This window comes from Schistocerca nitens, chromosome 3 (genome assembly GCF_023898315.1).
Source record: "Schistocerca nitens isolate TAMUIC-IGC-003100 chromosome 3, iqSchNite1.1, whole genome shotgun sequence".
NCBI lineage: Eukaryota > Metazoa > Arthropoda > Insecta > Orthoptera > Acrididae > Schistocerca > Schistocerca nitens.
In genome coordinates this window covers 355,531,730-355,675,908 of record NC_064616.1, presented here as the reverse complement: position 1 = coordinate 355,675,908, position 144,179 = coordinate 355,531,730, and positions in this window count along the sequence as shown.

Below are 144,179 nucleotides of genomic sequence, written 5' to 3'. Positions count from 1 at the left end.
GATAAACGTCTCCCACTTGCGTGGTGCAGAATGCCGACACATGGCGGAGGACACGTGGCATGGCTGCCTCCTTCAACGAAATTCTTGTGGTTCTGTCCTACGGTGGAGGATCAAGTGCGCTAAGCCAGCTTTACGGTAGACGTTAATAGGTTATGGGAAGGAGCTTTCTCCACGGTAGCACACGATCTCTGACTTCTACTTTACGGCCCTTCGGTAACTGTTCGCTCAACCACCTACACCTGAACGCCAGACAGCCACCCACCGAGTCAAGGCAACGTTCATACAACTTGAGACGCTAAGGACGGCGGCTACGATGATACAAGCGAGTTCGCAGGACTGCCTGCCCAACGAACTTCCATCGATGCATTAAGTGATAAAGGAAAAAAGAAGGAAGTGAAGGACGTTAATTCATGGGATCGATCTCGGTGATGGTCGTTTTTTTAACACAAAGAGGCGCAGCACAGGTGTCCACGAATCACTTTAGCAGATTCTACGCGAGTGACGCGGAGGGCCAGAGGCATCTGGGGACCGTCCTGGACTAGACCCCAGACGCGTCGTGTGTGAACGGGGAAGCAGACGCGTTATCTGAAATTACGTGCGAGGAGCAGGAAGAAGCGATTACACGAGGTGCCTCCAACAAGTCCCCAGCCACTGATGGATTCCCGTTGGAATTTTGCCGTGCCTTTGTGACCATTATGAAACTGATGTGCTTATGCCTGTTTAATGAACTTCTGCAGCAAGAAGTCCCAATTCCCTTAGAATTCATGGATGGGTTCATGATCCCGATACCCAAGCCACGTGGCGACAAACGGCATTGTGATTATCATCTCCTGACACTCCGTAGTAGTGACTATAAGATCTTTATGCGCATACTGGGCAGTCCTATCATAACGTCGTAGGCGCATCGAATACATGCCGATCAGACGTGTCTAGGCGGCATCAGTAATATCCACACAGCTTTAGCAGACTGTCTTGAGCCGGCCTCTGTGGCCGAGCGGTTCTACGGGCTTCAGTCTGGAACCGCGCTGCTGCTGCGGTCGCAGGTTCGAATCCTGCCTCGGGCATGGATGTGTGTGGCGTCCTTAGGTAAGTTAGGTTTAAGTAGTTCTAAGTCTAGGGGACTGATGACCTCAGATGTTAAGTCCCATAGTGTGCTTAGAGTCATTTGACTATCTTGACGTCGTCACCCTCGCGGCCGCATGCCGCCTCCGAGGGGCGCTGGTTGATATAAATTTCGATCATGCCTTTGATTGGGTGGATCATGTGTACCTCGCGACGGTGATGAAAAGGATGGGTGTCTCGCCATTATTGACCACTGCAGTGACGTGGCTGTTGCTCGGCGCCAGATCAGCAATGGTGATCAACGGAGGGAGAACAGAGTATTTTAAGATCTTAAGGTCTGTCAGACAGGGTTGCCCCTTGTCGATTCTCCTATATGCGATCGCCTTATAACCGTGCCTCGCAAGCCTTCATCGCCGACTTACTGCGATCTTCCTGCAGCATCTATAATACAAATATAGAACATACGCAGATGATATTGTGTTCCTCGTCCAGAATGAGTGGGAGACTCGATCAACACTGGATTGACTGCAGACGTATGGGATGGCAGCAGAGAAGGGAATATGTTCCATAGGGTTGAAGGCTGTAGATGGAGCAGATAGGGTTCAGTTAGGTAGGAATATTATGGAGATGAAGATAGGGGTACGAAACAGAAGGTGGGAAAGACAGAAGATGAAAAGGAGTGTGGCGTATGGACAGGGTAGTGCTAACAAGAGGAAAGGGATGGGGATGCATGAAGAGGGAAGAGGATAGCAGGGATCTGATGTGGAGTGGGATAGGTAGAAAAGAGTTAAAGTTGGTAGGAGGAATAAAAATCGCGGCGGGTCTCACTGTGTGGGAGACGAAGCTGGTTGAAATTTCATTCCGCAGAGCCTTTTCCGAAGGTGGTTCCTTTGTTATCTATTAAAGGAGCAGCTCTAACACAAATCACTACAAGATTTTCTCATCCGTGAACCCACCATCCCCTACCACGAAATCATCTATAAACTTTGGCAACGTCAGCAACCAGAGACTCGTCTCCTCTAAACGGTGACAGTTAGTCGAATTCATTTGTGATACGCGAAGTGAAACCATTTGGATATATTCTTTTCCTAACAGTCTTCTTACCAACTGACAGTTACCATTCTCCAGCCGCAATCCCTCTCCTCACCCAATCTTGTTCCTCCTTTTCTTTTCTAACTGCACCTGTAGGCTACAGATCCTATGCTCCTGTTTCTCTGTTAAATTATTTTTGCTACGCACCATGTAGTTTCAGGAGAGGGTCTCACTAAAATGAACACTGGATTTCCCGCTGCTTTCTCCAGAATGAAAATAATTCACACAAATCTCACATCGTAACTCACTACTGAGAAACCTACGACGAAGTCCACTTTCTTACCCCTTTTACAACTATCAAAAAAATATATACGTCTACGTTACACAAGTTATTCTAGGACAGTTAAGTGATTTTATGAACTAACTACAATGACATCAAATTTTAATCTGTAGAAAGAATGTAACTAATACCGCTAACACCAGTACTCCACCACTACTAGCACCACTACAAAGAATTTTCAAGATTACTAGTCTCAAATAACAATTCTATGTTGCCGCTGGTGCAGTCAGTGAAACCGAACTCTATACAGTGAACGAACTGAACCGAAACTTTTATGTACAGTTATTTCACAAGACATAGCAATAAATACCGTTTGAAAACTACCAAAATTAATAACTGCCTACAATGAACAAACAAATATATCACTACTTAGCTTTCAGATCCTCTCCAACCGCTAACTGCTGGCCACGACGTGCAAACACACTCAGTTGAGACATTTCGATGCGAAATGTAAACACAACAGTGCAGGATAGTCGGAGATGGATGAAAACTACTAACAAATTATCTGCAGAGCAAATATCATCACAAACAATTGTTAAAGATGTTTTTGAAACATAAAACTAGTTAAAAAACTGAAGTGCGATTTGAGTACAGTCTGCCATCTGTGACGTCACAGCAATGACTTTTTAAATTTAATTTCATTTGATTTATTCATCCATTTATCATTTTACAATGTTCAAATGTGTGTTAAATCTTATGGGACTTAACTGCTACTTAATCTAAATTATCCTAAGGACAAACACACACACCCATGCCCGAGGAAGGACTCGAACCTCCGCCGGGACCAGCCGCACAGTCCATGACTGCAGCGTCTCAGATCGCTCGGCTAATCCCGTGCGGCGTTTTACGATAATAGTGGATTTTTCATCATAATACAATGTAAATAATCAGCTCAAAAATACATATACACATAGAATATATGAATAGTATGCTTCATATGGTAGGACAGGAGGTCGGCCTTCACGAAAAAACCATCGAGCACTTGTCTGAAGTGGTTTAGGAATCAAGGTGGTCGGAGAGGGAAAAACTTCAAAAAACAAATGGTTCAAATGGCTCTGAGCACTATGGGACTTAACATCTGAGGTCATCAGTCCCCTAGAGCGTAGAACTACTTAAACCTAACTAACCTAAGGACATCACACACATCCATGCCCGAGGCAGGATTCGAACCTGCGACCGTAGCAGTCGCGCGGTTCCAGACTGAAGCGCCTAGAACCGCTCGGCCACACTGGCCGGCTGAAAAACTTCATCTTCCCTTAACGGCTGCACCGCCCCATTCAGTTGATACCCGTTATATGCATAATCCAGAAATATTTCGCTAGTGTAACTGCTCCAGACTTTTCCCAAATATGTTTTCAACGTAGTTTAAAATAGATAATGTTAATAAAAAGGTCATATACTTTCCTTCTGAAATACATTTAAGTCTGCAGTCCTGTAGAAGTCAATCATTAGTCTGTACGTTGAACACAGAAAGGCGATAATCTAGATATTTATCTTTTGCCCTAAACTTTAATTTGCTTTGGTCTTATATCTGAGTGGACATGGGAAACATGAAGTTTAGCCCACTGACATGTATTCAAAGTAGATGTGGATTTAAATCCCCATCTACAAACCAATGGAAATCGATTTTTGCAACAAAGCCAGTAGAGGGCTACGTCACCAGTTCTATTACTCTCACTTGCTGCTCATTTATTGATCAACTCGCTGACTTAAAACTCTTAATCTTCTTTATTTTCTTCTACCTACGTTTTCTGATGCCGATGTAGTATTGTTACTGAATGGAGAACGTATAAATTCACAAGAAGTATAGCATCTAATTTCTGATGCTGTGCTTCACTGGCCAGCTGTATTTGTGTATTCTTTTATCGATATTTTTTTAATCTGGAAGTAAATCAGTTTGTCGACATATGGTGCGACCACTTTATTCTCCGAAATTTTCTGCTTGATTTCCAACATACATGCATTTTCGTTAATCGATCACGATAGTCGAGTATTTTTTCCACTTGTTATAAATTCTTCTTAACTTAGAACGAGCCGGCCAACCGATATCTGCCATATTAAGCACTGTCGTACGGGTTTTTGTTATTTCCGTCCGCTGTTCTCGACAGCTAGTTCGTTAACGGTATATCCCCGTAAATGGGACAAACTGCAATTGACACTCGTTTGAAAATTGACTGCAGGTGCAAAATGCTTAGCCAACGAAGCGTTCTGGGATTGGTTCATTTGCATACGTTCGGTGTGACGCATGGCTTTTAATTAGAGGTAACATTTATCATTAATTTTCACTGTTCCGCTGCAGTGTCACTGGAGCCATCTCCTTCGATGATGAAACTCCGACACCAACCTATACATTTTGTTCACTTCCTGGTGGCAAAAATGATGGCGCCCCACATAGTTACCTAACACAGAAGTAATATTTCGACTAATAGCCGAAGACAGCACTCGGTGCAGGGTGCACAATCCTATTAAAAGCATCCGAACACCCGTATTTAATGCTACATTACCCACCAAATGTCACAAGAGAGGCATCCGCCAGTATAAAAGGAGGATGGGAGTATTTTGTAGTCAGTAAATAAGCGATTACAACAGAGTGGATCGATCATGAGAGCTCATTTACTTTGAACGTTGGCTAGTCACTGAATGTCACCAGAGCAACAAACCCATCACGGACATTTCAACCCTTCTAAAGCTGGCCGAGACGACTGTTGGTAATGCGACTGCGAAGTCGAAACACGAAGGAAAAAGAACAGCAGACCCAAGACCAGGCAGACGTCATGAACTGACGGACAGGGACTGTCCAGCATTCAAAAGGGCTGGTGTAAAAAATCGCATGAAATCAGCGGAAGGAATCCCTCGTGAGTTACCAAGTGCTGCAAGCAGCCCAGATAGCACAATGGCTGTACATACGGAATGAAAAAGAATTGGGTACAATGGTAGAGCAACTCCTCATCAGACACATATTTCTATATTTGAAATGATATAAAGAGCACAGCCGTCGGATAGTGTATGACTGGAAACGAGTATTTTGCAATGATGAATCGCTCTATACCATGCAGCAATCCGGTGTTTGACGGTTGCCTGTAGAGCGTTACCTGCTTCACGTGTAGTGTAAACAGTACGAAGGAGGTGGTGTTACGTTTCTCGTCGTTATAGTGTGTTCCCGTTATTTTGCATAAGAAACCGGTAAATTCTCTAGGATATGAACACAAATTACAGTCAGTGTGCTGCGTTCAAATTCAAATTCAAATGGCTCCAAGCACTATGGGAGTTAACATCTGAGGTCATCAGACCCCTAGACTTAGAACTACTTAAACCTAACTAACCTAAGGACATCACACACATCCATGTCCGAGGCAGGATTCGAACCTGCGACCGCAGCAGCGGCGCGGTTCCGGACTGAAGCACTTAGAACAGCTCGTCCACAGCGGCCGGCAGTACTGCGTTCGATGGAAGAACACTTGGTAAACAATGATTGTTTTCAGTAGCATCAAAATGCACTCTGTCATAAAGTGAGGAAATAATTTTCGTACAATAAACTAAACTAAACTCAATCCGAACAGATCTCGGAAGGCCCAGTGGTAACGACCGGCCGCCGCGTCATCCTAGCCGATGGGCGTCACTGGATGCGGTTATGGAGGGCCGTGTAGTCAGCACACCGCTCTCACGGCCGTTGTCACTTTTCATGCCGACAGCCGCTGCATCTCACTCAAGTAGCTCCTCAGTTGGCGTCACAAGGGCTGAGTGCATCCCACTCGCCAACAATGCTTGGCAAGCCCGGACGGTCGCCCATCCAAGTGCTAGCCAAGTCCGGCAAAGCTTAACTTCGGTTATCTATCGGGAACCGGTGTTACCACTGCGGCAAGGCTGTGATTTGTGTACAATAACATTCTCGAAATAGTCAGGCCTGCCCAACCTCCCATCCTAAACCCAATTGAACATCTTTGGGATGAGTCAGAACGTAGAATTCGCTCCAGATCCCAGCGTTCAACATTACCACCGTCTCCAATTTCCGTTCTTGAGGAAGAATGCGCTGCCCTTCCTCCACAGACATTCAGACACCTCACTGAAAATGTCCCCAGCAGAGTTCAATGGTCATTATTAAGTGCCCAGATAGCTCTGATCAAATGGGATTGATTCGCAAATTTAACAGACATACTATGGGACTTTAAGACAATACGGTCACGAACATTATTAGAGCTACTGGAACTCAAAGCGGAAAAAATCAATATATAAAAATATTGTAAAAGTGAGGGAGCTATAATTTAATGTTCAGTAGAGATAGAGGTAATTTTAAATAGGCACAGATGGGGAACCTCCTCTTTTGAAGGAACCATCCTAGGATTTCCATACAGATGATTCGGAGGTGTGATCCAAAATTAACTTTTGTTGCAGGTTGATATCATATTAGGTTCAGTAACTCGAGATCGCTTTTCTATCACCTCAGATAGGGGCAGCTCCATGTGATCTAACACAGAGTATTTGTTTGCTAAACAGGCGTGCCTAGGTCGTACCCTTCACGAGATGCTTTTGCGATAAAAGTAAAATACGGATTATGTGGAAAGAGCAGGTAACGGTCTATTTACAAAGAATTGATTCCATAGTAGATTCACACTCTGCAGTGTCGTACGAGATGAAATGAGTCTCCGAGACATTTTAGTGACTTTTAGTATTTTTCCTGAAGTAATCGAATAGATATACTCTAACCACATAAGCACCATCAAAATATCAAAGTAATCGATATAAGTTTAAGCTTCACTTCCCCGGCAACATTTATATCAATCTAGACAGAAGCGCATGCTTCGATTAACCAATGAAACCGATTTTGTGGTTTTCGAAAGACTCGTCAAGGCGTTCGCGTTAGTAAAAACTGGAAATTTGTGGTAAGGTCTTATGGGAACAAACTGCTGTGGTCATCGGTCCCTAAGCCTAACACTACTTAATCTAACTTAAATTAATTTACGCTATGAAGGACACACACACCCATGCCCGAGGAAGGACTCGAACCTCCTACGGGGGGAGCCGCACGAACTGTGACAAGGCGCCCCAGACCGCGCGGCTACCCCGCGCGGCTTCGCGTTAGTGATTCAGGGAAACAACGCGAAATGTTAATTTGTACGACCGAACAAGTATTTCATTACCGTACGTCAGACTGCAAGTACAGTACCGCCAGCACTTCACCATCTCGCTCATGGAGAACATGCTGCATATCAGATAATACGAGTCGTGTGAGAATTTAGTTAAAAGTTCATCTGTAATGCTTCTTTTCATTTTTCTGTTTGTAGTAGTTCTATTATTTGTGATTTGTTACCAGAAATTCCGTCCTCGTTTGATAGCAATTATATAAACTATTGTATTTTATGTCATGTAGATCAACTGTGTAATTTGACTGATGATGACGTTATGTCAGCTCTGTTCTACTGTTTCTCTTCATACACTCATAAGCCAGCTCATAATGACCACCGACCTACTATCGACATAAACCCGTCCAGGCGATAGCAGCATCACGTGGCGAGAAATGAATGCTAGTCAGAAAGACGCACGGTATATGTATCATCAGTGAGCGTGCTGTCCGTATGTAGAACAGAGAGGCGCACGTTGTATCTGAGTTTGACCAAGGGCAGATTACGATATCCCGGAGGCTTGGCACGAGCATCTTGGTGGTTGCACGACTTCCAGTGTGTTCGAGGTGTGCTGTCGTGAGTGTCTTGAACCCGTGGCGAAACCAAGGTGAAACAACGTCCAGACATCGGGCGGTTGAGCGGCCACTCCTCGTTACAGATGTGGGACGTCGTAAGCAGGGCAGACAGGAAAAACAGGACAGGCGCCAACCTGTGGCGAAACTAACTTCACAGTTTTAATACTGGGCAGAGTACAAGTGTATCTGAACACAAAGTGCACCGAACAGTACTAACGGTGGGTCGCCGCAGTCGAAGATCCATGCAAGTGCCAACGTTAACACGACGACAGCGGCAACCACGACTGAAATGGGCACGTAACCATCGGCAGTGGACGTTGGCGTTATGACAGAGGATTTCATGATCTGACGAATCCCGATACCTTCTCCGCCATGCTTGTGGGAAGGTGCGAATCCGTCGTCTTCTTGTGGAAGGGCTCCTTGGCTGTACTAAGGGACATTATCCTCTCGGTAACATTAACGTGGACATCCATGGGTCAACTGGAGCACGTGCAAGGCACCATGACAACCGAGGAGTATCCTACACTGGTTGCACATCACTTACACCCCTTCATGACGATCATTTTTTCCCGACGGCAATGGCAGTTTTCAACAAGACAGTGCGTATGATGGAGTGGTTCGAGGAACACAGTGGCGAGTTCCAATTGATGTGCTGGCAGAGGTCATCGCCCCTGCCCGGAATTTAGGGGAATTAGGCGACATGTGTGTGCAGATGTGGTGCCAGCTCCCTCCAGCAACGTACCAAGGCCTCATTGCTTCCCTGTTACGACACGTCACCGCTCTTATCCCTGTCAAATTGGACTTACTGGCTATTAGCTAAGTGGTCATAATCATCTGGCTGATAGGTGTAAGGTCTGTGTTTTTGTTAAGTGGAGACTGAAACGAGGTAATCTTATATGCAGGGGCTAATTGTCTACTGCAGAAAGCATCTGTGGCTATGCAGCGGATGTATTCCAACTAAATAATAATTGATAGAAAGAGGAATACGTGTCATGGAAGTATAATGTCTTTCTGCAGACTTGAGTAATTACAATACTGCATAGTATTTCAAATAAAATATCATCAAATAAAAATAGAGGCATGTCAGGTGTCTGAAACTGGAAAAATGAGTTTCTCTTTAGCTAAAACTCTGTAGTATATCATAAAGTAAATAATTTTGGTGAAGAGCGCAACAAGCTACAAACACCTTTAAAAAAGATTTATTTTAATACTATTAACTTACGGCATTCATTACGGCTTTAAAATAAAGCTTTCTAAAGTATGTTTGTTGCTGCTTGAGATCTTCAGCAACAATTCTTAACGCCAGCGGAGTTCACAATATCTATCAGAGATAAAATAATGCCTCACAGTACCTCTGAGAATGTTACAATAGTTTTTCTGAAAACCACAAGTTTTTGATGGAGGTAAATACATGATATCACACTTATTTGACATTCAGAACTCTGAACGATGACAGTTGATTACTATATCACATGTGTTTGCTAATCAGCGCCTGCTGCAGAGCTGCGTTCTAGGAAATTTTAAACAGTGTGTTGTGTGCAACCCGTAAATATAGTGTGAGAAGTCGTGATACCTCACTGAATATGAAGAGCATCATGGTACGAAGTTGAGGATGTAGGAGGATACGGAAGAGTCAGCCTTTGTTAATGCAGTCTGTCTGTCGTAAATTTGTTCCTAGAATGGGTCGAATATGGGTAGGCGTTTACTAGGTAGAGCCGGACAAGACATGTATTCAGGAGTGCACCGCGAAAATACAGGAGTATCTCTGTTCCTGAGCTGTGGCTAGTGTCGACACCACAGCTGCTCCATGGGGTACATATTCAAGTCGGGGTTTCCTCACTGAACAATGCTATGCATTTGTGGTCACGCACATCGCCGCTCTTTTTAGCGTTTTCGATTTGTCCAGCACTCCCCCACATGGTGACAAGACAGATCCCGGCGCCAGCGGCTGGCAGTCTGAAAGTTTACTGGGCACTCTCTTCCTGGAAATGTCGTCCCGAGTATTCGAGCTCTTCCATACACACTTTAACATAAGTCTCAGTTTGCTCAGATTAGTTAGATGTTCGTTTGCATTGTAGGTAACCACCACGTTTTTCTCGAATTAATAGTCAAAAGTGTTATTCAGGAAAGGTCTCATTTTTGTTCTAAAAGTTTCTCAGGATAATTTGGACTTCGGTGCTACTGCTTTCTTTTAAGTCTGGTGCTAAACATGTGCCTTCAGCATATCTGTTAGGTAAATTTAGAACTTGCTTCTGTATTTATTAGTTAACTGATGCACAATTGTAGTGCGGGGAGAGAATATTCAGTATATCGTCCTTGTTTTCGTGAACCATGGGTGAAGTCTTTCTACTGATTTCCCACTGTGTGATACTCTGTAGCCCTTAAGTTCATTGACCACTTTCAGCGAATCTTCTGTCGCTTCTGTTTCAATTCAAATTGTTGTAATTTAGACCCAGTTTCCTATATGATTATTCATGCTGAATTTGTACTTTCTTGTGGCATCAAGCACCATATGAATCCGACTAAAGGATTCCAACTAGGACACTGGCTAATCAAATTGTTCCCAATTCACTATGTAGAATGAATTCCAATATATGTATGGAGACTGGTGGGTGCTGGACTTCATTGATTTTATTTCATTTTTACAGATTAGCCATGGATCTATTGTCCTCCCTCAGAAGGCTCACATTATTACCAAATTTAGTGGACTTGGATTTTGATACCTAGATGCTCCTCACTGTATGGTGAAATCAGTACACTGTGTAAGTTCTCCAGTAATTTTCTGTCGGGTTAATTATTGTTTGCTGTGAGGCTCAGTGTTATTTGTTTCCTGATGTACACACACTCCCCATTTCTTCCCATGAGGTTGACATGATGATGTTGATGATATCGGTTGTTGCTATTAATCCCTCATATATCGTAGTGAACCACGTCAATTAATTGTCTTTCTTGAGTTACATCATGTGCTGTGAGAGTGTAGGGTTTTATGTGTAATAAATGTCCATTTTATAGAATATGAATCAGTTTCGCTCTTAACTCCCTACGTGATCTGCCGTTTTCCCGCATTCCTTTTAAAATCAGTAGTAGAAAGAAAATCCCTTTATGAAAAATTTTACTAAAACAAAAAGAAACATCGTCCATGTTTAGTTATGTAGAAGTCAGCATAAATTCCTTTGGGCATTTAACTCATCTTCTGGGCCACAAAATAAAGTTTATGTCGACTTCACATGATAATAGTACACACACAGCGGAACTGTAGCACAGAAATGCCACTTCACCCAGTTTGTAGTACTAATACCTTTCTTCAAAAGCCCGTGGTATACGGCGAGAGAGGTGTCACAGAGGATAGTTGTTCAATGAGAGTAAGGGTTAGAATAAGAAGCATAAGAGTAAGAGTAGGTAACAACAAAAATAGCGTATCTCATGTAATCTTATTTGATGATCCTTTTTTTCAACGTGGACTATGATGATGAAGGAGAACTTGTAATTTTGACAAATGATCTAAGTCTCCTGTAGTGCATTACCCAGCTTCATATCTGAGATATGTCGGGCGTCCCTCTAGGTATCATCAGTGGTCCCAGTTGCTAGTAATTGCGAATATTCTTAGAGGCTAATTCTAAATTATCGGAATTTCAGCCATTATGATGTTACCCCGACTTCTTCCTTCCTAAAACTATATTAAAACGGTATTGCCTGTATCCTAACCCACAAATTTCCTGATAACCAACTATTGCAAATCATCTGAAGTTTCGCTAGTCAGCAGCTCGGTGTTACCATTTGCTCAACAGATACGAGAACTAATCCTTAGACTTTGGTAGAAGCTACGGGATTTCGTTCTTGAAGGACACGTTCTGAATCTTACTGATTCAATCGCTTGACATGTGCTGGCTCTTAAGGTTTTATTTCTTCACGTAACAATTATTGTCATGCTCCTCGGGAATCTGTTCACATTAATCAATAGGCAGACGCCCAGTAGTGTGATTTTATTTCCGTTGAAATTCACACTTGTTCATGGAGGAATTACCGCGTATTTTATCTGATGTTTTCCCGTCGTATTTCGAACTTGAATAATTCTGGGGTGTCCGCCCGCGTCTTGTCGTAAGTTCTCCACAATATCCCGGTAGACAAATTCCTTACCATCTACACGTGGTTCCTGATGACTGCTGCTCTGCTCTGGTCAGCAACATACATCCATACTCTGCAAACCACTGTGAAGTGCATGGTAAGAGGTACTTCCCATTGTAACTGTTATTAGGTCTTCTTCTCGTTCCATTCATATATGGAGTGCGGGAAGAATGACAGTTTAAATGCCTCCGTGTGCACTGTAAATTAATCTTGTCTTGTCCTCACGATCCCTGCGGGTTTGATACATGGGTAGTTGTAGTATATTCCTAGATTCGTCGTTTAAAGCTGGTTCCTGAAGTTTTGTAAGTAGGTTTTATGGGGACAGTCTGCTTCCATCTTAAGGTGTCTACCAATTCAATTTCATCAGCATCTCTGAGACACTCTCCCATGGGTCAAACAAACATGTGACCATTCGTGCTGACATCCTCCATATACGTTCATTATCCTCTTTTAGTCCTACACGATACCAGTCCCACACACTTGAGCAATTATCCACGATGTGTTGTATGCGTGATTTGTGAGTAATCGTCTTTGTAGACATTGCAGCTACGTAGTATACTACCAATGAACTGAAATCTGCCAGTTGTTTTACACACGACTGAGCCTATATGACCGTTCCATTTTATATCCCGACAACTACTCATTTTACGTTGTGTCGCTCCGAGATTCTGCTGACTTTTCTGGAGGTATTTCCGACAAACGGGATTCACGCTAGTGATTTGTGTTCCCCGTTTTCCGCCTGCTGTCGTTTAAGTACATCTTCTCTAAACGCACTCTTTATCTGCTTGTTAATGTACCCACCCCCTCAGAATCCTGTCGCCAGGTAATTCAGTTGAATGAAAAGGTTACCTTGGGTGGAGCAAACACAACAAAAGGAAACGCCGCGCGGGATTGCCGAGCGGTCTAAGGCGCTACAGTCATGGACTGTGCGACTGGTCCCGGCGGAAGTTCGAGTCCTCCCTCGGGCATGGGTGTGTGTGTTTGTCCTTAGGATAATTTAGGTTAAGTAGTGTGTAAGCTTAGGGACTGATGACCTTAGCAGTTAAGTCCCATAAGATTTCACACACATCTGAACATTATTTTGAAAAGCCAACGTGTTTCATGGTTGACACTTTCGTAATTTTGCCAAGTGCACAGGACAGCTGCCTACTGATTGTTGCATGGTATTTAATGATATTTCACTAAATGCTAGGTATACCTTCCCTTTTGTCTGATTTCACACCGTAGTGCATTAACCCATAATTCGGAAATCTGGCACATACTCACCTTCGGATTTGATCTGACGTTTGCTTCATGACGTCGCACAGCTTCATTTTGTTACTGTGATTGTTCTGAAGTCTAATTATTTCCACTTACAGTCTGGAATCGTGAATTTGCTATCCAGAATGACCAACTAAATAACTTTAACTAAACCACGACATATGTTGTTCATACGAAACGGTCTCTGTGGTTATGCATCTCCCAGTCCTGAAAAAACACTTAGCGTACCGCTCGATACTAGCTGACTAAAAGAGGGATAAAGAAGAATATTTCCCAAGGTGGTCTGTTAGGAAGGTGGTTTTTGCATCAAGATAAATACAGCTGCATCTTCTGAAAATTAATAAAACACGTTGAAAAGTGTGGCCTGTATTGTAGGCTAAAATAAGACGAAATCATTTTTGGTAACACTTCTTTCTGATATTGTCATGCTGTTATATCAGAGACTATACAAATACGGACTGCGGCTAATTTCCCTCTGAGTACTTTACTGGCAGTCAGTGCCGAGGACTGCAAGCACAACCGAAAGACCTTTACCAAGCAACCTTGTGTTAGTTGTCCGATACCGCCCTATACCAAAGCTACTTTGCAGCTACTTAGTCAGTGAATCAAACGGAGCGAAGCGTAGCGGTTAGTTAGACGTGCTGATGCAATGATAAATAATAAAAACTTAATAAAAGAAATAAAAAAAACTAAATTTGTATTCTGAAGGAGCAGCACTAAATTCTCAGTTCTGTTTTTCTGTTTTTGGTTTTCAGTGTTTTCCATTGCTCACTTCAAGTTACAATGTACACCCACATCTAAACTCTAGGACTCAATATAAATTGCAGGCAGATGATAAGCTTTCCTGTAGCATATATGAAGGTTTCTTCAACCGATAGAGTGTGGAAAGAATGATTGTTTACACACGTCTGAGGGAACTGTTGTTCACTAATTTTGTCTTCATGCACTTTAAGAGAGCAGTACACAGGTGCGTAAAGGATATTCGTAGATAACGCCCCGAAATCCAGTTCGTGATATTAGACATCTTTCTTTGCATATCTACCAGTTCATATTTTGCTATATTTCTGTACACGCTCAAGCAAATCAAACAAGTGCGTGACCGTCGACTACCTTGATCGAATACATTCGACGAGACCTGGCATTCCGAGCTGGTATAGATCCAACAGATTATGAGTCGTAATAATGTTTTTTAAATTATCTCTTTTAGTAGAAAAACAGCAGTTACCTACTATCCTACCAACAAATCAGAGCCGGGGTCAGGGATTTTCTCTGCCTCGTGATGGCTGGGTGTTGTGTGTGATGTCCTTAGGTTAGTTAGGTTTAAGTAGTTCTAAGTTCTAGGGGACTGATGACCATAGATGTTAAGTCCCATAGTGCTCAGAGCCATTTGAACAAATCAGAGCCTGCCACATGATTAAGGTATAGCTGAGCCTAGGTGATAATGCCACACTGTTTTTGTAACCGGTGTCACTGAAAACTTTTACGGCCGGAAATGTCACCTTTCAAAATATTCCGTGTCATTATATCGTGGTCCCAGGAAATCGAATGTTTCGTCCTCATCTCTGGAAGACATCCTCAAGACACTGCAGCTTTTATGAAGGTACAGTTCAAACCTCGGCTCGCTACTGGCTTGCTTCATTAGAAAGCCAGGATATCCATTGGAACATAATAAAAGCTACAAACCCCTTGAAGGCGTCCTCCGCAGATGGGGACGAAACATTAGATCTCTTCAAGAAATTCATTCGACCACGACATAATAGCGCAGAATATATTAGTACATGCGAGTTAAATGTTAGTACACACTTTCGTTGAATGAATTGCAAAATTTTGAATTTCTCTTCAGTGAGAAATAATTACCGCTTTTGCACCAAGTCGATTCTTTGTCAGTGTTTAACTGTAAATTACTACAATTTTTATCGGATAAAATTTCCTCACAGGTAACAGAATCAGATGTCAGAAGTTTCATATTGCAACTAATAGCATGGCAAAAACAGTAACATATGACATGAACAGTAATGGCCGGCCAGAGTGGCCGAGCGGTTCTAGGCGCAACAGTCTGAAACTGAGCGACCGCTACGGTGGCTGGTAGGAATCCTGCCTCGGGCATGGATGTGTGTGATGTCCTTAGGTTAGTTAGGTTTAAGTAGTTCTAAGTTCTAGGGGACTGATGACCTCAGAAGTTAAGTCTCATAGTGCTCAGAGCCATTTGAACCATTTTCTTGAACAGTAATGATCCTTTTACACGTTCCAGATTACTTTAGAAATTACTTCTTTATCTATGGGTGACTCTCGATCCTTTATAAATTCCTGCGTTCTGCCTCTCAAAACGTTTGCATTCTGGTTTCAGACTTGTCAGATATCTAACACGTTTGTTTTGATTGGCGTTCTTTTGTATTGAATCAAAAAGTTTTCAAAAGTCTACAAAAAAGGAATCCCCGTGGTTACCTCTTTATGTAGCCGGATGTCACGTCTGAAGAGCGTTTGATGAGTTTTGCACGATTGCTGTTGCAACCCAGAGATTTTTCGAAGACATTTAGAGCACGTGGCGAAGTCTCTGCAGCTGTCCAGTCCAGTCCCATTAGAAAGGAAGAAAGTTAAATAAAATCACAAACAAAATTTTCAATCATAGTTTCATACTCCTTATATAATACAAGTTAAACAGTAGGAGGCACGGTCCTGTTATTCAATTAATTAAAAAGTGAATGAATTAATTCTGCATATTCATACATTAAAAGTAATTTTCCACAGCCAACTGATGCCGTTGATAGTTTGCGTAAGTAGAGGGCTATCGGCTGAAGGGGGCAGAGCTGTTTTCATGATCACCAATCATTTAATCCACCAAATACACAAGATGGCGTAAATTAGCAGACGTTACAGGAGCCGTGAACTTCAAGCCAAGGCAATGGCGGCGCGTAGGGGCGCTGATCGCTCCTGGGTTTAGTGGACTGGTACCTCCCCAGGACCACCAACTTGTGCCTTCAGTGGGACGAACTGCCCTCACGAGAAAGCCGTAGTAACTGTTGCATTGCCTTTTTCTGTCAAAAACAGCACAATGCTGTGCTGTATCCAAAGACACAAAACCACTAAGAGACGCTCTCTCGGTCTCAGTTAGTTGCTGTTCTCGGTAGGCATCACTTCGTGACTAGCCCCAGTGCGTTAATTCCCGACTTTTTCGCAATACTTGTAAATGTGTTGGTTCCACTAATTTGGAAGCAACCGTGCGCAGGTATGTTCAGTCTTAAGCAAGACATTCACGGTATACTGCTCGTAGCCTCTGTCCATGATTAAGCTACAAACAGAAGATTTGCATCACGAGAAATTACCTTCACTGTACTGTGTTAGAGCGATAAACCTTGTCGCACTGCCCCTGTTTAAATGCTGTAAAGTCGTGAATACTCATCGTTCATTACTTTCGTTCTTGACTCTGAATTCTCAAGATTCTCTCACATTTTCTGATTAGAGTTCTCTCTAGGGGCCGAACAAATTATAAACTATTTCTAATGTTTTTTCGTGTCTTTTCATGAACATTTGGCCTGACCCAAAGCAAGCCTGCAGATCGCTGTATATCCCGAAATTGTGGGCTAACGAATTCCCACTTTATGTAATGATACTATCTGGCTGTCTGTTCCTCCTCTGTACTTTCCCTATGTTCCCTTCATTAATCAATTTACTTATTTACCTTCGGTAATGGAATCCGCTTCAGTAAGGGAAGAGATCCGATGCCTCCACAGGACCTAATCTGATGGCAGGGGAAAGAGTGAGAGGAAGGGAGCATTTATTTCTTGGTATTCAATTCCGCCATGTTCAAACATCTACAGTGTTTGCAGAATACGTATTTCACAGCATCTTTGCTGGCTATAATCGAGAATGTCGTTTTTAATCAGAAATGAGACTACGTTCTAGAATTCAGATACAAGAAGAAGTTTGCAATATGGGACGGTAGTTCTGTGAATAACTTATTCTGCTTTTCGTGCAGAAGATTCTTTTGCAGGCCCAGAAGCCGTTTATATACTTAAGAGACCTGCAGTAAATTGTGGCTAAGGGTATATTACTTTTCTCCTCCTTATTCACCCGTGCTTTAGGTGGATAGAACGATAAACCACAAACTTTACAAACCGTTTTCTGCCTTCGCCCAGTAACAGAGAAGCACTCGACCTCGTATTGTAGCGAGCTAATTAGCTGTAAAGTAGAGTAACGTACAAATGTTGTGCTACGCAGCTCAGAGATTTCCTTTCTTTACTTTGCATATCTCGTTCAGACTGCGAGGACGTAGGCGGCTGTTGCACTGGGCGCCGCCCCCGCCGCGCCTCGTGACGTCACGTGCTGCGGCTGCGAAATCCCCGCGGCATGCCACTTCTGCGGATACCGGAAACTGCGAGCTGAGCTTGCACGCTCCGGTGACGAACGCTAACACGCCCCAGTCTAAACACAGCGTTTAATTTGAGGTAAAGCGTTGTGGAAAATGGAGAGGAAAGTAACCAAAACCGAAGACTCGTAATATTTTTCTTAACAAGGTCTTCCGTAATGGTTGTCAACAAAAAGAAGTTATCAATAACTACTTGTACTTTTGATCTCAGTTAACTGCTGTAATTAATTTGTGTTGTCACCCAGAAATTTTCCATTGAATGTAATACGCACATTTACGATTTGAGTTCAGCAGATAAATTCATTGACAGTGTAATCACTCAGTGAGAAAGGCAGTTAGCATCGCCACTCGAACACGTTGTAAGCTTCTTTATAATACTTAAGCTATTACCTACTCTAGATTGCAAAGAGTATAAAACCTTGTTGGCGGAAGAACAGGCGATATAACACGTGTGGTCCACAAAGAATTTGAGAATTTGCAGATCGCTGTTGCCGCAAGTACAAAACAAAAAGAAGAAAAAAAAGTTGCAAAATTTAACGACGAGGGTCAGTGTATGAGACAGGAACTAAACAATAAGCTCCGTCTTTGACAAAAGTACATGTTAAGTTAAATGGAACACAATTAAAGGAAATATTTATGGAGATGTGATAAATTCAGTTATGCAGTTTCTAGGACGTTGTCGAACACATAGGTGCTTTATAAAAAATTCTTAGACTGTCATAACAACAATTAAAGGCTGGAAAATCAGTATGAGATACATCCTAGGCAGGAATCTGCTGTATACAGAGTATTCGGGAAGTCTAGTTAAAAACTTCTAGAACTTGTAGGGGAGAGTGAGTACATAATATTTTGAATAGGAACACATGTACAGAAACGTATCGTTCCAGTTTTACAACGGTTTTAGTCCAGATGTTTAACTCAATCACTTATGCTTGGGGAATTGAATTAGGTGTGACACATTACAATTATTAGGTAACAGCTGGAAAGGAGACATAACGAAACATTGATTTATCACTTAAACACAGCTTTTTGTACTAACGCTTAAACATTACGTGTTTACATTACTCCAAACCAAAGAAAAGAAGCCAGTATATTGTACGCATAGAAGAGTACTGACGCGTTACATCAGCGGCTTGGTGTGGCGACCACCAACGTTGTGATAGCCATTGTAACTAAGAAGCACGTTCTGGTACACACTCTCCATACCACCTGGTGTCCCTTCAACTCCTAATGCAGCAGCCAGAACTCGTGCCAGTAGATATTGCTCTGTCTTTACAGGAATCTCGTAAGTTAAACTTTGCAGGGCAGACGTTGAGCGACATCAGGTGACTGTCTCACTACACGTCATCCTGTCTACCCTATGCCATGTCAGTACATGGAACTCTGAGACTTTTTTCTTTCCCACAGCAGACAAGGACGCGATACACACCTGAACTAAAACCGTCATAGAACGGAAAAGGTATATTTCCGGACATGGGTTAATATTCAGAGTATCATGTACTCACTCCCCTCTACAAGTTCTAGAAGTTTGTAATGGGAATTCCCGAACACGCTGCGTAAACGGAAACGAAGAAAAGACATTCGTGTCTTGGATTGCAGCATGTCGACGGAGTCTAAAGGATAACTGCAGTATGTTTAATATCTACGTCAACTGGATACGAGCCTAGCACCTTGTAATAGAGGACAGTAGTTCTGGGCTGAAACATGATAAAAGAAAATCAGTGTAACAAGGTACTGGCCATAGCTGTTAAAGACGGATAACACCCCGTAACACGGTCACAGTGTAGTCATAACTGAAAAAGGAAGGAAGCCATCCACAAAATGAAATTTAAAGTTCAGCAGAAGAGGTTCCAGGGCATTTTAAGCTCGTGAGTCTGAACAGTCAAGAGTTCGTAATAGAAGCATAGAGCAAGACAGACATCACTGTACAACTTTAACTGAAAGGAAATTGTATACTGAAGGAGCAGCTACAGACCTACTAAGAACGTGAAACAGATAGGAAACATACCAAGGAAAATTCATACTCTCTGCAGATCAACGAAATACGCTATGCGATCAAAAGTATCCGGACACCTCAAAAGACATACGTTTTCCATACTACGTGCATCGTGCGGCCACCTACTGCCAGGTACTCCATATCGGTGACTTCAGTAGTCACTACAGATCGTGAGAGAGCAGAATGGGGCGCTCCGCGGAACTCACGGACTTCGTACGTGATCAGGTTATTGGGTGTCACTTGTGTCATACGTCGGTACGCGAGACTTTCACACTCCAAAACATCCTTAGGTCCACTGTTTCCAATGTGATAGTGAAGTGGAAACGTAAAGGGACTCGTACAGCATAAAAGCGTACAGGCCGACCTCGTTTGTTGACTGACAGGGACCGCCGACAGTTGAAAACGTTCGTAATGTGCAATACGCAGACATCTATCCAGATCATCACACAGGAATTCCAAACTGCATCAGGATCCACTGCAAGTACTATGACTGTTAGGCGGGAGGTAAGAAAACATGTATTTCATGGTCGAGCGGCTGGTCATAAGCCACACATAACGCCGGTAAATGCCAAACGACGCCTCACTTGGTGTAAGGAGCGTAAACATTGGAAGACTGAACAGTGGAAAAACGTTGTATGGAGTGACGTATCACGGTACACACTGTGGCGATCCGATGGCGGGGTATGGGTATGGCGAATGTCCGGTGAACGTCATCTGTCAGCGTGTGTAGTGCCAACAGTAAAATTCGGAGGCGGTGGCGTTACGGTGTAGTCATGTTCCTCATGGAGTGGACTGGTACCCCTTGTTTTTTTGCGTAGCACTATCACAGTACAGGCCTACATTGATGTTTAAAGCACCTTCCAGCTTCCCACTGTTGAAGAGCAATTCGGGGATGGTGATTAAATCTTTCAGCACGATCGAGCACCTGTCCATAATGCACGGCCTGTGGCGGAGTGGTTACTCGACAATAACATCTCTGTAATGGACTGGCCTCCACAGAGTTCTGACTTGAATACTATAGAACACCTTTGGGATGTTTTGGAACGACAACTCCATGCCAGGCCTCACAGATCGACATCGATACCTCTCCTCAGTGCTGCACTCTGTGAAGAATGGGCTGCCATTCCTCAAGAAATCTTCCAGCACCTAATTCAACGTATGCATGCGAGAGTGGAAGCTGTCATCAAGGCTAAGGGGTGGGCCAACACCGTACTGAATTCCAGGTTTATCGATGGAAGGCGGCACGAACTTTTAAGTCATTTTCGGCCAGATGTCCGTATACTTTTGATCACATAGTGTATATCAAGAGTCGGTAAGACTCGCTAGACAGAAGAATCATCAGGCCTACTAATAGCGCTGAGACGTACATTAGAAACCAAACGGCTTTGTCTCCTTTAATAAACCGGGTCACGTCAGTTCAACGAACTCAAACAACGTCGAGTGCGGCCAGTACTTGTATGGGTAGGATACATCACGGTGTGTCGGTTGCTTTCCATTTGCCTTTACGGCAAAGAGGAGGAGGGGTGGTGCTTTAAGTCCTTGATCACCAGTCTCTGCACCAAATTTTTCTTCAGTGTCTCATGAAGTGAGGCCATATGATACTGTTGATGCTGATCTGTACGTCGACACTCTTGGTGGTATTTCATAGGTGGAGGGCCTGGCTATGTGGCGCCACCAGATTTCACCCTCTTTCTCTTCTCGCACCATCATCCAACACAAACATGACACTACACTAAACACACATCCATTACCGTCACCTACAATTACCAGATACTCTTAAACACACAACTCTCATACTTTGTGAAGAAAGGTGCCATTTTGCGTGAAGAATAAGGAAAATGTTACCTACAGGCCAGCTGAACCTTGCCTTCGGGTCCTTCCAGCCAAAAATGTCAGGTGACTTTAATTTTATGTGACCACTGTCGACTGCGAGGCTGAATGATAATATTGGACCGTGGATCAGTGGAAAAATGTCGCCTGGTCGCATGAATTTCGTTTCTTGTTAAACTATGTCAATGATCGTATCCCTATATGCCGTCATCCATGAAACGGCTGCTCGAAACATGCATTACAGTGTGGACACTAACTGGAGGGGACTGTATTATGCAGTAGGGACAGCCACCTGGGCCTCCACGGAGCCTCTGGTAGAAATCTAAGGCACGATGACAGCTGTAGATTACCTGAACATTACTTCAGTTCACCTGCGTCGCTTGAAGCTTGATATCTTCCCTGACGGCCACGGCATTTTCCAGCAGTATAACTATCTGTGTCACAAAATCAGAATCGTGATATTATGGTTTGAGGAGCATGATGGTGAACTCTCGTTGACGTCTTGGTCACCAAATTCGCCTGATCTGAACCCGTGGGAACACACCTGGGACGCTTTCGGACGCTAGCGCCGAGCCCACAAACCACCGACCCGTAATTAACGGGAATTGTATTACACCTGAGTAGATATTTCTTACCAGTTACCAAGGACTTAACGAATCCATGCCACGCAGAATCACTACTGTACTGCGTTAAGTAGGTGGACATACATGAGACAGGGGTGGGGAAAAAATCGCAACTTAAAAAATAATTAACGTAGTTTTACCAAATTTGGTTAAATAACATACTTCAGCGTTTAACATTGAAAGATCACAGGTCAATGTAAGCACGAAATAACCCATTGCAAATGTGAAATGCTGGTTCATTAATAACCGGTGTAACCGCCAGACTGTTGAACGCAAGCATGTAAACGTGCATGCCATGTGTTGTATAGGTGACGGATGTCAGTTTGTGAGATGGAATTCCATGCCTCTTGCACTTTGTCGGTCACTACAGGGACGGTTAATGCTGTCTGTGATGATGCTGGAGTTGTCGTCCAAGGATATCCCAGATGTGCTCGATTGCAGACAGATCTAGTGCTCAAACAGGCCAAGCCGACATGTCGACACACTGTAGGGAATGTTGGATTACAGAGGTATGTGAGCGAACGTTATCCTTTTGGAAAACACCCCATGGAATTCTGTTCATGAATGGGAGCAAAACAGGTCGAATCACCAGACTGATACACAGTTTCACAGACAGGTTGTGTGGGATAACCACGAGAGTGTTCCTGCTGTCATACAAAATCGCATCCCAGACCATAACTCCAGTTGTAGGGCCAGTGTGACTAGCATGCAGACAGGTTGGTTACAGCCTTCAACTGGTCCCCTTCTAATCAACAAATGGCCATTGCTGGCACCAAGGAATAACCAGCTTTCGTCAGAAAACATAAAAAGTCTCCGCCGCCGGCAATGGCCGAGTGGTTCTAGGCACTTAAGTCCGGAACCGCGTTGCTGCTACGGTCGCAGGTTCGAATCCTCCCTCAGGCATGTATGTGTGCGATGTCCTTAAGTTAGTTAGGTTTAAGTACTTCTAAGTCTAGGGGACTGATGACCTCAGATGTTAAGTCCCATAGTGGTTAGAGCCATTTGAACCATTAAGAGGTCTCCGCCCTGCCGTCCAACACCACTGAAGTCGCTGACGGCGGTGGTTTGTGGCCAGTGGAACACACGCTGCACGGCGTCTGTCTGGCAGCTGTCCTTGAAGTAACCGATTTGGAGCAGTTCGTTGTTTCACTTTGGTACCAATTGCTGCGCAAATTGCTGCTGCAGATGCAGTACGCTGCGCTAGAGCCATACGCCGGACGCGGTGGTCTTTCCTCTCGGTTATTCCACGTGGCCGTCCGGAATCTGATCATCTTGTGACCATACATTCTCGTGAAAACCGCTGCCAGCAATCATGTACAGTGGCTACATTCCTGCTAAGTCTTTCTACAGTATCGCAGAAGGAACATCGAGCTTCTCGTGGCTGTATTACACGACCTCGTTGAAACTCAGTCAGGAGCTGATAATGGCGTTTTTGTCGCCTTAAAGGCATTCTTCATTAACATCAAAAAACCATATCCAATCTCACGACCGTTAACTGATTTGCATCGTCGTAGTAGAGCTACTAGCGCCACTCTTGCGCGACTGGCGCGAAATTTCAATAGACATTATGTTTCAGGTGTAGAAACACGCCTACCAACTTTCGTTTACATCGAACAACTCCTTCTTGGTGCTGCGATTTTTTCCGTCAGTGCATTAACTAGATGATGATAATGATTAAGCTCATCAATTTAGATGTCATAATAATCAATAATCACTTTGTCAGAAGGGTCAGAAACTAGAAAATCGTGAGCGCCCTCACGATGAGTGACTATGAAGTTGTTTACTGTACAAACGAATTCAGAGACGAATATGTATAAAATTATAGACGATACAAAATCAGGAAAAGCGACTAAAGCTACCTGATGGCTATTTTCAGCTATCACGAACCGATGTGAACATGGACACGAAAACCCGAAAACTCGTGACCACAGCAAAAGTTTCCATAGAAGGTGAAATACCAGTCATAATAAAAACGGTTTGGAGTTCACGAGTATCATGGAACGAGAGCCTTCAAAAACTGAGAACATAAGTCAGAAAAGCAAGACTATTCTACCAGATAAGCCTCGTTGCAGAAGAAAGATCTCGTAGGCCGTTCAGATACAGAGACCTCAAGTAACAATTTTAAGACCACTCTTGCGTGGAAAGATGGAGAGACGGGACCGATTCGTGGCACATAATTTGTACCTTGACCCACGGAGCAAACCGTATAAAATCATCTGCCATAAGATGAAATCCCCAAAAATGTTATCAACCCTCAAACAAGTAGACGGCAGTGACAGAGAATTGACAGCAGTCAGCACGGTTTCTAACGAACACTCTGTTTTCGGATCGCGTTAGGCAGGATGAATTTGACGAAAAAAGCGAACTGCGCGAGAAAATCTCATGCGAATGAGATGGAGACGTGATAGGTTTCTCAATTTTCAGATCAAGAATTTGTAACACAACACCTGCAGAATTAAATTAATACTTTTTCTTACTAGACTTGAACTAGCGTAGTGCTTTGAATGTCTCAGACACGATTTCCGTGTAATACTTCCCATACTATCAATTTTGCCTTAATGAAAAAGTTCTATGTTTGTAACAAAATAATTAGTAGACAAAGATAAAACGTCCTTATAAATGTTAATATCTTGAATTGTAATAAAACTGAAAACTCTTTATGAACATGTAATATCGGTAGAAGTGTAAAGTAGTAGTGTTTTTTAAAAGTCATTGTTGAAGCGCGGAGTTCAAGTAAAAGTTGGATGCTAGACACTAATCTGTACGTACGCTAGTGACGAAATAGGAGTTAACCTGTGGTCGTCCAGCAAGTTGGCGTGAAAATTATTTGCAATGGACACATTACACTGCTCATTAGTCTGAGGAAGGCACCCAGCCAGATGGATACGGACATACAAATGAGTGAAGGTACACTCAGAGTTACGCTGTTGGGCACGTGAAAAGCAATTTCATCTCTGGAATGTCCCGATAATGCACCATTTTCGTACGGCTTCCAGGACTGGTATTTAGATCTGCATTGTAAACTCGAGGACTCATTTCATTTATAAAGACAAACCGTAATACATCAAGAGTGAATGTAAAAGAAAAGTATAACTTTGGGGCTGAGTGCAGTAAGTTTCCCATTACAAGAAATAGCTCCTCTGTCCTGGTGAATAATTTTAAAATTAAGAACTGCTAGAAAAATAATTAAGATTGAAACCGTGTGCACAACATTATTAAATTTACTAGAAATATTAATAGAAGTGTTTAACATAGGTTGCGCTTAGTAGCCATTCGGATAGCAAAAGCAGCTGCTGCATTGTACCGTCGCTACTAGTAACTGTTGTTGAAATACGTATGTTAAAAATACATTGCTTTGCAACTGAAATGTGTGGGGTACTATGAATAGCGCGTAACCGCGCCGACATAAATGCATGCCTGGATGAGTTGTGTTGCGTTATTGTTGTCAGTTCTACTTCTTGGAACTGCTGTTTAAGTCGAAGCGATTTCGAGAGCGCTGTTTGAATATGCGGTGTTGCGGGCCGAGCTGACTTTTAAATTAAGTGTGTCACGCATCCTTTCCCATCAATGCTTTAATCCGGCTACTGCTGGTGTTTTGATATTATTTCCATTGGGGACTAAATTTACATACATATTGATTTCGTTACGTCATATTTCCCGTATCTTATTTGATTAATCGTGCCTGCGAGCTGTCCTATTGCCAATATTTAAAAAGTGTAGGCCTTTTATGCAATAGGACTGATGTTACAGCGTTACTGTTCTGCAAATATACACTCTAAGACAAAAGAAAGAAAAAAAGAGCAACGCACCACGAAAGAATTATCCGAATGGGACAGCAATCGGTAAATGTGATGTACGCGTACAAACAAACAAAAGATTGGAACACGTATTACGTTCGAGTATGATGACTTTTCTAGAGACTAGAAATCCACTCAGTAGGAATCAGCATGGGTTTCGAAAAAGACGGTCGTGTGAAACCCAGCTCGCGCTATTCCTCCACGAGACTCAGGTTCACAGGTAGATGCCGTGTTTCTTGACTTCCGCAAGGCGTTCGATACAGTTCCCCACAGTCGTTTAATGAACAAAGTAAGAGCATATGGACTATCAGACCAATTGTGTGATTGGATTGAAGAGTTTCTAGATAACAGAACGCAGCATGTCATTCTCAATGGAGAGAAGTCTTCCGAAGTAAGAGTGATTTCAGTTGTGCCGCAGGGGAGTGTCGTAGGACCGTTTCTATTCACAATATACATAAATGACCTTGTGGATGACATCGGAAGTTCACTGAGGCTTTTTGCGGATGATGCTGTGGTATATCGAGAGGTTGTGACAATGGAAAATTGTACTGAAATGCAGGAGGATCTGCAGCGAATTGACGCATGGTGCAGGGAATGGCAATTTAATCTCAATGTAGACAAGTGTAATGCGCTGCGAATACATAGAAAGAAAGATCCTTTATCATTTAGCTACAATATAGCAGGTCAGCAACTGGAAGCAGTTAATGCCATAAATTATCTGGGAGTACGCATTAGGAGTGATTTAAAATGGAATGATCATATAAAGTTGATCGTCGGTAAAGCAGATGCCAGACTGAGATTCATTGGAAGAATCCTAAGGAAATGCAATCCGAAAACAAAGGAAGTAGGTTACAGTGCGCTTGTTCGCCCGCTGCTTGAATACTACTCAGCAGTGTGGGATCCGTACCAGATAGGGTTGATAGAAGAGATAGAGAAGATCCAACGTAGAGCAGCGCTCTTCGTTACAGGATCATTTAGTAATCGCGAAAGTTTTACGGAGATGATAGATAAGCTCCAGTGGAAGACTCTGCAGGAGAGACGCTCAGTAGCTCGGTACGGGCTTTTGTTGAAGTTTCGAGAACATACCTTCACCGAAGAGTCAAGCAGTATGTTGCTCCCTCCTACGTATATCTCGCGAAGAGACCATGAGGATAAAATCAGAGAGATTAGAGCCCACACAGAGGCACACCGACAATCCTTCTTTCCACGAACAATACGAGACTGGAATAGAAGGGAGAACCGATAGAGGTACTCAAGGTACCCTCCGCCACACACCGTCAGGTGGCTTGCGGAGTATGGATGTAGATGTATATGTAGATTACATTTTCGGTAAAATACAATGATTTATTCAAGAGAGAGGGCTTGACAAATTGAGCGAGCCAGTAACGCGTTGGTCCACTTATGGGTCTTATGCAAGCAGTTATTCAGCCTGGCATTGATTGATAGCGTTGCTGGGTGGTATCAGGGCAGATTCTGTCCAATTCACGCGTTAGATTGTCAAAAACCAGAGCTAGTTCGAGGGCGCTGCCCACAATGTTCCAAACGTTGTGAACTGGGGAGAGATCCGGCGACCTAGCTAGCCAAGGTAGGGCTTGGCAAGCACGAAGACAAACGGTCGGACGTTATCTTTCTGAAACATAAGTCCAGGATGACTTGCCACGAAGGGTAACAAAATGAGGCATAGAATATCGTTGACGTGCCGCTGCGCTGTAAGTGCGCCGCGGAAGACGACCATAGGGGTCTTGATGTAAAAGAAATGGCACCACAGACCATCACTCCTGGTTGTCGATTAGTATGACGGGCAACAGCCAGATTGGTATCTCTCCGGGTGTTTCCAGCCGCGTATTCGCTGGTCATTGGGGATCAGTTCGAAGCGGGACTCACTACTGACGGCAGTTCTACTCCAGTCAATGAGTTTTCAGGCCGAAGACGTGTCTAAAGTCACCCCGAACAGCGGTGGGATGCCAGCCTGACTGTCGCCCGCTATACGGCCCGACAGCAAGGAGTAATGGTCTGGCCTGACATTTCTTCTCGTAGCAGCACCCCTTTGGTTGTCATCCGCGGCAGCCTAACAGCACAGCGGTACGTCGACGATATTCTACGTTCCGCTTTCTGGCAAGGTCATGAATTTTTTCTTTTTCTTTTCGTTCTTAGGGTGTATTTTACTTCGACACACAAGCTGCAACGACGGCTTCTCATAGGTCTCCTTCAGTTCTATTTCGCGTAATTTTACTTTTTCAGTTATGTGGACTGAGTATGTCATATTTGGGAAACACCTACTAGCGCCGCAAATTTAGTCCTTTATATTCCGAAATGAGACATTTCGTCGCAAAGCGACGTAGGAAATTTTGAAGCTGAAAAGATATAAATCACCCGGACCTGACGTCATGTCTAGTGAAGTTGTGCATGCTCTCCAGATGCATATTAGCCTACATTTGTTCCAGATCTGTAACGGGTGTCTATTGCAGGGAAGAATGCCAGATTTTGGAAAAAGGCAATTGTGACTTTCTTCAAAAATGGTGAAGACAAAGGTCCCCTAACACCAAAGTGCTACCGACAAAATTGCCTTCTCAGCACCTTTAGAAATTGCTGGAGAAGCTGGAGTCCGGTAGAGTACAGGGTAAAAGCCTGCTTCATGAGTATCGTCACAACAATGTGGCTTCGGAAGTTGGATGTCAACAGAAGATGCCGTAAAGAACGGTATAAAACTTGCAAAAAACACTCCGTACAAATACGTTGCACCCATAGTGATAGATTTCACTGGTGCAACTGAGAATCCATGAAGCTAAGCATTCTTGTCCGCTCGAGGAATTTGGAACGCCTAAGAGCGTTATACATGTGTTTTTGAAACTTGTGGAAAAGTAAAGAGGCAACACCGTCGTGTCCAGGAGAGATCTTTACGAAAGAAATTTGGAAAGAATGCTCCCAGTAATCTATATGTGGTATTTTATACTGTGATATGGTACACGACCCAGTATTAGGAAAATTGCCGGATAACGACGGCGTCGTAGGGACAATGGTAGGCCTATATGCTGACGAAGTGATGATTCTTCCGAATGGAAACTCCAGAAATAATCTAGAAGAAGAATGTAAATACAATATTTCAACAATTACGTCAGTAGTGCCAACGAGGCAGTTTTTCGCTGACACCAAAAAAAAAAAAAATGGCATGGTACTAAAACAGAACCTTTGAAGATACTCAATCATGAAATTAAACAACAGGTCACAAAACAAAAGTCTGTCGCCTTTTATGGCGAGCGACCCAATTTTAGGTATACATAGAAATGAACTAGAGCGTGAAGTACATCATCAACAAAATTATTAGCCTACCCAGTTGCACGAACGAGAAGGACGTATCATGACTCTATCCTAAATGCGGTAATATTGTGCAAGTGCTTTGATGCACACTCTTCTGCTCAAAACACCACACCAGGCAGTTAAAAAGGCCTAAAGCGGTATAATTCTGTCGCTGACGCGGGCATTTTGTAACTTAATCAGTTGATGCCATTGCATGTAATACTTGGAATATACACTCTCGATCTATAGACAAGAAAGAATGTGGCAATGTATTTCATGTCAAGAAAAGAATGAAATAAAAAGCAGTATATAACATAAACAGGGCCACGAGCAAACAGCAAAAATCTGAGACCCTGCCACATTCAGCGAGATGCGAATACGGCTTCCTCCTCAACAAAGACTGAAAATGAGGTATCTGAATTCCTCAAGGCCTTTGATACTCTTCTTGACAGTCCATGGCCCTTATGAGACCTATTGGTATCGAGGGAGACGACAAATGTCCGAACGCCAAAGTGGCGAAGATGGCACGCTAGAATACACTGCTTAGAAATTACCTCTTTATACAGATATCATTGAAACTGACGGCCAGCAACTGAATTTACACGGAAAACCTGACGTGATGGACGACGCTGCGATGTAAGAATACAAGGCACATCCTAAATAATATCGCCAACACCATTTCAAGAAATCCTTACCAATCAACCTTCTTCCGTTAAACTACGGGAGGCTGCGCCGGAAGACAGGTGTAACGCAGAGAAGGTGTCCCCGGTCAGCAACCACGGTAGTCGGACAGCTAAAACAGCACGCTCGGTGAACATTAGCAGCAGCCATTCGCCTGTCTCTCGTTATACAAGGAGCCACGAGCAGACTGACGTCCCAATAATACTGTTCAGAAGTTCGACGTCAAGAGAGGATGCCGTAAAGAACGTTATAAAACTTGCGAAAAACGATCCGTACAAATATGTTGCACCCTTAGTGATAGATATCACTGATGCAATTGATAATACATGTAGCTAAGCATTAATGATGTGGCACTCCATCTCGCAACAGTGACTTTCCCTCGGAATAGGTGTGTCGTCCCCTGAGACAAAGGAGCCAGCGGAAAACGGTGCACCTAGCAGCTAGCGTCGAAAATCCACGAGGCTTTTTGCGATTAATGTTATTCTATACAGAGAAGTTGCAACTCTAGAAAATTGTAGTAAATTCAGAAAGATCTGCAGAGGATCCACGCTTTATGCAGGGATTGGCAGTTGACCCTCAACGTAAATAGTTGTAACATACTGCGCATAAATTGGCAGAAACACTCACTTTATGATTACATGACTGCAGAGCAATCTCTGGGAGCAGTCACCTCCTTAAAATACCTAGGAGTATACGTTCGGAGAAATATAAAGTGGAACGATCACATAAACGTAATCGCAGCTAAGGGAGATGGCAGACGGAGAGTCACTGGAAGAATCCTCAGGAAATACAGTGTGCAGGTAGTTTACAAAAACCCTCGTTCAAACAATTCGAGAATATTGTTCGTCAGTTTGGGATCTGCACCAAATAGGATTGATACAGAAAATAAAGAAGATCCGAAGATTACCACCACACTTCGTTGCAGGCTGATTTAGTAAGCACGAAAGCGGCACAGAGGCGCTCAGCTGACTCCAGTGTCACAAAAGTGTTCTGAATCATAGTGAGGTTTATCGTACAAAATTGGAGAGCGTACGTTTCTAGAAGTGTCAAACAACGTCTCGTGAAAAGACCATGAATGTAGAATTTGAGAGATTCTAGCACACACGGAGGCTTACCAGCACTCGCTCTACCTTGAACCATTTGCGACTGAGACAGGACAGGAGAGAAGTGACAGTGAAACACAAAGACCTCTCCGCCACACACCATAAACCGGGTAACGGAGTGTAGGCGCATCTGTGGATGAATATGTGAAGGCTCATTCCACCACAGGGCCCAAGGGACCGGTAGAGTGCGCGTACGGACTGCTGAGTAAAAAAAAAAATGGTTCAAATGGCTCTGAGCACTATGGGACTTAACATCTGAGGTCATCAGTCGCCTAGAACTACTTAAACCTAACTAACCTAAGTACATCACACACATCCATGCCCGAGGCAGGATTCGAACATGCGACCGTAGCAGTCGCGCGGTTCCGGACTGAAGCGCCTAGAACCGCTCGGCCACCGCGGCCGGCACTGCTGAGTAATAGAGTGCATTGTGGAATCTGGCACACACAATACTGTTTTTGTAAGAGTTTCTAAGGTACGTTCAAACAAATTTCGGGCTTTCAGCCGGTCATCATTTAGTAGCCCCCTATGGCTCACCTGAAGATGACTGGCAGGTGATCAGTCGAAGTACCGTGCTATGAATTAAACGACATTTGAACACTCAATTTGCCGGGTACAATTTAAAATTCGCGTGCTTATATGTAATTCAATAAGGTATTGTGCACTATAGTGACGGGCAATAGTGGAACTGATTGTCGGTCAATAATAATAGCAGGCACAAGTTACTTGTGGTAGTGGTAGTGCTACTCCAAAAAAGGATAGAAAAATACGAAATTTACGTATTTTACATGTATATTATAGCACGAAGAATACATGACTAAATTTTTTGGTGATTTGGGGATATACAGCGTACAAAATTTAGTTCACAGACCCGTCACTTATAGCAGAAACAACGGCTGCAGCCCGGCTCGGCATCAAGTCGAAAAGAGCTTTGAAGCAGACTGGGATTATGTTATTCCATAAGGCTTCGACTCTATGCGACTGTTCATCTATTGTAGTAGCCTGCGAAAGGTGGCATGCCAATCTCTTGGCGCCCGGGTTCCCGGGTTCGATTCCCGGCGGGGTCAGGGATTTTCTCTGCCTCGTGATGACTGGGTGTTGTGTGATGTCCTTAGGTTAGTTAGGTTTAAGTAGTTCTAAGTTCTAGGGGACTGATGACCATAGATGTTAAGTCCCATAGTGCTCAGAGCCATTTGAACCATTTGAACCTATCTCTTGACAACCAATGTGCAGATGGTTTGAGTGGGCGAGGTTTCAAAAAGAAACAGGCCCGGACACTGTTACCCACATCATCGAAATAGGTCAGGGCAGAGCGGGTAACATTCAGCCTTCCGTTATTATGCTGAAAGATAGTGTGATGGAGCCACTTAAGATACGGCATATCCACTGGCCTTAACACGTCATAAATTCAAAAGTGTCCAAATTATCAGCTACGGGAGCTAGACATGATCGTGCTGCTGCCCAACGTCACCAGTGTCATTACGCGAGGTGTTGTGCCCCTGTGATGACCTATGAATACAATCTGGCAACGTTCGTTCTCCGCGGAGCCTCCATACATGGATTATGGATAGTGATGCTGTATGCATGACTAGCACTTGTGTGTAAGCGCAACGAGATGCTACTGCTTTGTCCAATGTTTTCGCTGGACGCACCACTGTCGTCGGGCGTCGCACACCTTCCGCTTCAAGGAAAGACGCAACAAAGGTCGCTGTGCCGCCTGGCCTGGGGTGCTGCATGTGTCCTCGTTGTTTATATGTGGATATATGTCTTTCCTGATCCAAAACATATGACGTAGCTACACAATTATGCACAGCCAATTTGTCTGTCGTTTGGACGCCAGTCACGTGGGGCCGCTGAGATCCTGTATGGCGTTATTATGTGCATCCTGAACCCATAGATTTAGTATTTGAACACCAGTCATGAGATCTCAAACAACTGAAACGGCAATATCGCTGAAGGATAAACCACAGCCGGCCGATGTGGCCGAGCGGTTCTAGGCGCTTCAGTCCGGAACCGCGCTTCTGCTACGGTCGTAGGTTCGAATCCTGCCCCGGGCATGGATGTGTGTGATGTCCTTAGGTTAGTTAGGTTTAAGTAGTTCTAAGTCTATGGGACTGGTGACCTCCGATGTTAAGTGCCATAGTCCTCAGAGCCATTTGAACCATTTGATAAACCACAGTTACAGCTGGCCCCGTTGCTACCACATACGAATTCCCACACGAAGTGGCAGACGTTTCTCCTTCTCACGCAAGGCATAATACGATCTTTTCACAAGCAAACAAAACCAAGATGAGATTTCCGAATTAAACACGCACTGCGTAATATTTCCTCATACGAAGATTTTGAATGACGTTTATCCTACCTACTTTCTGCGGTTGCTCTGAAATGTTAATTAGACTGAAGTGAAAAAGGTCATGGGGTACGTCCTAATATCGGATCGGAGCTTCTTTTCCCTAGCATAGTGCAGCATCTGAGGCTCAGTAAGTCGTAGGAAGTCCCCAACGGAAATACTGAGCCGTGCTGTCTCTATGCCGTCCATAATTGCGAAAGTGGTACCGGTGCAGGATGTCGTGCACGAACTGTGGCCCAATGACATAACGTCATTCTTTGCGAACTTGAAGTCCACGAATGACAGCAAATGGTCTCCAAATAGCCGAAAAGGACCTTTCCAGACAATGACCGGGTCAGTTGTACCAGAGGACCCAGTCCATTCCACGTCATCACAGCCCATACCATTATGGAGCCACCATCAGCTTGCACAGTGCTTTGTTCATAACTTGCGTCTACACCGCACTCGAACCCTACCATCAGCTCTTACCAAGTGAAATCGAGTCGCGTCTGACTATTCCACGGTTTTCCAGTGTCTAGGGTCCAACCAATATGGCCACGACCGAGAAGCGCGGCAGGCGACGTCGTGCTGTTACCAGACACACACGTCTGTCGTCTGCTGCCATAGGTCATTCTGTTGTGTCTAGACCATACAGCCTAGACACAATTAAGTAGCCGATAGGGCACGCAAGGCTAATGCAGACGGGCGTGAAGTCTGGAACATGAGACTTATAAATGCACTAAAGAAAAGTACGTAGCGTTTTAATACTTAACTTTATTCTCTTGTTGGAATACATCTCTCTTGAATATTAGTAAGCTATAAGCACTGATACAAATGGCGCCTTGCTAGGTCGTAGCTATGGACTAAGCTGAAGGCTATTCTATCTGTCTCTCGGCAAATGAGAGGAAGGCTTCGTACGTCTGGTCGCAAGCAATGTCGTCCGTACAACTGGGGGCGAGGTCTCCTCAGTCTCTCGAGACCTGCCTTGTGGTGGCGCTAGGTTTGCGATCCCACAGTGGCGACACGCGGGTCCGACATGTACTACAGGACCGCGGCCGATTTAAGTTACCACCTAGCCAGTGTGGTGTCTAGCGGTGACACCACACATTCAAACCACATTTCACCGCAATGTCCTAACAAATACGTTCGTCGTACGTTCCATATTGATTTCTGCGACAATTTCAGACAGTGCTACTTGTCTGCTAGCACTGACAACTCCACGCAAACGCCGCTGCTCTCGGTCGTGAAGTGAAGGGCGTCGACCACTACGTTGTCCATGGTGAAAAGTAATGACACAAATTGGGTACTCTCGGCACACTCTTCGAAGCTCGGAATACTGAATTCCCTAACGCAGGACTTCCCAACCTTTTCAGCTAGCGGACCCCTTTTTAAGTCGAAAATCCATGGCGGACCCGTAGTCAGTCAAGAGCGCAGTAACTTTAAATTTCAGAGCGAAACTTCTTAATGCAAGTGCCATGTTCCCAATGGCCCCTCCCCCCCGAAGTATCGATAGTCTTTGGTTTAGAGATGAATGAAAACAACTTGAAATTAACGATCCAATTTGAATTCCCACAGTATCCAGACACTTACTAGTGGATTTACTCCCTTTGTTCAACACACTATTGCCTGATTAAAATTACTTGGTAATTGACATTTCACACGTTGGAGCAGCTGCCATAGGTCATTCACGCCACATTTCACCGCAATGTCCTAACAAATACGTTCGTCGTACGTTCCACATTGATTTCTGCGACAATTTCAGACAGTGCTACTTGTCTGCTAGCACTGACAACTCCACGTCACGTCCAAACTATTCGCTGTTGACAAGCTGCCTCTTGTGGTCTGTTCACTTCCACTGTTTGGCTACTGTTGCGTAGGGAGCATGCATATTTCGTTACAGTGTGTGTGTGTGTGTGTGTGTGTGTGTGTGTGTGTGTGGTTTTTCGCGAAATACGAAGAAAAATGTTCAAATGTATGTAAAGTCTATGAGACTTCACTACTAAGGTCATCAGTCCCTAGTCTTACACACTATTAACCTAAATTTAACTTCCGCTAAGGACAACACACACACACACATACGCCCGAGGGACGACTCGAACCTTCGGCGGGAGCGGTCGCGCAATCCACGACGAAATGGCGCCTCAGACTGCGCGACCATTCCGCGCGGCTGTGAAGAAAAGAGGCAGAGCCATGATTCGGGTTACAAACACATCACGAAAGAAAAGAGGCCAAGGAATTGCCTTTAAAGGACTATTGTGACATCTGTTGTGCATTGTGTGGGAATACATTCACCCAGTTTACATACGTTTCCAAAAGCGTATTTCGTAAGCCGATGTCCCAGCTCCGCTTTTGGTTGGTCAGGTAAACATTTCAAAATCGATTCTGGAAATCTGCTTTTATGAAGCCGTTTTCCAGTTCCACAATTGATTTTCGTGCCCATGTAAACAGCCGGGAAAGTCTAGTTATTTTTACGTCTTTGCGTATCTACTGAACGGCAGCTGTCAGTCCACAGCCGGCAGCTAGTAGGCCGTGTTGCAACAGTGCAATGTCAGTTGGTAGCTGGCAACTGGCAGGCGGCGTGGCAACAGTTTAGCCACAGCTGACAACTTCAACTACTACTTGGACACTATATCGTGGCAGTCAGCCTCGACTGTAAACAAATCATGAAAACAAACAAACAGACACTCATTTCTATATAAGAAGACAAAGCATTTCACAGAACGTAAGACTTTTTTTCTCAAAGGGACAATTCTGGCAGTGGAGGTTTACCTTTTACAAGGTGGCACGTAGAAAGTCCTCATTTGTTTACGCTCGCAGCCAGTTGCTACAATATAGTGTCAGAGTAATAGCAAGTAATTGTAATTGTAATTGAAGTATAGGTAGACCATATTTTTAACTGAGAAGACGGAATATAGTATAAAGAAAAGAAATTAGCTTTAGAGATCATTTTAATTTTCGTAACAAAAATATCAATGCCAACAGAATTCAATTAATAATTATTTTGTAAATGATAGAAGACAGAAACGAAATTAATACAGAGTTACAGTTCAGGTACGTTCACTGAGCAACTACGAAGAAAACTGCTTTCTTCTTTACTATAGACGAGTCTGTAGGAATAATAATGGAATCCTAATGTAATGGTTGAGGGTGCTTCTGCTGACACAATTCTGGAAAGTTGGGTTCAATTCTTGACAACTGGAGACGAATGTCTGGTTCCACATCTAGACAGCTTTGGTACTTAGCCAGCATAGATGGAGAATCCAGATTCACACATGTATGTTTTGGCAAACGGAAGAAGTACACGTTTTGCCTTTTCAACAAAGGGGTAGTATTTCTTGTTATCCGAACGGATCCAAAAGTATGAGTAACCGTCAATGTCAAAACTTGATTTCAAGCTAGAGTCTGTGGCAATTTCTATCAACAACTCATATTCATTGGGTTCGGCTTTTTGGATACAGTGAATGGGTTGACCACCCATTCGTATTTCTGCAGCTTCTCATCTTCAGCTGTTAGGAAATAATGCTCCAACACTGACATCAAGCTTCGGAGATGTTCCAGGATTTGATGAAACCAATTCTTCCCAAGCGCCAATGCTTTGTTTTGCAAAAACTCCTTGAGAAGAGGAAAACACTCGACCTCCCCCACCTCGACACTCTCTGCCCAAAAACTGATTTTCCTCTTGAACGCTCGAACGTTCTTGATAGTCACTGTTTGTTTCACTTTGTCCTTGGAGTGAATTATTCATTTCGTTCATTTTGGAGAAAATATCTGACAAATAAGCAAGTATACACTGCCAATTTTCGTCATTAATAAGGTCTCTTAATTTGCTGTTATGCTCCAAAAGGAAAGCTAGGACTTCCAATCTTAATTCGTACAACCGAGAGAGTGCATTCCCACATGAGAGCCACCTCATTTCTGTGTGGAGATGCAGGGAACGATGAAGGCTTCCCATATCTTCACACAGTATTGTGAAAAGTCTTGACTTAACAGCTTTGATTTTATGTAGTTAATGATTTGAATGGATTCGTGTAAAACTTTCTTGAACGAAACAGGCATTTGTTCCGTAGCTAAAGCGTATCTGTGGAGAGCACAATGACTGCTCTGCAATTCTTGGCGTATTCTTTTTTTTCGTTATTGCTCCGACTGTAGGACCCGTCATAGCTTTTGCACCATCTGTGCACACATCTATGCAGGTAGACCATGACACTTCGTTAGTCCTTAAAAAATCATCCAACAGACGGAATATTTCAGCACCTGTTATGTTGGCAGGTAGTGGTCTGCACAATAAGAGGTCCTCCTCAAAACATCCAGAATATTCATAACGGACAAAAGGCAATAAAATTGCTAATCCTGCAACATCAGTGGATTCATCTACCTGCAGAGAAAATGAATTGGTGTTGGATGAGAGAAACAAGAGTGTCTCTCACATCATTTGACATGTCAACAATGCGTCTGTTGACAGTATTGTTTGATAGTGGCACCGAAGATACAAGCTTTACTCCCTTTTCGTCTAGCAAGCAAGAAACAATGTCATTAACACACGGCTTTCTGAGATTTTCTGCAATGGTATGAGGTTTGCCTGTTTTTGCCACTCGATAACTAACCAAGAAAGGAGCTTTTAATGAATTTTCATTAATTGTTTTTGCATGAGTTTTCATGCAGTGGTGAGAAGCAGCTAGTTCAGCACTCTTCCTTTTGAAAAAATCGATGTCTTTAGCCTGGAAATCCGGGTGAGTACCTTCAAAATGACGGCGCAATTTAACTGGAACCATTGAACTGTTCGGAAGGACTCACGCACAACTTACACACTGAGCTTTACCCTCCTTTGTCTCCATAAATCCCATTTCTAAATAGCTTTCGTTGTACTTACGCTCTTGGTTATTCCACTTCCACAGGATATTGCAACCAATGGAGTACTTGCAACGTTTTCACATAATAAATCCGGCTGTGGAGCTTCTTGTGATTGTACTTTCTTTGGTCGTCCTCCCTCCTCATTCATTTCAACCGGAAACCTCCCTTGTTGTGAATGCCATGGAGAAACTGCACCCTTCTTCAATGGTCATGATTTCAGACACCGATCGATGATAGAAGTAATAAACTGGTCAAAAATCGAATTATGAAATAGGTAGTGCACTGAAAAAACAAGTTTAACATTTAATGATGCCTGGGGCCGCATACGTGCCAGCGAGCGCTGTGATTGGTCGACAAAGCTCGCTCCGCGCATGCGTAAAAGGTTTCAGCGCATCTAGCGCCGTGAGCCGGCGCACAAACGACCCCCGTATTGTTGCGAAACAGTCGATCAGAGAAGCCGCATTCTCCGACACTAAACTGTGTTTGCGTTCTCACTTAGAAACCGCAAATTCCGCTTGGGAATACGACCTGAAGTAAAAGTACACATGTTTTTCACACAAAAAAATAGTGACGAATTTGATTTTCACATTTTTATTCAATAATTTCACTCATTATTTTTACAGGATTTGGTGAAAGGTGGCAGTGGACCCCCTAGAAAGAGCCGGCGGAGCCCTAAGGGGTCCGCGGAACACACATTGGGAAGCCCTGCCCTAACGATTCCCGAAATGGAATGTCGCATGCGTGCAACTCCAACTACCATTCCGCGTTCAAAGTCTGTTAATTCCCGTCGAGTGGCAAATATCACGTCTGAAACCTTTTCACATGAATCACCTGAATACAAATGACAGTTCCGTCAATTAACTACCATTTTATACCTAGCATATGTGATACTACCGTCATTTACACCTTTGGATACCGCTATCCCATGACATCTGTCAGCTCAGTGTATTTGCGTATCTAAGCATGTACACTACTGGCCTTTAAAATTGCTGCACCACGAAGATGACATGCTACAGACGCGAAATTTAACCGACAGGAAGAAGACGCTGTGATATGTAAATGATCAGCTTTTCAGAGCATTCACACAAGGTTGGCGCCGGTGGCGACACCTACAACGCGCTGACATGAGGAAAGTTTCCAACCGATTTCTCATACACAAACAGCAGTTGACCGGCGTTGCCTGGTGAAACGTTGTTGTGATGCCTCGTGTAAGGAGGAGAAATGTGTACCATCACGTTTCCGACTTTGATAACGGTCGGAGTGTAGCCTATCACGATTGCGGTTTATTGTATCGCGACGTTGCTGCTCGCGTTGGTCGTGATCCAATGACTGTTAGCAGAATACGGAATAAGTGAGTTGAGGAGGGTAATACGGAACGCCGTGCTGGATCCCAACGACCTCGTTTCACTAGCAGTCGAGATGACAGGCATCTTATCCGCATGGCTGTAACGGATGGTGCAGCCACGTCTCGATCCCTAAGTCAACAGATGAGGACGTTTGTAAGTTTGTAAGACAACAACCATCTGCACGAACAGTTCGACGACGTTTGCAGCAGCAGGGACTATCAACTCAGAGACCATGGCAGCGGTTACCCTTGACGCTGCATCATAGACAGGAGCGCCTGCGATGGTGTACTCAACGACGATCTTGGGTGCACGAATGGCAAAACGTCATTTTTTCGGATGAATCCAGGTTCTGTTTACAGCATCATGATGGTCGCATCAGTGTTTGGCGACATCGCGGTGAACGCACATTGGAAGCGTGTATTCGTCATCGCCATACTGGCGTATCACCCGGCGCGATGGTATGGGGTGCCATTGGTTACACGTCTCGGTCACCTCTTGTTCGCGTTGACGGCACTTTGAACAGTGGACGTTACATTTCAGATGTGTTACGACCCGTGGTTCTACCCTTCATTCGATCCCTGCGAAACCCTACGTTTCAGCAGGATAATGCACGACCGCATGTTGCAGGTCCTGTACGGGCCTTTCTGGATACAGAAAATGTTCGACTGCTGCCGTGACCAACACGTTCTCCAGATCTCTCACCAATTGAAAACGTCTGGTCAATGGTGGGCCAGCAAGTGACTCGTCACAATACGCCAGTCACTACTCTTGATGAACTGTGGTATCGAGTTTAAGCTGCATGGGCAGCTATACCTGTACACGCCATCCAAGCTCTGTTTGACTCAATGCCCAGGCGTATCAAGGCCGTTAGTACGGCCAGAGATGGTTGTTCAGGGTACTGATTTCTCAGGATCTATGCACCTAAATTGCGTGAAAATGTAATCACATGTCAGTTCTAGTATAATATATTTGTGCAATGAATACCCGTTTATCATCTGCATTTCTTCTTGGTGTAGCAATTTTAATGGCCAGTAGTGTACTTCGCTTTGTGCCAGTTTGAGGTTTGTTGAATACCGTCGTCAAGGTGTTGCAATTTTAGTGACTATCAGTGTGCTAAAAGCAGAAATAGCTATGATAATGACAAGTAGTACTCTGTTACCTGTAGTGCTAAATTTGTATACATTCCTTGCCGATGTAATAAATTAGTATTAACTGTTGATATTAACAGTCTAAGTAAAGATGAGTGGTGCGTGTGTTTAAATTGTGGACAACAGACTGAAATAACTAGAAACTCACAAACAATAATAAACTTCGATGGTGAGATTGTTCTCGGAGTTCAATATCTGATACAGAGACAATGTCTGACGCTTAGTGTATAGAATTCTGACCTCCCACAACTTCAAGCTCATTGCCGCCGGCACTCGATGTGAGTTAATTACTCGTCCACACACCAATTATGTAATTTCCCATGTCCTGAATGCATGTCTCCAAGCCGCGAATGAATTACGCTCATAGAAAAAACAGCGCTGAGGAACAGAGCTAATACAAGCTGACACTTGAAACTAGTATGCAGATCATAACGCTCCTGTTGTCTAAGTGAATGACCTATTTAATTGAAAAGGACAGCTGTTCCGGGCAGTAATGATTCCATTATCAATTTCTTAAGAGTATTATGCCATTAAGCACAGTTGAAAATGTTTGACAATGCATTCTGCAGCTTGCATATTTTTGACTGTCTCTAATGACACAATAATTTTAAAAGTTTGATATTGGGATCATGTCATCACGAAAAACTCTGTGTTTTTAAATTGAATAAACCATAGGTTAGAAAAACTAGTGCGTCGTGATGTCCGTGCTTTAGCTGCACACCGGCTTCACAGCAGTTTTTCTATAAAGTCGACACATTTTAAAGACAATGCCTTGTTCCTTTTAGTAGCCATAATTATCTTATATTGACCTATTGAGCCTCAATTTTATTTGGTAATCAAACCAAAATTATGAATCAGATTAGCACAGTCTAATAAAAGAGTTAAAGTAAGAAATAAAAAGTACGCGTGATATACTGTATATTTATTCGGCCATTCCCATTCCTTGTTGCTAACGCACCTAATCCACAAGTTTTCTTTAACTGGTGGTGTCACATCCAAGGCCAAATTTAAATAATCCACTTCATTAAAAATAGTAATCAGTGAACATCAAAATTATAGTGGTTTATTAATTAGTTATAGTACACTACACGTAATGGCATTGAAGAACGACAGACCACGAGGTACAATTCTTGTAGTCTTTTGTAGAGATACTGTGATAATTACACGTGGCTGACTAAAATTGTGTGTCATTCCGGTATTCGACGTCGCATACGTTTCTTTTTTTGGCCGTCTGATTCATATTTTGCCACATACAGCTCTAACCTTGTATGTACAACCTTCTCCCGATTCGTATTAATCTCCTCACACACTCGACGAGGGTGTGGAGAACTCCTAGCCAAGAGAAGAACTGTATCCATCCACATTTTGTGACATGAGAACTTCTATTTAATCATCCATCTACCTCCACATACATACTCCGCCAGCCACCATATGATGTATGGCGGAAGGTATAATGTACCACTACTAGTCATTTGCTTTCCTATTCCACTCGCAAATGGAGTGAGAGTGAAACGATTGTCCACCGTTTCACGGTGCCTGAAGACTGATCGTCAGACGGTAAATAGTTCTTAGTAATTGTCTGTAGCATTGTAGACGTCGTTGTGTAGCAGTGACAAGAAAGAATCAAATCGAAACACGTAAACAATGAATGTGGTAACGTAACTGGAAGGTAGACTTGATGACATTACTTACAGTTATTTGAATCCATGGGATTAATCCTGGTACACATAGGTCGACTTGATGACATTACTTGCAGTTATTTGAATCCAAGGGATGATCCCTGGTAAACAAATCACTTTAAAAAATGTTGTTTATATTTTCCGAAGTACAATAGTAATTTTACCATCACAAAAGGCGACTGGTTGCAGTTATTTCTGAAAACCTTCATCCACCGCAGTCGCAATGTCTCACATCCACAATGGATCAAAATGGTTTTAGCCTTAGTGATCGCTGGAAAGAGGAGTGGACCAGACAGGCACCCCCTGCCTTTCATAACACGTCTTGCCACGTCACCACACCACCTGGATTTGATAACCCTGGGGTACTTTAAATAGAATACGAATAAACTGTGGTAGACGCGCTGACTCGCTGTATATATGGGGAAAAATAGCTTCTCCCTTGCGTGACGTGGCGCTGCTAGGCAAACCGCAAAAGATATAGTTGAAGCTTGCCTATCGACAACATTCAGAGGCGACCGCTCCAAATTATTGCATGCTAAGGTGACAGAATACATCAGCAACATGATGGACATTATGCTTTCGTTGTGTTCCCACGTATTTTGTGGTTGTATATTTTTATGTTTTTGTTCAACTATTGCTTTTCACTTTCTGTATGACCTGAATGTCTGATATGCATTCTTAATGTTTGTAATGTAGATTATCTATACGTAACTAATTCAAGACATGTAAGATGTCATGCAACAAATAAATAAGTAAATAAATAAATGAGTAAAGTTTTATCTCCTTGCCGTATCCATTATCCGAGAGGAGCCGCTCCCGGAGTATCGAGAGATACTTGCTATAGATTGAGACTTTGCACTGTTCCATGACTGCGAGTCACCATCTAGCACATTGTACTGAAACTGAGTATTAATATAAGGGGTGCGGTAAACCGTTATGATCAAAATAATGATGGCAGGAACTCCTACACCGAGTAACTTGAGATGAGTAGCTAGCGATCGGAAACCAGATTTGTTTTTTATTGACATAAATAATTTTCACCTTACAATAACAATTTAACATCACAACTGTCCAGTCTGACGTTCGCCAATATCAATACATGCATTACTGCAGAGCCATGAAATTGTGACACACTTTCTCAAATATCTTTGCTGTCCGTTATGTAATGAGACAGTCAGCAAGGACTCAACCAGTCAGTTTTCTTCTTGGGTTGCATATAAAAATGAATTCATGGAACTCCGTAGGAAAAAGTACAGCGTGGACGCATCACAGGCGATTATGTACTGCCACTAGTGTCGATTTAGAAACACGTCAAGCAGTTTAAAAACGTGTGACTCAAACGTAATGCTTGTACCGCCCTAAATATTCATTTCCGTTGATCTGTTCCGTAACTCAGAATAATGAGTTTAGTATGGTCTATCAGCTGTATAAATTTATCCCTAACGTTTTGGAACATACCCTTTTAAGACGAAGTAGCAGTTTCACTATACCGGCATATAAACAGTGATGCACAATACCGCCTTACAGGTGCGAAGTATGAAAACAGTGTTCCATAACCCGCATTAGTACGTGATTTAAAGATAACAAATAGCGCTGCATTATACTCATGCTTAGACTTCCTTTTCTCTGAGAAAATGTCTCTTAAAGAAGTCGGCTACATAATACGCAGACTCATCAGACGCCTTGATTCAAGTCAGGTAAGGACTGTAAACTCACCAACGTTGAACGTGCAACAACATGTTATTCCGAGACCTTTGTGACAATTCCAGGATACAGAAGATATCTACCAATAGCCAGTAGTATACCTCCAGCAGTAGAACGTTATCTGAGCTTAACTGCAAGCTGTAATTTAACGATAACTATCGTGCAATTGTCTACCGAGCTCAAAGCTGCCTGAAGAGGCTCAATGCAGCTACTCTGCAGTTTTTGTCCCACCCACCGCAGACGACCACATTAACAATAGTGAAAAAAGAAGGAGGATCGCAGTTTAAGGTGCCATCAACAAAGAGGTCATTTGAGATGGAAGCAGTACTGAAACGGAACCAAGGATGATTGAGGAATTTGTTCTTTACTCATTAATCAAGTCTCAGAAGCAGAGTGAATGTCGTCAAACATCGTTTTAGGGACAGTTGAGACCAATAGGACGATGTGACCATTGTAAAATAAGACCAGTCTGATTAAGGGGTCCTTGTGTGGTGAAGCGTCAGGTTAGAAACCGCGAAAAAGCGAAGTCTAGAGTAGAGGAAAGAAAAGCAATTTGAGATTTACTCTCCTAAATGCGATTCTACATTTTCACACATATTCCACAAGCCACTGTACCCATGTATGACAGAGGGTATATCTTACCATTATTAACGATTTTCTGTCTCGTTCCATTCGCGTACTGAGGGGTGAAAAATTGTTGTCTAAATTAATGCCACAGCAATCGTTCTAATCTCTAGTGTCTTATTCCCATGATCCGTACGCAAGACATGCGATGGTGACAGAAGAAAGGTTGAAATTTTTTCTTCGATCGCAGGCTATCTACGTTTACGCAACAGGATGTCGAAGTAATTACGTCATCTTTCTTCCGAAATTCTTATTTAATCTCCTCAAGAATTTCTGTTACAGATTCGTATGAACTTTATTGACTTGTTGCGACCCTAGTAGCGCGTCTCTGCATTCGTTCTATGTCTGTGCCCATATTAGTTTCATCAGAAATCCAGACACTGGGACGACAGTCTACAATTGGCAGCGCTAGAGTGTTATAAGCGATTTCTCTTACATATGCTCTGCAGTTTCGGAAAACCCTTCCTACAAATATGAGTCTTTCATTCTGCTTTCCTAAAACTGATTTTACATGATCATCCCACTTCACACTGCGTCTTAGTATTACCCCTAGATACTTATACGATGTGACATGCTCAAGATGTTCATCATTAATCTTGTTCTTAGTTACTACCAGGTTCTTTCTCTTTGTTATCAGCGTTATCTTTCATATTCCCACATTTAAAAAGACCTGCCATTCACTACACCAAGTGTAAATGTTGCCCATATCTTTCTGCAGGTCCTGTACACAAAAACACCGTCAGTGAAAAATATTGTACTGCTACTGATCCTGTGTGATAATCATGAATCTCTACTGAAAAAATCAGTGGTCATATTACGCCTACTCCACCTCGTTCGGCTGTTTATAATTTGTTATCAGAAAATATATAGTCTCTAGTGTAGCTGGTCCCTCGCCAGTTCACTGCTGAAGAACAGCAGCATGTCATCAGTCACATAATAGTGAGTGAACGACCTCTTCTCTCTAGAGAATAAAATATATCTTACCATAAGAGCACCTGTACAGCAAACCATCAAATTACAGCACTTGACCGTCCGCTGTGGCCGAGCGGTTCTAGGCGCTTCAGTCCGGAAACGCGCTGCTGCTACGGTCGCATGTTCGAATCCTGCCTCGAGCATGGATGTGTGTGGTGCCCTTAGGTTAGTTAGGTTTAAGTAGTTCTAAGTCTAGGGGACTGATGACCTTAGATACTAAGTCCCATAGTGCTCAGAGCCATTTGAACCATTTAGAGCACCTGAGCCAAGGCGCATGAGAAAGGATCGCCTCGTCACTTGAGTCAAGGAATAAACAGGTTTACATAGATGGTAGAACAAAAATGGTATAAGGTGAAGCATCCATATAGTTAGCCGAGTACTGTTCATTACAGCTAAGATGCTACCTTTTGTATCATTTTTCTCGGGGTAAAGTGGAATAAAATGGTTCAAATGGTTCAAATGGATCTGAGCACTATGGGACTTAACTTCTGAGGTCATCAGTCCCCTAAAACTTAGAACTACTTAAACCTAACTAACCTAAGGACATCACACACATTCATGTCCGAGTAAGGGGGGAGGGGGGCGGGGTCTGAGTACTATGTGCCTTAACATCTGTGGTCATCAATCCCCTTGAACTTAGAACTACTCAAACCTAACTAACCTAAGGACATCACACATATCCAAGCCCGAGGCAAGATTTGTGCCTGCAACCGTAGCGGTCACGCGGTTCCAGACTGAAGCGCCTAGAACCGCACGGCCACACCGTCCGGCTGCCCGAGTAAGGATTCGAACCTGCGACCGTAGCGGTCGCGCGTTTCCAGACTGTAGCGGCTAGAACCGATCGGCCACTCCGGCCGGCCAAAGTGGAATATATGTTACTTTTTAATCATTACTCGCAGTCGAATTATAAGAGACTCTCCTGAAGCATCCATCATCGTACTCAAAACCAACAGGTTTTACAAGACCATCCATCACTCACCAGTACTTTGTGTCAAAATAATTCTATGAATGGTACAGTGACAAGAGGGCTCTCGCCTGGGCTCCAACGTCACTAATCTCAGCCCTGTGCAACCCACTTGGTATTCTGTCGGCAGCCGTGTGAATCACAAGTCTCCGCGAATGGAGGGCCACCTTTGAACGGACGTGGATGCCATATCTGCCTAATGCCCCCATAGTTTTTGGGAGTCTGTTGTTGTTGTTGTAATTTATGTTGTTGTTGTGATCAGCCCAAAGACCAGTTTGATGTGCTTTTCACTCTAGTCTCTCACGTACAAGCAGCATCATCTCTGAATAACAATTGCAACCTACATCCATTTGAAGCTGCATGGTGTATCATGCCTAGGTCCTCCCCCCCCCCCCCCTCCAATAATTTTTACCACCAAACTCCCCTCTGTTGCTGAATAGACGTTCCATTGATGCCTCAGGATGCGTCCTATCACCGGACAGTCCGGCTGAGCGGTTCTAGGCGCTTCAGTCTGGAACTGCGCGACCGCTACGGTCGCAGGTTCGAATCCTGCCTCGGGCATGGATGTGTATTATGTCCTTAGGTTAGTTAGGTTTAAGTAGTTCTAAGTTCTAGGGGTCTGATGACCTCAGATAGTGCTCAGAGCCATTTGAACCATTTGATGTGTCCTATAAAGCGAGCCCTTTTTTGGTCAGATTCTGCCATAGATTTATTTTTTTCTTCATTCGTTATTCTATCTACCTGTCTAATCTTCAGTATTCTTCTGTATCACTGGGTTTAAACTGCTTCAGTCCTTGCTTGTCTGAACTTCTTATCATCTACGTTTCGCGTCCGCACAAAGCAACACTCCAGGCAGTTAACTTTGGGAAAGGTCTTCCTAGCACTTAATTTAATTTTAGCTGTTAACCATTTCACCTATTTCAGAAATTGTCAAAATCTTCTTCTAAGTCCACAAATTCCATAAACGTAGGTTTGCCTTTCTTTAACCGAAACGGATTGAACAAGAATATGGAAGAACTGCGAGAAATGCTTGCTTGAACATAAATGAAGATGTTAGCCAAGCCTGCAGCTTGCGGGCGTAGCAGTCGCACGGTTCTGGACTGCGCGCCTAGAACCGCGAGACCACCGCGGCCGGCAGTTCGTTGCAAGTGTCAGTCTGATCAGAACAGTGTTCTACGTAGTTGTGAGTGCGCATTGTTGGTGCTAAGTTAATTCTAATGTGCCGGCCTCTGCTGGCCGAGCGGTTCTGGCGCTACAGTCTGGAACCGCGCGACCGCTACGGTTGCAGGTTCGAATCCTGCCTCGGGCATGGATGTGTGTGTTGTCCTTAGGTTAGTTAGGTTTAAGTAGTTCTAAGTTCTAGGGGACTTATGACCTCAGCAGTTGAGTCCCATAGTGCTCAGAGCCATTTGAACCATTTGAATTCTAATGTGGGCAAATTGGTGGCGCTCGTGTGATGGGTGCTTCCGTTATCAAGGTAGCCGAAAATCGAAGATTCATATCGCACACAGGGATAGCGGGAAGGTATCATCCACTAAGTCACAACGCAGATGAAAGTATGTGTTAAGTGATCGTGTCAGACGGCAACTGAAAAGGATTGAGACCAAAAATAACAGTACGACAGCTGCAGAAGTCACTGCAGAACAGAGAGTCACACTCTCGAAACCTATCAGCAGCAAAACAACACGAAGGGCGCTCCATAAGCAGAGAATTGTAGGGTGCGCTAGAATTCCAAAAGCACTTATCAGTGATGCAAATTCTTCTAACAGGACAACGTGCTGCCAAAATCATAAAACTTAGACTATGGAGCAATGGAAGAACGTCATCCTGTAGAATGAGTCTTGTTCAACACTGTTTCCAACTTCTGGCCGAGTTTACGTCCCAAGAGTGAAATGTGGCGGGGATTCGGTGATGAATGGGTCATATTAATGACGCTATTTCATAGGCCTCACGGTTACTCTGCAAGGTAACCAAGGTTTATGTGACCATTTTGGCTCATTAAGTCTAACATATAATTCCTCGTTTATTACCCAGTGGTGAGGCTGTGTTCCAAGACATCGGGGCCCCTCTTCACACAGCTCGCATAGTCCGGGACTGGATTAGCACACCGCTCTCCCGGCCGTTGTTCGGTAAGCACGCCTGGTGCCGCTACTTGTCGGTCAAGTAGCTTCTGAATGGCATCACGAGGCTGAGTGCACTCCGTAACAGTCCTCTTACTAAGGAAAAATCCCTCGCAGTACCGAGAATTGACCCTTGGTCCTCCGCATGTCAGTCAGGCACACTGACCACTCAGGCACTGACGCGGTCTATGTAAAACGAAATAGATTAAGTACAAATATTTTATGATATGACTGTAGTGTCTAGGAACACTTTCGATCTGTTGAAAGACACATCTGTCTCGCTTCTACTGAGTGTATCATTTGACTTAGCAGAAGATGGTAGTCTTCATTGTCCTGTACATACATCATCTCATAATTCGTACTATTATACCCCATGAGATTATTTCGTTATCAAAGATAATTTAGAATCCCGCAATTTATTTACTTCCATGTTTCACATCTTGACTTTCTCACAGACCTAAACGTGCGGATCAAACGTATTATTCAAACATTTCTTTGTTCCAAGTTTCTATGTAGATGGTTTCCCTTACACTTACTTTTCCGTAATCCTTTTCAGTCGCTCTAAGCATTACAAACGAATAATTAGAAAAGTGTTTTTTCAAAATTTCATGCCAATGGGTATGGTAACAGGTACAAAGACTTTGGTAAAATAATTAATTTAAAATAATTGCTACTATTCATGCAGGTCGTGCTCTGATTTTCGAGGTTACATGCCCGTAATTACTTTTGTTGAAATGGGAGTAATTGCTGTGATTTTATTAGATAGGTTCACCGTGTAATCAGTATCCGATTAATCTGCTACCTGGAAACTGACGCATCTGTTTTTTGATACAGACCATTTATATGCTAAATTATTGTTTGAAGCTAGTTTAAAGCGTATTAATTACCATGACATCAACAACAATTTAGAATTTATATCATATACTGAAAGAAAGAATTACACAGCGAAACCTATACGAAATACCATCGAATAATTTCGTGTAAAAGTTAAATAAGTTTTAGCTTTTTTTTGTTAGTATCGCTTACCTAAGAACGAAATAAGCAAATAAGCAGAAAGAATTACACGGCGAAACTTATACGAAACGCCATCGAATAATTTCATGTAGCAATTTTTTTGCTAGCATCACTTACCTAAGAACGAAATAAGCAATTTCAAAACAACGCTACCTGTCTACATTATGAAATACAGCCGTTATTAACTATTTATTTTATTCTGTATTCCATGCAAAACATGTATTATTCAAGTATCGTTAAAACAACACCACTATCACGGCTCTGGTGGCATCGTATTTTCTATTTTACTATGTAGCCTCATATTTGCGCTTGCTACAGACATTTGTGTCGACCTACTTCATTTTGCTACACGTTTTCATGGTAATTATCATTTACTCACCGCCGTTGGCTTCCTTCACCTTCAAATAAACATGACCGTGCGGTTTGACACTGTCACTGTTGATAGTACTACTATGCAACTGTCCTCCGTCTCTACATCAAACTATGCTCCCAGCTATCTAGGAAAAAGCACTAAAGTACGTTAGGAAGGAGAAGTTCGACCAAGGAGTAGCTTGTTCGAATACCGGTGGAGGAAGTACAGCTCCATAAATGTGGCGTACAGTTGTTGATCGTTACGCCATGCATAATTTCCTAGATGATTCTAACGACTCGGTAGTGTCTTTTACAATTGAGATGTGTGACGCTGTTGTTGGTGATCGCTTTCTTTGATGGTACTTTAAACTTGCTGGCTTGCTTGGTGTTGTCCTCCGTTAGGCCTGTTTCGACTGCGCTTATTTCTCTCCCCGCGATATCCATGGTTGTCCGTATAAACACAAACACGTCACTACACTGCACAACCACTCTTCACAGTCATCAACACCATACGGTTACACACATTATACAAGGCACCGAAGCAAAGACTGAACTTTTGCATCAGTATTTAAGTACATCCCGAGACCGTCGACGAAAGTGACCACAGAGCGAAATGGACAATGTTTGAGACACTCTACTCGTATTCGAGAAGAACGTCATTCACCGCTTTTCCTTGTTTTACATAAATAGGAGGTATATTGCAACGGTTCCTTTGAACAATACATGGTGAATTTTCTTCTTATCTTTGTCCATCTGAGCATTATGTCCGTCTCTAATGAAAAAGCCCTTGACAGGATGTTAAACTCTAACCCCCGTACGTGAAAATGATTCACAACATTCGAGCACGAAGTAATGATTAGGTATACATGGTACCCAAAAATTAAGGAAAAGCGCGTGTTCTTCTGTTTATGACACACGTATGTTTATCCTACTGTAACATTAGCCAACTTTGTGACAGTGGTACAATTTTGTGACAACAGTACGCTCTACCTATTTAGTCTTATACGCTGTAACTTGGATCAACATTCAAAATGTAGGTCCTTCTTGCATAGTGCTACCATCAATGAGGGATGCTACTCGTAGGCCCTGTGTGTGCTACACTTGATGTGGTCACAAAACCATTTTGTTTGTAGGTGGAAATACGTAGTTAGCTTGGAAAATTTCCGCGGTTGGCGATAACTTTGAATAGCTGACTAACTGAAGGTTAGTTGATATAAATAATTTATATGTACAGCCCATTCTACATTAGAGCAAAATTTTATAAATATTTTCTTCGGCCATTGGAAAGCAAAATAAGTTGTTTCTGTAGATAACATGGGTATCGAGGGCAGTGTGGTGTGGAATGGTCGGTTTTTTAGGTTATAACATCTCGAGGAAACACAAAAATGGCGTCAGTCCCAAAAGGTGCAGGTCGAACACAGGAAAAACGTAGATCTAGGAACCAGCGATATAATAGTTGTGAATTTTCGTAGCTATGTTGGGAAAGTACCAGAGCTTCAAGCGCTAACAGAAAGCACTGATGCTCAAATCGTTATAGGCACTGAAAGCTGGCTAAAGCCAGAGATAACTTCAGCTGAAATTTTTACGAAGGGCCTGACAGTGTTCAGAAAGAATAAGCTAAATACAGTTGGCGGTGGCGAGATTGTCTCTGTTACAAGTAGTTAGTTTTGTAGCGAAACTGAAGTAGATAGTTCCTATGGGTTAGTATGGACAGAAGTCATTTTTGGCAACTTGAATATAATAACAAATGGATCCTTTTACAGATTTCCCTACTCATATGATACAATTGCAGAAACGTTCAAAGAAAACATGAATCTAATTTCAAACACGTACGTGACTCATACCATTATAGTTAGTGGTGACTTACCCTCGATATATTGGCTATGTTTATGTCCGGAGGTACCCATAAAACATCATCCGAAATAGTGCTAAGCGCATTCTTTAAAAATTATTTCAAGCAATTAGTTCATGAGCCCTTTCGAATAGTAAACGCTTGTGGACTTGACCTCTTCGCAACAATTAATCCTGAGCTAATAACGTGCATCAAAACGGATTCAGGGATTAGTGAACACAGTGTTGTCGTAGCGAGACTGAATACCGTAACGCCCATATCCACCAAAAATAAACGAAAAATACATGTATTAAAAAACATATAAATATTCGCTTGACGGCTTCCCAAGAGATCACCTCCACTCCTTCCAAATTAACAATTTAAGTGCAGACGTTATGTGACCTGAATTCAAAGAAATAGTATCGACAGCAACTGAGAAATTTACACCAAATAAATTAAAAAACGACGGAGCCGATCCTCCATGGTACACAAAACTGGTCAGAATACTGCTGTAGAAAAAAGCATGTGAAATTTAAATGAAGACAAAATCCCCAAGATTTGCATCACCCCGGTTCTTAGAACTCCTGAAGATAGACGTTGACTGTGGATATTGTATCACAGGCACAGTCCCTTTGACTGTTCAGAGATGTCACTAAACCCGCCCAAAGATGTAAACAGACATGCATGAGCAGCTCCTATAAGACGGAGGGGGTCCGACAGCCGATCAGTTCCAGTCATTCCACCAGGAAGTAGCTACTGGGCTGGTGTTGTCTGTAGTTCAACCATGCCTAGACGATCAATACGCGATTCGATCGCGTCCGCATGGTTGCTTTGTGCCAGGACGGGCTCTTAACAAGGGAAGTGTCCAGGCGTCTCGGAGTGAACCAAAGCGATATTGTTCGGACATGGAGGAGACATAGAGAGACAGGAACTGTCGATGATATGCCTCGCTCAAGCCGCCCAAAGGCTACTACTGCAGTGGATGACCGCTACCTGCGGATTATGGCTCGGAGGAACCCTGACGGCAACACCACCATGTTGAATAATGCTTTTCGTGCAGCCACAGAATCTCATGTTACTACTCAAACTGTGCGCAATAGGCTGAATAATGTGCAACTTCACTCCTGACGTCCATTGCAAGGTCCATCTTTGCAACTACGACACCATGCAGCACTGTACAGATGGGTCCAATAATATGTCGAATGGACCGTTCAGGATTGGCATCACGTTCTCTTCACCGATGAGTGTCGCATACGCCTTCAACCAACAATAATCGGAGACATGTTAGGAGGCAACCCAGTCAGGCAGAATGCCTTAGACACACTGTCCAGCGAGTACAGCGAGGCGGAGGTTCCCTGATGTTTTGGGGTGGCATTACGTGGGGCCGACGTACGCCGCTACTGTTCATGGAAGGCGCCGTAACGGCTGTACGATACGTGAATGCCATCCTCCGATCGATAGTGCAACCATATCGGCAGCATACGGGCGAGTCATTCGTCTTCATGGATGACAATTCGTGCCCCATTGTACACATCTTGTGAAAAACTTCTTTCAGGATAACGACATCGCTCGACTAGAGTGGCCAGCATATTCTCCAGACATGAACCCTATCGAACATGCCTGGGATAGAGTGAAAAGGGCTGTTTATGGACGACGTGACCCACCAACCAGTCTGAGGGATCTATGCCGAATCGCCGTTGAGGAGTGGGACAATCTGGACTAACAGTGCCTTGATGAACTTGTGGATGGTATGCCACGACGAATACACGCTTGCATCAATGCAAGAGGACGTGCTACTGGGTATTAGAGGTACTGGTGTGTACAGCAATCTGGACCACCACCTCTGAAGGTCTCGCTGTATTGTGGTAGAACATGCAATGTGTGGTTTTCATGAACAATAAAAAGGGCGGATATGATGTTTATGTTGATGTATATTCCAATTTTCTGTACGGGTTCCAGAATTCTCGGCCCCGACGTGATGCAAAACCTTTTTTTTGGTGTGTGTGGTTCCCATAAAGAAACTTTGTCTCGAAACCTGGCAAAAAATCCAAAGAGATTCTGGTCGTATGTACAGTATTTTAGCCGCAAGACACAATCAGTGCTTTTTCTCCGCAGTAGCAATGGATATGTTGTACAATCGATGACAGTGCTGTTAAAGTAGAGTTACTAAAAACAGCCCTCCGAAATTCCTTCACCAAAGAAGACGAAGAAAATACTCCATAATTTCAATCAAGAACCGGTGACAACTTGAGTAACTTCGAAATAAATATCCTCGAAGTAACGAAGCAAATTAAATCATTTAATAAAAGCAAGTTTTCCGGTCCAGATTGTATACCAGTTACGTACCTTTCATATTATGCTGAGTTAATAGCTCCTTACTTAACACTCATATGCAACTGCTCTCTCGACGAAAGATCCGTACCGAAAGACGGGAAAGTTGCACAGATCAAGTTAATAGTCATAAAAGGCAGCAGGAGTAATCCACCAAATTACAGGCCCTTATCATTAACATCGATATGCAGCAGGTTTCTGGAACATATATTGTGTTCGAACATTATGAGTTATCTCGAAGAGAACGACCTATTAACACATAGTCAACACAGATTTAGAAAACATCGTTCTTGTGAGACACAACCAGCTTTTTATTCACACGAAGTGTTGACTGCTATCGACAAGGGATTTCAGATTGATTCCGTATTTCTAAATTTCCAGAAGGCTTTTGACACCGTACCTCACAAGCGGCTTGTAGTCAAATTGCGAGCTTATGGAATATTGTCTCAGTTATGCGACTGGATTCGTGATTTCCTGTCAGAGATGCCACAGTTCGTAATAACTGAAGGAAAGTCATCTAGTAAAACAGAAGTGATTTTTGGCGTTCCCCAAAGTAGTGTTATAGACCCTCTGCTGTTCCTTTTCTTCGAGGGTTTCCCTAAAATAATGCACCGTATTTTTTCTTCTTGAACAATTCTTTATTGAACATAATGAGAATTACACATTCAAAAAAATGGTGTTTTATCTATACACCCTATTTTTCCACATAATCTCCATATCGTTCTATGGTCTTTCTCCATCGCGAAACAAGTGCGTTTATATCCTATCGGTACCAATCTTTGTCCTGGTGGCGGATCCTGTGCTTCACTTTGTAAACTTGCTTTGCTGATTGAGAGATGCGGCGTCAACTGCCGAGTCGTAATGCGTCTGTCCTCGCGAATGACATCAGCCCGCTGCAACATATCAGGTGTGACAGCTGTGGATGGTCTTCCTGACCGCTGCAAATCGTGGAGCTCCGCCAAACCGCCTTCTGATAACCTCTCCCTTCGTTCACAGCAACTAACTGTACTTCTGTCGACAGCAAATGTTCCATAGACTGTTCAGAAGCGTTTGTGAATAATCGCCACAATTTCGTTCTCTGCAGTGAGAAATTCAATGACAGCATGTTGCTTAGTACATCATCCATAGACGCCATTTTGAAACTGTCCTGCATCTACGCTATCTGTCGAAAGCGACGGAAACGTGGCGCGCTCACTCAGGAGACTTCAAATAATGCATACGTAACGTTTGGCATTTATAGCATTGTTTTTGGCTGAGAAAAAAGAGGCTGTGCATTACTATCTGGACAACCCTCATACATAAACGATTTAGGAGACAATCTGAGCAGCCGTCTAAGGTTGTTTGCAGATGATGCTATCTTTTATCGCCGAGTAAAGTCATCAGAAGATCAAAAGCAATTGAAAACGATTTAGATAAGATATCTGGATGGTGCGAAAATTGGCAGCTGACCCTAAATAATAAAACTGTGATGTCATCCACATGAGTGCTAAAATAAATCCATTAAACTTCTGTTACACGATAGATCAGTCAAATCTAAAAGCCGTAAATTCAACTAAAAAATGTTGTGGGGCAGGCAAACCAAAGTCTGCGTTTTATTGGCAGAACACTTAGAAGATGAAACAGTTCTACTAAAGAGACTGTCAACACTACCCTTATTCGTCCTCTTTTGGAGTCCTTACCAAACAGAACTAACGGAGTACGTCAAGAAAATTCAAAGAAGGGTAGCACATTTTGTATTATCGAGAAACAGGGATCACCAACGTGATACAGAATTTGGGTAGGACATCATGAAAACAATGCTTTTCTCTTTGCGGTGGAATCTTCTCATGAAATTTCGATCACCAACTTTCTTCTCCAAATGAGAAAATATTTTGTTGAGGCTGACCTACATAGGGAGAAATGATCACTATAATATACTAAGAGAAATCAGGGCTCGCCCGGAAAGACATATGTATTCGTTTTTTCCGAGCGCTGTTCAAGAGTGGAATAATAGAGAACTAGTGTAAAGTTGGTTTGATGAGCCTTCTGCCAGGCACTGAAGCGTGATTTGCAGAGTAACCATGTAGATGTAGATAGAGATGAAGGTAGGTCACTTTAGGACAACATATCTGCACAAAGAAATCCTAAAGAGCAGTTGTGAATCACTCAGTAAAAAGACAAAGTTTTATTTAGCATTATACCTTTGTTTCTGAATATAACATACACTTGTTTGGAATATTGTAATAAATGTGTCATGACTTGTTTTTCTCATACCACTGAACTTACAAATAAGTGTCTACCAGTTTAAACTAATTACCTTGCTATGAGGATATTGTGTTTAATTTAAGCGTAGTGATACGTTTTTTTCTCATAATGTTCCACTGAACAGATGTGTAAATACATGTGTAAAACGTATATTTAATTGCCTTGCTTAATTCAGTTAAGTTTTACTTCAATCTTATTTTGTTTCAATAAGGATAGGTCTACAATTACTGGATTTTAAGGAAATTAGAGAACTAAATCTCGTGAAACTGGCAAACAGGGTGAGAAATCTTTTTCTGTCTATGGATGGGCAAATTTGTAACAAACTTATAACTGTGTGTCAGAAAGAATCACTAGGTCAGCCCATCTTTGCGTCAGATGAATTTAACAGTACTTTCCTTTTATTATACTTCATGTCGCAATATTGTCCTGAGCTGGGGAGTAACTTTGTAACATTAATATTCCACATTCCGAATACCTCATTCCACATAAAAACAACATTGCTACGAAAATTAAAGGACAAATGTTATGAAATTCCACAGAATTAGATGTTAAATGTCGCAGTAAATGTCTGTATAATGTTATATAACAAAAAGAGCTAAAAGTTGGAAGACGGCAGGTCCTTTCGACCAGCTTTTCTTCCACTTTATTTGCTCAAAAAAAATGGTTCAAATGGCTCTGAGCACTATGGGACTTAACATCTGTGGTCATCAGTCCCCGAGAACTTAGAACTAATTAAACCTAACTAACCTAAGGACATCACACACATCCATGCCCAAGGCAGGATTCGAACCTGCGACCGTAGCGGTCGCGCGGTTCCGGACTGAGCGCCTTAACCGCGAGACCACCGCGGCCAGCCTTATTTGCTCATCTTCTGTGGTCAATCAGATTATTAGAGATGGTTGACAGTGGGTGTAACGCTGAATTCAATCGTAGCTAAATGCATGTGGTCACTTGAGTAGGAGAAAATGGGTGCTTGTTTTCCATCGAGACTTCTAAGAAGAACAGGACGTAGATAGACAAAAGGCAGCCGGCTGGCGCGTTGACAAGGCAGTGGCCGCCACAAGAGGACGCAGCCCGAGCCACAGGGAGTCACTGGACACAGCAGCAGGGGCTCCGCTGTATTGTCGCTGTAGCCAGAGGAGTTGCGCAGAAATATGAGAGCGACAGTTGTTCCCGTGTGAAGCGAAGCGCAGTCCACATTCCAGTTGGGGGCCTCATATAGTCTCCTGCTTCCGCTAATATCACTATCTGCTTGTTGGCGAAAACATTTCTCGGAGACACTGCTGGTAACCGGGGACTGGGTGGCCGAGAAGGCTGATAAATTTTTTGCAGGTCTCATACGCGCTTTGGTCCGCGCGGTTTCTTGCGTGCGAAAAGTAGCGGTATGTTGACAGAACCGCAGTCGGTGAAATAAGAAATCGTCAGAGCGTACGCCTATCGATGTACTAGGACTGATGGACAGTTCTTTTCCCGTCTTATGGATGGAGGGCTGTACAGTACACGAAGTGATGCGCAACTGGCGCACGAGTGTTTTCCGATCTTTGGAATGGCTGTTTTAGTTTGTCGGTGAAAACTACACGCGGAGCTTTCCACGGCCTGAGAGATAGTGTGTGAAAAGTTCGGTGGAAAATTCTGTCGCGGTCCGTGACAGAGTGCGGACAGCAGGATATTCGTTCGGGATCCATGGAAGAGCGCGGACAACATTCGGCCTTGCTTCGAGGAAGAATATGGACGAAAGGTCCACTGTCAGACCCGACACAGAGGCGCACTGCGCATCAGATTTCGAGTTTTTTACACGTAGGGTGAGGATTGCCCATCACCGGCATTAGCAATCTTGAGGGAAACTTCTCTTAGTTTATTGCTCGCCCACGGAAGCAGCAGTTGTCCGATGAAAGCGCTTCGTAGGAGTTTGTTTCCAAGTGCAGTTCGAAAATCGCTGTCGGTCATATTTATCATAGATATCATTATTACTAAGTCAGTTTATGATAATGAACTATTTATTTAAGAATAAAATTCACATGAGAAGCAAGCTAAATTATGGAATTTTTTGTTGCATTATATTTTTATTAATATCATCAGAAAACAATTAACGTATTTTTTTTTTACATCCTCAGTTTTAATTTATGATCTCAAAGTTGCAAGATGCAATGATATCTTCTGTATATTTTAGAAAAAAGATTCCCTATTATGAGCCAAAAAGCCTTGTTCTTCGAAAAAATTTTTGTACTGGCGCTGACATAAGAGGAGCACATAGCAAATTTAAAGTGGACAATCATTCGAATCTAAATTTAAACTATTCAGAGAGCACTTTTCATCCACCAAAATCAGCGAAATGGAACACAATGTTTTTTTCTAACACCTTTCCCATTTTCTTTGATACTTCTTTTCCTACGTTACTACAAACAGTTTCTAATTTATTCACAGTTATTTCACTTGTTCTATCCGCATCACATCTGATTGTTCCTAAACAGTTATGGCAGCAGGAATAAAACCAAAATTTATGTGTGAAAATTTGACTGAAGTTTCTGCTTTAGCCATTAGTTCTTGACCTAGTCCAATTAAAGCTGTTTCAGTGCTACAGAATGAAACAAGTATGCTTTCCACAACGCTGAAGTTGTGGCAGTAATAGTTGTAGGGATCAATCCAGGAACCCAATTTGAGAAAATGGGAGATGGTAGCAAGGAAATATCTGGAACTAACAACTGAAATGAAACTTCCTGGCAGATTAAAACTGTGTGCCGGACCGAGACTCGAACTCGGGACCTTTGCCTTTCGCGGGCAAGTGCTCTACCGACTGAGCTACCCAAGTGCGACTCACGCCCCGTCCTCACAGTTTTAATTCCGCCAGTACCTCGTCTCCTACCTTCCAAACTTCACAGAAGCTCTCCTGCGAACCTTGCAGAACTAGCACTCCTGGAAGAAAGGATATAGCGCATACATGGCTTAGCCACAGCCTGGGGGATGTTTCTAGAATGAAATTTTAACTCTACAGCGGATTGTGCGCTGATATGAAAGGTCGCAGGAGAGCTTCTGTGAAGTTTGGAAGGTAGGAGACGAGGTACTGGCGGAATTAAAACTGTGAGGACGGGGCGTGAGTCGTGCTTGGGTAGCTCAGTCGGTAGAGCACTTGCCCGCGAAAGGCAAAGGTCCCGAGTTCGAGTCTCGGTCCGACACACAGTTTTAATCTGCCAGGAAGTTTCATATCAGCGCACACTCCGCTGTAGAGTGAAAATTTCATTCTAAAAACAACTGAAATACTCTAAAACGTGAAGGGCCTTCCAAAAATAACTTCGACACATCTAAAAACTTAGTCGCCATCATTGAATTAGCCACGAACCTCTTCTGCAACTCTGTGTAAGGCCTGAGTTAACAAGTCACTTGCACTATTTCAGTGTATAATGCTTTTAGTGAATTTGCAGCTTTCACCATTTGAGGCACAGAATCCGTTACAAACAGAAGTATATTGTCATGATTAACACCTAGCTGTATGACTGTCGAACAGTTTACTAATGGTGGAAAGACATACTTTTTCTACAATTTCACAGTTTATTAAAAACTAGAACATCTTCTCACAAAGTTCCCCCAATAATATTTACAATATATCTTCCCATAGGAGTCTATGGTTTCATCCGTTGATACTTATATTCTTGTTATTTGCAATCCTTTGTCTGATTGGTCTCATTTTTTCTTATCTAACGTAGTCCTTTCTTAATATTTTTTTAAGGAATCAGAAAATTTTGGATAGTGCAGTTTACTTAAGGAAAAGTTGGCATATGGGAAAGCTGTACGAAGTTCTTCACGGAATCATGAATAAGGTTTGCGGAATTCCATTAGGAATATTTGCAATAGTACTTTTTCCATTTTCAATTCGTTGCACTCAACGTTTGTGTTTTTCTGTTGCCACATGCTGCTGAACATTAAATGACTTCTTCGCAGTTACTCCTACGTCGTACAATTTACAATACAGTATTTGATCATCAGCTGAAAACACTTTTTCACCACATGGCGACACTAACTGTTGTTGTTTCACTTGAATACTTTGCTTCACTTTAGGCATTTATTTTTTTGTGGAACTGGTAGTGCACACATTTCCGACTTGAACAAAACTGAATAACACAATGAGTCACTTGTCTGCACTCCAGAGTCCAGAATGGCTTAAGCAGCTACCTGCTCGCAGAGCAACGATAGGCTACGCAAACTCACTGTTGCGTAACTGTGAAGTCCATATTGTGATAGAGGAGGAAGGTAGATTTTTACCATTTTCTAGGAAACAAAATGAGATATTCAAGCCTGAGAAATATAACACAGCAGAAAGAAACTGCATGAGAAAAGTTCTCTACTTCTTTAAAGAGCGAAAATATAACGAATATGAGAATCTATTTCCTAAAATATTTCCCATCACAGAGAAATGTCCATATACAGGTGGTCAGAAACGGCTTGAAAAGCTTTTAAGGGTGTTGCAAGGCTGGCTATGTAGAAGGGTAAATGTGTTAATGTGAGTTAAGGGACCCTAATACGGGAGCGACCGTGTCCAAACATATTGGTGAAAATTGTTCTGATACTTCTGACAGTGGAATATGTGTACCAGTACTGTCATTGCTAAGAGTGTAGAATAGGCAGCTTTAAGAGGTGGTAGTAAGTCCCAAAACAAGAAAAAAGTCCGATAAACATTGGCTATAAACCCATACTTGAAGAGCTATGAGCACTTGTTCATCTTCGATACTGTGAAACACATTTCTTCTACTGCAAGTTCTTTAGTTTCCATACTTTTGGAGGAAGTAATACAGATCAAAACATAAAAAACAGTAAATATGGGCTCTATAATGCATACCATAAGAGATATGAGCACTTGGTCAGTAAAAGAGAAGTGTTTCACAGCAGCGAAGATGAACAAGTGCTCATAGCTCATAAGGTATGCATTTAGAGCCTATTTTACTAGATTTTTTCTTGCCTTAGTCCATACTACCTCATCTGAAAGTTACTTACTCCAAAATCTTAGCAACGACAGCACCGGTATATGTATTCAACTGTTAGAGGTACCAGAACGATTTTCGTTAATAACTTTCGACTCGGTCGTTTCCTGATAGGGGTCCCTTATCTCATATTGACACAGTTACCCTTCTCCATCGCCCATGATATATGGTAACTTCATCACAGAATCATCCTGTACAAACAAGGGTAGCACATGGTCACAGATTTGCTAGACTCGTGGCAGAGCGGTCCAATACTGAAAAAAACGCAACTGACAGACGCTTGCCAATAGACGTTAACTGTACTACGAAAGTCGACTAAAAAGTCTTAAGGACCATTGATTATAACTACTAGGCGAACAGATTAAGAATGTGCTACAGCCATCTATGTATCGATCCCGTTAGGACCGTGAATACTAGGCTAGACTAATTACAACGCTCACAGAATCACTTAAACAATCATTCCACACACTTTCGATGCCCGAATGGTACCTACTGTAGGTGATAAACGAGGAAGTACTCTCTGCAGTACACTTGTAAGTAGTTTTGCAGAACCTGGATGTTGAGGAAGAACGTTTTATAACCTCCTACTTCCATGCGTGAATTACATGTTCTAAGGAATCTTCCGATCAATCTTATTCTGAAATATTGTTTTCCAACAACCAGTTTAATGTGGTCGGTGAACTTTTGTTACTGTAACGTATACTGGCAGCTTGCTGATGACTGATGCCACTGATTGATCTCCATTTGTGAAAACGAACGTTAGTGAGGTTTTCAGCCTGTTTCTGACAAATCATCACTTTTATTTATTTAGAGGATCAACAACATCAATCGTCAATATTGCGCAGGTCTTCCTGCATTTCGCTACATATTCACGTTACGAATTTAGTATTCAGGGTGGTCAGAAAAAGTTGTAAGGGTGTTGCAGGGGGAGTTATACAGAGGAATAATTCTTGAGGAAAAAATTCGGTACGTTGAGCCGTTTCCGAGTTATTTAGCATTGAGTTAGCCAATCAAGTCGTTGCGTGCCCAAATTGCAGCACTTGGACGTGTTAAAATGGGTCTGACAATTATCAGATCATGAAATGTTCTGTATCAGTTAAATCGCCTTTTTAGGAAGTAATAAATTTATTATAGGTAATGCAATAGGTGCGTTTGTTCGGTTTGAGGAAACAAAACAAAGAATATGTTTGGTGACACCGCCTCTGGCACGCTGCTTAAATTTGGGTGCGCGTCGACCTGATTGGCTAACATCAGCGCTAAATAACTCGGAAACGGAGCAAAGTATCGAATTCTTTTCTGAATCATTATTTCTCGTCAGAACTTCCCCAACAACACCCGTAAAAGCTTCTCAGACTGTTTAAGACCACGCTACATACAAGAGCACAATATGTGAACGCCTTCGCTTAAAACGTTACGTAGCGTGATCAGTAACAGCTGTATAACACTTGACGTGTGAAGCATAGCAATGGTAAGACACTGGGGTTGTACACTGCGGTGATAAAAATCATGGGATAGCGATATCCACATATACAGATGGTGGTAGTACGGCCTACACAACGTATAAACAGGCAGTGCTTTCGCGGAGCTCTCATATATACTCAGGTAATTTGTATGAAAAGGTCTTTGACGTAACAGACTTTTAACGCGGAGTGGTAGTTGGAGCTAGGCGCATGGGACATTCCCTATTCCGAGATCCACAGTAGTCAAGACTGTGCCGAGTATACCCAATTCAGAGCATTACCTTTCACCACGGACAACGTAGTGGCCGATGGCCTTCACTTAACGACCGAGAGCAGTTGCGTTTGCGTAGAGTTGTCAGTGCTAACAGACGATCAACACTGGGTAAATGACCACAGAAATCAACTAACGTATCCGTTAGCACAGAGCGATGAAATTTAGCTTTAATGGGCTATGGCACCAGACGACCGATGTATGTGCCTTTGCTAACAGCACGTTGTGCCCCGTAGCGCCTCTCCTGGGCCGGCCGGTGTGGCCGAGCGGTTCTAGGCGCTTAAGTCTGGAACCGCGCACCCGCTACGGTCGCATATACGAATCCTGCCTCGGGCATGGATGTGTGTGATGTCCTTAGGTTAGTTAGGTTTAAGTAGTTCTAAGTTCTAGGGGACTGATGACCTCTGATGTTAAGTTCCATAGTGCTCAGATCCATTTGAACCATTTTTGAGCATCTCCTGCTCTCGTGACCCATATCGGTTGAACCACAGAGGACTGGAGAACGGTGGCCTGGTCGGATGAGTCCCGATTTCTGTAGGTAAGAGCAGATGGTCGGGTTCAAGTATGGCACAGACCCCACCAAGCTCTCAATCCTAGTTGTCAACAGACTGGGTGTTGTGTGATGTCCTTAGGTTACTTAGGTTAAAGTAGTTCTAAGTTCTAGGGGACTGATGACCATAGATGTTAAGTCCCATAGTGCTCAGAGCCATTTGAACCATTTTTTGAACCTAGTTGTCAACAAGGCACTGTGCAAGATGGTTGAGGCTCCATGATGGTGTGGTCCGTGTTTACATGGAATGTACTGGGTCCTCTGGTCAAAATGAACTGATCATTGACTGGAAATGGTTATGTTCGGCTACCTGGACACCATTTGCAGCCATTCATAGACTTGATGTTCCTACACAACATGGAATTTTTGTGGATAGCAATGCGCCGTTCCACCGGACTACAACTGTTCGCACTTTGTTTGAAGAACATTCTGGACAGTTCGAGTGAATAATTTGGCCATTCATATTGCCCGACATGAATCTCATGGGACATTAATGGGACGTAATCGAGAGGTCAGTTCGTGCACAAAATCCTGCACGGGGACGCTTTCGCACTTACGAACGGCTGTAGAAGCTCAATGGCTCAATATTTCTGCAGGGAAGTTCCAGCGTTTTGCTGAGTCTATGCTACGTCGAGCTGCCTCACTACGCCGAAAAAAGGAGGTCCGACACGATTCTAGGAGGTATCTAACGACTTTTGTCACCTCAGTGTATTCCATAGGACGGCAGTTCAAATCTCCTTCCGGTCATCCTGATTTAGATTTTTCGTGGTTGTTCTAAAGCACTTAATACGAATGCTGGTATGGTTTCTTTGAAAGGGATCGATTTCCATCCCATCTTTTTCCAACTCTAATGACCTAGTTGTCTACGGGTCATCAAATCCTAATCTACCTATCTTCTTAGAACATTCATCTGAGGTACTCTCAAAGCTAATTTTCACATTGTACGATTTCTTCCCGTCATGATCTACGTGCGATATCCAATAACGAAGGGATCTATAATCGCCGGCCGCTGTGGCCGAGCGGTTCTACGCGCTTCAGTCCGGAGCCGCGAGAATGCAACGGTCGCAGGTTCGAATCCTGCCTCGAGCATGGATGTGTGTGATGTCCTTAGATTAGTTAGGTTTAAGTAGTTCTACGTTCTAGGGAACTGATGACCTCCGGTGTAAGTCCCATAGTGCTCAGAGCCATTTGAATCATTTGATCTGCAATATGTTGTTTTTAGACGGACAGCATATTAATGTGCGACCAAGTTTTCGAGCGTCTAACCAAACTGACTAGAGTTGACTCGCAACCCGATACTGTATGATCAGCCAACCACACCGTGAAATTTTCCAAATCACATACCATGAACATATAAATATCTCCATGCCTTCTTTCAGGTATATTGGTGGAAACTAAAATGTCGGCCGTACCCCGTATGTCTGTGTTTTGACCATCACTGCCCATGGAAAATATAGACTCGCTCTGTCACAAGCTGAATCAATCAGCACACATCGATGTCTACATAAATACTCCGAAAGTCACTGAACAGTGCATGGCAGACGTTACCTCACGCCAAAGTTATCGATTTCCTGCCCTGCGCAATTCGCACGTTGAACGCGTAAAAAATTGCTACCTACAACCCTCTGCAAGCGTTCTAATCTCTCTTATCTTCTTCTCGCGATCTCTGTGCAAAATATACGATGTTGGCAGCATAGTGGCCGCAAATTCTTCTTCGAATGCAGTTAATCTAAATCTACCCAGTAGGTTTTCGCTAGCAATGCGTCTTCTTTTCTCCAAGGATTCCCATTTAAGTTACCCAAGCAGTTCTGTTGCTCTTTCATATGAGACATATCTACTTGTTACGATTTTAGCAGCGCTTCTCTGAATCCGTTCGATGTCTAATGTCATGCCTACATGATAAGGGCTCAAATCGCTGGAACAGTGTATTAGAATAGGTCACACTGGCGTCTTGTACGCGATTTCCTTAATAGATGCATTGCACTTTAGCTGTACCTTTCCACAACTCTTCGTTTTACATTCACCTTGCCTAACAATGGTTTTACGTGAACATCTTCTTATTATTACTCCTAAATACTGATATAACGTAGGTGGTCAGCATGATCATCACCAGTCTTTTAATCGGACTGTCCGTGTTCTTTCTCTTTGTTATAGGCAGCAATCTACGTTTAACCACATTTAAGGAGAGACGCCATTCATTACACCAAGCGGAAATGAATTAATCCCCCCCTGTAACACGACAATCTTGTACCTGTATAATAACTCGACGCTCGATTATTGTTTATGCTCATAGACTTGTAGTTCGGTGTAACTGCTTGTGATTTGTGACGACTTTGGCTTCGGCTTGGCTTCTGGTTTGGTTTTAGATTCACTTCGCCACCCTACAGGACAGTTTAACGACCTCCCGTATCAGTCGCTGTTGTACAGTATCCCCGCTACAGATATTGTGACTTTCATGTTTTTGCTGCTGCCAGCAGTTGCCACTCGCTACCAAACGTTATGCCCCACTTAGAGACCACTTTCTACTAATATGGTTGTGTCTTCCTGCAATATTTCGTCTTTTACTGCACCGAGTGAGGTGGGTGCTCAATTCATATTCGGGAGAACGGTGTTTCATATCTCGGTTCAGCCATCTAAACTTATGTTTTCGGTGGTTTCCCTAAATCGCTTAAGGAAGATTCTAGGATGGTTCCTTTGAAAAATCTTTCGTTTGTTTATCTTACTCCATTCTTCCAAAGTCCAAGGTTGTGAGCCACCTCTGATGACCTCATCGTCGACAAGACCTTAAACTCTAATCTACCAACCCTCTTTTTCTTTGCTACGAGGAAAGATCCATCTTGGACTTGTTCGTAAATGTGATAGTTTCACGTCTTTATAATAGTAAAATATGTGAATTATGTCCAACATTACAGCCGTTGATTGACTGTCGTAGTTTAGAGCTTCCCATAATTTATAATCTGTGGTTTTCGCTATAAATATCACATTAAGATATAAATATTACATTATAGTGGAAATGCCGAAGTTTAATCAATGTGCCGAACATCTGAGTTAATCTTACGTGCTATGCGCTGCAAAGCCACCGGGTTTATCTAGACAATATAAGTTTCCTATGCGCCATGCAATTCATTGTACACGCATACCTTCATTCGTGACATCATCGTCAGGTTATCTCGTCACAAACAAGTCAGAAAGGTAAGATTCGTGTAATTCGAAGTGGCAGTTTCCGCTAAGCAGTCGTTCCAAGACAACGTCGATATCTGTAAAATCTCTAAGTAGTCATCTTTATGAATTATTTGATGGAAAACAAGAATCATCATCCTCATGAACAAATCCTGACTCTAAGTTCGCCACGGTGGTGTATCTTGAGTTACCTTAGCCCCAGAATTCGACGTTGCAGAAATTCTACGCTGTCTATTACAAAAAAACATGAGGGATACCGGTTTCTACACTACGATGCAGAGCGGAGCGCATGCCACACGTCAGGCCACCCAGCCAGTGTGTGACTGGGCAAGTGACCAACAGTATAGCGATACAACACTCCGCTCCACCTCCTGATATCAGAATTTCCAGTAAATGAAACACCACCTGAGCTGGTAGTCCATCAGATCATCAACAATCCCGAGTAGACAGGGGAACTGTCATGCCTTTAAGTAACTGGGACACTAACAACACATCGTTGCTCCATGGTTCCGATGACGACAGTAGCACCTACTTTTCTTCGATTGACCAGCAGATACCACTAAAGGATCAAATTAAAGTTTATGTGTGTTATACACTCCTGGAAATGGAAAAAAGAACACATTGACACCGGTGTGTCAGACCCACCATACTTGCTCCGGACACTGCGAGAGGGCTGTACAAGCAATGATCACACGCACGGCACAGCGGACACACCAGCAACCGCGGTGTTGGCCGTCGAATGGCGCTAGCTGCGCAGCATTTGTGCACCGCCGCCGTCAGTGTCAGCCAGTTTGCCGTGGCATACGGAGCTCCATCGCAGTCTTTAACACTGGTAGCATGCCGCGACAGCGTGGACGTGAACCGTATGTGCAGTTGACGGACTTTGAGCAAGGCCGTATAGTGGGCATGCGGGAGGCCGGGTGGACGTACCGCCGAATTGCTCAACACGTGGGGCGTGAGGTCTCCACAGTACATCGATGTTGTCGCCAGTGGTCGGCGGAAGGTGCACGTGCCCGTCGACCTGGGACCGGACCGCAGCGACGCACGGATGCACGCCAAGACCGTAGGATCCTACGCAGTGCCGTAGGGGACCGCACCGCCACTTCCCAGCAAATTAGGGACACTGTTGCTCCTGGGGTATCGGCGAGGACCATTCGCAACCGTCTCCATGAAGCTGGGCTACGGTCCCGCACACCGTTAGGCCGTCTTCCGCTCACGCCCCAACATCGTGCAGCCTGCCTCCAGTGGTGCCGCGACAGGCGTGAATGGAGGGACGAATGGAGACGTGTCGTCTTCAGCGATGAGAGTCGCTTCTGCCTTGGTGCCAATGATGGTCGTATGCGTGTTTGGCGCCGTGCAGGTGAGCGCCACAATCAGGACTGCATACGACCGAGGCACACAGGGCCAACACCCGGCATCATGGTGTGGGGAGCGATCTCCTACACTGGCCGTACACCACTGGTGATCGTCGAGGGGACACTGAATAGTGCACGGTACATCCAAACCGTCATCGAACCCATCGTTCTACCATTCCTAGACCGGCAAGGGAACTTGCTGTTCCAACAGGACAATGCACGTCCGCATGTATCCCGTGCCACCCAACGTGCTCTAGAAGGTGTAAGTCAACTACCCTGGCCAGCAAGATCTCCGGATCTGTCCCCCATTGAGCATGTTTGGGACTGGATGAAGCGTCGTCTCACGCGGTCTGCACGTCCAGCACGAACGCTGGTCCAACTGAGGCGCCAGGTGGAAATGGCATGGCAAGCCGTTCCACAGGACTACATCCAGCATCTCTACGATCGTCTCCATGGGAGAATAGCAGCCTGCATTGCTGCGAAAGGTGGATATACACTGTACTAGTGCCGACATTGTGCATGCTCTGTTGCCTGTGTCTATGTGCCTGTGGTTCTGTCAGTGTGATCATGTGATGTATCTGACCCCAGGAATGTGTCAATAAAGTTTCCCCTTCCTGGGACAATGAATTCACGGTGTTCTTATTTCAATTTCCAGGAGTGTATATACGTAGCTCGAACTCGGACTCAGTAAAAACTGTTGTTGTTGCTGTGGTCTTCAGTCCAGAGACTGGTTTGATACACTCTTCCATGCTATTCTATCCTGTGCAAACTTCATCTCCGAGTACCTATTGCAGCTTACATCCTTCTGAATCTGCTTAGTGTATTCATTCCTAAGTCTCCTTCCACAATTTTTACCTTCCACGCTTTCCTCCAGTACTAAATTGGTGATTCCTCAGAACGTGTCCTACCAAGGTAACCCTTCTTCTAGTCACGTTGTGCCACAATTTCCTCTTCTCCCCAATTCTATTCAGTACGTCCTCATTAGTTTACGTGATCTAATCTTCAGCATTCTTCTGTAGCACCACATTTCGAAAGCTTCTATTCCCTTCTTGTCTAAACTATTTACAGTCCATGTTTCACTTCCATACATGTCTACACTACACACAAATACTTTCAAAAACGACTTCCTGACATTTAAATCTATACTCGATGTTAACAAATTTCTCTACTTCAGAAAAGCTTTCTTTGCCATTGCCAGTCTACATTCTATATCCGCTGTACTTCGATCATCATCAGTTATTTTGTTCCCCAAATAGCAAAACACATCTACCACTTTAAGTGTCTCGTTTCCTAATGTAATACCCCCAGCATCACCTGATTTAATTCGACTACATTCTATTATCCCCATTTTGCTTTTTTCATGTTCATCTTATATGCTCCTTTCAAGATACTGCCTATTCTGTTTAACTGCTCTCCCAAGTTCCCTGCTGTCTCTGACAGAATTACAAGTCATCTACATCTACATTCATACTCCGCAAGCCACCCAACGGTGTGTGGCGGAGGGCACTTTACGTGCCGCTGTCATTACCTCCCTTTCCTGTTCCAGTCGCGTATGGTTCGCGGGAAGAACGACTGTCTGAAAGCCTCCGTGCGCGCTCTAATCTCTCTAATTTTACATTCGTGATCTCCTCGGGAGGTATAAGTACGGGGAAGCAATATACTCGATACCTCATCCAGAAACGCACCCTCTCGAAACCTGGCGAGCAAGCTACACCGCGATGCAGAGCGCCTCTCTTGCAGAGTCTGCCACTTGAGTTTATTAAATATCTCCGTAACGCTATCACGGTTACCAAATAACCCTGTGACGAAACGCGCCGCTCTTCTTTGGATCTTCTCTATCTCCTCCGTCAACCCGATCTGGTACGGATCCCACACTGATGAGCAATACTCAAGTATAGGTCGAACGAGTGTTTTGTAAGCCACCTCCTTTGTTGATGGACTACATTTTCTAAGCACTCTCCCAATGAATCTCAACCTGGCACCCGCCTTACCAACAATTAATTTTATATGATCATTCCACTTCAAATCGTTCCGCACCCATACTCCCAGATATTTTACAGAAGTAACTGCTACCAGTGTTTGTTCCGCTATCATATAATCATACAATAAAGGATCCTTCTTTCTATGTATTCGCAATACATTACATTTGTCTATGTTAAGGGACAGTTGCCACTCCCTGCACCAAGTGCCTATCCGCTGCAGATCTTCCTGCATTTCGCTACAATTTTCTAATGCTGCAACTTCTCTGTATACTACAGCATCATCCGCGAAAAGCCACATGGAACTTCCAACACTATCTACTAGGTCATTTATATACAGGGTGGTCCCGAATTCATGGTACAAACTTTAATGGTAGGTACAGGACATTGTAACAAGGATTTATTGTATAGGAATGTATAGTCGCAGGTGACGCGGTGAGGCGTAAACAGGGGAAAGAGAAATGGAGTGATCGGTTGGTGTCACTGCCGGTAGAGGGCAGTAGATGAACATGATGTATCGCAGTAGGGACAAGCGCCATTCACAATTGTGCTGCCGTAGACGATGGGTGACTTTACGTATGCAGAAAAAGCAGACATGCATTACATGTACGGCCGTGCAAATGGTAACGCCAGAGCTGCGTTACGAATGTATCGCGCGGAGTATCCTAATCGACGAATGCCGGATCATAGAATTTTTCAACGGTTACATCGTCAACTTTGTGAAACAGGTACGTTCGACGTCAACAGACATGACGCTGGTCGATTAAGAGCTGTACGCACTCCACGACTGGAAGAACGCATCTTGAACATAGTGGCTGATAGACCCGAGTCAAGCACAAGAACTGTTGCGCGTGACGTACATGTGAGTCATCAGACTGTATGCAGAGTGTTAAATGAAAATCGCTTACACCCCTTCCATTTTCAAAAAGTACAAGCATTGAATCCGGCAGATTATCCTCTTCGCGTGAACTTCTGCCAGTGGTTGTTGCAGCAATGTGCGTTGCAGCCGGATTTCGTAGGTCATGTGCTATTTACAGATGAAGCGACATTTTCACGCGAGGGTGTCTTTAATGCGCACAATTCCCATGTGTGGGCAACAGATAATCCACATGCAACGCGTCCACATGCGTATCAACAACGTTTCGGTATTAATGTGTGGGCTGGTATTGTGAACGACTTTTTGATTGGGCCATACTTACTACCCACGCGACTCTGTGGCGAAAGCTATCGTATTTTTCTGCAAGAAGTGTTACCAGAACTGCTGCAAGATGTTCCGCTCGCCATTCGTAACCGCATGTGGTTTCAGCACGATGGAGCGCCAGCACACTTCAGCACTGCTGTACGGAATTACCTGAATGCCACGTTTGGTGCTAGATGGATTGGGCGTGGTGGACCAGTCCCTTGGCCACCCCGATCTCCTGATTTCTCTTGCCTCGATTACTTTTTATGGGGACATCTTAAGAGCCTTGTTTATGAGACTCCAGTTGACTCAGATGAGGATCTCGTTGCTCGCATATCTGTAGCTGCTGCAGGTGTGCGTGAAATACCAGGCATCTTTGAACGTGTACGCCAATCGCTGCACCGACGCTGTCAAGCATGTATCGCTCATGGTGGACGCAATTTTGAACACTTACTGTAAACATGACACTTGTCAACAACGATTTCAATAAAATCTTTCGTTTTCCTTTCGGCCGTTATTTCCCCTGTTTACGCCTCACCGCGTCACCTGGGACTATACATTCCTATACAATATATCCTTGTTACAATGTCCTGCACCTACCATTAAAGTTTGTACCATGAATTCGGGACCACCCTGTATATTGTGAAAAGCAATGGTCCCATAACACTCCCCTGTGGCACGCCAGAGGTTACTTTAACGTCTGTAGATGTCTCTCCATTGATAACAACATGCTGTGTTCTGTTTGCTAAGAACTCTTCAATCCAGCCACACAGCTGGTCTGATATTCCGTAGGCTCTTACTTTGTCTATCAGGCGACAGTGCGGAACTGTATCGAACGCTTTCCGGAAGTCAAGAAAAATAGCATCTACCTGGGAGCCTGTATCTAATATTTTCTGGGTCTCATAAACACATAACGCGAGTTGGGTCTCAAACGATCGCTGTTTCCGGAATCCATGTTGATTCCTACATAGTAGATTCTGGGTTTCCAAAAACGACATGATACTCGAGCAAAAAACATGTTCTAAAATTCTACAACAGATCGACGTCAGAGATATAGGTCTATAGTTTTGCGCATCTGGTCGACGACCCTTCTTGAAGACTGGGACTACCTGTGCTCTTTTCCAATCATTTGGAACCCTCCGTTCCTCTAGAGACTTGCGGTACACGGCTGTTAGAAGGGGGGCAAGTTCTTTCGCGTACTCTGTGTAGAGTCGAATTGGTATCCCGTCAGGTCCAGTGGACTTTCCTCTGTTGAGTGATTCCAGTTGCTTTTCTATTCCTTGGACACTTATTTCGATGTCAGCCATTTTTTCGTTTGTGCGAGGATTTACAGAAGGAACTGCAGTGCGGTCTTCCTCTGTGAAACAGCTTTGGAAAAAGCTGTTTAGTATTTCAGCTTTACGCGTGTCGTCCTCTGTTTCACTGCCATCATCATCCCGGAGTGTCTGGATATGCTGTTTCGAGCCACTTACTGATTTAACGTAAGACCAGAACTTCCTAGGATTTTCTGTCAAGTCTGTACATAGAATTTTACTTTCGAATTCACTGAACGCTTCTCGCATAGCCCTCCTTACGCTAACTTTGACATCGCTTAGCTTCTGTTTGTCTGAGAGGTTTTGGCTGCGTTTAAACTTGGAGTGAAGCTCTCTTTGCTTTCGCAGTAGTTTCCTAACTTTGTTGTTGTACCACGGTGGGTTTTTCCCGTCCCTCACAGTTTTACTCGGCACGTACCTGTCTAAAACGCATTTTACGATTGCCTTGAACTTTTTCCATAAACACTCAACATTGTCAGTGTCGGAACAGAAATTTTCGTTTTGATCTGTTAGGTAGTCTGAAATCTGCCTTCTATTACTCTTGCTAAACAGATAAACCTTCCTCCCTTTTTTTATATTCCTATTAACTTCCATATTCAGGGATGCTACAACGGCCTTATGATCACTGATTCCCTGTTCTGCACTTACAGAGTCGAAAAGTTCAGGTCTATTTGTTATCAGTAGGTCCAAGATGTTATCTCCACGAGTCGGTTCTCTGTTTAATTGCTCGAGGTAATTTTCGGATAGTGCACTCAGTATAATGTCACTCGATGCTCTGTCCCTACCACCCGTCCTAAACATCTGAGTGTCCCAGTCTATATCTGGTAAATTGAAATCTCCACCTAAGACTATAACATGCTGAGAAAATTTATGTGTAGCCTCAAATTTTTTATTTCTTCATCATGGATTTTAATTCCTACTCAATTTTTTTTCTTTTTTTTCCCTTATTGCTTGCTCAGTATGCAGATTGAATAACATCGGAGATAGGTTACAACCCTGTCTCACTCCCTTCCCCACCACTGCTTCCCTTTCATGCCCCTCGATTGTTATAACTGCCATCTCGTTTCTGTACAAATTGTAAATAGCCTTTCGCTCCCTGTATTTGATCTCTGCCACCTTCAGAATTTGCAGAAATTTACACTCAGCACTTTCAAAAGCTTTCTCTATGTCTACAATTGATAGAAACTGAGGTTTGCCTTTCCTTAATCAATCTTCTAAGATGAGTCGTAGCGTCAGTATTGCCTCGCATGTTCCAACGTTTCTACGTAATCCAAACTGATCTTCCCCGAAGTTGGCTTCTACCAGTTTTTGCATTCGTTTGTAAAGAATTCGCGTTAGTATTTTGCAACAGCGACTTATTAAACTGATAGTTTGACAATTTTCACACCTGTCAACATCTGCTTTCTTTGGGATTGGAAGTCTGATGGTATTTCGCCTGTCTCATACACCTTGCTCACCATATAGTAGAGTTTTGTCAGTGCTGGCTCTCTCAAGGCTACCAGTAGCTCTAAAGGAATGTTATCTACTCCCGGGGCCTTGTTTCGACCTAAGTCTTTCAGTGCTATGACCAATTATTTACCATGTATCGTATCTCCCATTTCGTCCTCATCTACATCCTTCTCCATTTCCTTAATATTGCCCTCTAGTATATCGCCCTTGTGTAGACTCTATATATACTCCTTCCACCTTTCTGCTTTCCCTGCTTTGCTTAGAACTGGTTTTCCAGCTGAGCTCTTGGTATTCATGCAGGTGGTTCTCTTTTCTTCAAAGGTCTCTTCAGTTTCCCTGTAGGCAGTATCTATCTTACCCCTAGTGATATATGCCTCTGCATCCTTACATTTTTCCTCTACCCATCCTTCCCTAGCCATTTTGCACTTCCTGCCAATCTCATTTTAGAAATGTTTGTATTCCTCTTCACCTGCTTCATTTACTGAGTATTTATATTTTTCTCCTTTCATCAACTAAATTCAGTATTTCTTCTGTTACCCAAGGATTTCTGCTAGCCTTCGTCTTTTTACCTACTTGATCCTCTGGTGCCTTCACTATTTCATCCCTCAAAGCTAACCATTATTCTTCTACTGATTTTCTTTCCCCCGTTCCTGTCAATCGTTCCCTAATGCTCACCCTGAAACTCTCAACTTCTGATTCTTTCAGTTTACCCAGGTCCCATCTCCTTAACTTCCCACTTTTTTGCAGGTTTTTCAGTTTTAATCTACAATCCATAGCCAATAAATTGTTGTGAGCGTCCATATCTGCCCATGGAAATGTCTTACAATTTACCTCGTTTCTGAGTCTCTGTCTTACCATTATACAGGGTGGTCCATTGATTGTGACCGGGCCAGATATCTCACGAAATAAGCGTCAAACGTAAAAACTACAAAGAACGAAACTTGACTAGCTTGAAGGGGCAAACCAGATGGCGCATTGGTTGGCCCGCTAGATGGCGCTGCCATAGGTAAAACGAATATCAACTGCGTTTTTTTAAATAAGGAACCCCCATTCTTTATTACATATTCGTGTAGTACGTAAAGAAATATGAATGTTTTAGTTGGACCACTTTTTTCACTTTGTGATAGATGGCGCTGTGATAGACACAAACATATGGCTCACAATTTTAGACGAACGGTTGGTAACAGGGAGGTTTTCTAAATTAAAATACAGAACGTTGGTACGTTTGAACATTTTATTTCGGTTGTTTCAATGTAATTCATGTACCTTTGTCAACTTATCATTTCTGAGAACGCATGCTGTTACAGCGTGATTACCTGTAAATACCACATTAATGGAATAAATGCTCACAATGACGTCCGTCAACCTCAATGCATTTGACAATACGAATAACGACATTCCTCTCAACAGCGAGTAGTTCGCCTTCCGTAAAGTTCGCATATGCATTGAAAGTGCGCTGTCGCATGTTGTCAGGCATTGTCGGTGGATCACGATAGCAAATATCCTGTAACTTTCCCCACAGAAAGAAATCCGGGGACATCAGATCCGGTGAACGTGCGGGCCATGGTATGGTGCTTCGACGACCAATCCACCTGTAATGAAATATGCTATTCAATACCGCTTCAACCTCACGCGAGCTATGTGCCGGACATCCATCATGTTGGAAGTACATCGCCATTCTGTCATGCAATGAAACATCTTGTAGTAACATCGGTAGAACATTATGTAGGAAATCAGCATACATTGCACCATTTAGACTGCCATCCATAAAATGGGGACCAATTACCCATCCTCCCACAATGTCGCACCATACATTAACCGGCCAAGGTCGCTGATGTTCCACTTGTCGCAGCCATCGTGGATTTTCCGTTGCCCAGTAGTGCATATTATGCCGGTTTACGTTACCATTGTTGGTGAATGACGCTTCGTCGCTAAATAGAACGCGTGCAAAAATCTGTCATCGTCCCGTAATTTCTCTTGTGCCCAGTGGCAGAACTGTACACGACGTTCAAAGTCGTCGCCATGCAATTCCTGGTGCATAGAAATATGGTACAGGCGCAGTCGATGTTGATGTAGCATTCTCAACACCGACGATTTTGAGATTCCCGATTCTCGAGCACTTTGTCTGCTACTGATGTGCGGATTAGCCGTGATAGCAGCTAATACACTTACTTGGGCACCATCATTTGTTGCAGGTTGTGGTTGACGTTTCACATGTGGCTGAACACTTCCTTAAATAACGTAACTATCCGGCGAACGGTCCGGACACTTGGATGATGTCGTCCAGGATACCGAGCAGCATACATAGCACACGGCCGTTGGGCATTTTGATGACAATAGCCATACATCAACATGATATCGACCTTTTCCGCAATTGATAAACGGTCCATTTCAACACGGGTAATGTATCATGAAGCAAATACCGTCCGCACTGGCTGAATGTTACGTGATACCAGGTACTTATACGTTTGTGACTATTACAGCGCCATCTAGCACAAGGCGATAAAAGTTAACCAACTAAAACATTCATATTTCTTTACGTACTACACGAATATGTAACAAAAATGGGGGTTCCTATTAAAAAAAAAACGCAATTGATATCCGTTTGACCTATGGCAGCGCCATCTAGCGGGCCAACCATAGTGCCATCAGGTTTCCCCCTTCAAGCTAGACGAGTTTCGTTCTTTGTAGTTTTTTCGTTTGATGCTTATTTCGTGATATTTCGCCCGTTCACTATCAATGGACCACCCTGTTTAATCTATCTGAAGCCTTCCAGAGTCTCCAGGCCTCTTCCACGTATACAACCTTCTTTCATAATTATTAAACGAAGTGTTAGCTATTATTCAGTTCTCTGTGCAAAATTCTACCCGGCGGCTTCCTCTTTCGTTCCTTACCCCCATTTCATACTCACATACTACTTTTCCTTCTCTTCCTTTTCCTACTATATAATTCCAGTCGCCCATGACTTAAATTTTCGTGTCCCTTCACTATCTGAATAATTTCTTTTATCGGATTGTATATTTCTTCAGTCTTCATCATCTGCGGAGCTAGTTGGCACATCAACTTGTATTACTGTGGTAGGCGTGGGCTTCGTGTCTATCTTGGCTACAATAATGCATTCACTATGCTGTTCTTATTAGCTCACCCGCGCTCCTATTGTTTTTGGTTCAAATGGTTCAAATGGCTCTGAGCACTATGGGACTTAACTTCTGAGGTCATCAGTCCCCTAGAACTTAGAACTACTTAAACCTAACTAACCTAAGGACATCACACACTTCCATGCCCGAGGCAGGATTCGAAACTGCAGCCGTAGCGGTCTCACGGTTCCAGACCGTAGCGCCTAGAACCGCTCGGCCACTCCGGCCGGCCCCTATTGTTTTTATTAATTATTAAACCTACTCCACTATTACCCATATTTGATTTTGTATTTATAACCCAGTCTTCACCCGATCAGAAGTCTTGTTCCCCCTGCCACTGAACTTCATTAATTCCCACAATATCTAACTTTAACCTCCCCATTCCCATTTTTAAATTTTCTAACCCACCAGCCCGATCAAGGGATCTGACATTCCACGCTCCGATCCGTAGAACGCCAGTTTTTTTTTTTTCCTCCTGATAACGACGCCCTCCTGAGGTACCTGTCGTGCAAAGTACACTGATCAGCCAAAACATCATGACGACTGCCCACCGCGACACTGGATGCCTCCTGGTGGCGTTGCGGGCACGTGACACGGTAATAAAAGTTACCGGAGCGAAACAGACACAGACGGGGGATTTTCCTAGCGAATATATGAGCTGCAAATTGAGAAACCCATTGAGATGAGCGACTTTGGCAAATAGCAGATTGTTATTACGCTTAATTTGTGCACGAGTTATTACGCATAATTTGTGCACGAGGGTCTCGAAAACGGCGAAGCTGGTGGAATGGCCATGTGCTACTGTGGTGATCATCTACGGAAAGAGGCAGGATGACAGTGAAACTACTACTAGGCGCTAAATGGTTGGACGTCCACGACTCTTCACGGAATGTGTGGTTCAGAGGTTTCTCTGCCGAAAGAGCACAGTGTTGGTGTAGGCACAAGGGTTTCAAAGCACACCGCTCATGTAAACTATTGAACATCTGGCTTCGCAGCAGACCATCCTACATATTCACATGTTGACCCAACGACGTCGCCAGTTACTAGTGAAGTGGGCATGGGACCATCGGGATTCGACCTTCGATCAATGGAAACAAGCCGGCTCTTCGGGTGAATCACATTTTTGCTATAGTAGGTCGATGGTCGTCTCCACAAACGCCGTCATCGAGATGAACGCCGGCTCGAAACGTGTAGCGCGCCACGGGCGCAGGCATGGGACCTGTCTCGCCGACGGAACTCAACTGATGTAAATCCTATGGAATCCGTCTGGGTTTCTATCGGGCGCCATCACGGCGTACGCAAATCAGCGGTCCGTTATTTATGCGAATTAGATGATCTGTGCGTAGACATCTAATGCCACATACCTCTACAAGCCTATCACCAAACTGTCGAGTCTCTGATACGCAGAATCACTGATGTAGTTCGTTCCAAAGACGGACAAATAAGCTATTAAGCAGGTGGTCATAATGTCTTCATATTCTCTTCGTTTATGGGAAATAATTTATTTACACCAAAATTGGATTTTGAGTTTTTTCTAAACTCTATAAATATACATTTGTCTACAGAGATATTGTTCGTGCAGTTTCACAAAAACTGAAAAACCAGTTATAGTATCTGCTTTCTGTTTTGTCACCTAGGCTATCTCTGAGCATAATTTTTATGAATCGTGAGGTGGAACCATGAAGGCGGTAAAGTGAGAAGGATTCAAGTGGAAATCGATTAAAAATTTCCAAATACCATCAGTAAGAGGACTGAGGAGATTCTTTTAAATAAAATAAGAGTATTTTTACCACATTTGACTTCTGTTGTGAGTTCATTAAAAGTAGTCCTTCGCAGCGGAATTAAAATTAAGATTTCGTCACAACTCTGTGATTAGTCATTAAAATAAACGTTGTAAACGATCTGACTGAGAACAGCAACAAATATTTTAGAAGAACTATAATAAATGATTTACAAAAATGATGAAAAGAAGAAGTATGTACTTCGGACTGTATCTAAGTGTCACCGTAAGTTTCCAGAACATAAGAAGATACTTCATGAAACAAGTAGAATTTTTAAAAGAAAATGTGATTTTATTGCTGTACTAGCTAAGAAATCCAGCGTTGACTGGGCATTTGTTTATAGCTGTGCCCGATACTTCGTACGCGTGGAATTTATTTTTGACTTATAAAGTTTCTTCGTGTGTAATAAGTATTTGAACCAATATGATTGAGGACATGAACGAAGAGATTGTTTGCTTCACAAACGCGGGAGAGAGCGAAAAGCAACAGATAGGAAGGTCCACGCCCACAAGACGCAGCGTCAGGAATTTTGCTGTGGTTATGGCCGTGGCGTAACATAAACTTTCCGGTAATTGTTCACATTTAAAGGGAATGGTAAACAAGCGGGATTCAAGGTATAAAATCTACTCTCGCCTGCAGCACTTCCCGTCAAAATTTTCGCTTCTATGGTGTTACGTTGGAGAGAAGTAACTTTAAGCCTCTGTGAGCGAAGGGTCTGAGGACCGCGATATGTATGACGCTCTCGATCAGAGCTGTCTTGTCTCCTTTTCGGAAGGAGTTTCCGCAGCGAGTCTCGCCTCAAGATGTTCATTGTTTTCTTGAGGGTGCACAGTCCTCAGACTTTTAGTCATTATGTTGTCTTCAGACAGGTTCACCGTTTTCTAAATATTTTTATTCACAAGCAAAACGAAATCAAGATTTAATAAGTAGTCACCCAAATCAGAAGGGAAACTCAATAAATTCGTTTTCCCTAACAAAGATATAAATAAAACCTATCGAAAGAAGCAAAGCAGTGTCGTTAAGTTTTTAATACACAAAGCGAAATCAGTAAATCCATATATCCTGCCCAAATAAATTCAGTTTTAGGTTGTACTCCTAATGACAAGACTGCGGCGCTTAATTTGTCAATGAAGAGAAATTCTCAAAATGAATCTTTCATTGAGTTAAAAAAACTAACAGTGCCATATTTCGGTTCTTTGGTGTACTACATCACGATGATTAAACATCTGAACTACTAAGCCGAGCAGATGATTTCAGATAAAACCTTAAATTACGATATCTTTTCTCCCATGTTCCTATTCTGATGAAATAAAGCCTATACGTTGCCCCAAGATATGCTGAAGTTTCCTGTGAAAAACCTATGAAAATTCGTATTAGTAGCTTTGGGGATTAGCGTGTTCAAACAGAGAAACATACAGGCACGATGGTTTTATATTTGTATTATTATTATAGATCTGCGTCACAAACGGCGTACATAATCCCTTTATCAGTTATATTTCTAAAGTTAATTCACCAGTTTTAATAATTATGTCTAAAGTAATTAATTTTTGGTCGATCAGCTACAGGTAATTCTGCACAACATTATTTCTGAGTTAAAAGATAATATTTTTATGTGATATTTGGGTTTTAAACTTTGTTTCCAAATGTAAAGGCTAGAGGCTCCCGTTCTCCTTATCCTGCTGATTGCAGTCTTTAGTGTAATGAACTGGAGGAGGGAAAGGGGGGGGGGGTAGCACAAAGAAAAAATTAAATTTGAAGAGTAAGTGCCAACCTTCTGGCTGTGGCATTCTCCCGAGGAGTAATACGGAATTAATCTAGTTTGGCACAGGTTGCCGTTGAGCTCTAAGAACATGGTCTCATGCGGTATGTATGGTCGACGGGACGTTTACTGCAGCCTTGAAATTGCCACATGGCCTAACAGATACATTCGGTTTTTTTAATTGCTTCCACTGGCGTAACCCACTCGCTAGTCGATGTGGCTGCAATGACATCACAGCTTTTGTAGTAAGTTTTATCCCGGTTTACAGGCATACCACATGGCGACTGGTATTGGCCGTGCTGGCCAGAAATGCGCTTGTGCCAAAGATTTTGTGAGATATGCATCTGGATATCTTTTGTGCACTGGAGTCAGGTTTCACATAGTTGCCTGTGTATATAAATGATCTGGACGATAGTTGATACTAGTAACAATTGGTAATCAGTTCGGAACCCAAAAAATGTAAATCAATCTAAATTGGAGATGTTAGTTGTTAGTTGTTACTGCCCCCCATGAACCATGGACCTTGCCGTTAGTGGGGAGGCTTGTGTGCCTCAACGATACAGACAGTCGTACCGTAGGCGCAACCAAAACGGATGGGTATCTGGTGAGAGGCCAGAGAAACGTGTGGTTCCTGAAGAGGGGCAGCAGCCTTTTCAGTAGTTGCAGGGGCAACAGTCTAGATGATTGACTGATCCGGCCTTGTAACACTAACCAAAACGGCCTTGCTGTGCTGGTACTGCGAACGGCTGAAAGCAAGTGGGAACTACAGCCGTAATTTTTCCCCGAGGGCGTGCAGCTTTACTGTACGATTAAATGATGGTGGCGTCCTCTTGGGTAAAATATTCCAAAGGTAAAATACTCCCCTATTCGGATCTCTTTTCTTTCTTGAAATTGACAAGCCTTTGTTATCAATTTTTTTGTAATACGATAATTTCTATACAATGTTCAAACCACGAATCTTGCCTAAATTTATTGGGATTTAAGTGTTTGTATATTGATAAAAATAAATTTGAAAAAAATGTACAGTGTCGGTCCACCTTTACATTAATAAAACATTATTCATAAAAATTTTATTTTTTACATTTTCATGGTATATAAGTAACTCCTGCTATTGACAAGAATTATGACTTGAAAACGATCTATGACTGAAACCAATCGCACAATAAAAAGTAAAGTGTATAGCAACTGCTCGTGTTACATAAATGTGAAGAATGTCCTCATTTCACATTGGAGGACGATCAGAATGAAGGCTGTACTACGACACTAGGTTTCTTAGCTTTGAAATGACTCTATCCTGGCCTATTACGCTTGCACCTTCTTCCTGACCAAAACCTGAGAAATATATCCTGGTGCAAAGACGCGATAGCCGATCAAAAGTAGCAATACAAGATCATAGTAGTATCTCCAGAATGCCATAATCCGTTTCATAAAAGCTGTAGCACTGTGAGAAACCATTATGAGGATTCCAGAGACAGGTGTACTATGGACGAGAACAGATTCAATAAATACTAGAAGGGCTCTGAGAGCGCGCATATAGTAGCAAATTATGTCACTGCAGTGTCTGTTACAGGTAGAAATATATATTGTGGAAACAGAGAATTTAGACTTGGGTTAAACCGATAGTAACGCTAGCAGTGAATCTCCTTTATATAGTTTGTGGGTTCCATGTCGACTGTTGAACGTGGTATAAAGTATAGTCAGGACAAGATACACTGAAGCACGTTGTGAAGCATCGCAGAACATGTCAAGGAAATCCACTTCTACCTTCATAACACTGTGTGTACGATATGAAAATTACCCGAATATTGGAATCAAACTGTTGTAATCACTGTCCCAAAGTTTTCATCCACGATAATGTTGTCTTTGCTACATTCACCTGGTGGGACTAGAGCGGCATAGTAAACTATAGCCTCGGCTAGCAGTTAGTGTTGCTGACACATATTAGATTCTCCCAATGTGAGTACCAGAGGTAACAGCCTGATCCTAATAAATTTAGATGTAGGACAAGTTCTCCTACACAGCCATTAACAAAAAGGTTTATTTTGCAGTCTTGACTAAGCCGTTGACGCTATTATGCAGTAAAAATTTTTGGAGAACTGTAGAAAGAGGGCTTACTTGCGTATCTGCCGCTTTCTAAAGCTTCTTTCACTCGTAACGTCCTCTTTGATATAGAGTTGTGAAGCTTCGTTTAAAGTGTAGCCGTGTTTGGATGCCCACTAATCTATTTTCTGTTCCTCTTTCAGGCTTAACACAGCTATTCAGTTGCCTAAAGAAGTAAGCCCGGAATACCGGTTTCAAATTGCTTTATGGTGGGTGTATAAGTGTTGATTTTAATCACACTATTCGTTATTTTTTAGTTATCAGACTTTCAAGTGCCGCATATGTGTGTGTTGGAAGCAATAATTCCCAGGTAGCTGAGTAAGCGCACTTACCTAGGTAAAAAGGCTTGTGAAAAGCGTACATTGTACTCCTCTTACAATTCTTCAAGTTACTTATTCACAAGTTTTTTGTCTCAGCCATCCTTTTTTATGGATCTATTGCATGTAGAACATTGATATCTGAAGATTTAGCATCTGTGCATAACGAGACATTTCGGTTTTCTTCTGGAGCTTGTAGAACAAACTCTACACTACGTCTATATACATACTCCGCAAGCCACCGCATGGTGCGTAGCGGAGTATACCTTGTACCACTACTAGTCTTTTCCTTTCCTGTTCCATTCGCAAACAGAGCGAACGAAAACCGACTATGTATATACTTCCGTAAGAGCCCTAACTTATCTTCATGATCCTTAGGAGAAATGTACATTGGCGGCAGTAGAATCGTCTTTCAGGCAGTCTCAAATGCCGGTTTTCTAAATGTTCTGAACAGAGTTTCTCGAAAACAACGTCGTCTTCCCGTTAGGAATTCCCATTTGAGTTCACAAAGCAGTTAGTAACATTTGCGTGTTGACCGAGCCTGTTTTTTTGTTGTCGTCTTCGTCCGAATACTAGTTTGATGCAGATCTCTATGCTAATCTATCCTGTGCAAGCCTCTTCATCTTCGAATAATTACTGCAACTTACATCCTTCTAAATCTGCTCACTGTATTCATCTCTTGGTCTGCCTCTACGATTTATACCGCCTGGACCGCACCCCACCTCCCACTTCCCTACAACACCATACTGGTGATCCCTTGATGTCTCAGTATGCGTCCTACCAACTGATTCCTTCTGCTAGTCAGGTCGCGCAACAAATTTCTTTTTCCCCAATTCTGTTCAGCACCTTCTCCTTATTCGCTTGATGTAGACAGCAGAACACGTTTCAACAGTCCCATTGTCTAAACTGTTTATCGTCCATGTTTCGCTTCCATACGTGGCGACATTCCACGCAAAGATTTTCACAGAAGACTTCTTGACATTAAAACCTACATTCGATGTTACCAAATTTTTCTTCTTCAGAAACGCTTTTCTTACCATTGCCGGTCTACATTTTATATCCTCTCTACTTCGGCCATCATCAGTTATTTTGCAGCTCAAATAACAAAGCACGTCTACTACTTTAAGTGTCTCCTTTGCTGAGCATCACCATGACTTAATTCGACTAAATTTTTAAAAAAATGGTTTAAATGGCTCTGAGCACTATGGGACTTAACATCTGAGGTCATCAGTCCCCTAGAACTTAGAACTACTTAAAACTAACCAAGCTAAGGACATCACACACATCCATGCCCGAGGCAGGATTCGAACCTGCGACCGTAGTGGTCGCGCGGTTCCAGACTGTAACGCCTAGAACCGCTCGGCCACTCTGGCCGGCACTAAATTCCAATATCCTACCTTTGCTTGTGTTGATGTTCATTCTATATCGTCTTTTCAATATACTGTCCATTCAGTTCACCCGGTCTTCCAAGTCGTTTGCTGTCTTCAACGTTATCTGCGAATCTCAAAGGTTTTATTTGTTCTCCCTTCTTTCCTAGATTAAAAAAATACAATTTTTAATTAGTTATAGACGTTTATGCTTAGTGGCGAAATATGTACTTACAAAACTTCCTGGCAGATTAAAACTGTGTGCCGGACCGGGACTCGAACTCGGGACCTTTGCCTTTCGCGGGCAAGTGCTCTACCACTTGCCCGCGAAAGGCAAAGGTCCCGAGTTCGAGTCTCAGTCCGGCACACAGTTTTAATCTGACAGGAAGTTTCATATCAGCGCACACTCCACTGCAGAGTGAAAATCTCATTCTATGTACTTACAGTTTCATTATGGTCCATTAGTGCAGAATGTCACACATGTTAAACATCACTCATAGCTGTCACTGCATAGTACACATCGAGAATAACTTACATAAACAAGCAGTTTCAAAGATGTTTTTAGATTCGTTGACAGGGATAATGTTACAGGTCCTCCACAAATTTGCTTTTGAACAAAGGTTTTTGTCTTAAAAATATGGATTATAGTTTGCTTACATATATTTAACAATGGTGCCTCTTTCTATGTGTTGCTACTTTTATATGTTGCAGTAAGGTCAACAAAACAAAGCAGAACCTCACACATCGAAAACATTATGTACACTCCTGGAAATTGAAATAAGAACACCGTGAATTCATTGTCCCAGGAAGGGGAAACTTTATTGACACATTCCTGGGGTCAGATACATCACATGATCACACTGACAGAACCACAGGCACATAGACACAGGCAACAGAGCATGAACAATGTCGGCACTAGTACAGTGTATATCCACCTTTCGCAGCAATGCAGGCTGCTATTCTCCCATGGAGACGATCGTAGAGATGCTGGATGTAGTCCTGTGGAACGGCTTGCCATGCCATTTCCACCCGGCGCCTCAGTTGGACCAGCGTTCGTGCTGGACGTGCAGACCGCGTGAGACGACGCTTCATCCAGTCCCAAACATGCTCAATGGGGGCAGATCCGGAGATCTTGCTGGCCAGGGTAGTTGACTTACACCTTCTAGAGCACGTAGGGTGGCACGGGATACATGCGGACGTGCATTGTCCTGTTGGAACAGCAAGTTCCCTTGCCGGTCTAGGAATGGTAGAACGATGGGTTCGATGACGGTTTGGATATACCGTGCACTATTCAGTGTCCCCTCGACGATCACCAGTGGTGTACGGCCAGTGTAGGAGATCGCTCCCCACACCATGATGCCGGGTGTTGGCCCTGTGTGCCTCGGTCGTATGCAGTCCTGATTGTGGCGCTCACCTGCACGGCGCCAAACACGCATACGACCATCATTGGCACCAAGGCAGAAGCGACTCTCATCGCTGAAGACGACACGTCTCCATTCGTCCCTCCATTCACGCCTGTCGCGACACCACTGGAGGCGGGCTGCACGATGTTGGGGCGTGAGCGGAAGACGGCCTAACGGTGTGCGGGACCGTAGCCCAGCTTCATGGAGACGGTTGCGAATGGTCCTCGCCGATACCCCAGGAGCAACAGTGTCCCTAATTTGCTGGGAAGTGGCGGTGCGGTCCCCTACGGCACTGCGTAGGATCCTACGGTCTTGGCGTGCATCCGTGCGTCGCTGCGGTCCGGTCCCAGGTCGACGGGCACGTGCACCTTCCGCCGACCACTGGCGACAACATCGATGTACTGTGGAGACCTCACGCCCCACGTGTTGAGCAATTCGGCGGTACGTCCACCCGGCCTCCCGCATGCCCACTATACGCCCTCGCTCAAAGTCCGTCAACTGCACATACGGTTCACGTCCACGCTGTCGCGGCATGCTACCAGTGTTAAAGACTGCGATGGAGCTCCGTATGCCACGGCAAACTGGCTGACACTGACGGCGGCGGTGCACAAATGCTGCGCAGCTAGCGCCATTCGACGGCCAACACCGCGGTTGCTGGTGTGTCCGCTGTGCCGTGCGTGTGATCATTGCTTGTACAGCCCTCTCGCAGTGTCCGGAGCAAGTATGGCGGGTCTGACACACCGGTGTCAATGTGTTCTTTTTTCCATTTCCAGGAGTGTAAAAATGTCATAGTTCAATGATATACACACTTGAAAGTGGATATCATTTCCCCAAACGCGTCATGTAAAATGTGAATAACAGAAAATCGTGACTGGCAGCAGGAAAGTTATTTATAAACAAAAACATCGCGGATATTACTCGCTTCTCAACCACTGCTTCCCTTTCATGCCCCTCTACTCTTATAACTGCCGTCTTGTTTCTGTACAAGTTACAAATAATCTTTCACTCCCTGTGTTTTGCCCCGGCTAACTTCAGAATTTCAATGAGAGTGCTTCACTCAACACTGTTAAAAGCTTTCTCTAAGTCTACAAATTCGATAAACGTAGGTTTACCTTTCCTTAACCTATCTTCTAAGAGAAGTCATAGGGTCAGTACCGTTCTTACGTTTCTCCAGAATCCAGACAGATCTTCCCCAGAGTTTGCCTCTACCGATCTTTCTGTTCTTCTGTAAAGGATTTGGGTTAGTATTTTGCAACCATTACTTATTAAAATGATAGTTTGGTAATATTCACAATTGTCAGCACTTGTTTTCTTCGGAATTAACGTTATTATATCCTTCTTAAAGTCTGATGGTATTGTAAGGTGGCAGAATAAATGAAGGTCAATTTCGTACCTTACATAAAAGTTTATACATCGTAACCGGAAGGTGAATATGACACCTAACTTACTTCGGCAGTAATGAGCAGATTTGCCTGTAAGTATGGAATGCAAAAGGGATGACACAATCGACGGTATAAACACACCACTCCTATATAATGAATGTCAGTCAGCAGAAGGAAGCCAGCGCAGGCAGATGCATAGGCCGCACCCCAGGAGGCACTACAGAAAACTCTTAAGGGGGGCATCCCACGGAAGATCAGGGACCGGACAGGTGACGCAAACTGCAGGGCGAATAACGGACCACCAGAAGTAGGACAGAAAGAAGCTTTAGAAAACTGCGTTTCAGCATTCCAAATGGATACGAACAAAATCAGTGACGCATTCGATCATGTGAGCTGCAAGTGGTACACACGTGGTAGACGCATGTAACTTTTTAGGCGTCTGGAGCAGGCACAAAACGTTCGTTTTACGGAAACGCACCGGGAAGGAGTAAAGTGCAGAGATTTCGACGCAGTTTAATGGTAGGACCCTTGCGATTGGTAGAGAGAGTTCCCACAAAATAAGAGGAACATTCCTATTGGTCGAAAAAAGCTGTGACATGGAGAACGAAAGAATCCAGGTGGGGAGAGAGTTCGACTATGAGAAAGACGAGAGCGTAATTTTCGGGGACTCTACTCTGAAGTGGCATAAAGTGCAGAATGGAGCGCATAATGCTCTGTACGACACAGAGGAGAAATTTGTGCGAACACTGCGTTCACAGTGGCTGACCTCCAGCTAGAAATTAGTTGTAGCATCGTTGAGCTCCAACTGTGGAGAAACGAGCCAGCCAGTTAGTTAATTGTTCTTGCGAGAACTGAGAGGGCATTATAATATGCATGCTGCTCCAGCCATGTGCTTGTATATCGCCATAGTCTGAGACTAGGGATGAGTTCATGTTTTCTCGTATATCGAGAAACATAGGGAGAGTTTCTGCTGGAAAATTCAGCAAAGGCTTAATTAGACTTTATAGGAATTTCAATGGGCGAGAGCTTATCACAAATGGTTCAAATGGCTCTGAGCACTATGGGACTCAACTGCTGAGGTTATTAGTCCCCTAGAACTTAGAACTAGTTAAACCTAACTAACCTAAGGACATCACAAACATCCATGCCCGAGGCAGGATTCGAACCTGCGACCGTAGCGGTCTTGCGGTTCCAGACTGCAGCGCCTTTAACCGCACGGCCACTTCGGCCGGCAGCTTATCACAGCTAAAGTAAATACCGCTGAAACCTTCCCGTCTCCTCTATGTCTCTTTTTGTTACGCAACCTTCCCTTCTACAATAACCTATGAAATCTTCCCTTAGGATTTCTACCTCTTGCTTAAAAATAAAAAATGAAATATTCTCTTTTTTCAATCTTCGCATACAAATTTAATTGCTGCTTACTAAAAGTGACTTTCTGATTATTTCGACGAAGCCCGCATCTCGTGGTCGTGCGGTAGCGTTCTCGCTTCCCACGCCCGGGTTCCCGGGTTCGATTCCCGGCGGGGTCAGGGATTTTCTCTGCCTCGTGATGGCTGGGTGTTGTGTGCTGTCCTTAGGTTAGTTAGGTTTAAGTAGTTCTAAGTTCTAGGGGACTGATGACCATAGATGTTAAGTCCCATAGTGCTCAGAGCCATTTGAACCATTTATTTCGACGAAACATAGAATGTGTCGTCGTCGTGGCCCTCAGTCGTTACCCACAATAACCCAAAACTGTTACTTTCCTTTTTTACTGTTACTGGATCGCCATCTGACTGCTACATCGAACTGCGACAAGAATATACTTACTCTGTTTTATATACTCTATTAGCTGCTGGTGGGCTGTCATAATAAGTGGCTGTATTTATTACCAAAGCTGACGTTATTTTATAATAGCAAAGCTGACGTTATTCTTTAATTAATTTGACTGAAGTTACGTAATACATAGTTAAACTTTTTCTTGACAACAATAAAATTTTGCAAAGTTTTACGTTGATGGTTTTTGAGGTGGATTATAATCAGTAATGCAATATTACTGGCAAAAATTAATTATATTCTGAATGAAATGATTTTACTAACGTTCAAATGGGACTTATTTTTTACAATAATCTTACAACTAGCAATGCGCAAACATACCTTCAGTAGTCTTGAGTTTCTCAAAAAATTAATTCAATAATATTAGTTCCTCTTATGATAATAGCCAGCCGTTTATAATATCTTGTAAATCATAGCTGGTGGCTGGCAGGCACACCGCTCCTCTCAACCTTTCGCTTCAGACCTGCTACCGACTCGTTTCACATCGCGCTTACTTCTGACTTCCTACGAACGCTAAAGTGCGGTCTCTCCTGCCAACAATGCTTTCTGGTGCAGACAATCCCTGCTACCATTACAAAATTTATCAATGCACGGTCTTTCCCGCTCTTTTCTTAAAATGTATCCATACGCTGTCTCTCCCGCCCTTTTTAAAATTATATCAATGTGCGGTCTCTCTTGCCAACAATACTTTGGTGCAGACATTCCCTGCTACCACAATTATTTCCAACATGACAAATATTAATTATTCCTACTTAATCCTATTAATAAAATATAAACATCTTTCATAAATTGTGGTTTGACAATAGACAATAGAAATATACACGTCTTACACCGCGTGCAGAGGAGTAAACTTGTTGGTTCACCAACTTGCGTCCACTGTAAACTCGAGCGATCTTGGGTAAGCTTATGCTCGCCTTGTCACAAAACTAACCATCCTCCGTAGACCGGACTGTCATCCTAAAAATAGTACCGAACTTTTGAACCGGAATCGGATGATTTATCATAGTACTGGCCAACATCATAACATCATCGGAAGAATAATTTTGTAAAGAAACCGCTAGTAAAAAATTTAATACCGTTGTGTTTAGAATGATTTAACTTTCTGAGAGTTACAATTTAATACTGTTCTGTTTAGGATTAGTTCGCTTTCAGAGGCCGAGATGCATCATTTTGACAACTGTCTTAACATTGTCACACTATAAACTGCGTAAGGGCGTGTATTACAGTGACAAAATTGCAATATTAAACAATTTCGTTACAGCTTACAGAGTTTTGTTCAGTCATAGAATAAGAAACCGCCTAACCATAATCTTACAGGATTTCGCCTGTCTTATACATCTTGAACATCAGATGGAAGAGTTTTGTCATGGCTGACGCCCCCAAGGCTATCATTAGTTCTGTGTCGTCTACTCACGGAGCCCTGTTTCGAATTAGGTCTTTCACTGCGCCATCAGATTCTTCTCAGAGTATCATATCTCCCACCTCATCTTCATCTACGTTCCCTCACAGTTCTATAGTAGTGCCTTCAATATCCTCTCCCTCCTACAGACCATCTGTTTACTCCTTGCTCTTTTCAGTTTTCTTTGCTTAGGATTTGTTTTCTAATTGAGCTCCTGATATTTATACCGTTGTTTCTGTTTTCTCCAAAGGCCTCATTAATTTTCTTGTAGGCGGTATCTATCTTTCCCATAGTCATACATGCTTCTAAATTCTTACATTTGTCCTCTAGCCATTCTTCCTTAACCATTCTTCAGTTCCTATCAATATGATTTTTGGGACGTTCTCCATTCAGTAATGAAACTCAATATCTCTTGTGTTATCCGGGGATTTCTACTTGGCCTTGTCTGTTTACCTATTTGATACTCTGCTACCTTCATCATTTCAACTCTCAAAGACACTACAGTATTCCTTTTCCCCATACTGCTCAACCGTTGCCTAATGTTCCTTCCCTCTGTAACTCTGAACAACCTCTGGCCCCTTCGACATATGCAAGTCCCATCTCCTTAATTTCTTACCTTCGAACCTACCGATAACAAATACAGCAGCCCACCTCTGAATAACTTCGGCAATATATTTTAATCCGGCTGGTAGATATCCCAAATACTCGAGAAGCACTCGAGAATGTGTAGCACTAGTGTTCTATAGTCTGTCTCCTTTACAGATGAACCACACTTTCCTAAAATCCCAATAAACCAAAGTCGACCATTCGCCTTTCCTTCTACAGTCTTTACGTGCTCGTTAATTTCGTATCGCTGAGCAGTGTTATGCCTAGATATTTAATCGACGTGACTGTGTCAAGTAGCACACTACTAATGCTGAATTCGAATACTACGGTATTATTTTTCCAACTCACCTGTTATAACTTAATTTTTTCTACATTTACAGATAGCTGCCATCATCCCACCAGTTAGAAATTTGGTTTAAGTCATCTTGTATTCTCCTACAATCACTCAACTACGACACCTTCCCGTACACCACAGCATCATCAGCAAATGGCCTCAGATTCCCGCTCACCATGTCCGTCACATCATTTATGTATATAGGGAATAAGAGCGGTCCTGTCAAACTTCCCTGGGGCACTCCTGACGATATCCTTATCTCTGATGAACACTCGTCGTCGAAGTAACCTATTCCGTGCGCTCATACCCTCATTAACAGTCTGCAGTTGGGCACCGTGCCGAACTCTTACTAGGAATCTAGAAATATGAAATCTACCTGTCGCCTTTATCCATAATTCTCAGGTTATCATGTGAGTAACGGGCAAGCTGAGTTTCACACGAGCTATGCTTTCTAAAACCGTGCACATTTGTGGACTAAGCTTCTCTCTACTCCCTACGCAACCTCCATCCTGAGGGAGATGAACCATAATACTTACCATAAGGTGAATTTTGCCTCCTATTCGACACGCACCAAAGTTTCTAGTGGTGATTAACTGATGGTATGTTTCTCGGTTAATAGTCAGTTTGACTATTTCAATATTTAGATGAGAACATAAACCTTTTAGGAACGCAAAAATATTTTATATAAGTTCCCGGCCCACCCGCTTTTACGGCTGTTGCTCATGTAGCATTATAAATATTTTCTCTGGACCACTGTGGGCAACGACTTCATAGGGGTTCGTGCAAAGATCATCCTTGCACATCTAAATATTGGCCAAAGGATCACTGTTGTCCCTGGCCGGAACACATGATCACAGCTTAAACAAATATTAGACAGCCCGTGCTTCAGAACACATGTGTCTTACTCTGTTTTACTATATCTTGATGGAGCAGCATTTTTCGCCATTCGATTTTGCTAGTAGTTCAAATGAGGGGCCGTTTCAACTACTGGACAGAAGTATTCATCAGAGAGAATGTTTCTTAATACATCAGACCTTCTTCGTCGGCCGGTGTGGCCAAGAGGTTCTAGGCGCTTCAGTCTGGAACCGCGTGACTTCTACGGTCGCAGGTTCGAATCCTGCCTCGGGCATGGATGTGTGTGATGTCCTTAGGTTAGTTAGGTTTAAGTAGTTCTAAGTTCTGGGGGACTGATGACCTCAGGACACCCGGGTATCCAAGGAAATGGACAAGATGCTATAACAGGTATTATTGAGGATGAAGTCATCTGACTACTGGAGACTCAGTGTCTGGAAGAATTTTAATACATTACACAGTTTTCAAATTTCCCACTTTACAATGTCACACTTCCTGTCAAACACTGCGATGGAAAGACTGAATGTCAGAATTTAACGGCCCTTTCACATCGAGATAGTTGGAGACAGAGTGCTGACTCGGATTGAACATGCATAGCGGAATGAATCTGCCACCGTGTTGTTAATAAAATTATTCCATTAACTGAATTTATGTAGGTTAACCATGGGAAACCTAAATTACAATAGCCGGATGTACCGAAATTTGAAGCGCGATACTCTCAGTAGTGTATTGCACCTATTAAAGACAAGATCTCATCGTTCGTTCACGGTAAAAAAGTTCTCCCTGGCAGATTCATCTTCTGACCCCTAGTTTGTTGTGCTGTTGGTACAGAGATGTGACTTCTGCTGTAGATTTGCTCCAAGTGCTCCATTTTGACGTGGTTTTTACCAGTAGGTTTGTGATGTTTTTAAACCTAATTTAGTAGTTATGTCCTTGCTTTTATTCGTACACTTACTTCAATTTATATATTTGTTAGTGCCGGAACTACTACAATTGAGCATAAAAATTTAAAATCACCCTAATTTAACCCCAACAGCAGAACAGAAGCTGAACAGTCTACAATGGGTCTAATTGTTGGATATCCAACGCTCACTGTTGATTACTGCTTTTAACAATAAAGGAAGTACAAAAGCAACAAACATACACTATGTGATCAAGAGCATTAGGACACCTGGCTGAAAATGACTTACAAGTTCGTGGCGCCCTCCGTCGGTAATGCTGGCATTCAATATGGTGTTGGCCCACCCTTCGCCTTGATGGTAGCTTTCACTCTCGCAGGCATGCGTTCAGTCAGGTGCTGTAAGGTTTCTTGGGGAATGGCAGCCCATTCTTCACAGAGTGGTGCACTGAGGAGAGGGATCGATGTCGGTCGGTGAGGCCTGGCACGAAGTTGGCGTCCCAAAACATCTCAAAGGTGTTCTGTAGGATTCAAGTCAGGGCTGTGAGCAAGCCAGTCCATTACAGGGATGTTATTGTCATGTAACCACTCCGCCACAGGCCGTGCATTGTGAACAGGTGCTGAATCGTGTTGAAAGATGCAATCGCCATCCCAGAATTGCTCTTCAACAGTGGGAAGCAAGAATGTGCTCAAAACAGCAATGTCGGCCTGCACGGTGATAGTGCCACGCAAAACAGCAAGGGGTGCAAGCCCCCCTCTATGAAAAACTTGACCACACCATAACATCACCGCCTCCGAACTTTACTGTTGCCACTGCATACGGTGGCAGATGACGTTCACCGGGCATTCACCGTACCCACACCCTGCCATCGGATCGCCACATTGTGTACCGCGATTCGTGACTGAAAACAACGTTTTTCCACTGTTCAATCGTCCAATGTTTACGCTCCTTACACCATGCGAGGCGTCGTTTGGCATTTACCGCCGTGATGTGTGTCTTATGAGCAGCCGCTCGATGATGAAATCCAAGTTTTCTCACCTCCCGCCTAACTGTCATAGTACTTGCAGTGGAACCTGATGCAGTTTAGAATTCCTATATGATGGTCTGGATAGATGTCTGCGTATCACACATTAGGACCCTCTTCAACTGTCGGCGGTCTCTGTCAATAACAGCCCGTACGCTTTTGTGCTGTACATGTCCCTCCACGTTTCCACTCCGCTATCACAGTGAACCTAGGGATGTTTAGGAGTGCGGAAATCTCGCGTACAGACTGTGCCGTCCCCTCTCCGCAGCGTGCTGGTGTTGTCGACGCCGTGGAGCTGTTACTGCTACAGCTCGGTCGGTGGAGTCGAGACGCGATGCGCGATGATGGATGTCTCCGTCGGGTAACGAGAGACAAGATCTGAAAAAGCTCTTAAAAATCGTTCTTCGCGTAATGATTAAAGTTTGGTTGCGAGACCGCACAGTTAGTTTCCTTATTAATGCGAACTGAGCACTCTGATTGTCTCTTATGGTTTGAAGTTGAATCATTATGTGTCCGGTTAACACTTTAGTGCAGTAATTGATGAATCTTCCCTCGTGCGCATCGTCCACATCACCAAAAGCGAGGAAAAAATTCAATTGCAGATCGTACTGGTCGTTGTTTGTTCGTTGCTAAGTAAAATTGTTCGCTCTATATGACACGAGATCCACAGATACTCTTTAATAATGCCTTAATTATCTTGCTTCGTAATATTATGTATGTCCAAACCTTCCTTGTCACAACTAACAGTCCACGAATTTACTTCTAAGTTAAATAGTCACTGTTCATTAACTTCTGATGAGCAATTACCAAATATTCATAGAATGATGGAGGTGACACGTTGAATTTCCACTTTTGATGAACAATTATTTGTTCCTTTTCGCTAAATACTTTATAAACATCACGCCACACGCACACACGATTAACTAGCACTGGCAGTTCTGTTAGTTTCAAGTATCGTGACAATTACGACAGCTTTAACCATAGGCGTAATTGTATCTTCTTCACGTATTCGTGTCAATGTCTCTTACTCGTGACTATACGTGTATTATAGTATTTTGAAACTTTGTCCATTCCTTTCTATAAGTTCACTTATATGAACGTTGAGTCCAAAAAAAAAATGTTGGAATGTGTGTGAAATCTTATGGGACTTAACTGCTAAGGTCATCAGTCCCTAAGCTTACACACTACTTAACCTGAATTATCCTAAGGACAAGCACGCACACCCATTCTCGAGGGAGGACTCGAACCTCCGCCGGGACCAGCCGCACAGTCCATGACCGCAGCGCCTTTTTTTTTTTTATCACATTTTGTTCGTTTCGTTCGTTGCATCTGCTCGTGGTGGACATCTCAAGACACCCGTTTCAGTTCGTCGTTGATCCATTAAATCAGTTTTTTTATTACAGAGGATAGCTAACCCTCTGACCGAACACGCTGAGTTACCGTGCCGGCTGTAACTGGGACCGCTCGACTAATCCCGCGCGGCAATGTTGAGTCCAATATTGCCTACTTCCGTTAATAAAGTCCAACAACTCGGTATATACAGTCAGCATACTATCTCGGTTCAAGTCTCTAGTCTGAATATCAGTGCACAAAATCTGTGCGTCTACGTCACGCAACAACGACTCTTGAAAGTAAAACGATCTCGTCGCACTCCGTTCGCTCAACTATGGCAAGAGCTGCTCTCGTATGACTTGAGAGCAAAATGGCTCTGAGCACTATGGGACTCAACATCTTAGGTCATAAGTCCCCTAGAACTTAGAACTACTTAAACCTAACTAACCTAAGGACATCACACACACCCATGCCCGAGGCAGGATTCGAACCTGCGACCGTAGCAGTCCCGCGGTTCCGGACTGCAGCGCCAGAACCGCTAGACCACCGCGGCCGGCTGACTTGAGAGCACGATAGCTAGCAAGCGACTTACTTTTTCCGTGAATGAGTATTGTAGACGCACTGAAGTTAGCATTTCCAACTATCTTTCATATAAAAGTTGTCTCTGACCGACATTACTTTGGACTTAACTTTCATGGTATTAATTTGCAGTTATTACTTAGATGTTTGGCAAATAACTAAAGATGACCTTTCTCTCTTCTTCCCATCTACCAAAACACACTCTGTAATGCTTAATGTTGGTGTTTATCAAGACATCCTGGTATTATATCATCGGAAAAGTTGTCGTACCTGTCAGGATAACTTTTCCCTACTTTACATCATAATGTTCTTTCCTAATTGGGTTTTGGGGTTCATTAGGGTGTTACAAGACGTAAGACACAAGTGACACCCTATCACCTGACCACGTTCGAAGTCCGTGATTTCCACGGAGTTCCCCACTCTCCTCTCTCACGATGTCTAATGACTACTGATGTCGGTGATATGGAGTACCTGGCAGTAGGTGGCAGCACAATGCACCTAATATGAAAAACTTATGTTTTAAATTTATTCAGTGCACATGTTGAGATTATAGAGGACAGACAACTGTCTTACCCTACTGTGACTGTACGTGCTTCATACAATCAACGTGGAAGTGCGTTTCTGTGATTCTGTAGGATCTGCCATGTCTTTGGCAATTGTTTTCAAGTCATTTACAGTTCCATTTTATCGAACTGTCATTAGTTATCTTATCGATCTCTTGCACTCGAGAAACCAACGGTCAGTGTTTCCGTACGTTTGAATCTTCTCGCGGTTGTGCGTGTGGGACTAATATGAGTAACATCTGCGACCTTTCCATTGTTCTGAGCCGCCCGCGTGAATTGCTTATTCACAGGATGTTGAGCCACGAATCACTGTACACAAGTCGGCTGACGTAATGAGGCGGCAGGTGACGCTATCGGACTTCCTACCGGTGCTTCCCTCTTCCCTGCTACTTGTGAGTGTTGCGCCGTCCGCCACACTGCGTATCTCCTAACCTCGAACCAAAACACTCGATCCTCACAGCGGGAAACGCCCTCGCCCGAATGATCAGTGACGTAACTTTACTGACTACATACATATCGTCCGTAGCAGCCTGTCCATTTCTAGACAGCTAGTTCAGAACAACGAAACACAAGGTCCATTTTAGGCTCTTTTACTGGGCGTGATAACGATGAAAGCAGCTGCATCTAAACTGTGATTTTCCTCTATAATGAATTTATAATAGTAATTTCCATGGAGAAAAAATTATTGTGAAATATGTTGCGAGCTTATTCATCTAGCTCTGGAACTTACCATAATGAGTTACTACAACTACTTAAGTTCAAAGATGAGTGGTCTAGATCTACATGAAAGAGGAAAGGCTTTTAGAGCTGAACGATATAAGTGAAAATATTTTACATTTCTGAGAACCTAATTCTACGCTGCACTAATTTATCGCTGACAGATAAACGGTTATCGTACTGCAGATGCAGTATCCGCGATTTCACAATCGCTGGCACTCTTTTATTGTTTGCTTCCTCAAGTGTATATCATTATACGTAGTTTAACTTGGATACGGAAGACAAAGCATGTTCTTTTGTCTCAGATTTTCACCTAGTTTCTGGTTACGTCCTATTGGCTTGTTGTTGATAAAGTCAAAAGATAGCTAAGCATTTGTCATACCACAGTACGATTTTTCCGTTTTCGAACCATAAGAAGCACATTCTGACTGTTCAGAGATCTATTTAGTCCTCTACTGAAAATCTGCCTGTAGATGTTTGTTAATTGTCTGTATCGTACTCCACAAGTAGAAAACGTAAACCACATATTTGCTATCCGTCTTGGTAATTGAAGAAGTACTGTGAGGACCTCTGTCATAACGTAATCTTGTGTCATTTGACTGCACTTACATAATAAATTACACTAACATACATGTCTTCATGCATGAAATACGAATTAAAATGATCTGGCAGATTTCCTTTAATAGCAACACAATACTATAGATTAAGCAGAAGAAAGCTTCATTTGGTGCATAAATACACGTCATTACAGCGAAACCGATTGGCGAAAAATTATTAAACTTACAGGATTTGAACTTGGAAGGCAATTCAGCCCTCTCTCTTGAAATTATTAGCGTGATATACATGAAGAGCGGTCGGCTTCTTTAATAGTCGTAGGCCACTCAATGTCTATAACGAATTAGGAAATTGTTTATATGTTTTTGTTACCACTTTAATTTCGACTCTAACAATATCAAGCTCGTCACTGACTACTGACAAGTAATCCCTGTGCGCTACCGACCGAGTGCTGGGTCGCCTGCCACAAGGCGGTGCTCGACGTCAGTGTGGTTAGTTTCTTCTCTCGGCTTTCCCAAACCTTAACCACTACTTCTCCTTCAAGTAGCTCCTCAGCTGAAAACATGTCATAATGCTACAAAGGAAGACCATTGGAAACAAGTGAGAATTATGAAGCAGAAACAGTTTTAAAAGTGTGTGGAATTATGACTAAAAAATAATAATATTACAATCTTTTAAATTTAAGAACCACAGTTAACTAGACGAAAGAATGATGTTTATTAAATTTCCCTCGGGAGGTTATTTTATATTAATTCATGGACATCCGTTTACCAGCTTAGCTACATACACATTTTTCAGCTGGACATGAACCTGTAATCGTTTTTAGTTGGAAGAAATTAAAATATAAATTTACCTGCCAATTTCATAATTATGGCTTCCTTAAATCATCATTCTGGAGTTGTTCCTAAGTAACACGAAATGTAATTAATCCTTTCATCTACATTTTGAGAGGTTGTGAGCATGAACTCATCCAACCTCATAATCACCTACCTGCATAAGGGTCCCGAGGCTTCGCACCCTTCAGTACGAGAATATGATATATACCGTATTCTTGTGTAAGTAATCGAAGCTCATATTCACGTTATTGGCTGTGAAGCGGATGCTTCCTCACATAATAAGTTTAAATTGACAGTGTCTCATAAATTACTGCTCATAATAGACGTTATAGTTCTTAGACCCAACAAAATATTTTAATTATCTCGAAGTCAGAAACTGCAGGTTACCTCTCAGTGGGCACAGGGAATATAACTGATGATTTCTCTGTTAGGTGTTGAGACATACATCGTAAGAAATCTGCCAGTGACCCACTGCAGTGGAGCTAGCAATGTTTTAGTAATTATTATGCAATTAATGATTGATTTTAATGTGTTTTCAATAAATGCCGTGTAATATTTATGCTGCTAATGTTCGAATATTACAACAGAGGCTGCTAGTGGCAACAGTGACAACGAGCTCATTTCAAACAGAGTATTGTAAGTCAATCGTTTGACGTCCCTCTACCAGCGAGAATGAGCAGAGAGTGTGCTGGTCTTAAAGATACACTGTTGTAACAACTGACGGGATGGTGTCTACTAGTACAATCCGTTGCAAAGCATTTCCGACATTGGCTGAAAGATCAGTGTGCATATGATGCCCACTTAAGTCACGAGCGCCAGTGTATTGTTTACCAGTAATCCTTCTAATCAGACGCTACATGCAGTCTCTACTTATACAGTAAACAATAGTTATCTGGCAACAGAAACTGATGTGTACTATACTGAAATATGTACTTTTTAGAGCCGGCCGCTATGGCCGAGCGGTTCTAAGCGCTTCAGTCCGGAACCGCGTTGCTGCCATGGTCGCAGGCTCGAATCCTGCCTCGGGCATGAATGTGTGTGATGTCCTTAGGGTAGATCGGTTTAAGTAGTTCTAAGTTATAGGGGACTGATGACCTCAGATGAAAAGTTCCATAGCGCTTAGAGCCATTTGAACCATTTTTGTAGTGTTTGGAGACTGTACCTTCTCACCTTGCATGTTAATATCTTCTCTCCCGTTCGTGAATTTCTCCTTTTCTGCTCATTTAGTCAGTATACGTCGCTGCTGCCGGTAACGATTCGTCAGACGGATTGTAAACAGTTGGCGCTTGTGTACACCATTTTCTTTCCGGCCGGTAGTTGCTCAGGTCATTCGTTAATATTATTCCATAAGTACGTGGCATAAAATCTTTGATATGTTGCCAGCTATAAAGTAACAGTTGTGCCGACAGGTGTATAATTTGTCTCTTAAGAGGTCAGATTTCAGTATCTAACGTTATCGAGGAGCACTCTCAAAATCTTACTTGCTGCATAAATAATATACGTTGTTCCGCAGTGTGTGAAGCTGTCTTCACCCTGAAAGCCTACTTCAAACACCACAGCTCTTTACTGGGCGTGGTACAATTGAAGGTTGGATGCGTTGCCATTCTGCAACGTTGGAACCAACCTAATCAACCAATTACAGAACTTCATTCAGTTCTACGTGCATTCCAAACCATGCCGCAACCCGGAATTTTTCACTCTGCATTTGTGTGAGGCTTCAATAACGAATAAACTTCTAATGCAAACACAGTTGTTATGAATTATATTTACCTGGCTTGTAACAGTCGTAACTGCAAATCTTACAGCACAGTTATACAAAACTCGTTGACTATGCAGTGCTGTGCGTGGGTAGTCTGTCACAGATTTCCTGGTGAGCCTCCTACGATTTATCAGCCAGCTGCACGCCACAGAACCACTGCCTCCGGCCGCTTCCTCGCTATAGCCGCACAACTTCCTGTCACTCCTTGGGGAAGCACAATCACTCATTGTTTCAAACTTTGTGGGGCTTCACATTCTATTTTCAGTCACATACGATTTCATTTTTTTTCTCGATGTTGAACTATGGAATCCATGTACTGACACTTATCGTATAAAAGCAAAAGAGAAGCAAAGCTCCACATTCTCAGCCTGATGGATCAACCGCGACCGGCCGACCGCCGTGTTATCCTCTGCCAACGGCGCCACTGGTTTCAGTATGGGGTTCGCACACCGCTCTCCCTGCCGTTGTCGACTTTCTTGACAGTGGAGCCGTTACTGCTCATTTAACCCTTTCAGCCCCAACGCTTTCTGCCTAGCATGAAGCACCGATGCTACGAAAGCCCCTATCACGGGCTATCGTAGCATCGCTGGTTCATGCTAAGTGCGCTGGTACTTCAAAACAAAATGAATAAAATTGTGGTTTGAGGCATGAAACCAATAGGGCTCAAAGGGTAAAGCAGATGTTCAATTGTCATCACGAGGCTGACTGCACTCCTTTCTAGTTCTCCCGTGAAGGAAAAATCACTGTAAATAACGGAATCGGACCAACGTGTTCCACATTGTAGCCAGTACGCTGACCACTGAGTTAAGGAGGTAGGCCATTATACAACAAGGCTGCAATAAAATCATAACTATCAATGACTGAGCAGCCAACGTTCCCACAGCACATGCCAAAAGTTACTTTTTTTTTTTTTGTAAGATGATTACTGCTCGTATTTTGCAATAAAGTGAAGTAAGGAGCACTCACGTAGTCATCAGCTGCTATATTATTCACAGACGTTTTCCCTAATTTTTCATTTAATTAAAGGAAAATATAATTATGCGTCTGAGAACTCAGCAATTGTGTGCACATGATTGTAAATGAGCTGGGAGCAGTTACCGTCAGCTGTCTTTCTAATTTAGAATGTGTTATGAGTTGTTCCTCAAAACGAACAACTGCACTGATATGTAACATTCTTCCACAGTTCACTCTAATTTTTATCAATCATAAGCGCCCTCTAGTACTAAATGAAATTCAGATTCTGCAGTACAGACATTTAAATCTGTTCCTTTCATTACTACAGACAAAAAAACTATAAGAGATGTGCAAAACCGACACAAAGATGCTTTAAGAGTAACCCCGTCAGACTCTTTCAGTAAATGGGATTACCAGCAGTAAATGTAAGACTTGGCGAAGGGAACACCGACTCTGTCTCTGAAATATACCATCTACTTCTTGTTAAAGCCCCAGCTGTCTCATAGCGCTCCACATTATTCTCGACGGCGGCCTTTATTTTCTGTAGGTTTTGCGTACTGTCTTCAACAAGCTCGTTAGAGACAATTTAAAGCCTAACTTACATTTATGTCACTCTAGCTTGTTACTGAGTGACAGCAGGAGTCACCGAAACCTGTAGCGTCTTTAGAAATTTAAATCATGTTACTTACATCTGTAAATAGTAGTGCATGTCTTTGAACGTAAGCACAAAACAAAAGAACTAGTGATAACATTTCGTTCCGTTAAATAGGCCAATAAGAACGCAAAAATGAAAGGTCCAGCACATTACTAATCACTTTAAGAGTATATGCCGGTTATAGTATGCGAGCCAGTGAACATACAATCTGCGGAACGCTATAAAGTACTTGGCAGAGGGTATACTATATTTATTCTTTTACTCATTTGTTTATTAATACATAAGACAGCTTTCAAGCTGTACATGTCACCGTCCACATTTACAAACATACATGTCAGTGATATCGAAATACAGCAGTATGCAGTTGTATAATCAGACTTCAGTTAAACATTTGGTAGACAGAGTAAATTTGCTTATGCTCTACATAGTTGTTGGAAACAGATTCTTAAAAATAGTAAGGATAGAAGCCAATTGTCCATAACTAAATTAATAGATCAATTGCATCACTCTTTGCAAATTCATCAACAGTGTAGAAAACTTTTTCTTTCAGCCAAGATCCCATATGTAATTTTTCTAGTTTTCTGGATTTAATAATTTTCAGCTGTCTCGTTCCACTAGGTAGTTTGTTAATACGAGATTTCCCTGCGTTGTTGTTGTTGTGGTCCTCAGTCCTGAGACTGGTTTGATGCAGCTATCCATGCTACTCTATCCTGTGCAAGCTTCTTCAGCTCCCAGTACCTACTGCAACCTACATCCTTCTGAATCTGCTTTGTGTATTGATCTCTTGGTCTCCCTTTACGATTTTTACCCTCCACGCTGCCCTCCAATGCTAAATTTGTGATCCCTTGATGCCTCAAAACATGTCCTACCAACCGATCCCTTCTTCTAGTCAAGTTTCCCTGCGTATATTTTTTTTAGTCTAGTCCCGGGAATATTCAAACAGCTCCTATTCCTAGTTCTAGAAAAGTGAATTGTATCATACACAATAATTACTAACCTTCTTTGCATGCTCCCTACATCTCCTCTTAGTTGGAGTTGATGTGGATCGCACACATTATTGTTACACTTCAGCGTAGACGGTAAATGTCTTGTACACAGTCTCTTTCGTAAATAAACTACTGTTGTCCAGTATTCCACGAATAAATAGTAGCCTTCTATTTACTCTACCTACAACTGAGCATATATGATCTTCCACTTCATATCTCCACATACTTATCTCTAGACCATTTGTATAAAATGAATGACTCTGTTTGTGACTCGTTAATCGTGTATCCAGAGCTCATTACTGCAAGACAGAACGTTGGAGTTTAGCATTATGTTGCCGACGACGTAAATTTTAAGCCCCCTTCTTTCGGGTACAGTACACAGTAACGAGAAAAGTTCACTCGTTCACTTGTTGGTTTGTCATGTTGCCAGATATATCGGGCAGAATCAAACTGGTCGTATCTGACTGATGGAACCGAAGTAAGTCATGTAGATACTCATCAATTCAAAGTACCGTTGTCACATCTTCTTATCCGACAGTCTCCGTTACATTAGATCACGTGTAACTATATCGATCCCACATGAAGTCAAATAAGGCGAGGTTTGAAAGAAAGATAGAGGTAAAATTGCGTCGACAGCGAGTTAATTACAGGCGGATATTGGTTTGACGTGATTTACATTTAACTGACGTCACCGTTTTGAAACTGTTGAACTTCGGTACTCAGTTACGGAAGAATTTCGTGCGGCGGAATTGGTGTCAGCGCTTGGAATCTGCTGGCGCACTCATCAGTGACAAAGCAAAGCGAGGCCGCGCAACATTTGGCCAGGAGCTGGACGCTGGCGCTTGCGTCACGCGTGGGAAGTCCAGCCACAGGAAGGCACCCTGCCCCCCTCCCCCATCCCCCCCCCCCCCCCCGCGCTTTCAAAGAGGCCGGAGCTACCTTTCTTCCTACCGGCCGAATCACCACACCACGGCCACGGCACCAGGAAAAGACACCCACAGCCAGCCAGTAGCGTCGACGTGACTTTGGCATTTCGCATAGGGGATTTTAATAATTATGCGTCACAGGAACAACAGTGTCGCCACGGCTGCTACTCCTACGCAACCGTCAGGTTTCCCTAATCGCGAAGTTTCCGCTTTGTTGCCGCAATATACCGCTACAATAAATTATCTTACAAGAAGTATAATTTTCTACTTGTCTTTTCTTACCAGCTCTCCTGACAATACTTGCTATCACACTTTGAGCTAATCGTCTCACAATCCACGCACTTGATGTGTGTATCATTTGTAAGAGAAAGTGGATTTGCAGACAACAGATTCTTCGCCTACTATTTTCCATTCTGATTGTGTGTGTGTGTGTGTGTGTGTGTGTGTGTGTGTGTGTGTGGTGTCAGTGGATATGAGAGAGTGGTTTGGGGGGGGGGGGGGGGGGGGTGACGAGCCTTGGTCTGAATGTTGAAGGACGGGGGACCTGGGACTTGAAACAGAACGCACAAAGTAAAATATGCAACCGAAAGTGATTATTATTAAGTTGACATACTACCGAGCCACCAGTTAGATTCGGAAAGCTAATTAATATTATTAAAACCGTATTATGTTCCCACATTTGCATTTCAGCAATTCAATGTCTACATGATCCCCAAACTTGTTCTTTTCTTAGTAAAATGCTCGTACAGTAACGAAATTCAAGAACTTGGCGTTCATGTTTCTTCCTTTATTGCTAAGTATCTCCAGGAAATTTAGTGTTCGGACTGCAATCGTGAAGGGAAAACTGTATTGAATTCGATACGATGGTAACACTGACGAGTGCCACCCGTGTTACTGATAGTTGCGAAGTTCCGTCCTCCCATAAAAAAACGGGAGTACTTGAAACCTCAATAAAGATTCCTCTGGAGTGGCAAGAAAGTCAAATCGAAATTCTAGATGGCAGACCATCCCTAAATTTCATTACTATTCGAGAGATAGACGAATGTCAATTACATCGAATATTTTGACACTTAAACAAACGTATAAGTGTATTTTCTACGTGTGTTTATGTATGTAATCAAGAAATTACCACCGTTTCAGTATGGTTATTTCTCTGCTGAGAGCCCTGTTCGAAAAATCTAGAATACTATGAATGGTCAGATTTCCGCACAAAAGATGCCACTACATAGTCCGAAAAGAGGCTTGTGTTAGGCAGTAAATGCACGGCACATAACTGTTGCACAGCATGGACTTCCTGTTTCTTTCATGACATGTGAGAAAAATTTTCACTGCATTTCTTAATTTTCAATAGATGAGAACAAACTGTTAGGTCATTTTCAGAAAGACAGAGATACAACACTTACTGTACATTCCACAAACACTGTCTATGATGGGGCGCGGGGTGGTCTTAAATTGCAACTCCGAATGCTTGATGGAGCATGTGCGCTAATGCTGCTTCTGCTGGAGCTAGTGAAACAACAACGTCATAACCCTGAATCTGGCCACTATACACACCAACAACACCGACGCCGACGCATCAAAGCACACCTTGATAGTGCACCAGATTACCTTCATCCTGTCTAACCAGAGAATTATGGAACAATTTAGGGGTCTTGTAATGGAGCTTTTAACAAAATTTTTCTTTACTCCAAAGTTGGACAAGATGAGTCTAAAATTTATTCGTCTTAAACAGCAATTTTTTAGTTTCACCTATTTTGAAAATGAGATTACTTACAATAACTCTACTATTATCAGAAATGATTTTTCTCTTAAGCTGAGCAGTTAACAATGAAAGATGCAATTAACGTGCTTTTCGCAGAATCTGATTTTGCTCTTGAGCTGCTCAAATATTAAACAAACTTCGACAATGAAAGAAATAAATCAATAGGCCTTAGAATTAGTTTAACCAACTGGGAAGGCCCTTATGGAAGGAAGACTGTATGGAAGCAACGGCGCCAGTATTTCCTTAGCTGTGCAGCTTGCTGATGCTAGATAAAAGAAGTTAAATTCCAGCTGCAGTCATGGCATCAACTTAGATTGCACATTCAAACATATGAAAAGCGAACTGCTTATATTTCGGATGCGCTGCTGGGGATTGTGAAAGCTCTGCTCCAAACCAACATTGCTGCAAAACAGCCACAGATGGTTGGCAACTCCTGTCTCTGACGATCAGCGTCCGCACCTCTCGAACCTCCATCCGCGACTCCTGAAAAAAATTCCTTTCTCCAGTCTCCCAAAAAATCGTAGGAGGCGGGGCTAACTCTATATTACCAACATAACGCCCGAGAAATGCCACAAAATTTGCAAAAAAGTCCGGGAAAACACAGAAGATTTCCCCTTTTCTGTGTACGCCACCCTCAATGTTCTTTACGAAGTTGGACTGAAACCAAGTAATTTCTGATAGACCTGGGCGTTGGTCCTCAAGACGCCAGCAAACAGCAGCCTGATTAGCGTACCACTTACCTGCAGGGGGTAGCAGGGTAGTTGTCGAGTGCAGTACCCTCGGCGTTACTCACCAATGCACAATGTGGGGGTGTTCAGACGGATGAGAATGGTTAGGCCACCTACAAGGAGGATGTGTTTGGAGCGGTCAGATATATCGATTGCCTTCTTTGCCGCTATAAAACAACCAACCCTCAGTCCGATCCGAACTTCCGTCTTCCACACACAAAGCCCAACAGATCGCTGACTTAAAAATGGTAGAATATGCAGGCACTAAAATAGAAATGAGCGTTTGGCGTCATTGGCCGGGAGGGCCTTTACGGGGCAGGTTCGGCCGCCTTGGTGCAGGTCTTATTACATTCGACGCCACATTAGGCGACCTGCGCGCCGGATGGGGATGAAATGATGACGAAGACATCACAACACCCAGTCCCTGAGCGGAGAAAATCCCAGACCCAGCCGGGAATCGTACCTGGGCCCGGAGGACGGCAATCCGTCACGCTGACCACTTTTTTTCATTTTGTTCGTTGTTGATCTTTTTTTTCCGTTGCGGGCGTCACATGACATCCGTTTAAGTTTGTTGTTGATCCTTTCACTCAGATTTTTTTTTTTAATTGCAGAGGCCAACCAGCTCTCTGACCGAACACGCTGAGCTATCCTGCCGGCACCACTCACTATCTGGGCGGACAGGCACTAAAATGAATCAGTATCTCATTGCGATATGTAACGATCACGTCACAAATGTATGCTAAATTTTCGATGACCAAATAATCAGTCATTGTCTTTTGTGGCTCCGAGATCCACTGAGAGTAACTGTGATTTAAGCCATGAGAAAGTCTATAGGTGAAAGATTACAAAAGCATCCGCATCTGTAGAAGAATAGAGGGATGCAATAAGACTTGAAATTACCATAACAATTCATAATGGATTGGAGAAAGTGTCAGAAAACGTGTTCAAACAGAATTAGGCAAGTCTTACAGCACGTGGAGAACATTTTCACAAATATTGCACGATGGAGAGAACTACGGAAAGATTTGTAATCCACAGATTTTTAGTGGACGGACACAGCACGTGGTAAAGTCAACCAGACTGCCATTGCTAGTACCAAGAAACAGAAATTAATCAAGAAAATCCGGGTACAGATTCATGTTGCTAATAAGATGGCGAGTTTATTGCTGAAAATCACAGACCTATCAGATATGTAATTAAAACGCTACCTAGTTAAATCAGACAGAATTATTATCAAAACAAATATTCTCTGAACAACAAACACCACAAATATCATGCGTGCATGGCAGACTATCGGGTGTTCATCATTAAAGTAATATTAAAATCACACAAGATAGCGAGTTTTCTTAAATTTGGTACTGTTACTTTCTGGCTTGGCCATGGAGCATCCCGGCATGTAGGGACACAAAAAACTTCAAAAGGCCGAGCCGCAGAGGAACCGTAAGTGCATCCTCCTCTGTGGAAGCATACTGTGGGGTGGTGCCCAAGGCAACAGAAGCATGGATACTCAATCTCTGGGACTAAGTTGGAGGCAGTCACTTGAAGATTTTTGACGTGTCGCTTTGTGAATAGCTGCAAAGTTGAAGTTACCACCATCTTAGAACACGGCTGTCTCTCCTACCCCCTGGAAGCAGCAATGTGGAACAGAGACCAGTCGAGCAACATGGTAGCTCGTCGGGAGCTTGCAGCTACTACTATGGTCACTGTCGTGCAGTCACCCGTAATGCTTCGCTCACATTCAGCATCGCGTGTCCTTCAGCCATAATACAGTAAGCTTCAATGTGGAGGCCCTGTTTCTGCTAACGTGTCGCAATTCCCATTTCTGATGTTCAGCTCTCGCCGTTAGCTCTCGTTCTCATCCCAGATCCTAGTTTTCCATTTAATTTTCTTTATTAAACATCTTGATGTGTTTGTCATGTGTTATACCTGTCCTCCAGTAATAGTTTGTAATTGTGAGTGGACAAATATAATTGTATGACAGGACTATTTCAGTTTGTTTCTTTTGGTTTACAATATATTTTTATGTTAAAGTTCACTGAAGGCCTTTCACTTACTGTAGCATTCCCCTGAACCGCCCCCCCCCTTTTTTTTTAAATTAATCATATCACCAACTTGGCAACCAGCCCCTGCAAGTAGGCGAAGAAGACGAATACCTCCACAGTCCAGGGACAAATGATCAACAAGTGAGTGACACTCTCGCTGTCTGATAGGGAGAAGGTGTTATATGATTCTCCATTATTTTACTTTCAGTCGCTACTTACATGATGATAGCTACTGTCACTATAACTCTCCGTTACGATCACGTGATAAAACTTCAATCGCTACAAATTCATACCTAAAATCTAGATGCATAAAAAAAACGCCAGCCTTTTATAAAGCCTGTGATCCCGTTTGCCACATTTCCTCATAAAATGAACATACTGTATGTCATCGACACTTAAACGTAGAAGCGAGTTTTATCCAAGTCTGACTTCAATGACTGTGTCGATATGTATCGTTTAAATGAATCATGTGGAATTTTCGGTATTAAAAATTAATGCAAATAGTATTTTTTACCTCTGAAAAATTTTACTGGAATATTACTGAATTGTGTGGGATTTGTGACGTTTGTAAGGTTAAATATCCATGAAAAATAAAGAAAAGAGCATGTGAGCTCTATGCCAGACTTCAAGGAGAAAAGGAGCACTAATTTTTACTGCTTCGCTCACATCAACACAACCTATCGCGGAGATAATAAATGATATATCAGAAGTGATAGCGGGAGGAGGCTATGACTGAATCAGGAAAAGCGACACACATGTTTTTGAAGAACGAGTTTTTCAACAGAATTTGTATAAATTGTTTCAGCTGTCTACTCACAGAGCAGGCATTGTTTAAAAGATTGAAGAAATATTTTTAAAGCGTGCCCCGAGGTATGTCAATAATTACTTTTGTATGCGTTTATCCCTAAACAGCATTCTTAAATGTAATGTGACTATAGCCTGAAGGTCTACAAAAAGTTATAGAAAACGAACATCGTTTTAGATAGACAGATATACCTTTTGCTCCGTAGTTATATAGTGAGAAGATTCTCAGAGCTGAATAACATATAATAAAAAATCATTATACATTATTTAGGAATGGAGAGATATGCTGATATTTCCTCATCAGGTCGTAGGTGTAATGGTCCTCGGAGGAATGAAATGAGTTAAAAATCGGAGAAATATTTTCATTTAAACTTAATTCCAAACTTGTCACAAACATGTGGATGTATGATAATGTAATTTTACAGTATTTACAATACTGCACTGAGGATATGGAGACGTCAGATTTTGTGCAACGCTTACGTTACTTTATGCTGTTAATTCGTTGAGTACCATGTATTGCCCAGGTATGTATTTATTCCAATTCTGTTAGTTCATCTCCTCCTCTCCCTGTCTCTGCCCATCTCCTCCTTCCCCCTCTCTGTCCATCTCCTCCTCCCCAGTCTCTCTGCCAATCTCCTCCTCTTCCCTTTCTTTGTTCATTTCCCATTATCCCTCTCTGCGTCCATCTTTTCCTTCCTCCTTCTGAACTCATGTTATTACCCCCTCCAAAATAGGAGCTGGTCCTTACCCCCAAATTATTTCTTTCCAGATAATAAGTAATATGTTAACAAGCTTTGTTGAAATTGGTAGAGAGGTTTAGGAGGGCTTTTCATCCACGACTTTGACCGCTGCTATGCCCACGGCTTTGCCCACATACACTCGTCACTTATATTTCTTATATATTTAACATATTTCACAGATATTTGTACACATATTTGCCCTGCATCTCTGGGAAATTTCACCCGCGGTTTCGCTATTACGCAGCTCAGTTTTTGTGCCGTCATATCTTCTGAAGTATGTGCTGTAAAACGATATAATTTGTACATACATCCAGCTGTATATGTGCCTACTGTCTGCGAAATGTGTTGTGAATAATGTTAATAGTAAAGAACTAATAAATTAAAACGTCATGTGCGCGTGCGGCAGTTTTTCACGCATCTCATTGTTTATTACGTTATATCATGTGAATACTGTCTACAAAATGTGTTGAAATAGAGATATGAGTAAAGAAGTAATAATTTAAAAGGTCATGCCTGATGTGGTAGTTTTATTAGAAAAGCAGCGAAAATATAGTGAACGATAAACTTTTTCCTTTCATAATTTTTTGGACGTATTTGAGCGGGAAAAAGTGTCGTAAGAGTTTGAAATTATGCATAATTTTCGATGCAAATCACTAAGTGCTCTCTTTCTCAAATACTGGAAGAATACAGTCTGGCTATTTGCGCATCATGAACTACACTTTTCTTTTTTTCACCTCCAGCCCAACGCCTTTGAGAAGTAAATGGTTTCACCTCAAAAGTGGTTCTTTCCAGACAGTAAGTGATATGTGTACCAGGTTTGGTTGAAATGCGTCGGCCTGTGTGGCCGAGCGGTCCTAGGCGCTTCAGTCCGGAACCGCGCGACCGCTACGGTCGCAGGTTCAAATTCTGCCTCTTGCATGGATGTGTGTGATGTCCTTAGGTTAGTTAGGTTTAAGTAGTTCTAAGTTCTAGGGGACCTCAGATGTTAAGTCCCATAGTGCTCAGAGCCATTTGAACCATTTTTGAAATCGATCCAGTGGTTTAGGAGGAGGTGTGGAAGATATATACATACACTTTTGTAGTATGTATGGATGTGTAGAGTGTTTCTCAAGTTCTATTTTAGGCCTCTAGGGACTGTAGAGGGGACATCGTTGATAGAGTTTTTACAGGGAACCCATGTCCGAAAATGTATATATTTGACGTAAATTACGTTTGAAGACTGGATCACTTTCAAATCTCCCTTTTCGCGGTACGCACACAGATGAGGCAGTGATGTCTGGCCTGTGTGCTCTACAGGAGCTACTCCACGAGGTGTCATTGCTGTTCGTTTATAACGTGTATCTGCGACGCATGCTTTCATATACACGGTTCACAAGCCCTGGTGCATGTCCATGGAGTGCCCCAGTGAACTCTCTTAGTAACGAAAGTGCCAGTTTCTCGTAAACGTTGGTGTAATTGGACGTAAACGTTATGTGATCGACTGAGGCGATTCGGAAAAAGTTCTCGATACATACATTGTGCAGCTCTGTCATTGCGTGTCCTACCGTAAAGCGGGAGATTTGAAACTGATACTATCTTCAAACTTATTTTACAGGAATGAACAAACGGTAAATTTCCGGACATGGGGTCCTCATCAAAACTTCTGTACTAAGTCCCCTCTTCAATCCTAGGAAGCCAGTAATAGAAATTGTGAAACACCCTGTAAACCTCAACTAGTTCTGCTAAGAAACTGGAGTAGAAGGAGTTAGTCACCAATAAATCCCTTAGCATACTCTAAATTTTACTTTATCAGAAATCAAAACATTCTCCATCTACTGGCAAGTTGCATGTATAATGGACATCTCTCTGGGCCAAAGTAAGTAACTAAATCTTTTATAGATTATTCGTATTTGTAGAATTGATTTCATGAAACGAGTTGTTGGTTCGAAAAAAGAAGCATATTATGTACGACAAATTTCATTATTAATAACAATACTGGGAAGCAGCAGTTAGTATTATCAGTTTCTTTGAACAGGCCTCATCAACAAAAAAATGGTTCAAATGGCTCTGAGCACTATGGGACTTAACTTCTGAGGTCATCAGTCCCCTAGAACTTAGAACTACTTAAACCTAACTAACCTAAGGACATGACACACATCCATGCCCGAGGCAGGATTCGAACCCGTGGCCGTAGTGGTCACGTGGTTCCAGACTGTAGCGCGTAGAACCGCTCGGCCACTCCGGCCGGCCCTCTGCAGTACATATGGATTTTTCATCACAAGTAATTCGTACTACATGCTTTTCGATTCACCAGACTGGCTTGATGAGTTACCCTAAAATACGATCCCATATGACGTTATGGAATTACAGTAAGCGAAGTAGGCCAACTTTTTTATTTTTATAACGTATATGTCTAACAACATTTGCATTGCAAATGAAGATTTGTTTATGCGTTTCAGAAGCGCTCTGGAGTGTTCCTCCCAATTTAATTTATTATCAAGTTGTAACCCAAAAAATTTAACACTGTCAAGCTCTTCTACCTGTTTGCCATGATATTTTAGATGTAGGCTAACTGGATAGTATTTGCAGATTCTGAACTGCATATAGTGTGTCCTTTCAATGTTTGATTACAAATAATTACTTAGAAACGAGTTATTAACTGCCATGAAAATGTCATGACATCTGTTTGCGAAAGTATTCACTATCTGCTGTTGATTGCAATGTTTTTACCGTCCGAAAACAAAACAAACATATCTTTAGGTAATGTTAGTGTAGAAAAGTCATCGATAACATCAGAAACAGTAAGGCCCATACCATAAGATGGAGCGTTGTGGGACACTACATGTAATTAATTCACAGCTGTATGAAGACTGATAACTTGATACAGGGCTATTTCCCAATGACAAACATTGTTTTCTGCTTCTTAGTTATTACTTGAACCATTTCGTAGAAGTTCCTGTGACGCCGAAATGTTCTAATTTACTTAAAAGTTACTGTGATTTAGGGACGCAAACGTCTTTGACAGATCACAGAGTATAACAGTGGTCTGTATGGTGAAATAACCTTCTCAATATTGGAACCATTAAGAAATTCATACTGTGACCTGCAAAATATATTACCTGTAATCAGATGGCTAAGAAGTTACTTGAATGTTACCTCTTCTAAAATTTTCGAGAAAACAAGCAAAAGTGAAACTGGGCCGAAGTCTGATATTATTTCGTTGTCTCCTTTCTTACACAGATGCTTACCTTCAGCACATTTTAGCTAATCATGAAATATTCAGGTGATAAATAACTGTTTACACAAACAACTTAATATGCGTATGTACACAGCAATGTTGAGTTACGTAATCGACTGTATTTTTATAACTGAGCAAAAACGTCTTATTAAGGTGCCGCATAACAGTCTGCGATACCTAAAAACTGGTATGCTTGCACCAGCATACAAAAAAGTTTATGAACTGTGAAAAATCGATGCTGCTATTGTATGAAGTTGCCATTCTCTGCAGCTGTATGAGGTGTGACGTATCTCGAAAACAGGATTTGCTTTAAAAACGTATGATTATCACAAAACGTGTCTTATTGTGGTGCAGCATACTAATATCCCTCACACTTCATTATTTGCTAGTCTAGACTTTTCAGCATTGATTACGTTGTGAATACAAAGTTAGCTAATTAACCAGAACTTCCCCTGTGACTATTTGATTACTAATGTGAATGGTTGGAGATTTCTTTTGTGTTGCGGTCATTGCCTGAATTTAAAGCACTTGCCGCAGTGTGTACCGGTACATGGAAGGTAGCAAGCTAGAAAGAGAAAAATAGTGAGATCCGAAATTATTTAGTAACTGTTATTTGTTGACCAGATGACCGACGACGTAGAGTTTCTACACATCTTTTTTTGTTATTATTGTTTTTTTCGGTAAGCATCTAAATACTTTATCTCAATATGACACGCTTGCCAAGCAATACTGAAAATGAGAAGCGGCAAAGGAGCTGGGAGACAACACAAGGAAAGTTGCGCTAGTTTCAACATCGAACGGGTCTACCAAAGTGTATGACTTTCTCAGTTATCTGTAAATGGTGATTTTAAACACAGCTGTCCGCCATAACTGACCTTCTTCAGAGAAAACAGCAGTTTCAGCATACCTTTTGGGTCATCTAGCATAACATTTCTTTTAGTGTTACACTATCTGGACAATTCCAAACGGGTTTGTTGGATTCGGTAAATTCGAGGCACCACGTCCGATACAGATGGCTTTGTTTTCAGTATTTCAATCCCCCAGTGCACTTCCAGTATACTAATGATTTCAAAATAGCGACACAAAGAAGATTACATGTGAATGACGTAAACTTAATACTTCAGACTAGACTCATGGTCTAAATTTACTTATGTATGTGCATTTATGTTTAGTAGAGTACTTCTAGTACTTCTGGTACCACTGTCTATCCCTGTCGTGTTCCATTCACGAATGGAGCGCGGGAAGAATGATTCTCGGTAAAGATCCAGATGCGCTGTAATTTCTGCAATTTTATCTTCCTGATCATTTCGCGAGACGTATTTGGAAAGAATTAATATGTTGCACTAATCTTCTTGAAAGGTACGTTCTCTAAATTTCAATAGAAAAACTCTCCGTGATGGACAACGTCTCTGTTATAGCACCTGCCACATGAGTTTGTTGAGCATCTCCGTAACGCTCTCGTGTGTAGTAAACGATCTCGTGACGAAACACGCCACTCTTCGTTGGATATTCTCTATTTCTCTATTAATCCAGTTTATTAAGGGTCCAACATTGATGAGCAAAACCAAAGAATCGGTCGAACGAGTGTTTTGAAAGTCACTTCTTTAGTGTACGAATTACATTTCCTTAATACTCACCCAATGAATGTCAGTCTGGTATCTGCTTTTCCTACTACTTGTTTTAAGTGGTAATTCGACTTTAGGTCCCCATACTTGGTTACTCGTAGATATTTTAGGTAGTTGCTGTCACCAATAGTGGAATCGAAGGGTAGTGGATCTCTTCGTGTTTTTTTTTTGTCTGCAATACGTTGCCTTTATCTACGTTCAAGATCAACTGCCTGTCCCAGCACCAATCGTCAATGCTTTGCAGGTCTTCCTGCTTTTCGCTACCGTCTTCTAGCGCTGCAACAGTCTTACAGAGTACAAGATCGCCAACGAATATCCACAGTCTCCAGCGTTATTCACTACACCATTAATATAAATTGAAATAATGAGAATAAAGAAATTATTAAAATTAGAAAAATTTAATGGAGGTACGACATAGGACAGCAGCACTGTGCGAAGCCCACACGTGCTGCAATTCGATACTCTCAGCGCTGTGGTTCAAGTTCATCAGAGCCTGAATATGTTCGCAGGGCAGCTGCCTTCTCGCGACATGTATTGGCGCCTACGGATAATTAAAAACAGCATTTGCTTAAAGACCATGGCGAACAAGGTGCCGACCATCCATACTCAGACGCCTGCTTCTACATAAATACTCCGCAAACTACTATACAGTGCATGACGGAGAGTACACTATAACTTTATTATCGATTCTCTGTCCTGTTCCATTAGCGTAATGAGCGAGAGAAAAATGACTGTCTGCATGCCTCTGTAAGAGCCCTAATCTCAATTTTCTTATTTCGTTATCTCTACGCGAGTTATACGATTTTGGCAGCATAATGGTTGAACAGCCATCATCGAATACAGGATCTCTAAATCTATCCAACAGGGTTTCATCATCTACATCTACATCTACATGGATAATCTGCAAAATCACATTTAAGTGCCTGGCAGAGGGGTCATCGAACCACCTTCACAATTCTCTATTATTCCAATCTCGTACAGTGCGCGGAAAGAATGAACACCTGTATCTTACCGTACGAGCTCTGATTTCCCTTATTTTATCTTGGTGATCGTTCCTCCCTATGTATGTTGGTGTCAACAAAATATTTTCGCCTCCGGCGGAGAAAGTTGGTGATTGGAATTTTGTGAGAAGATTCCGTCGCAACGAGAAACGCCTTTCTTTTAATGATGTCCAGCCCAGATCCTGTATCATTTCTGTGACACTTTCTCCCATATTTCGTGATAATACAAAACGTGCTGCCTTTCTTTGAACTTTTTCGATATACTCCCTCAGTCCTATCTGGTAAGGATCCCACACCGCGCAGCAGTATTCTAAAAGAGGATGGACAAGTGTAGTGTAGGAAATCTCCTTAAGAGGTCTGTTAAATTTTCTAAGTGTCCTGTCAATAAAACGCAGTTGTTGGTTAGCCTTACCCACAACATTTTCTATGTGTTCCTTCCAATATAAGTTGTTCGTTATTGTAATACCTAGGTACTTAGTTGAATTTACTGCTTTTAGATTAGACTGATTTATTGTGTAACCGAAGTTTAACGAGTTCCTTTTAGCACTCATGTGGATGACCTCACACTTTTCGTTATTTAGGGTCAATTGCCACTTTTCTCGACATTCAGATATCCTTTCTAAATCGTTTTGCAGTTTCTTTTGGTCTTCTGATAACTTTATTAGTCGATAAACGACAGCTTAATCTGCAAACAACCGAAGACGGCTGCTCAGATTGTCTCCAAAATCGTTTATATAGATAAGGAATTGTCAACTGGACGTAAAACACTAATCTCATCCTCCTTCTCCTCTTGCTACAGTGGTTTGAGAAGCATGGCAGTTGACTCACGTAGATCTACTGGCCATTAAAATCGCCTGATCTGAACTCGATGGATTACGTTTGAGACGATATCGGGCACCAGCGCCGTTTGCAGAAACCACTGGCCCGTAACTTACAGGGATTGCTTAACCTTTAAGTAAACATCCGGTACCACATATCTACCGAGCGAAGTGGCGCAGTGGTTAGACACTGGACTCGCATTCGGGAGGACGACGGTTCAATGCCGGGTCCGGCCATCTTGATTTAGATTTTCCGTGATTTCCCTAAATCGCTCCACACAAATGCCGGGATGGTTCCTTTGACAGGGCACGGCCGACTTCCTTCCCCGTCCTTCCATAATCCAATGACACCGATGACCTCGCTGTCTGGTCTCCTTCCCCAAACAACCCAACGCCCAAACACATATCTTCGGAAGCCGCTGTGCGGCTGGTCCCGGCGGAGGTTCGAGTCCTCCCTCGGGCATGGGTGTGTGTGTTTGTCCTTAGGATAATTTAGATTAAGTAGTGTGTAGGCTTAGGGACTGATGACCTTAGCAGTTAAGTCACATAAGGTTTCACACACATTTGAACATTTTTTCGGAAGCCGACCTGGAACTTTTCGAATCCATGCCACTCTGTATCCAGGGGTAGACCAACAGCCTATTAAGCAGGTTAGTCGACCTCAAAGTAACCGCTCACTGTATTCGAAGAAGTGGACCAATCCTTGGCTACTACGAACACTTGAATAAACCCCAACGGAATTCCTCCTGTGAGGTTATGCCAAGTGGACAGTATCCTTGCATGAGTTGTGGAAACGTACGAGACAGTTTTCTGTGTGCCTGGTACAGCGTATTCAACCGTGATCGGAGCTCATCGCGGTGACGAGCACAAGCGTATATTCAGACGAATGATTGGATATTTCTTCTGTTTGATTCAAATGGCTCTGGCACTATGGGACTTAACATCTGAGGTCATCAGTCCCCTAGAACCTAGAACTACTTAAACCGAACTAACCTAAGAACATCACACACATCCATGCACGAGCCAGGATTCGAACCTGCGACCGTAGCGGTCGCGAAGTTCCAGACTGAAGCGCCTAGAACCGCTCGGCCACACCGGCCGGCTTTCTTCTGTTTGATGTGTTTTCTGAACCGCTCGTATAATGCACCAAACATTCATACTGCTAGGCGTTACAGCGTCATAATTTAGAAGCTAAGCATAACTGTATCCACTGTGACATTGCGATATAAACTAATGTACTGTAAATACCGTTAATTGTATTATCTTTTCTTTAAATACGTTTTCGACTGTTTTCAGTACACATTTTATGTAAAATAATAGAACATGTGTACAAGGTGAATCTTAATTCAACCTACATACTTTCAGAGGCAGATATAAGTTGTTTCGATGTACACCGTCGGACAGAAAAAGTGAAGCAAAAATGTTCAAACGTGTGTGAAATCTTTTGGGACTTAACTGCTAAGGTCATCAGTCCCTAAGCTTACACGCTACTTAACCTAAGTTATCCTAAGGGCAAATACACACACCCTTGCCGGAGGGAGGACTCGAACCTCCGCCGGGACCAGCCGCACAGTCTATGACTGCAGCGCCTTAGACCGCACGGCTAACCCCGCGAGGCAAAAGTGAAGCACCAAGAAGCAGAGGAAAAATGGAATGAAACTTCATCGGTTGAAAGGATGTGGCATGTTATTTCAATGATCGCAAAAATGCATCTAATTTATAAAGAACGTGGCAGCAGTATGAGCCAGCTTATTAGTATGGAGTTGCACCCCCTCTGGCCTGCAAGCATACATTAAGTCGGCTGAATAAGGTGTCAATAAGTCGTTGCATTCTCTCCTTTGGCAATCTAGTTCATAAATGTTGTAACAGATCCTTGATATCACGGATACTGCCAATGGAATGGAGCTGACCTCCGACTTGGTCCCACACACGTTCTTTCGGGAAGAATGCGAGAACTCCCCAGGTTGCCGCCAAATTCGCCGAAGACAGTCATCCGTAGTAGTAGTGCTCAGTCACGATTCATCGCTGAATACAATGCGACGTCATTCATCGGCAGTCTGCTTCCTGATCGCGGCACCACTCCAAACGCAGCCGTTTGTGTTGTGATAACAGCTGCCTTCGCGTGGAACGGTAATTCCGTAGCCCTCCTGTTCCTAGTCTCCGACCAATGATGTGAGACGACACAGAAAGTTGCAAGAAGTCAATTACTGCATTTTGGATGGCAGGTGTAGATGTCATGTCAAATGGTTCGGATGAGCTTGGTACACAATCCGGTGAGCCTCCCTTGTGGTACTCAGATGTGGTCGCCCGGAATCTTAACGACAAGTATGCTTGCTATCACGTTCCCATTCATCGCAACCTCGAACCACTGTCACATCAGATACACCAAAGATGAGGATATCGCATAATTCGAACAGCCGGTCAATGGAGACACACAGTTAGGTCTCTTTCCAACTATGTCAGACGCTAATAACACTCTCTCATACGAGTACGCGGGGTCTCCGAGTCCTTCACAGAAGTCGACCAACATCTGACGCTGTTCACGTCTACTATGTACCCTACCAAATATGGCGACACCATTAAATATGAACAACACTAATGCATTCTGATGGCCGTTCTACCTGTCACAGAGAACTGCAACTCTACAAGTATTTACATACCTGCCAATTGTGTGTATGTGTACGAAGTTACATTGACATCTGACCATGTCTTCCAGGTGCTTCACATTCTTCGCCGGCAGTGCACGTTACACACGGTCTCCTGTGGCACACAAAAGAGTATTTTGTTCGATTTACAACCCTAGCTACATTTGTGACTCTCTTGCACTGATAACAGCTACACACCAGTACAAGTGCGCGAAATACATGATGCGTGTCGTATCTGTTATGAAAAATTCTTCATTAACTGTGGTACTCGCTGCTGACAAAACACTTAAATGATACTATCCCCCTTCGAAATCGGTTCAAAATGGTTGAAATGGCTCTGAGCACTATGGGACTTAACTTCTAAGGTCATCAGTCCCTTAGAGCTTAGAACTACTTAAACCTAACTAACCTAAGGACATCACACACATCCATTCCCGAGGCAGGATTCGAACCTACGACCGTAGCGGTCGCGCGGTTCAAAACTGTAGCGCCTAGAACCACTCGGCCACCCCGGCCAGCTTTTTAAATCAGATTTCATTTGTGTGTTGCTGATTGTTTTAAACAACTATTGTAAATGAATTATTGTATACTGTTGTGTACTCTATTGTACTGTATGGTAACAGATTAGCTCCATTACTTTACGCAATTTAATCTTTCAAAATTAATCTTGTACGACTGAACAAGCTATCCGAATCGATGAGTTACGTACTTGCATTCGCAGGAAACGTCTTCCGTTATCCTTTCAGCCATGCTGACGTAAGTTTTCGATGGTTTCCCTGAAGCAATTAAAACAAATACCGGGATGATTCCTTTGAAAATGACACTGCCGATTTCCTTCCCCGATCAGAGTGCTTGCTACGTCTTCAATGACCTTGTTGTAGACGGAATGTTTAACCCTAACCTTGAAAATGGCGCGGCCCATTTCCTTTCCCGCCCATTCCGGAACTTCCTTCCTTGTTATTCTACACACATTGGCATTCTATAGTAATCAGATGTACTCTTGGTAGCAAGAGATAATATGTAATTTAATGTTGTTACCAGCAAATACCAAAGTTAAATGGAAGTGCTCCTTTATACAGAATATATCAAAAGTATTGGTGAAAACAAATACGTTCTAGCATACATGGATCGGCAAACAAGACGTTTGCGAGATTATTGCGCATGTTTGGTTACGACCCGCCACTGACTTCAGTAAGAAATGTTGTCATAGTCAGTGCATATATTTTTGAAATGTGAAATTTTTATTAAGCTTCTATCTAATTGGCTTCAAGTTTCACCTTTGACCTGTGATGGGAGACAATGGTAGATGCATTACGGGACAGCAGCACATTTTGTTGCTGATGTAAGACGACATATAAGGCCCCAATATGATCCAAGACCGATAGGTGGAGCAGGGCCTTCACCTTGGCCTCCAAGATCCAAGGTATCAAATCTCTGGATTTTTCTGTGTGCAGTTATCCCAAAGGTTATGCAGAACTTTCACTGTCACGATTTAAGAACTGGAGCACCAATTTTACGATCTTGACCAGATTTACTTGATGATCCGTGGTTGTTTGAAAAAACTTCGTGGTTCACGACAAAGATGAACGCAATATTGCATCAAACTACTACGACGTCACGTAAAACACGTCAGTTACTACGTACAGTTTGTAACATGCAACTTATTAAAGCAGTATCGTGTTTCTTGTGAAGGTAGGCGATGAATGAAATTTGAGTCTAATTAAAATGTCATATCAACATCAGTGGTGCCTCCCAATCACACATTTGCAGATAACTCTCCAATAGCTTATTTGCAGATCCATTTTTATTGCAACTATTTGGTTCTACACTGAAGAGCCAAAGAAACTGGCACACTTAACTAATATCGTGTAGGCCGCCCGCGAGTATGCAGTAGTGGCGGAACACAACGTGGCATGGACTTGACTAATATCTGAGGTAGTGATGGAGGGAACTGACACCATGAATCCTGAAGGGCTCTCCATTAATTCGTAAAGTACAACGGGGTGGAGATCTCTTCTGAACAGCACATTGTACGGCATCCCAGATACGCTCAATAATGTTCATATCTGGGTACTTTTGTGCCAGCGGAAGTATTTAAACTAATAAGAGTGTCTTGGAGCCACTCTGTAGCAATTCTGGACATGTGGGGTGTCGCATTGCCCTTCTGCAATTGGCCGAGTCCGTCGGATTGCACAATGAACATGAAAGGGTGCATGTGATCAGACAGGATGCTTACGTACGTGTCCCTATCAGAGTCGTATCTAGACGTATCAGGGGCCCCACATCACTCCAACTGCACAAGCCCCACACCCTTACTGAGCCCCCACCTGCTTGAAAAGTCCTCTGGTGACATGCAGGGTCCATGGATTTATGAGGTTGTCTCCATACGCGTACACGTCCACCCGCTCGATACAATTTAAAACGAGACTAGTCCGACCAGGCAACAAGTTTCCAGTCATCAACAATCCATTGTCGGCGTTTACAGGCTCAGGTGAGGCGTAAAGCTTTTTGTTGTGCAGTCATCAAGGGTACACGAGTGGGTCTTCGACTCCGAAAGCCCATATCGATGATGTCTCATTGAATGGTTCGCACGCTGACACTTGTTGATGGCCCAGCATTGAAATGTGCAGTAATTTGCAGAGGGGTTGCACTTCTGTCATGTTGAACGATTCTCTTCAGTCGTCGTTGGTCCCGTTCCTGCGGAATCTTTTTCCGACAGCAGCGATGTCGGAGATTTGATGTCTTACCGGATTCCTGATATTTACGGTACACTCGTGAAATGGTCGTACGGGGAAATTCCCACTTCATCGCTACCTCAGAGATGCTGTGTCCCATCGCTCGTGCGCCGACTATAACACCACGTTCAAACTCACTTAAATCTTGATAACCTGCCATTGTTGCAGCAGTAACCGATCTAACAACTGCACCAGACACTTGCTGTCTCATAAAGGTGTTGCCGACCGCAGCGCCATATTCTGCCTGCTTACATATCTCTGTATTTCAATACGCATGCCTATACCAGTTTCTTTGGCGCTTCAGTGTATTATTGTGTATCTTGGAGTACATTTCTTTATTTCCGTCCATGATCACAAACCCTTTAGGTCCTTAGAGTACCGGTCATGGGCAGCAACGACCTTCTTGAGATCTGTTTTAAAAACATGTCCTAATATAATGCAGTCATAGTGGCATCGCCGAAAGATAAACACAAAATTAGCATCGTCGCACAGATTTAAAATATTGTGTCATGGCCTATTATATAGATTTTAAGTACTGCGACGATGCTAACTAAGCTGATTTTGTTTTTATCTTTTGACGGTGCCAATATGGTTCTTTTATAATAGGCCATGTTTTTAAAACATATCTGAAGATGGTCACTGCTGACCGATATCGGTAGTCTAAGGACCTAAAAAGTTTATGAACATAGACAGAAACAAAGAAATATATTCTCCACTTTCTGGATCACTGTTCTGTTCACGACCATCTCGCAGCTTGTGAAATTGTGTATTTTAATCCGTTTCAGTTTCATTGTGATACACCCTGTATATATGACACATATTTCCTATTTTACGCATTCACTCTGGCCTGCAGGTATTGTCTCTGCATTAAGGTCACAAATTTATTTAAGATAATAAGATGGAAGAAACAACTCTGTAAAGAGCAACTGGTGACTAAATTTTTACTTTTAATAGACCACAACCCTGTCAACATGAAAAAGTGTATTGGTAGAGTTCTGTCTCTTCCTGTATCTTCAAAAATGGTTGGCTCTGAGCACTATGGGACTTAACATCTGAAGTCATCAGTCCCCTAGAGCTTATAACTACTTAACCCTAACCAACCTAAGGACATCACACACATCCATGCCCGAGGCACAATTCAAACCTGCGACCGTAGCGGTCGCGCGGTTCCAGACTGAAGCGCCTAGAACCACTCGGCCACAGTGGCCGCTTCCTCTATCTTCGTCTGATGTTATAACAGTTCTGATATAAACAATTTTTTGTGGGATCACAGAGCAAAAGGTCATGAAAGTATGCCATCAAAAGGAAGCAAGGATGGAAGGAAGATTAGGGCTCAACCACCCGTCGAAAACGAGGTCATTAGAGACGGAGCACAAGTTCGGACTACGAAAAGATGGGGGTGGAAATCGGTCACATCCTTTTCATCAGAACCATCCTGGTATTCTCCTAGAGGGATTTAGGAAAACCACAGAATAACCTAAACCTGGATGGCCGGAAGTGGATTTGAAGCATCGTCCTCCCGAATGCGAGTCCATTGTGCCAATTACAGCGCAGCCTCGCTCGGTTACATCATTAGATATGTAACACACGAAATACATGGCATTCAAAAAAGTATTCCTTTATTTAGAGGTGGTAGTACGAACCGAAACAAGAAAAAAACGTCTGTTAAACATGGGCTCTAAAATGCATTCCTTAAGGGGGCTAGGACGTCAAACGGGCCGACTTGGAGCAGGAGAGGCACTACTATACATTTTAATTCTCAGTGCCTATACTTTTACAAATAAATTCATAAAGCTTTGTCAGCACGACCACGAAGGATTCAAGATTCTCACTCATAACAGTGGAAGTTCAAAAACATAAAAAATATTTTTTTTTAGATATGAAATTTCATCATTTCTTCACTTACTGTTGGCTGCATTTGTTGCTATAGGTACATTTTTCTTCACAAGTAAGAGAAATTCTTTGATGAATTTTGCACAGCATACAAACCATACTTACAGATGTATGACACTCTATAATTTTCCAAATCTATTAAAAACTGTGGTAAAAATTGAGATAATTAACTACAAAATTTGATTTTTTTTCTAAACATAAAGTTTAAAACGTAATAGCTCATTCATTTTTTCATAAGTTAAGTAGATTCTAGAGTTTTAGACACTTGTAAATATGGTTTGTATGCTGTGCAAAATTCACCGAAGAATCTCTCTTACTTATGAAGAAAAGTGTACCTATAGCAACAAATGCAGCCAATAGTAAGTGAAAAAAATGAAGAAATTTCACATGTAAAAGAATTTATTTTGTTATGTTTTTTAACTTCCGCTGCTATGAGTGTGAATCCTGAATCCTTCCTGGTCATGCTGAAAAAGTTTTATGAATTTACTTGTAAAAGTATAGACAGTGGAAATTAAAATGTCCTGTGGTACGTCTCCTGCTCTAAGTCGGCCCGTTTGACGTCCTATCCCCTTAAGACTTATGAGCACTTGTTCATCTTCGCTACTGCTAAACATATCTATTCTACTGCAAGATCCTTCCTATTATGAGCGACCTACAGAAAGAAGTAAATAAATGAGGACAAATTGCTCTGTTTTGGGTCATGGATAGAGCATGCAGTAAACATCTGTTAATGTTGATAAAATTCTCTCGTGCTTCCAGCCGCGTCAAGTGGTTTAAAATTGACGAGATTTAGGCCGATGAGTACTCGGCCGAAATCTCGTGGGTTTTAAACTACATGACGCCGCTTGAAACTCGAAGCAGAATTTTACCAGTACATGTCGCAGTGAAACCATGGATTCGTACAGCTGTTAGTGTCGTTACTGTAAACCCTATTCACAATTCCGAGTACTTGCAGCGCGTACAGCAGTTCTAATGTAACCAGTTTGTGTTTTCATAAGTCTGTGAAATGATTTTACATTGTACCCTCTAGTTTTGGACTTACCAGCAGAACAGAAACCTGTTATTCCACACGGGAAACGTCAGATATGATCTTCAATAAAATTCTTCAGGGTATCAGACCGCATCGTCATAATTTAAAATGCGCCAACGTTTCGGCCAGCGTTGCAGCTAGCCTTCATCAGGGCCTTACGTTGAGTTCAACGTAAGGCCCTGATGAAGGCTAGCTGCAACGCTGGCCGAAACGTTGGCGCATTTTAAATTATGACGATGCGGTCTGATACCCTGAAGAATTTTATTGAAGATGACAACGGCCGCGGAAGCCTTCGCTTACAGTCAGATATGATGTTCTATTATGGTCTGCTAAATAGAAAGAACTGAACTGTCCGTCTCATTACATTAGAAGCTCTGATGTTTCACAGTAACAGAATAATATGTTCTCATTTATTTACAGCAGCCGGCCGGGGTGACCGAGCGGTTCTAGGCGCTACAGTCTGGAGCCGCGCGACCGCTACAAATGGTTCAAATGGCTCTGAGCACTATGGGACTCAACTGCTGAGGTCATTAGTCCCCTAGAACTTAGAACTAGTTAAACCTAACTAACCTAAGGACATCACAAACATCCATGCCCGAGGCAGGATTCGAACCTGCAACCGTAGCGGTCTTGCGGTTCCAGACTGCAGCGCCTTTAACCGCACGGCCACTTCGGCCGGCGCGACCGCTACGGTCACAGGTTCGAATCCTGGCTCGGGCATGGATGTGTGTGATGTCCTTAGGTTAGTTAGGTTTAAGTAGTTCTAAGTTCTAGGGGACTGATGACCTCAGAAGTCCAATAGTGCTCAGAGCCATTTGAACCATTTATTTACAGCAATCTGTAGGTTGCTAGTAATAGCGAAGAGCTCGCACTAGAAGAAATGTGTTTCTCTGTTGCGAAGACGAACAAGTGCTCATAGCTCTTCAGGTATGCATTATAGAGCTGAAGGGTACCGGAAATTTTTCCTTCTTTTGGTCAGAATCTGAATTATCCTGTAATTATCCTGTATATCAAAACATTTGCTCCTTAATCTTACTAGCTGGTTCATTTTATACAACCTCTACAGGATGTCCGCGTTCTCTGGAGAGAAAAGATGCGCAGTAAAAAAGCATTGGTCATCGTAGCAGAGGAGGAAATGAGCTCGAGGTGGTGACGGCAGGGGGACGGGCCGCTCGCAGCCTTGGCGGTACGTGCTAGTCCGCAGGCGGCCGTCGGTTCCCTTGGCTGGTAAACACAGCGCGTGATCGCTCGGAAAGTTCCCTCTGCCTCTTAGCACAGCGCCTGGCCGCTTCCACCGTACCGCCGCCGGCCATTCACACCCGCAACGTTCGTTCCTCGTAATTTCTCCTGCACGCCCGCAAGCACAGCGTGTTGTCATGTTTCGTGACTATATTACGTTTCACTTAATTTACGCCCGCTTCACAGGACAAACGAATGCCGGAACAGCTCTTCGAGTTTCAGCAGGTTACCTGGCTTACAAACTGGCCATCAGATGTGCAGACGCTCCCAATACACAAAAACCTATTTTGTGTGTGTGTGTGTGTGTGTGTGTGTGTGTGTGTGAATTCCTAAGGGACCAAACTGATGAGGTCATCGGTCCCTAAACTTACACACTACTTAAACTAACTTACACTAAGAAGAACAGACACACTCATGCCCGAGGGAGGACTCGAATCTCCGGCAGGAGGAGCCGCGCAATCCGTGACATGGCACCTCAAACCGAGCGGCCACTCAGCGCGGCAAAGAAAACCTGTTCCGGGGTTTCATGTGCCGTATATTTCTTTAACTCGATCTATTCTACGTTTCAGTCGTTCGTTGGTTGCGTAGCACAAGCTTTTTCACTGTGACCATTTTTTGCGCAAACGCACAGCATACTCCACCTGTCTTCATATTACTTCTGAAATTAGTCTGAAGGAATTTAATGGTAAGGGTTTAACGTCCAGTCCACGATAAGGTCATTAGTAATAATAATAATGGCTTGTGGCTAGGGCCTCCCGTCAGATAGACCGTTCGCCTGGTGCAAGTCATTCGATTTGACGCCACTTCGGCGACTTGCTCGTCGATGGGGATGAAATGATGATGATTAGGACAACACAACACCCAGTCTCTGAGCGGAGAAAATCTCCGACCCAGCCGGGAATCGAAGCCGGGCCCTGACCACTCAGCTACCGGGGGCGGACAGGTCATTAGTGACAGAGCACAATCTGAGATAAGGAAAAGATTAAATAAATCTGTCGTGTCCTTTCAGACTTATCAGCCCGACCTCTCCCTAAGCGATTCAGGGAAATCACGAAATCTTAAAAGCTGGATATCCGGATGGGGATTTGAATCTTGCTCCCCCCCCGAATAGCCAGGGAATCGAAGCCGGGCCCTGACCACTCAGCTACCGGGGGCGGACAGGTCATTAGTGACAGAGCACAATCTGAGATAAGGAAAAGATTAAATAAATCTGTCGTGTCCTTTCAGACTTATCACCTCCATGCTCAACAGAGGTTGAACAAAAATTACAGCTCTCGCCCACTGAACATGGCGTTCAGAGTCATTTGATATAGAAAACAGCCTGAACAACCAAGGAATAAGTCAATGTAATTCCTGAATGATACACAACAAAAGTTTTTACCACTCATTGCTGAGAAACAAATTCTGTTTCTTTAAAGATACTGGAGCAATGTATGGACCCTTAATTGCATTTCCAATAGAGATGACAGTGGTACCAAAACTGTAAAACCCGACCATTTCGGGGGTCGGGGAAGACGTGTCATTTCATCCTCATGATCATCAAACCTACCTTGTATATTTACAGGCATGTGAGAATCCCGTGCTGGGAACGTTGTCACAGGGACTGAATGGATAGGGTCACGACAAATTATTTTGTAGGCCTCATCAATTACTATTCATTTTAGTGAGAAATAATATTCCACTGAAAATAGTGACATGAGCTTCAGTGTATTACGTCGTCATGTTTTACAGTTCGAAGAAGACAGTCTGAATTATACGTTTTGTGTGGTGTTCTCGATACGTTAATACATCCTGCCAATGCTGAGAAGAAGTCGATTCTTCCGACCACATTATATTTCGCCATTGATCTATAGTCCAGGCTTTGTTCCCTGAGTGCCACTAAGTTGCTTTATCTCATTCATACGGTTCATTAGATGTCGGTAACAGCACCTGTGCAACACGACCAAACAAAACGTACCCCTGCAACGAGAACAGTTTATATTCGAAGCATTTTAGGTGCAGTATATTCAGGTCCTTTCGTCTTCTTCTTCTATGATACTTTTCTGCTCCTGTGGAGAGGAAAGCAACACAGATGCAAAACATTATATTTTGTGTTCCCTTTCTAATTTGACGTGGTTATACGATGAACTCCACTTTATTTCCTCAGCACAATACAATTTAATGCTATTCCCATTGCCACATAATTCTTTCAGTCCGATTATATAACCCTTTCAAATTGTATGTATCCCCGGCCGTAGATTGAGCTGTCTTGGTCACATGACTAGATACAGCCACGTACTGCTGTCATTGTGCGTTGTTACCTCGCATCGCAAGTACGGAAAGTGATCGCAGAAAATGGCTTCCCGGGCAGTCAGTCTCAACGGCTTCACGTTAACATCATCAAACTTATTGACGATGCTGACGTGCAAACAAATGTTAAAGTCAAGTAAGTCACTGGTGTACAAATCACGGAAGGAGGGACACGGTGATTTAAGCGTGTACTCTAGAGAAGAAAAATAGTGCACACAATAATTATCCCATGGATGATATCGACAAAAATTTGTTATTTCATCAGCCCGTACGATACTACAGACAATTTACAGAAACAACAACTTTGCGAAAACTACACACCTATTGTCCTACGGATATAGACTTCAAGGCTAGCAAGCAGATTTTACTGTCTATGAGATTTGGTTTTAAACGGAGCCAAACTAAACGGTTTGTTTACCAGAAAAAATAAATCACTGGAATTGAAGCAGTCAGTGGTTTATTCAGATGAAACGTAAATTCTTACAATTACACTGTGAATAAATGTTTTCGAAATACTAATGTGCAAGTAGTGTTGTCAAACAAAGCTGTCCGCCAATGGTTAACTAAAAAAATGTCGTGCGACTACGGCCTCCCATCGTGAGACCGTACGCCAGGTGCAAGTCTTTCGATTTGACACCACTGCGGCGACTTGCGCGTCGATGGGGATGAAATGATGATGATTAGGACAACACAACACCCAACCAGGAATCGAACCCGGGCCCTTAGGATTGACATTCTGTCGCGCTGACCACTCAGCTACCGGGGGCGGACAACGGTTAAGTGATGTGCTGTGTGAGGTATTGGGGTATAGACGTGTCGAATGTGACCTGGATCAACACGTAAGAGTTCTACATTGTTGCCTCCATACCCTGTCCCTCGGTACTTTCAATGTGACAGAGTCTTCTGTTTGCTTTGCCGGGTGTTACCATGAACTGATGCATACATGCAGTTAAGCTGGGTAGTTATTTTCATGCCGGCCGCGGTGGCCGTGCGGTTCTAGGCGCTTCAGTCCGAAACCGAGAGACTGCTACGGTCGCAGGTTCGACTCATGCCTCGGGCATGGATGTGTGTGATGTCCTTAGGTTAGTTACGTTAAGTAGTTCTAAGTTCCAGGGGACTGATGACCTCAGATGTTCAGTCCCATAGTGCTCAGAGCCATTTTATTTAGTTATTTTCATAACAGCTGTTCTTTCATTATAGGCAACTGGGCTCTTTAATGTTCCTCTGCCTCCACCAGAAAATTTAGTTATTCTCCCAATGTAGTGCTAAGCAGGTGAAGTTTCCCAGCGAACTCGCTACAGTGTTGTGACCACTGTACTCACAGATGTTCTAACTACGCAGTTTTCCCTCGTTGGAGCAGTAATAAAGTCTGACATCAAGTTAGATCATCACAACGCCACAACGGTCACATATGTGTTTGGCAATCAAAGGAGTGCATGGTAAAACGTTAGCATGTAACAAAAAAAAAAGGTTCAAATGGCTCTGAGCACTATGGGACTTAACTTCTGCGGTCATCAGTCCCCTAGAACTTAGAACTACTTCAACCTAACTAACCTAAGGACGTCACACACATCCATGCCCGAGGCAGGATTCGAACCTACGACAGTAGCGGTCGCGCGGATCCAGACTGTAGCGCCTAGAACCGCTCGGTCACATCGGCGGGCAGCATGTAACACATGAGTCAAATAACATTGTCTGGAAGTGACTGGTATATTCTAGGCCGTTCATATCATTTTATTCATTCCTGTATTGTTAGTGGGAAACACTGACTACGTCACAGACAAACTTTGTACAATCGCTCATGTTAAACAGCCATCCCCCCCCCCCATGAACCATGGACCTTGCCGTTGGTGGGGAGGCTTGCGTGCCTCAGCGATACAGATGGCCGTACCGTAGGTGCAACCACAACGGAGGGGTATCTGTTGAGAGGCCAGACAAACATGTGGTTCCTGAAGAGGGGCAGCAGCCTTTTCAGTAGTTGCAGGGGCAACAGTCTGGATGATTGACTGATCTGGCCTTGTAACATTAACCAAAACGGCCTTGCTGTGCTGGTACTGCGAACGGCTGAAAGCAAGGGGAAACTATAGCCGTAAATTTTCCCGAGGACATGCAGCTTTACTGTATGGTTAACTGATGATGGCGTCCTCTTGGGTAAAATATTCCGGAGGTAAAATAGTCCCCCATTCGGATCTCCGGGCGGGGACTACTCAAGAGGACGTCGTTATCAGGAGAAAGAAAACTGGCGTTCTACGGATCGGAGCGTGGAATGTCAGATCCCTTAATCGGGCAGGTAGGTTAGAAAATTTAAGAAGGGAAACGGATAGGTTAAAGTTAGATATAGTGGGAATTAGTGAAGTTCGGTGGCAGGAGGAACAAGACTTTTGGTCAGGTGATTAAAGGGTTATAAATACAAAATCAAATAGGGGTAATGCAGGAGTAGGTTTAATAATGAATAAAAAAATAGGAGTGCTGGTTAGATACTACAAACAGCATAGTGAACGCATTATTGTGGCCAAGATAGACACGAAGCCCACGCCTGCTACAGTAGTACAAGTTTATATGCCAACTAGCTCTGCAGATGATGAAGAAATTGATGAAATGTATGACGAGATAAAAGAAATTATTCAGGTAGTGAAGGGAGACGAAAATTTAGTAGTCATGGGTGACTGGAATTCGTCAGTAGGAAAAGGGACAGAACGAAACAGTAGGTGAATATGGATGGGGGGGAAGAAATGAAAGATGAATCCGCCTTGTAGAATTTTGCACAGAGTATAACTTAATCATAGCTAACACTTGGTTCAAGAATCATAAAAGAAGGTTGTATACCTGGAAGAATCCTGGAGACACTAAAAGGTATCAGATAGATTATATAATGGTAAGACAGAGATTTAGGAACCAGGTTTTAAATTGTAAGACATTTCCAGGGGCAGATGTGGATTCTGACCACAATCTATTGGTTATGAACTGCAGATTGAAACTGAAGAAACTGCAAAAAGGTGGGAATTTAAGGAGATGGGACCTGGATAAACTGAAAAAACCAGAGGTTGTAGAGAGTTTCAGGAAGAGCATAAGGGAACAATTGACAGGAATGGGGGAAAGAAATACAGTAGATGAAGAATGGGTAGCTCTGAGGGATGAAGTAGTGAAGGCAGCAGAGGATCAAGTAGGTAAAAAGACGAGGGCTAATAGAAATCCTTGGGTAACAGAAGAAATATTGAATTTAATTGATGAAAGGAGAAAATATAAAAATGCAGTAAACGAAGCAGGCAAAAAGGAATACAAACGTCTCAAAAATGAGATCGACAGGAAGTGCAAAATGGCTAAGCAGGGATGGCTAGAGGACAAATGTAAGGATGTAGAGGCTTGTCTCACTAGGGGTAAGATAGATACTGCCTACAGGAAAATTAAAGAGACCTTTGGAGAGAAGAGAACCACTTGTATGAATATCAAGAGCTCAGATGGCAACCCAGTTCTAAGCAAAGAAGGGAAGGCAGAAAGGTGGAAGGAGTATATAGAGGGTTTATACAAGGGCGGTGTACTTGAGGACAATATTATGGAAGTGGAAGATGACGTAGATGAAGATGAAATGGGAGAAATGATACTGCGTGAAGAGTTCGACACACCACTGAAAGATCTAAGTCGGAACAAGGCCCCGGGAGTAGACAACATTCCACTAGAACTACTGATGGCCTTGGGAGAACCAGTCATGACAAAACTCTACCATCTGGTGAGCAAGATGTATGAGACAGGCGAAATACCCTCAGACTTCAAGAAGAATATAATAATTCCAATCCCAAAGAAATCAGGTGTTGACAGATGTGAAAATTACCGAATTATCAGTTTAATAAGTCACAGCTGCAAAATACTAACGCGAATTCTTTACAGACGAATGGAAAAACTGGTAGAAGCGGACCTCGGGGAAGATCAGTTTGGATTCCGTAGAAATGTTGGAACACGTGAGGCAATACTAACCTTACGACTTACCTTAGGAGAAAGATTAAGAAAAGGCATACCTACGTTTCTAGCATTTGTAGATTTAGAGAAAGCTTTTGACAACGTTAACTGGAATACTCTCTTTCAAATTCTGAAGGTGGCAGGGGTAAAATACAGGGAGCGAAAGGCTATTTACAATTTGTACAGAAACCAGATGGCAGTTATAAGAGTCGAGGGGCATGAAAGGGAAGCAGTGGTTAGAAAAGGAGTGAGACAGGGTTGTAGCCTCTCCCCGATGCTATTCAATCTGTATATTGAGCAAGCAGTAAAGGAAACAAAAGAAAAATTCGGAGTAGGTATTAAAATTCATGGAGAAGAAGTAAAAACTTTGAGGTTCGCCGATGACATTGTAATTCTGTCAGAGACAGCAAAGGACTTGGAAGAGCAGTTGAACGGAATGGACAGTGTCTTGAAAGGAGGATATAAGATGAACATCAACAAAAGCAAAACGAGGATAATGGAATGTAGTCAAATTAAATCGGGTGATGCTGAGGGGATTAGATTAGGAAATGAGACACTTAAAGTAGTAAAGGAGTTTTGCTATTTAGGGAGTAAAATAACTGATGATGGTCGAAGTAGAGAGGATATAAAATGTAGACTGGCAATGGCAAGGAAATCGTTTCTGAAGAAGAGAAATTCGTTAACACCGAGTATAGATTTAAGTGTCAGGAAGTCGTTTCTGAAAGTATTTGTATGGAGTGTAGCCATGTATGGAAGTGAAACATGTACGATAACCAGTTTGGACAAGAAGAGAATAGAAGCTTTCGAAATGTGGTGCTACAGAAGAATACTGAAGATAAGGTGGGTAGATCACGTAACTAATGAGGAGGTATTGAATAGGATTGGGGAGAAGAGAAGTTTGTGGCATAACTTGACTAGAAGAAGGGATCGGTTGGTAGGACATGTTTTGAGGCATCAAGGGATCACAAATTTAGCATTGGAGGGCAGCGTGGAGGGTAAAAATCGTAGAGGCAGACCAAGAGATGAATACACTAAGCAGATTCAGAAGGATGTAGGTTGCAGTAGGTACTGGGAGCTGAAGAAGCTTGCACAGGATAGAGTAGCATGGATAGCTGAATCAAACCAGTCTGAGGACTGAAGACCGCAACAACAACAACAAACAGCCATCGAAGGTACTAATCAGACAACATGTACCTAACTTCCAGACTTGGCCAACGTTATGGTAATTACGGAAAACCACAGTACATATGTCGAATGACCTGTAAATATTCCTGTTACGTAGTGAGTGACAGCTCTCCTTAAATTGAGAGTAATATGCATAAAAAGGGAAGAAATATTCTAAAACACGCCGAAGCAGAGTTATTGGCGATGTTCTGGACTATAACTTGATAAATTATAAATTATTTGGAGTGATATTCTTAGCGGTGTACAGCAGTTGTTGAGGCACTGGATTCATACCCTGGTAGAGTGGGCTATAAACCCACATTTGATCCTATTCCTCTAACATAAAGCCATATTTACACAGGCTGCTTCCGTTAGTGCAAGTTTGATCTATAAATAAATAACATTTTGTAAATATTTCCTTAAATTTGATACTTATTACTTACGGCGCGTTTCGGAGGGTTCACACCATCATTAGGTGGCCATGTCGGTTTAGGTTCAAAAATGTTTCAAATGGCTCTGAGCACTATGGGACTCAACTGCTGTGGTCATAAGTCCCCTAGAACTTAGAACTACTTAAACCTAACTAACCTAAGGACAGCACACAACACCCAGCCATCACGAGGCAGAGAAAATCCCTGACCCCGCCGGGAATCGAACCCGGGAACCCGGGCATGGGAAGCGAGAACGCTACCGCACGACCACGAGATGCGAGCGTCGGTTTAGGTTTTAGGTGGTTTTCCTAGGCCAGTTCTGAAAAATGACGTTTTCGATCTTCCAACAAGGTAATGACAGTGTGGAAACACACTTATTCAACAAGGCCAGTGTTCAGTATTTTATGGCACCATTGTCACCGGAATTTTAAAGCATAAATTTCCTCGCAGTATGCTTTAGAAGGCAGCTAACACCAAAGTAGTGTCAGATTGTCGTTCGCTATAAAAGGGAATTTGTATTGTAACTGTAAACGAGACGACTAGTAAAACTTTACCTCGAGTTTTGTTCCGTTGTCTACGATGTGTTTCACGCAGGGTACAAGGAAATTACTGGAATCAGTTCCACATGCGCTGTTCGATACGCGACCGGCTGATTTTTAACTGAATGTGTAATGCATATTATATTGCTTGAGAAATAGCTGTGACATTTCTCTTGACACACACAGCGGACAAAATATGAAAAACTGGCATCGATAGGATCGAGGATGATTCCGCCAGAAATTACAAAAGAAACACAGTAAATAATGTTAACACTAATTCCTTTCTTCCGTGCATTTAACAATCATGTGCAGAGAACAGGTATATAAACACGCGGGCCAGTAACGGAAAAACAGACTGATATTTATAGCGTAGCTTTCTTTATGCGAGGTATATCTGATGCGGAAACAGAGCAATAGTGCAGCAATGGCCGAGATGAGAAACCACGTGTAAACCACATCCAGGCAGCGACGTGCCATATCGCGGTCGTTCCCGATTGTCTTTCCTTAGACCTGAACATTACACAAGCCAGAAACACCTGACTGTAAAATATTAAAGTATTATGTTCTGTTAGCATCAACGTCAAGACTTGAAAGGAAAATTAGTACATCAAGACTTGAAAGGAAAATCAGTACAACAAACACTCTTACTGAGAAATAGAGCCTAAGGAATATGCCCACGTCAAGTTCGCTGCTCTGTTTTGATACAACGTGTTGTCTCGTTGGGTCTAGCGAGAAGTAAATTTCGGTTCGCCTGTGGCATTCAGTAAGTTCCACGTGTCCCTTGTGTCGTGCCAAACGGCGAGTAGCTCAGAGAGCTCGCTCATCGTTGGCCATGTACGGGTTTAATGAACCTGGGGTACCAGAGCTGAGGACTATGGAGTGCCGCCAGTCCTCTGTATCCGTAATCTCTGGGCGTGCTTCAGCGACCAGCGTGCTGCGTGGCGGTGGATTGGTGTGAGTCACGGGAAGCTGGGATATTGACTCAACCACCTACGTCTCAAGAGTGCTTCAGATCCATCTATGGAAAACCTTATCCGAAAATTGTGCCACGTGCTGATCAAGCGAACAGCTGTTGAGGCAAATCAATTGTTAGAAGACAACCTCGAAGGAACAAGACCCACCAAATTACTCTTACATGAACAGTCGCCGTTGCCACTTGGCAGCATAATCTGCCGGCAACTCAACGCCCGTCTAGACTGTCTCTTTGCGATACATCACCACTATTCAATATCATGATGGAAAAGACTGCTGCAGCTGTATAATAAGTATTTATTTATGATCCAACTAGTTTCGCGGCGTTAGAGCCACATCTTCAGAGATACATCTGTATATAAACACCTGGAAAACGTATAAAGATAATGTTTCAGTGAAAATATAGTTGAGCTATACACGAAACTATGTAGTAAACTTACGTACTCACATTTATTTTATAGTTCAGTTCATGCGATAACCAATAGACAATCCAACTTCCTTTGTCCAAATGTGATAAAAATGTTCAACCGTCAAGAGGTCGGTAGTTCAATTTAAAATATGACAGAGTGCAGGGAACATCATTTCGACACAGGGAATCTAGAATAAGGATAATGTGGTCAACCAGATGGAATGTAAAAGTATAAAACAAATGATGTGTAGGTGATGAAACCTACGTTCGTCTGGTAAGGTAGAATAAATCTCATAAAGCAGAGACGATTATGTGGTAGGTAATGAAGGTCCAGTTAGACAACATGCTGCTTAAAAAACAAATCATAAACTAGATCTCCCAGTTGGGACCAGATTATCGGGTCATCGCTCCCAGACCTATCTACATCTACATCCATACTCCGCAAGCCACCTGACGGTGTGTGACGGAGGGTACTTTGAGTACCTCTATCGGTTCTCCCTTCTATTCCAGTCTCGTATTATTCGTGGAAAGAAGGATTGTCGGTATGCCTCTGTGTGGGCTCTAATCTCTCTGATTTTATCTTCATGGTCCCTTCGCGAGATATACGTAGGAGGGAGCAGTATACTGCTTGACTCCTGGGTGAAGGTATGTTCTCGAAACTTCAACAAATCCCGTACCGAGCTGCTCAGCGTCTCTCCTGCAGAGTTTTCCACTGGAGTTTATCTATCATCTCCGTAACGCTTTCGCGATTACTAAATGATCCTGTAACGAAGCGCGCTGATCTCCGTTGGATCTTCTCTATATCTTCTATCAACCCTATCGGGTACGGATCCACACTGGTGAGCAATATTCAAGCAGTGTGCGAACAAGTGTACTGTAACCTACTTCCTTTGTTTTCGGATTGCATTTCCTTAGGATTCTTCCAAGGAATCTCAGTCTGGCATCTGCTTTACCGACGATCAACTTTATATGATCATTTCGTTTTAACTCACGCCTAATTCTTACTCCCAGATAATTTATAGAATTAACTGCTTCCAGTTGCTGACTTGCTATATTGTAGCTAAATGATAGAGGATATTTCTTTCTATGTATTAGCAGCACTTTACACTTGTCTACATTGAGATTCAATTGCCATTCCACGCACCATTCGTCAATTCGTTGCAGATCCTGCTGCATTTCAGTACAATTTTCCATTGTTACAACCTCTCGATTGTTGTTGTTGTTGTTGTTGTTGTGGTCTTCAGTCCTGAAACTGGTTTGATGCAGCTCTCCATGCTACTCTCTCCTGTGCAAGCTTCTTCAGCTCCCAGTACCTACTGCAGCATACATCCTTCTGAATCTGCTTAGTGTATTCATCTCTTGGTCTCCCTCTACGATTTTTACCCTCCACGCTGCCCTCCAGTACTAAATTGGTGATCCCTTGATGCCTCAGAACATGTCCTACCACCCGATCCCTTCTTCTAGTCAAGTTGTGCCACAAACTCCTCTTCTCCCCAATCCTATTCAATACCTCCTCATTAGTTATGTGATATACCCATCCAGTCTTCAGCTTTTTTCTGTAGCACCACATTTCGAAAGCTTGTATTCTCTTCTTGTCTAAACTATTTATCGTCCGTGTTTCACTTCCATACATGGCTACACTCCATACAAATACTTTCAGAAACGACTTCCTGACACTTAAATCAATACTCGATGTTAACAAATTTCTCTTCTTCAGAAACGCTTTCCTTGCCATTGCCAGTCTACATTTTATATCCTCTCTACTTCGACCATTATCAGTTATTTTGCTCCCCAAATAGCAAAACTCCTTTACTACTTTAAGCGTCTCATCTCCTAATCTAATTCCCTCAGCATCACCCGACTTAATTCGACTACATTCTATTATACTCGTTTTGCTTTTGTTGATGTTCATCTTACACCCTCCTTTCAAGACACTGTCCATTGCGATCAACTGCTCTTCCATGTCCTTTGCTGTCTCTGACAGAATTACAATGTCGTCGGCGAACCTCAAAGTTTTTATTTCTTCTCCATGGATTTTAATACCTACTCCGAACTTTTCTTTTGTTTCCTTTACTGCTTGCTCAATATACAGATTGAATAGCATCGGGGATATACCACAGCAACATCCGCAAAAAGCATCAATGAACTTCCGATGTTATCCACAAGGTCATTTATATATATTGTGAATAGCAACGGTCCTACGACACACCCCTGGGGCACACCTGAAATCACTCTTACTTCGGAAGACTTCTCTCCCTTGAGAATGACATTCTGCGTTCTGTTATCTAGGAACTCTTCAATCCAATCACACAATTGGTCTGATAGTCCATATGCTCTTACTTTGTTCATTAAACGACTGTGGCGAGCTGTAGCAAACGCCTTGCGGAAGTCAAGAAACACGGAATCTACCTGGGAATCCGTGTCTATGGCCCTCTTGAGTCTCGTGGACAACATCGCAGACCCGAATCCTGTGAATCACAGATAACAGCCTAACTCTCTCGCAGATATACCGTCGAACTTTTTGTGACGGTCACCCGTGAAGTGCGAGCGGATAGGGACTCTATTAAAAATCCTGTTTGAAAATGTTTGACATGGTGTACCATGAGCGAATTTGTGTGGCCACAGAGAATTCCGTACGAGGTTTATTTGAAGCCTCTTTGCTGATTCTGGTGAGCAGCCGCCTACAATAAGGCGGCGAATCCTCTTGTTGCGGTAAGTTTATGAAACTATATTCATAATACGGACACCCAGATACCATACTGCTGCTCATTTCAACAATCTAGAGCTAGCTGTGAGGCTTCTGTAATCGTTGAGAATAGCTCCCTTTTAGAGATCAGTTGAATTGAATGTGTAACGTTCATGTTGGATTAGGTCCCTACCTTAGATTCGTAAGACGCACATAATAATGATTTATTTGATAAATTTTTAGACGAAACACACTTCCAGTTTAGCTTTGATATCATTATTTTGTAATATTTTAGACAGCAGTCACGATTTTAATGTAAACTGCTCAAGAAATGTGATGCACTACCTTCATGACTTGCATAGTTCATTGGTTTTTGTAAGGTCAGAAGCCTCAGTCTCGGTACTGTTTAACCATAGGACAATTAGGAATAACTTTAATTGGAACGACTGCATAGCTAATGCTGTAGGGAAAGCAAACCAAAGGATTTCCGATAGGATTGACGTAAGACAACGAAAAAGTTCAAAGAAGGGCAGCTCTTTTTATATTATTGTGAACTAGTGAGAAGACAGCCACGGATATGATAAGACAACTGAGGTAGAAATCGTTAAAACAAAAGTGTTTTTGATTAACTTTTCATGGTTGGGTTCAAATGGCTCTGAGCACTATGGGACTTAACTACTTTGGTCATCAGTCCCCTAGAACATAAACCTAACTAACCTAAGGACATCACACACATCCATGCCCAAGGCAGGATTCGAACCTGTAGACTGTAGCGCCTAGAACCGCTCGGCCACTCCGGCCAGCTCTCATGGTTGGGATGCACAGTTATATAATATTTCTTAAAAAACATCATAGTCGCCGTTGACAGTTTAAAATATTTATTGTTACTATTGCAATTTCGGCCTTATGGCCATTTTCAAGTAACACTGCAAAGTCACATTCTGTCAGAATATGAAACTATCTGACATGAGTACATGTCGTGGTCAAAACGCAGCCTTTTGACTTAGCTCCACATGTTTTCAGTGTACCTGAACTTCTATGTGTGATAGATTATTAGAACGATGATAACATCGACAATTCAGTATACATTTAACAACATTTTACGATGTAATAAGTCTCATACTCATCGGGTCTTGTGGGACTCTCACAGTCAAAAGGCTGCATTTTGACGACGACATGTATTCATGTCAGATAGTGTTATATTCTGACAGAATGTGACTTTGCAGTGTTACTTCAACATGGCCATAAGGCCGAAATTGCAATAGTAACAATAAATATTTTAAATAGTCAACGGCGACTATGATGTCTTTTAAGAAAAAGGTGTTTTTCTTTGCAGGTTGCAGCAGGACCTTCTCATGAAATTGCAGGCTCCAACTTTCTCCTCGGAGTGTGAAAGTATTTTGTTAGCGCCAACCTACATGCGGAGGAATGTGTAACGTAATAAAATAAGAGAAATTAAAGATTTAAGAGTTCGTTTTTACCGCGCGATGTTCGAGAGTGGAACGGTACAGAATTAGCTTGAATGTGGTTCGATGTATCCTCTACCAGGCACTTCATTGTGAATTACAGAGTAAGCATGTAGATGTAAATGTACATTCACCTTTGTATGGAAGTAAAAGTAAACCTGCATCCTCAGTGTATTTCAGTGAAGCAAACAGGTTTTCCAAATGTGATCGGGACAGTATAATATAGCTATGTGCACACTGGACAGTCTGATAACATGGCTCGAAGGGTCATTTCAAACCCAGACCGTGCGCACTTTGTCACTTTACGGCTTGAAGGGTTGTCAGAGCGGTGAATTATCCGCCGAAATTGGCGTGCACGACTGTTGCGTGTTTCGAACACTTTGCCGCTATCGTGAAACAGCAAACATTGAGTATCTGGCTCGCAGTGGTTGCATTGGGGAACAAGACAAGCTGATGACCGCTATCTATAAATTATGGTTCGTAGGTGCCCCGATGATGTTGCAACAGAACTGCGTGCTGCCTGTTGAGAGGCGACTATGAGGACTGAATCAACTTATGCAGTATGCAGTCGTCTCTAAACAATCATTTTGGCTTATATGTGTCAATAGTCAATTGCGAACAACAATAAAAATCACCTAGCACTATAGTATTCGAAGAAGGAACACACAAAATGGTACATGGATCAGTGGTTTTGGATTCTCTTCGTCGGTCCTCTTAGAAGAGTGTAGATATGTTCACATATCAGGGCACGCCTCTAGCACTCTTTGTAACCATATGTAGTATGTATCGCTTTTCTCACGAGATAAGAGAAATTTATGAATATTTTGAAAGACATCCTTGGCATAGGCCCGCTCAGAAGCTTCCAATACGCACTGTTGTCCATCTTAATAGACGCTTCCCTCTGTCGAGCCATAAATTTACTTCACTTACCCATTTTGACGGAACAAAATATCATTGACGCGTTGTATCTGTGCTCAGGTGGAACGCGTCTACATGTTTTAGCCGATGTATTGAATATTTTCATGTATCAAAGTGGATAAACACGAGTACTACTCATAATACTTCTCCAATATTTTCTCCTTTATGCGTATTTTTGTGGACAATAATAAATTCTACTTCAAGCTTGTTAGGAATTTTTTTTCTTTGCGTGGTTGTATGTACAACTACATTTGAGCTATTGCTTAAACACAGGTCACATACTAAATATGAAGAATAATCTCGATTATTTGCGTTACAGTTACATTACAGTACCTACCGAGCCTTTGTTTATAAAACTGTGCTGTTCCTCGGAGCTTATGGCTGTCCACGTAATCAACCGAAAAGAATGTAAAGTCAATATTTACGAAGGTTCCCTGCAGGCAACACGAAAATTTCCCATTGAATTCTAGATCAGTGGAGCTTGTTTACCATTTCTTGCCTCCAGTCAATGGGTGTGCAGTTAACCCCTCAACCCACCATTTAAGTTCCAACGGCCAACGCGCAAAACGTAAACACGTTCGCCCGGTCTTCGAGCCATTCCACGGTTCGGCAAATCGGTCTGACGATGTACCAATGGCTCGTGACTTACTGCTTGTAAGTACATGTGTAAGATCCAACTCGTTTAATTTTGTGAAACATTTCGTAAGTTCAAATGGTTCAAATGGCTCTGAGGAGCACTATGGGAGTTAACATCTATGGTCATCAGTCCCCTAGAACTTAGAACTACTTAAACCTAACTAACCTAAGGACATCACACACATCCATGCCCGAGGCAGGATTCGAACCGGCGACCGTAGCAGTCGCGCGGCTCCGGACTGAGCGCCTAGAACCGCTAAACCACCGCAGCCGGCATTTCGTAAGTAAATACAACCTTATCTAATAATTCTGTTACGAAGACAACAAAAGATTTATTGTCAATCAGTACAATATAATATAAATCAATACCATTTATCCCCAATCACTGAATACATTCGTAATTCACATAATTAGAACTCTTACAAAAAACAACAACACAAACCAGTAATCTCCAAGGGTGTGATATCGTTCGAAACATACGGGTACATGTAATGGAACTTTGCACTTCTTGCACTCTCACGTTGCTTCACGACTTTTTTTTTTATTTTTCGTGCAAACTTTTCGGAGTCTTGTTGGCATTGATTCTGATGCTGTTAGGCCAATACCCTTAATAAAACGGGCCCAATGCTTTGCGTACAGTCTCTCTGGTAAATCATCGTACGATACTCGTCCTCATCTTTCACAATCTGGTTTTGCAATATTCTTCAGTGACGTTTCGGCGCCGGCCGGAGTGGCCGAGCGGTTCTAGGCACTACAATCTGGAACCGCGCGACCGCTGTGGTCGCAGGTTCCAATCCTGCCTCGGGCATGGATGTGTGTGATGCCTTAGGTTAGTTAGGTTTAAGTAGTTCTAAATTCTAGGGGACTGATGACCACATCAATTAAGTCCCATAGTGTTCATAGCCATTTGAACCAATGTTTCGGCTATTTCAACCATGTAATCAACATAATTCAGTCTTTTCCCGTTATTTATTTTGTTGCAAAAGATGCACGAGTTGAAAACACCCGTATCGAACACATAAAAGAAAATTTCTCGATTTCGTTTCATATACTTTCTCATGGTTGGTGAGCATGGTAGGATTTGGTCTTGCCGATCAGTTCTAGTCATTCCCTTCTTGTACCCAATAATACAACCCGGTTTTGAAGTACGACTGGATCCTTGTGCAACCATTTCTATTGTTTCGTGTTTTGTTTTCTTAGTATGAACATCACGCGCATCTTTCCTTTTTACAACGGATACTGGATTGCAGCTTCTCTTTCTGTATTCTTCCCTTTACAGAAATCTTTTGGCATATTATTCCTATCTGCACGTACTGTGGCAATGTAATTTACTTTATAATTGTGATATAGTGTCATAAATAATTTTGGTGAAGAGCACCAGTTGTTGTTGTTGTTGTGGTCTTCAGTCCTCAGACTGGTTGGATGCAGCTCTCCATGCTACTCCATCCTGTGCAAGCTTCTTCGTCTCCCAGTACCTACTGCAACCTACATCCTTCTGAATCTGCTTAGTGTATGCATCTCTTGGTCTCCCCCTACGATTTTTACCCTCCACGCTGCCCCCCAATACTAAATTGGTGATCCCTTGATGCCTCAGAACATGTCCTACCAACCGGTCCCTTCTTCTGGTCAAGTTGTGCCACCGAGCGAGGTGGCGCAGTGGTTAGACACTGGACTCGCATTCGGGAGGACGACGGTTCAATCCCGCGTCCGGCCATCCTGATTTAGGTTTTCCGTGATTTCCCTAAATCACTCCAGGCAAATGCCGGGATGGTTCCTCTGAAAGGGCACGGCCGACTTCCTTCCCCATCCTTCCCTAATCCGATGAGACCGATGACCACGCTGTCTGGTCTCCTTCCCGAAAACCAACCAACCAAGTTGTGCCACAAACTCCTCTTCTCCCCAATCCTATTCAGTACCTCCTCATTAGTTACGTGATCTACCCATCTAATCTTCAGCATTCTTCTGTAGCACCACATT